General features: G+C 41.4%; 3 protein-coding genes across 7 annotated transcripts; 1 reads left to right on the forward strand and 2 right to left on the reverse strand.

Moving 5' to 3' along the window:
• Nucleotides 1-17,365: 17,365 nt before the first annotated feature.
• Nucleotides 17,366-65,950, reverse strand: GTF2H1 (general transcription factor IIH subunit 1). The gene is made up of 15 exons (XM_012456536.3): nt 65,665-65,950; nt 55,369-55,527; nt 51,810-52,002; nt 49,718-49,883; nt 48,372-48,465; nt 46,015-46,164; nt 45,817-45,896; nt 39,058-39,185; nt 38,859-38,946; nt 33,626-33,714; nt 33,155-33,272; nt 27,382-27,472; nt 26,791-26,906; nt 24,054-24,146; nt 17,366-18,624 (listed from the first exon to the last, which is right to left on the reverse strand). The coding sequence occupies exons 2-15, from the start codon at nt 55,520-55,522 to the stop codon at nt 18,538-18,540; spliced, it is 1,647 nt and encodes a 548-aa protein (XP_012311959.1). The 5' UTR covers nt 55,523-55,527; nt 65,665-65,950; the 3' UTR covers nt 17,366-18,537.
• Nucleotides 65,913-109,206, forward strand: HPS5 (HPS5 biogenesis of lysosomal organelles complex 2 subunit 2). Of its 4 annotated transcripts, none has more exons than XM_064365121.1 (23): nt 66,243-66,331; nt 69,773-69,929; nt 75,932-76,042; nt 76,484-76,548; nt 77,004-77,196; nt 78,849-78,982; nt 81,540-81,752; nt 82,064-82,135; nt 86,537-86,625; nt 88,458-88,636; nt 89,413-89,571; nt 90,145-90,331; nt 91,006-91,129; nt 92,105-92,254; nt 93,926-94,003; nt 95,193-95,770; nt 99,448-99,568; nt 99,770-99,925; nt 100,727-100,846; nt 101,991-102,104; nt 103,731-103,837; nt 105,403-105,673; nt 107,322-109,204. In XM_064365121.1, the coding sequence occupies exons 2-23, from the start codon at nt 69,822-69,824 to the stop codon at nt 107,380-107,382; spliced, it is 3,390 nt and encodes a 1,129-aa protein (XP_064221191.1). In that variant the 5' UTR covers nt 66,243-66,331; nt 69,773-69,821; the 3' UTR covers nt 107,383-109,204. The 4 variants fall into 4 exon arrangements, with proteins under 4 accessions (XP_021530851.2, XP_064221191.1, XP_064221192.1 ...); XM_064365122.1 differs by lacking the exon at nt 66,243-66,331 and adding an exon at nt 66,346-66,455; XM_064365123.1 differs by lacking the exon at nt 66,243-66,331 and adding an exon at nt 66,465-68,560.
• An 8,436-nt stretch (nt 109,207-117,642) lies between these two features.
• Nucleotides 117,643-121,031, reverse strand: LOC135270203 (serum amyloid A-1 protein). Of its 2 annotated transcripts, XM_064365543.1 has the most exons (4): nt 120,962-121,031; nt 120,289-120,377; nt 118,275-118,413; nt 117,643-117,882 (listed from the first exon to the last, which is right to left on the reverse strand). In XM_064365543.1, exons 2-4 carry the CDS (start codon nt 120,371-120,373, stop codon nt 117,744-117,746), a joined length of 363 nt encoding a protein of 120 aa, XP_064221613.1. In that variant the 5' UTR covers nt 120,374-120,377; nt 120,962-121,031; the 3' UTR covers nt 117,643-117,743. The 2 variants fall into 2 exon arrangements, with proteins under 2 accessions (XP_064221613.1, XP_064221614.1); XM_064365544.1 differs by lacking the exon at nt 120,289-120,377 and having other exon boundaries at nt 120,962-121,016.
• Between the last annotated feature and the right edge of the window lie 865 nt (nt 121,032-121,896).

Consider the following 121,896-nt stretch of genomic DNA (forward strand, 5'->3'; position numbering starts at 1 on the left):
GGGGGATACAGGAAAGAGACTGCAATTGATTAGGCAACAATCCCAGTTCCTTGACACCTCTAACTCCATATAGTGTCCCCTGGTCCAGTTGAGGAGCTCTCAACTAGGGGGGCTGTTCATCCACGAGGAATCAAAGGCTCCAGAGTGAGAGGGGGGCCAGCGAAGGTCAACAAGAGGAGAGCCGACCTGACCTGCCCCATTTTGAGGATTGAGGAGGTATCTTCTGAGAGATTCTGTTTCCAGGAGAAAAGCAAACCAGAATACGAACTGCAGCTGCTGCTGTTCCTCCTGCTCCTCACCTCGGTTCTCTAAGCACATCTCCTCCGCTTCCAACCGCAGTACTAGCAGGCAGGGGATGGGAGTGAGCCTGAAACTCAAATGTAGCAGACGGGAGCTCACAGCCTTCCCTGATCCCTGCGTAGTCATTTATTTTATTTTTTTGAGATGGAGTCTCATTCTGTTGCCCAGCCTGGAGTGCGTGGTGTGATCTCAGCTCACTGCAACTTCTGCCTCCTGGGTTCAAGCAATCCTCCCACCTCAGCTTCTCAAGTAGCTGGGACTACAGGCACATGCCATCACCCTCGACTACTTTTTGTATTTTTAGTAGAGAAGGGGTTTCACCATGTTGGCCAGGCTGCTGTCAAACTCCTGAGCTCAAGTGATCTGCCTGCCTCGACCTCCCAAATTGCTGGGATTATAGGTGTGAGCCACTGTGTCCGGCCTTTTGTATTCCTTCTTTTCTTCTTTTTTTTTTTTTTGGAGACAGAGTTTCTCTCTTGTTGCCCTGGCTGGAGTGCAATGGTGCGATCTTGGCTCATTGCAACCTCTACCTTCCAGGTTCAAGTGATTCTCCTGCTTCAGCCTCCTGGGTAGCTGGGATTACAGGAATGCACTACCATGCCCAGCTAATTTTGTATTTTTAGTAGAGATAGAGTTTCTCTATGTTGGCCAGGCTGGTCTCAAACTCCTGATCTCAGGTGATCTGCCTACCTCGGCCTCCCAAACTGCTGGGATTACAGGTGTGAGCCACCATGCCTGGCCTTGCATATTCCTTCTTTTCATATTCAACTTCTTTGCCAATTCTCCTTGGAGGACAGTTGGGTATTTGGACTTCTGTGATATAGAATCAAGAATATCATGTTAGCTGGGCACGGTGGCTTGGTTTGTGCTGGGGTTTGAGATGGAGTCTCACTCTGTTGGGATAGTACAAACCCTGTCCAGGATAAGACAGGGTTTTATCATTTTGGCCAGGCTGGTTTCAAACTCCTGACATCGCCCACCTCACCCTCCCTAAGTGTTGAGAGAGAGACAGTGTCTCAAAAAAAAAAATACCGTATTGGGAAAAACTGTATAGGATGGCAGCGGGGAGAATAATTTGGGTCCACAGGCTGTTAATCTAATAGAAGGAATCTGGGGGGCATTGAGGGTGGGAGAGTTGAAGAGATGCCTTAACTTCTGTGGCTTGTGATCAGAGTGAACTGTAGTGGAATGAGGCCTCTAGCTATTCTCATTTAGTGCTGTTGTAGACATCACTGGACTTTCTACTATCACTTAGCCAAAGGTCAAGGTAAGGATTTGAGCTATTTTGGAATTCCGCCCCCCACCCCCACCCCCGCCGAGACAAGGTCTTGCTTTGTTGCAGAGGCTAGAGAGCAGTAGCATTATCATAGCTCACTAGAGCCCCAAACTCTTGGGCTCAAGCAATCCTTCATCTCAGCCTTCTGAGTAGCTGGGGTTTCAGGTGTGTGCTACCACGTCTGGCTAATTTTTAAACTTTTCTGTAGAGATGAGGTCTTGCTATGTTGCCTAGGATGGTCTTGAACTCCTGGCCTCAAATGATCCTCTTGCCTTGGCTTCTCAAGAGCATTGGGATTACAGGTGTGAGCCACTCAGCCTGGACTGAAATTACTTTTGATTGCTGACAGATGCTTCTTAGACAGTGCTGGGAGACAAAACCTCATGGGTCCAGCCTTTGTGAGAATTGCAACAGTAATTACTCCTATATTTATTAGTTTATTTATTTATTTGACAGATTCTCACTCTGTTGCCCAGGCTGGAGTGCAGTGGCATGGCTCAGTTCGCTGCAACCTCTGCCTCCTGGGTTCAAGCAATTTTTATGCCTCAGTCTCACTAGTAGCTTGGACTACAGGCATGCACCACCATGCCTGGCTAATTTTTGTATTTTTAGTAGAGACAGGGTTTCATCATGTTGGCTAGGCTGGTCTCAACCTCCTGACCTCAAGTGATCTGCACACTTCTGCCTCCCAAAGTGCTGGGATTACAGGTGTGAGCCACAGCAGCCAGCCCTATATTTATTGAACACTTAATAGTACTAAATCCTTTATTTTATTTATTTACTTATTACTATTTTTGACATGGATTTTCACTCTTGTTGCTCAAGCTGGAGTGCAATGGCATGATCTCAGCTCACCACAACCTCCGCCTCCTGGGTTCAAGAGATTCTCCTGCCTCAATCTCATGAGTAGCTTGGACTACAGGCATGCGCCACTACATCTGGCTAATTTTTTGTATTTTTAGTAGAAACAGGGTTTCACCATGTTATCCAGGCTGGTCTCGAACTCCTGACCTCAGGTGATCCGCCTGCCTAGGCCTCCCAAAGTGCTGGGATTACAGGTGTGAGCCACCGAGCCCGGCCTGTTTATTTATTTTATTTAATTAATTAATTAATTTATTTTTTAAGTCTTTCTCAACCTGTGACTGTTTTTTTTTTTAAGAGACAAAGGCTGGAGTTCAGCAGCACAGTCTTGGCTCAATGCATCCTCTGCCTCCCAGGTTCAAGTGATTCTCGTGCCTCAGCCTCCCAAGTAGCTGGGATTACAGGTGCATGCCACCACGCCGGGCTAATTTATGTATTTTTAGTAGAGATGGGGTTTCACTATGTTGGCCAGGCTGGTCTTGAACTCCCAACCTCAAGTGATCCACCCACTTCAGCCTCCCAGAGTGCTAGTATTATAGGTGTGAGCCACTGTGCTCAGCCTTAATATGTACTAAACCCTTTAAATTCATTATCTAATTTAATCCTCAGAACTACCCTTTGTTTTTTGACGTAGTCTCACTCTGTTGCCCAGGCTGGAGTGCAATGGTGTGATCTCAGCTCACTGCAACTTCTGCGTCCTGGGTTCAAGCGATTCTTCTGCATCACCCTCCCCAGTAGCTGGGACTACAGGTGTGTGCCACGGTGCCTAGCTAACTTTTCGCATTTTTAGTGGAGACGGGGTTTCAACATGTTAGCCAGGATGGTCTGGATCTCCTGACCTCGTGATCTGCCCACCTAGACTTCCCAAAGATCCCTCCCTGGGATTACAGGTGTGAGCCACCGTGCCCAGCCAGAACTACTCATTTTAACAGAAACAGGAACTGAGACTTAGGGAAATAAATGCCTAAAGTCACTTGGGCATATGTGCTAGAGCCAGGGCTCAAAGAAAATGAAATCCAGAGGCTGGGCATGGTGGCTCACACCTGTACTCCCAGCACTTTGGGAGGCCGAGGTGAGTGGATCACAAGGTCAGGAACTCGAGACCATCCTGGCCAACATGATGAAACCCCGTCTCTATTAAAAATAAAAAAAAAAATTAAAAAAAAAAAATATATATATATAAAAATTGGCCAGGCCCAGTGGCTCACACCTGTAATTTTAGCACTTTGGGAGACCGAGTGGGTGAATCACCTGAGGTCAGGAGTTCAATACCAGCCTGGTCAAAATGATGAAACCCCGTCTCTACTAAAAATACAAAAATTAGCTGGGCTTGGTGGGGCATGCACTTGTAGTCCCAGCTACTTGGGAGACTGAGGCAGGAGAATCACTTGAACCTCAGAGGCAGAGATTGCAGTGAGCTGAGATCGAGCCACTGCACTCTAGCCTGGGTGACAGAGCAAGACTCTGTCTCAAAAAGAAAAAGAAAAAAAAATTAGCTGGGCGTGGTGGTGTGTGCCTGTAATCCCAGCTACTCGGGAGGCTGAGGCAGGAGAATTGCTTGAACCAGGGAGTTGGAGGTTGCAGTGAGCTGAGATCAGGCCATTGCACTCCAGCCTGGTGACAGAGTGAGACTCCGTCTCAAAAAAAAAACCAAAAAAACCAGAAACAGAAAACAAAACAAAACAACAACAAAAACAAAAATTAGCTGGGCATAGTGGCATGGGCCTATAATCCCAGCTACTTGGGAGGCTGAGGCAAGACAATTGCTTGAACCAGGGAGTCGGAAATTGCAGTGAGCTGAGATCTCGCCACTCCACTCCAGCCACAGAGTGAGACTGTCTCAAAAAAAAGAAAAAGAAATCCAGGTAGCAGCTTAGCAGCTGGGTAGGCTCCCTACATGGAGACCAGGAAATGCTACTACCTCTAAGAGCAGAAACAACAGGGTGCTCCTCTCAGTAAGCTCCCAAGGAAATTGCCAGGCCACGCTGAAGAGGGCTCTCACTGATCTAATGAAGCAGAAAATCAATGAGGTTTACATGAGGCCTTGCGGCTCGGAGGCTGCTCCCTCAGGGATCTGAGCACCAGGAATGCGCTGGGGCCCAGCTGACCATCTGGAGCAGCTCCTGCCAGCCTGTTTCTGTGCCGCTTTGTTAAGTCCCAGAAGCAGGGGATGGAGAAACACAGAGAGAGTGACTCTCTCTGAGGAAGCCCTATTTTTCTATCTTACTGCCCAGGTCTTTCAGAAAATAGACATCTTCCTGCTCGCACCACTTGGAGAGCTCTTCACCTCTCCTAGGGACATGGAGGTGCAGACAGCAGGGCCTCCTGCTGCTCTGCATTGTCCTCCAGCAAGAGGGTCCCAGGCAGTAATCATCTTGCAGTAGAAACCTCAGGTTTGGGAGCCACACAGACCTGGGTTCAAATCCTAACTCTGTTCCTACTGCCTGAATGCTTCTGGACAAGTCACTTAATCTTTTGAAGCCTTAAGCATCTGTGACATAGAAAAAATTATACCCCCCACCTGAAAGGTTTAATGCAAACAAAAGTACTTGGCACAAGGTAATTACCCAATAAACCATATTCCTATTGAAGGAAATGACTTGGAAAGAGGCGAGTTTGTGGTTCCTGCTCTGACAGTGTGTTTCATCTATTTGGGACTGTAATTTTTTTTTTTTTTTTGAGATGGAGTAACTCTGCTGTGCGGGCTGGAGTGCAGTGATGCAGCATGATCTCAGCTCACTGCAACCTTCATCTCTTGGGTTCAAGCAATTCTCCTGCCTCAGTTTCCTAGTAGTTGAGACTACAAGGACGCTACCTGGCTAATTTTTGTATTTTTTGAAGAGATGGGGTTTCTTTTTTTTTTTTTTGAGACCAAGTTTCACAATTATCGCCCAGGCTGGAGTGCGATGGCGCAATCTAGGCTCACTGCAACCTCCACCTCTTGGGTTCAAGCGATTATCCTGCCTCAGCCTTCCAAGTGCCTCCCAGCACTTTGGGAGGCTGAGGTGGGTGGATCATGAGGTCAAGATATCAAGACCATCCTGGCCAACATGATGAAACCCCGTCTCTACTAAAAATATAAAAATTAGCTGGGTGTGGTGGCATGCGCTTGTAGTCCCAGCTACTCGGGAGACTGAAGCAGGAGAACTGCCTGAACCCGGGAGATTGAGGTTGCAGTGAGCTGCGATCACACCACTGCATTCCAGCCTGGCAACAGAGCAAAACTCCGTCTCAAAAAAAAAGAAAGGAAAACAAAAAAAAAGAACACTAAATCTTCAACTACCATAATAGAAAGTCAGTAGAAAATAACAAAACTGATAAGAATGGTATACTGTCTGCTAAAAGAGTGGAAAGTAATTGATTCAGTGAAGAGGGAATAAAGGGTAGGGGGTAGTGGGATAGTGGACATGGTATTTTGAAATGTGCCCTCTAGTGCTTTTTTTTTTTTTTTTTTTTGAGACAGAGTTTCTCTCGTTACCCAGACTGGAGTGCAATGGCGCGATCTCGGCTCACCGCAACCTCCGCCTCCTGGGTTCAGGCAATTCTCCTGCCTCAGCCTCCTGAGTAGCTGGGATTACAGGCACGTGCCACCATGCCCAGCTAATTTTTTGTATTTTTAGTAGAGACGGGGTTTTACCATGTTGACCAGGATGGTCTCGATCTCTTGACCTCGTGATCCACCCGCCTCAGCCTCCTAAAGTGCTGGGATTACAGGCGTGAGCCACCGCGCCCGGCCCGCTTTTCACTTTTTAAATTATGAGCATGTATAATGTTGCTAAAAAACAAAATTAATTTTTGAAAAGTCTAAAGCCAGAAGAAGAAAAAAACCACAGTAATGGCCCTTTGAATTCTTTTAAGGGCCTTGTGCATAATGGATGCTTAGCCGTACCAATAGCAGAATTCAAGCCTCCCTAGTGACTTTAGATTCAATAATCCATCTCCCTCACTGAACTTTTGGAGAATAAAGCAGTCTCTCAGCCTCAGAGCCTTCTGTGCTTGTCAGTGTGAGGCCTGATAGAAATAAAATAGCTCTCCTGCTCCTAATTATTTATATCAGGTTGAAGAAAATGTTCCAGCCTGCAAGATCCGATTAGGGAGATGGTGAGGAGGGTAGGGAGAGAGGGGTCATTAGTTTCAGATACACAGAATTTGCATTCAAGAGCTGAATTTCTTTTCTTTTTTTTTTTAGATGGAGTTTTGCTCTTGTTGTCCAGGCTGGAGTGCAATGGCGCAATCTCGGCTCACCGCAACCTCTGCCTCCCAGGTTCAAGCAATTATCCTGCCTCAGCCTCCCGAGTAGCTGGGATTACAGGCATGCACCACCACACATAGCTAATTTTGTATTTTTACTAGAGACGGGATTTCTCCATGTTGGTCAGTTTGGTTTCGAACTCCCGACCTCAGGTGATTGCCCGCCTTAGCCTCCCAAAGTGCTGGGATTACAGGTGTGAGCCACCACACCTGGCTTCAAGAGTTGAATTTCAGTCTTAGCTCTCCACTTCCGAGTTGGACTCAGGGACTTTTCACCTCTCCAAGCCTGTTTATTCTTAAGTAAGCTCCACAAGGGCACAGACCTGTTTTGCCCATCATCTAGGATAGTGCTTTGTGTTTTTGAGACGGAGTCATGCTTTGTCGCTCAGGCTGGAGTGCAGTGGTGCAATCTTGGCTCACTGCAACCTAGGACTCCCGGGTTCAAGCTATTCTCGTGTCTCAGCCTCCTGAGTTTTTGGGATTACATGTGTGTACCACCATACCCAGCTTATTTTTGTATTTTTAGTAGAGATGGGGTTTTGCCATGCTGGCCAGGCTGTTCTCAAACTCCTGACCCCAAGTGATGTGCTTGCCTTGGCCTCCTAAAGATCTGGGATTACAGGCGTGAGCAACTGTGCCTGGCTAGGACAGTGCTTTTTAATAACCTGAGGCTTGTTATTTTTACTTTTAACACAGGGTCTCACTCTGTTGACCAGCTTAAAGTGTATGCTCATGGCTCACTGCAGCCTCAATTTCCCAAGTCAAGCGATCCTTCTACCTCAGCCTCTGGAGTAGGTGGGACTATAGGCATGTACCACCACACCTGGTTAATTTTTATTTTTTGTAGAGATGGGTTCTCGCCATATTGCCCAGGTTGGTCTTAAACTCCTGGTTTCAAGTGATCTGCCTGTCATGGCCTCCCAAAGTGCTGGAATTATAGGCATAAAGCCACCACGCCTGACCAATAACTTGAGACTTTATTATTTATTTATTTATGAGAGGGAGTCTTGGCTGGGCACAGTGGCTCACGCCTGTAATCCCAGCACTTTGGGAGGCTGAGGTGGGTGGACCATAAGGTCAGGAGTTCAAGACCAGCCTGACCAACTTGGTGAGACCCTGTCTCTATAAAAAAAAATAAAAAAATAAAAAATAAATAAACAAAAAGAGAGGGAGTCTCACTCTCTGGCCCAGGCTGGAGTGCAGTGGTGCAAACTCGGCTCACTGCAAAGTCTGCTTTCTGGGTTCAAGTAATTCTCCTGCCTCAGCCTCCCGAGTAGCTGGGATTACAGGCTTGAGCCACCATGCCTGCCTAATTTTGGTATTTTTTTAGAGACGCCATTTCACCATGTTGGCCAGGCTGGTCCTGAACTCCTTACTTCAGGTGATCTGCCTGCCTTGGTCTCCCAAAGTGCTGAGATTACAGGCATGAGCCACTGTGCCCAGTCAATTTGAGAGGTTATAAGGAGAAGGCTGTAGATTGATGCACGGTAGCTTAATAATAATTTTTTTTTTTTTTTTTTTTTTTGGACAGAATCTTGCTCTGTTGCCAGGCTGGAGTGCAGTGGTGCAATCTCGGCTCACTGCAACCTCCACCTCCTGAGTTCAAGCGATTCTTCCGCCTCAGCCTCCTGAGTAGCTGGGACTACAGGCGCGTGTCACCATATCCGGCTAATTTTTGTATTTTATTTTTTAGTAGAGACGGGGTTTCATCATGGTGAGGATGGTCTCGATCTCCTGACCTCGTGATCCACCCGCCTCGGCCTCCCAAAGTGCTGGGATTACAGGCGTGAGCAACCGCGCCCGGCCTGCTTAATAATTATTGATTGAATCCTGAGGATGAAATAAGAATGGTCATATAGCATGGCAAATATTTGGCAAAGAGATCTAATAGATAGTAGATAGAAGTAAACTATCTAATAATAGTTTCCTTCCCTTGATCTCCACCTCAGCTTTTTTACCAATGTTGTTATTATATGGCAGCCTAAGTCAATAAGCTTTGAACTGAAGCCTGGTAATGGTAAGTAAGAATAATAGAGTCATGAACCTCATAATGTTTGGTCAACAGTGGACTGCATATACAAAGGTGATCCTGTAAGGTTATAATACTGTACCATACTTTTGCTGTACTTTTCATATGTTTAGATACACGAATACTTATTCTTGTGTTACTATTTCCTCACACTATTCTGTATAGTAACATGCTGTATAGGTTTATAGCCTCGAATCAATAGGCTATACCATACAGCCTCTATGTGTTGTAGGCTATACCATCCAGGAGGCATAGCCTACAACACTTTGGGAGGACGAGGTGGGAGGAATGCTCTGTGTAAGTACACTCTGTGATGCTTGTACAGTAATGAATTCATCTAATAATGCATTTATGGGAACAATTCCTCATTGTTAAGTGATATATGGCTGTAATAGTAATAAATGATAGAAAGAACATTTATTAAATGCTCATTTTGAGCCAGGCACTATTCTAACCACTTACATTTATTAGCTAATTTAACCATCACAGTAAATCTGTAAGTACTATTATTATTGTGGTCATGTTACAAATTAAGAAACTGAAGTGGGGGGAGAGAGAAAGAGAGAGACAGACGAAGAAAGAGGATGCATTGGCTCACGCCTGTAATCCCAGCACTTTGAGAAGCCGAGGCAGGCAGATTGTTTGAGCCCAGGAGTCCAAGACCAATCTGGGCAACATGGCAAGACCTTGTTTCTCCAAAAATTACAAAAATTAGCCAGGCATGGTGGCATGAGCCTGTAGTCCTAGCTACTCCAGAGGCTGAGGTAGGAGGACTGCTTGAGTCGGGGAGGCCAAGGCTGCAGTGCTGTGATTGTGCCACTGCACTCCAACCTGGGCCACAGAGGCAGACATAGCCCCTTTAAGAAAGATAAACCGAAGCATGGAGAGATTAAGTAATCACACAGCTAGCCAGCTGGTAAGTGGCAGGGCTGGAATTTGAACCCATGCAGCTCACCTGTAGATCTTGAGTGCTTCATCATATAAATTAGACTTTTCTTAATCTATTAATCTGACACAGAAAATGGATCACTGTTGTATTTTTTTAAGGAAACTCCATCTTACCTAAGCTATAATTGTGATATGTGACTGTTATAATGTCAAACCACCATATTTAGGACATGCTTACTGAAACCTGTTAGTGACCTTGTTTTGAAGATAAACCCTGTGTGCTACTGAATCAAGTTTCAAGGTTGCTCTCCTGGTAACTCAGCATAATCTAAATGGCTTTTTCTTTTAACTCAAGTTTGATCCCAACTTCTATTTAAAGAAAAAACTTTAAGCCAGGTGCAGTGGCTCCTATCTGTAATCCCAGCACTTTCCAGAAACTGAGGCAGGAGGATTGCTTGAGCCCAGGAGTTCAAGGTCAGCCTGGTCAACACAGTGAGACCTCATCTCTATGGAAAAAATTTTTAAAAATTCACCAGGCATGGTAGTGTGAACTTGGCTAGCTACTTGAAAGACTAAGCTGGGAGGATCCCTCGAGCCCAGGAGTTTGAGGCTGCAGTGAGCTATGATCATGTGGCTGCACTACAGCCTGGGTGACAGAGTGAGACCCTGTCTTAAAAATAAAAAATAAAGAGCTCATAATTTGGTGAATGCAGGTCACCACAGAAAAGTATCTACTAATCAATCTAGTAAAGATGATCTAAGAAAATCAAATATGCGCAGGTTTTGGGGGGAAAATAAAAGCACAGAAGAAAGCACTTTTATTTTCCTTTGAGGGAATTTTCCTCCATTTAGGTTTCGAAGGTTAAACAATAAAATCAAGAAGGTGCAGCAGTATTCACTACGTGGCCGGGGGAAGCCTTATCAACATTAATTATAGCAAACACTTGTATAGCAAACTCGCTGTATGCTGGACTCTGCTCTAAGTGGCTTATAGACACCTCAGCTATCCTCACAACAACCCTATCAGTTAAATGCTACTACTAGGCCTATTTTGTAGATGGAGAAATGAAGGCACTTATTAAGTAAGTGGTTCATAGCTAGTGTTTTAGGCAGGTAAGATTTGAACCAAAACAGTCTAGGACCAAAGTATAGCATCCAACACATGTTATTTCATGGGCCTACTGCTGCAGGGATGTGGATAAATCCTGTGAAGCGTCCATCAGAACACTTGACTTTCTCTCTATTCCTTATTCTGCAGGTCTAAATGTTCAAGGACAATAAGGATCTGGTTGATATATGTGAAGTCTCAAGGACGTGTATTCAGCACAGGTATAACCTGTTCTCAAGAATAACCAGGTGACCGGGCATGGTGGCTCATGCCTGTAATCCACTTTAGGAGGCTGAGGTGGGTAGATCACTTGAGGTTAGAAGTTCAAGACCAACCAGGCCAACATGGCAAAACCCCATCTCTACTAAAAATACAAAAAATAGCTGGCTATGGTGGCGGATGCCTGTAATCCCAGCTACTCAGGAGGCTGAAGCATGAGAACTGCTTGAACCCAGGAGGCAGAGGTTGCAGTGAGCTGAGATTGTGCCACTGCACTCCAGCCTGGGTGACAGAGCGAGACTCCATGTCAAAAATTATAATAATAATAAAATTAAAAAAAAAGAATAACCAAGTGCCAGAAGTAGATACAAATGGGTAGGACCAAAATTTACGAGAATTTGGCTTAAAGAAATAGGATCACTAATGGATTCTTCTCTAAGAATATGAGCCTCTTTGTTAAGGATTATCTTTTTATTCATTTATTTATTTAGAGATAGGGTCTTCCTCTGTCACCCAGGCTGGAGTGCAGTGGCATGACCACAGCTCATTGTGGCCTGAACCTCCCAGGCTCAAGCTATCCTTCCACCTCCGTCTCCTGTTTCCTGAGTAGCTGCGACCACAGGCAAATGCCACCATGCCTGGCTAACTTTTTTTTTTTTTTGTATTTTTCATATAGAGCGGGTTTCACCATGTTACCCAGCCTGGTGTCAAACTCTTGGGCTCAAGGGATCTACCTGCCTTGGCCTCCCAAAGTGCTGGGATTACAGGTGTGAGCTACCATGCCTGGTCATTTTCTAATTTTAAAAAATTAAAAAAAAAAAATTAAGAGGCAGGGTCTAGCTGTCACCCAGACTGGAGTGCAGTGAGATGATTATAGCTCATGGCAACCTCAAACTCCTGGGCTCAAAGTGATTCTCCTACCTACCTCCTGACCACAGGTGCATTCCGCTATGCCCAGCTAAAAGGATTATTACTATTATTTTTTTTTTGAGGCAGAGTTTCACTCTTGTTGCCCAGACTGAAGTGCAATGGCATGCTCTCGGCTCACTGCAACCTCTTCCTCCTAGGTTGAAGTGATTCTCCTGCCTCAGCCTCCCGAGTAGCTGGGATTACAGGCATGCGCTATCACAACCAGCTAATTTTTTTGTATTTTTAATAGAGACAGGGTTTCTCCATATTGATCAGGAGGTCTTCAAACTCCTGACCTCAGGTGATCTGCCCACCTTGGCATCCCAAAGTGCTGGGATCACAGGTGTGAGCCACCACGACCAGCCCAAAATAATTATCTTAAAGGGAATGTCTAGGTGCACAGGTATTTCTGTTAGAAAAAGCTCAGGTTGCCAGGTGTGATTCACGCCCATAATCCCAGCACTTGGGGAGGCTGAGGTGGGTGGATCATGAGGTCAAGAGATAGAGACCATCCTGGGTAACATGGCAAAACCCCGTCTCTACTAAAAATACAAAAAATTAGCCTGGCATGGTGGCAGGTGCCTGTAATCCCAGCTACTTGGAAGGCTGAGGCAGGAGAATTGCTTGAACTCGGGAGGCGGAGGTTGTGGTGAGCCGAGATTGTACCATTGCACTCCAACCAGAGTCTCACTCTGTCTCAAAAAAAAAAAAAGAAGAAAGAAAAAAAAATCTCAGGTTGCAGGTTAGAAAAAGAATTTAAGTGCATAGAAAAATGTCCAGAAGAAGATGCACTGACCATTACCTCAGCAAAGACTTGGAAGTAATGGTACGGAGACACTTTCTATTTTACAGACTTCAGTACTATTCAAACCTCAGGGAAAAAAAGCCTATGAATTATGCTTTCACTATGTATATAATTTTCTTCTTTAGAGGCAGGATCTTTATCTGTCACCCAGGATGGAGTTCAGTGGTGCAATCGCAATCATAGCTCACTGAACCTTTTTTTTTTTTTTTTTGAGATGGAGTCTCACTATGTCGTCTAGGCTGGAGTGTAGAGGCACATGTCAGCTCACTGCAACCTCTGCCTCCTGGGTTCAAGCGATTTTCCTCCCTCAGCCTCTCTAGTAGCTGGGATTACAGGTGCCTGCCACCATGCCCAGCTAATTTTTGTATTTTTTGGTAGAGACAGGGTTTTACCATGTTGGCCAGGCTGGTCTTGAACTCCTGACCTCATGTGATCCACCTGCCTTGGCCTCCCAAAGTGCTGGGATTACAGGCGTGAGCCACTATGCCTGGCCTGTAGCTCACTGAGCCTTGAGTGATCCTCCTGCCTCAGCTTCCTAAGTAGCTAGGACTATAGGTGAGTGCCACCACATTTGGCTAATTTCTTTTTTTTTTTTTGGTAGAGATAGAGAGTCTTACAACATTGCCCAGGCTGGTCTTGAACTCCTGACTTCAAGCGATCCTCCTGCCTCAGCTTTCCAAAACATTGGGATTACAGGTGTGAGCCACTGTACCAGCCTATAATTTTTTAAATGAACATTAATGGGCAATAATATGTGTCATCCCTTTTCACCTGCTCTGTTCACTACTTAGCTAATAGGACCAGAGTAAGTAAATTTTAGAGTAATAAAGGCCTTTGAACTCTAACACCTAGGAAACTGACATCTGATGGAAAGGCAAATCCACTAAGTATAGACATAGACATTTCTGTTGACTATAACTAGTGTATAGTTTAGCCTTTTTTTTTTTTTTTAGACAGAGTCTCTCTCTGTTTCCCAGGCTGGAGTGCAATGGCACAATCTCAGTTCACTGCAACCTCCGCCTCCTGGGTTCAAGCGATTCTCTTGCCTCAGTCTCCTGAGTAGCTGGGACTACAGGCGCACACCACCACGTGAAGCTAATTTTTGTATTTTTAGTAGAGATGGGGTTTCACCATGTTGGCCAGAATGGTCTTGATCTCTTGACCTCGTGATCCACCCACCTCGGCCTCCCAAAGTGCTGGGATTACAGGCATAAGCCACCGTGGCTGGCCTAGTCTTGTTTTTTAATCCAAGTGTTCCATCTGTTTACATTTAATGTACTTGTTGATCATTGGATTTAAGTCTACCATCTTACTATCCGTTTCTGTCCACAGATAAACTCTTACTTATCTTACGCTTCAACTTCAGCCTACTCTTGGTATCAGGCATCCCAACAAACACAGCAGGTTGCCACGTGGCCAGAGGGTATTGATTTTTCATGTTGTTGTAGTTTGATGGGGTGGGGTGGAGGAAGGAGGTGGATCTCTGGTTCCACCTCAACAGGCATAATTCCATTTTGTCTTATGTATTAGGGATTCTGTAAAAGATTATGAAAACAGAGTTCTGCAGTTACAGTTTGAAAGCCACGAGATGACAGGATTTCCAGTCTCTTCTGTGACTTTAATATACACCCAAACAGGGAGATGGACTACTATACTAACTCAGGCTGATCACTCCTGAACCAGGTTCCAGGCAATACTCCAGTTCTGGAGATTTTAACAGCTGAAAATAACTAAGACTCCCCTGGCCTCAAGAACTAGGAAAACAGGTGAGTCCTGCAGGAGCTAAATTGGGAAAGGGCAGAGGTAATCCTAAGGAATCCCATGCAAGTCTTGACATGGGAGACAGCAAACCTAAGTTTGAAACACACAGCTTCCCATTCCAGACACTGTCAGCTCTAGAGAGATGGCATATGCAACAGGAAATTACTTTCTGGATTAAACTCTCAGGCTAGATGAGTGGGGTTACCTTTCTAGTTATAGATACTAAAACATTCTTTTGTTTCCATCCTGAAGTGGATTTTATAAGGTGCCTTGCTCATCTTTGTAGTATGTCTAAAGCAGAGTTAACATTACTTTCTTTCCAGAAAAGACTCATTCTCCTAAGGCAGGACATGCTTTTGTTACATTATTACATTTTATAGTCCTCTGGGCTCATGGACCTACTAGGCAGACTAACCCCATAATGTGATTTGCCACAAGTAAAGCAAAGAATAGAGTCAGAGGCAAGAATGACAAAGGAGTCAAAGGAAAAACTAGGCAATGGAAGCCTGGGCTGCGGAATAAAAACTTGAAACTTCACAAACATCTCATCCCTTCTCCAGACTAGAGAAGCCTTAGTGGTTTAGGGTAAATCCTAGCTCTGACACTTACTGGCTGTGTGAATTTGAATAAATTACTTAACCTGTAAACCATTTCTTATCTGTACAAAATGTTGTATTATCTACTTGCTTCTTCAGCTGTGGGAATGAAGTGAGACACAGCAGAAAAAGTGTTTGGCACTGTGCTGGTTTATGGCAGCCCTCAACCATCAGTGGTGCTATTATTTTCCACCATGAGAAGGTGAAGGGCCATAAAAGGCCTATGCAGCTGCCGAAGTTCATTGTTAAAGGAATCCAAAGCTCAAATATTTCAAGTGCAAGCTAGAAATGAAATTCACGGGTATCACTGGTGAAATCACCCTTGCTTCCTTCGCTCCCAATGAATTGGTCACACACACTACTCAGGCCCTTTCTATTCACCAGGACTTCATTTTAATGTAGATCATTTCCTGTGTGGCTTATTCCAAAAGTCTTCTAAGTCTGTCCTAATTGCCAAGGGTTATTTAACCCTTGCCTCACCCCCCACCAGCAGAAAAAACCTCCATAAAAGCAACTTGCTTAACATTTTCTTCTAAGTCTCCCATGCCTAATAGATAAGGTCTGAGTATTTTACTTTAGCATACAAGGCCATTGACAACCTGAATTAAAATGGTTTTCTGAGCCTTGTCACTCCCAACTCTCCAATCTAACACAGTTTTCCTGTTCTCCTAACGTATTTCAGTCTTTCAAACCTCCACACCATCATGCTAGAAGAGATGACTTTCTTCTCTCAAAAAATCTTATTCAACCTTCAAGACTTAGCTAAAATGCTCTTTTAAATGAAGTCTATCCTGACGTCCCAAAATTTTTTCTTTTCTTCCTTCAGGCTTCATATATATATATATATATATATGTGCGTGTGTGGTGTGTATATATACAAACACACACCACACACACACACACACCCACCCACACACACACACACACACACACATATGAAGACAAGGCTTTGTCTTAATCTCCAGGCTGTAGTGCAGCAGTGTGATTACAGCTCATTGCAGCCTCAATCTTCTGGCCTCATGCAATCCTCCTGCCTCAGTCTCCAGAGTAGCTGGGACTACAGGCACATGCCACCACGCCCAGCTAACTTTTTAAATTTTTAGTAGAGATGAGGTTTCGCTATGTTGTCCAGGCTGGTCTTGAATTCCTGAGCTCAAGTGATCCTCCTGCCTTGGCCTCCCAAAGTGCTGGGATTACACCTGTGACCCACCATGCCCAGTTTACGACTTAATCTTCAACATAGCACTCAATAGACCATTTTTTTTTTGAGATGAAGTTTCACTCGTTGCCCAGGCTGGAGTGCAATGGCACGATCTCGGCTCACCGCAACCTTCATCTCCTGGGTTCAAGCCATTCTCTTGCCCCAGCCTCCCGAGTAGCTGGGATTACAGGCATGCACCGCCACTCCCAGCTAATTTTGTATTTTTAGTAGAGACAGACAGGGTTTCTCCATGTTGGTCAGGGTGGTCTTGAACTCCTGACCTCGGGTGATCCGCCTACCTTAGCCTCCCAAAGTGTTGGGATTACAGGTGCGAGCCACCACGCCCTGCCCTTTTTTTTTTTTTTTAGATGAAGTCTCACTCTGTTGCCCAGGCTGGAGTGCAGTGGCACAATTTTGGCTCACTGCAACCTCCGCCTACCCGGTTTGAGTGATCCTCCTGCCTCAGCCTCCCTAGTAGCTGAGATTACAGGCACGTGCCACCATGCCTGGCTAATTTTTGTATTTTTAGTAGAGATGGGGTTTTGCCCTGTTGGCCAGGCTGGTCTCGAACTCCTAACCTCAGGTGATCCTCTCGCCATGGTCTCCCAAAGTGCTAGGATTACAGGTGTGAGCCACTGTGCCTGGCCTAACAGAACATTTTATTTCTTATGTCTGCCTTTCCCAACAGACATTTTTTATTTCAATCATTTTTCTATTTGCTCCACTGTGGCAATAACATATTTGAAAGCAATTCGACTTTGTGAAAGTATATATTTTAAGGGATTATACTGTTACTATACCGATCTGAAAGAGAAATGGGAAGACTGAAGGCAGGAAATGATGTGGCCTCTTTCCCTTTACCAGTTCAAGGACTCGATAATTTTTTTTTTCCTGTAAAAAAAGAGATGAAGTCTCACTATGTTGCCCAGTCTGGTCTTTTGAACTTCTGAGCTCAAGTGATCCTCCTACCTCAGCCTCCCAAGTAGCTGGAACTACAGGCATGTGCTACCATGCCTGGCTTAGGTTCTGACCTGTAGCAGTCCTTACATGAAGGATAACCAGCTTGTATCGTGGCCTAAAATAAGATGAACAGTTCTCAGGCAGCCCACCCAAGTAAATTCACACATAATGAGAAACCAGAGATGTGTTAGAGTTAAAAGAGTAAGTATAAAAAGTTTTACTTTTTTTGTGTAATTTTTAATACAAGACATCTAAAGTCTTAGATAAACAGTACGTTGATCCCATCAGGAACAAAATATGGCACGAATTCCAGAAACAAGAACATATCTTTTTTTTTTTTTTTGCACTTAGGCTTTTCAGTCACTATGCAATGATTATCGATTCGCCAAGGACAGTAACAGTCAAATATTAGAGAAAAGGAGATATGAGAAACATCTTTTATTTCTTCTAAAGAGGTGAAAATAAGTTTCTTTTATATTTCTCACTCATAAGATTTTTAAACTCTTAAAAATGCAATATCATCTTTTCAAAGCACATGCCATCTTAAAAAAAATCTTAGCAATGTACATTTGCACTCAAAGAAAAACATGCAGCGCCATTGTCTTCTGACAAAATTCTGCATAAAAAACTCTATGCAACTTTCTGCAAATATGTTCCCTCTTTATTATTCAGGGACTCCAAACCACAAACATTCAGTGCAATATTTATTGTTTCTTATTTCCGTAGGAAACACAGGACCAATGATGTCTTCTGACAACTGTTTCCTGATGGTTGAGCAACAGTCTCCCTTTGCTTTATTTTAAAGTATTGTTTTTAACTTGCTGATGTAAGGTATAATTGGAATTCAGTAAAACTTGAGGATCCAATGGAGGGTGGAGGATGAAGGATGGAGAAGAAATACTTAAGGTCTACCCTGTGCCATAAACTTAGGAAAAAAATTTACACAGAAAAAAACAAAATAACCACCAAAAAACCTCAGATTTTATCAATGCACCCTTTAAAAAAGTTTTTTTTTTTTTTAAATTTCTGAAAGCAGCTTAATGTGAATCAAAAGCAGTTCCTGAGTAACTGCAGTAAACAGTCTTTAAAAATATATATGTACATACATATGTACATATATATGTGTACATATATATATTTGCAACTTAGCTCATTTGGTTCTGCCTTAATTTACCTCCCCAGCATTTAGTCCCTTCTTTCCTTTCAGTCCCCAATGTGCAAGTACAATAGCATCAGCTCTGGGAGTCGGCGTGGAGCAGATGTTTCTTATCACTCCTGTGAGGTCATCTGCTTGTCTGTCAGGCCAGGTTTCCAGAGTTGCTGCAGGTCATAGTTCTCTCAATCTCACAAAACCTGTGAGCATCATGGCCACCTCACGTTTTCTTCATCAGACGCCGTGACTGCCACGTGTGGAGCTTGTTGTAGGCTGTCTGGAGCATCTCTTCTATGTGACTTACCAACTGAAAAACACAACAAGACACTTAACAACTGGGCAAAAGCAGGGGAAGTCATTCCTTCCAACCAAAATCTGGCACATACTTCAGAGTGTAGTTTCCGAACTCCCCTGTATTTCTCTAGTAAATGAGGTAATGTGCAAGCCCTCTGAGAAGGCTCCGTCAGACACATTTCGTATGGAAAGGTAAGAGAAAGTGGGGTAGAGCGAAAAGGCTGCGGTTGTAATGGCTGTCCTGTCATTAACCAACAATAGGACAATATGAAAGTCACAATTGTGCTCCAGGCCTCAGTTCCTTCCCTCAAACGAGGTGTCTCAACTAAATTGGTGATTTCTAGATTTAAATACTGGTCTGCCAATTTGGGCTAGGATGGCGGTATAAACTTTCTTTTTTTGAGACAGAATCTTGCTCTGTTGTCCAGGCTGGAGTGCTGTGGTGTGATCTTGGCTGACCAGAGCCTCCACCTTGCAGGTCCAAGCGATCCTCCTGCGTCAGCCCCCCGGTAGCTGGGATTACAAGCATGCACCACCCCACCTGGCTAATTTTTGTATTTTTAGTAGAGATGGGGTTTCACCATGTTGGCCAGGCTGGTCTCAAACTCCTGGGCTCAAGCAATCTTTCTGCCTCAGGCTCCCAATGTGTTAGAATTACAGGTGTGAACCACTGCGCCCAGCCTTGTATATACATCTTGGCAGAACATTGGAAAAATGCCTTATTCTCCTGAAGATTCTGATTTAACAGGCCTGGGATGAGACCCAAGAATCTTTGATTTTCAAAAGCTCCTGCAGTTAATTCTGCACAATTTTGTGAAAGTTTTCTATTTTTAGGGTTTTTCCAACTCCAGCATTTCAGGAGTTCAATACAACTCAGCAGATTACAGAAAACCTAAATGGTTTCAATGCTTCACACAATGTGCTATGTCAACTCTTGGGTAAAGACTGTAGATCTGGCCGGGCGCAGTGGCTCATGCCTGTAATCCTAGCACTTTGGGAGGCTGAGGTGGGTAGATTGTCTGAGCTCAGGAGTTCGAGACCAGCCTGGGCAACATGGCAAAATCCCATCTTAAAAAAAAAAAAGACTGTAGATCTTTGAGTAGGTTAAGAATTTTACTTTTATCACAGACATAGCTAGAAGTCAACCAGATCATATGGAATCTTTTTTATTTTTTTAAGAGACAGGGTCTCACTATGTTGCCCAGGCTGGAGTGCAGTGGCTATTCACAGGTGCACTTTTAGTATACTATAGCCTCAAACTCCTGATCTCAAGTGATCCTCCTGCCTCAGTCTCTTGAGTAGCTGGACTACATGTACATACTACCATATCTGTCTTACACTGTCTTTTGAGGTAGAAGTCTCTGGAATATCTGTTTCCTTGGAGGTGGACAGTCTTTAAGTATTTGGAAGTAAAGTTTTACCAACTCTAGGAAAATGGAGATGGAGATAAGGAAGTCCTAAATTCTTTTGGCATGTCAATCCCAGGTCTGAGGGGTACAGAATTAAAAAAAAAAATTCCCCTTATTGCCATACCTATTTATCATTATGGGGGATAGGGATATTTAGTTTTGTTTGGAAACTATAAAATTACTTATTCTGCTTGATTGGCAGCAGTATCTAGATCTATATTGTTAACCGGAAGAGATGAACACCATATCCTCCTGTAAGGCTGCACATGGCCTCAGCATCCTTTTCTTTTTTTTTTTTTTTGAGATGGAGTTTCACTCTTGTTGCCCAGGCTGGAGTGCAATGGCACTATCTCTGCTTACTGCAATCTGTGCCTCCCAGGTTCAAGCGATTCTCCTGCCTCAACTTCCTGAGTAGCTGGGATTACAGGCACTTGTCACAACACCTGGTTAATTTTTGTATTTTTAGTAGAAACAAGATTTCACCATGTTGACCAGGCTGGTCTCAAACTCCTGACCTTAGGTGATCCACCTGCCCTTGGCCTCCCAGAGTGCTGTGATTATAGGTGTGAGCCACCATGCTCAGCCCTCAGCATCCTTTTCAACACAGCACTCCAAGTAGTTATAATCAATTGAGAAGGCACATGACCTGAAACCTATCTGCCATTTTTGCCCTGCTGTGGGAAGACACTCCAAGCTTCTATTCTAAGTAATGCTGTTTTATACTTTAAGAAAACCCACTGAGAATATGTAGGGAATAAATATGAAAAATCTTACTGATGGTTTTTCAGCTTTCAACTGTAAAACTCCCCTTTTAATTATCTTAGTTATTCAATTTTTTTTTTTTTTTTTTTTTAATAGGCAGGGTATCACTATGTTGCCCAGGCTGGAGTGCAGCGCAATCCCACTACTGATCAGCATGGGAGTTTTGACGCGCTTCATTTCCAACCTTGGCCGGTTCACCTCTTTAGGCAAGCTGGTGGTCCCCACTCCTGGGGGGAGTCACCATAAGATGCTGAACTTAGTGCGGACATCTGATCGGCATAGCGCCACTACAGCCCAGAACTCTTGGACTCAAGCGATCCTCCCATCTCAGCCTCCCGAGTAGCTGGGACTACAAGCATGTGCCAACGCACCCAGCTATCTTAGTTACTGAATCTTAAATTTGTAACTAGAGTCATGCTCCACATAATGCACATATATGATGGTGGTCCCATAAGATTATAATACAGCTGAGAAATTCCCATCATCTAGTGATGTCATAACATCATAGAGCAGCACATTATTCACTCGTTTGTAGGGAGGCTGTTATAAACGAACCTATTAAGTTTCCAGCTGTATAGAAGTATAGCATTTACAATTACGTGTCAGACATAATACTTGATAATGATAATGAATGACTATGTTACTGGTTTATCTATTTACTGTATTTTAAAATCATTATTTACGGTATTTACATGTATTAAAAAGTTAACTATAAAATAGCCTTAGGCAGGTCCTTCAGGAGGTATTCCAGAAGAAGGCATTGTTATCACAGGAGATGACAGCTCCATGTGCATTACTGCCCCTGAAAATCTTTCAGTGGGACAAGATGTGGAGGTAGAAAACAGTGATAGTGATGATGATACTGACCCTGTGTAAGCCTAGGCTAATGCGTGTTTGTGTCTTAGTTTTTAAAAAAAGAGTTTAAAAAGAAAAAAAAATTAAAAATGGAAAAAAGCTTATAGAATAAGAATATAAAGAAAATACTTTTGTATAGCTATACAATGTGTTTGTGTTTTAAGCTAAATGTTATTCCAAAGAATCCAAATTTTTTTTTTTTTTTTTTTTTTTTGAGACAGGGTTTCGCTCTTGTTACCCAGGCTGGAGTGCAACGGCGTGATCTCAGCTCACCGCAACCTCCGCCTCCTGGGTTCAGGCAATTCTCCTGCCTCAGCCTCCCGAGTAGCTGGGATTATAGGCATGCGCCACCCTGTAGCTGGGATTATAGGCATGCGCCACCCTGCCCAGCTAATTTTTTGTATTTTTAGTAGAGACGGGGTTTCACCATGTTGACCAGGATGGTTGCGATCTCTTGACCTCGTGATCCACCCACCTCGGCCTCCCAAAGTGCTGGGATTACAGGCGTGAACCACCGTGCCCGGCAAGAATCCAAAGTTTTTTAAAAAACTTTAAAAATATTTAAAAGTTTATGAAGTTAAAAAAAAAAAAGTTTATGAAGTAAATATGTTATAGTACGCTAAGGCTAATTTATTATGGAAGAAAAAAAGTTTTTGGGTAAATTTAGTGCAGCCTAAGTGTACAACGTTAATAAACTCTGCAGTAGTTTACACTAATGTCCTAGGCTTTCACATTCACTCACCACTCACTCACTCACTGAGTTACCCAGAGCAACTTCCAGTCCTGCAAGCTCTATTCATGGTAAGTGCCCTATACAGGTGGACCACTTTTCATCTTTTATACTGGATTTTTACTGCATCTTTTCTATGTTTAGATACCCGAATACTTACTTTTGCACCAATTTAATACCAAAACGACAAAAGTAAATAAATAGATAGACAAATAAAAATGTTTACATATTTAGTATAGTACTGTGTTGTATAGGTTTGTGGCCTAGGAGCAATAGGCTAGACCATATAGCCTAGAGTGTAGCAGGCTATTTAGCTAGGTTTAAGTACACTCTATGAGGTTCATACAACAAAACTGCCTATCAATGAATTGTTTAGAACATATCCCTGTGGTTAAGCAACACATGACTGTACTATTCTTCCCAAGGTACATCTGGGAGGACTTGAATAACACACATACAAATTATCTGATGTGGTTGCTCTAACCTTGCTTTAAATGCAATGTTAAAAATGCTGGGCATAAAGGGACACCTCTCAATACCTCATCCACTGACCTTCCCTGCTGTAAACAATCAGGGAAGCTGATGCCAAATAGAACCCAGGAACAGTTCTGCTTACTGTTAGTAATGGCAATTCTATCTTTCCTTATGTTGCTAGGTTTGTGCTTGCTACTCAGTTTTTCCAAATTAAAAATTAGTAATATATATTTTTGGGAACATACACATAGATTGTAAAAATTTTTTTTTTTTTGACACAGAGTCTCGCTCTGTCACCCAGGCTAGAGTATGGTGATGCAACCTCTACCTCCTGGGTTCAAGCAATTCTCCTGTCTCAGCCTCCCAAGTAGCTTAGACTGCAGGCATGTGCCACCACGCCAGGCTAATTTTTGTATTTTTAATAGAGACAGGGTTTCGCCATGTTGGCCAGACTGGTCTTGAACTCCTGACCTCAAGTGATCGGCCTGCCTTGGCCTCCTAAAGTGTTGATATTACAGGCGTGAACTACTGCGCCTGGCCAGATTGTAAAACTTTCTAAGGGTAAGCATGGAGATGATTGTCCTTGGTTAGTCATGACCTCTGGAGGGGAGGAGGGAGTGGTATGCAACTGGACAGGGGCACTCAGGGAATATCTATGGGTTATGGTAACATTCTACTACTTTTCCTGATTGGTGAGTACATAGACAGTTATTTTATTATCTTAAAAATACGTACGTATTTTATATACTTCTGAGTGCATGACACATTTCAATATTAAAAAATAGTACTACGAGCAACAGAAAATAACGAAGTATTGATGGGACACGGTGGCTCATACCTGTAATCCCAGCACTTTGGGAGACCAAGGCGGGCTGATCACCTGAGGTCAGGAGTTTGAGACAAGCCTGGACAACATGGTGAAACCCCGTCTTTGCTAAAAATACAAAAATTAACTGGGTGTGGTGGCACGTGCTTGTAATCCCAGCTACTCAGGACGCTGAGGCAGGAGAATCACTTGAACCTAGGAGGCGGAGGTTGCAGTGAGCTGAGCTCGAGCTCCTGCACTCCAACCTGGGTGACAGAATAAGATTCTGTCTCCAAAACGAAAAAAGAAAAATAAAGTATCTACTCATTTACATGAAAGCAAAGTCAATTTCATCATTTTACTACAAAGAGAAAGAAGATCAGGCAAAAATCAGAGTGCTGCCTTACATTTGTGCTTAAATACTGTCTCCGAATCTTTTCTTGGAATGGGCAGAGCTTCGTAACTTGGAATCGTTCCAAATTACTTTTCATTTTCACTACCTAAAAAAGATGAGAAACAATATAATTTGAGACCAAGAGAAAAACATGATCTTCTACATATGAAAGCTACTTTTCTTGTAGAAAATTTTTTAAAATGTAAAAAGAAAATAAACATATACCTATTATATCCCACTGTTAACACTTCAATGTGAACATCTTTCAGACATAAATACTCATTTGGCCAGGCGTGGTGGCTCACACCTGTAATCCCAGCACTTTGGGAGGCTGAGGTGGGCAGATCATGAAGTCAAGAGAGCAAGACCATCCTGGCCAGCATGGTGAAACCCAGTCTCTATTAAAAATACAAAAATTAGCTGGGTGTGGTGGTGCGTGCGTGTAGTCCCAGCTACTCAGGAGGCTAAGGCAGGAGAATCACCTGAACCTGGAAGGCGGAGGGTGCAGCGAGCTGAGAGCGCCACTGCATTCCAGCCTGGCGACAGACTCAAAAAAAAAAAATAAATTAAATAAATAAATAAATAAATAAATAAATAAATAAAAGACTTGGTCGGGCACGGTGGCTCACGCCTATAATCTTAGCACTTTGGGAGGCTGAGGTGGGTGGATCCCAAGGTCAAGAGATTGGGACCATCCTGGTCAACATGGTGAAACCCTGTCTCTACTAAAAATACAAAAATTAGCTGGGCATGGTGGCACACACATGTAGTCCCAGCTACTCGGGAGGCTGAGGCAGGAGAATTGCTTGAATCCAGGAGGCAGAGCTTGCGGTGAGCCGAGATTGCGCCATTGCACTCCAGCCTGGGTAACAAGAGCGAAACTCCGTCTCAAAAAATAAAAATAAAAAAGACTCATTTAAATAGTCACTCATTAATTTATTAATTCATTTAGAGACAGGGTCTTACTCTATCACCCAGGCTGGATGACAGTGGCATCTGCAGTGGCAAGGTCGTCACCTCACTGCAGTTTTGACCTCTCTGGGCTCAGGTAATTACCTGAGCTACGTTTTGTATTTTTTGTGGAGATGAGGTTTTGCCATGTTGCCCAAGCTGGTCTCGAACTCCTGAGCTCAAGCGATCTGCCTGCCTCAGCCTCCTAAAGTGCTGGGTACAGTGGCTCATGCCTATAATCCCAGCACTCTACAAAAAATTAAAACTTAGTCAGGTGTGGTGGTGTGTGCCTGTAGTCCCAGCTACTAGGGAGGCTGAGGTGGGAAAATTACCTCAGTTCAGGAGGTAGAGGCTGCAGTGAGCTGAGATCACACCACTGCACTCCAGCTGGGGTGACAGAGTGAGACCCTGTCTCAAATAAAATAAAATAATAAAATAAAATAAAATAGACTGTAGTATTTCAATGTATCAACATACCAAATGCTTCTCTAAACTGCCTTCTGATAGATATTTAGGCCATTTCCTCTGTCTTAGACAGTGGTACATCCTCTCTAAGTATTTACATTCCTAATTATTTCCTAAATTTCTAAATGTTGAATTTCATTTGAATGTTGAAGTAAAAGCACTTAAAAAAACACTAGCAGTGTTAAGAAAGGACTCGACAACTTGGTCAACATTGATCATTGTAAGTTATTGGTTTTTTTGCAAATTAGGTGAAAAAAATTCTTTTAAAAAATTTATTCATATATTTTTTGGAGACAGAGTCTTTGCTGTGTTGTCCAGGCTGGTCTCCAACTCCTGGGTTCAAACAATCCTCCCGCCTCAGCCCTGCCAAAGTTTTGGGATTACAGGTGTGAGCCACTGTGCTTGGCCAAAATGTTCTTTTACTGTGGCTTTAATTTATCTGCATACTGGTGGGTGTGAGCATTTCCACTTAATCTTCCCAGGCCACTACATTTTTTAGTGAGTTGCTTATAAAGTGTTTGCCTATTGTTCTTTTTTTTTTTTTTTGAGACGGAGTTTCACTCTTGTTACCCAGGCTGGAGTGCAATGGCGCGATCTTGGCTCACCGCAACCTCCACCTCCTGGGTTCAGGCAATTCTCCTGCCTCAGCCTCCCGAGTAGCTGGGACTACAGGCACGTGCCACCATGCCCAGCTAATTTTTTGTATTTTCAGTAGAGATGGGGTTTCACCATGTTGACCAGGATGGTCTCGATCTCTTGACCTCATGATCCACCCGCCTCGGCCTCCCAAACTGCTGGGATTACAGGCATGAGCCACCGCGCCTGGCCTTGCCTGTTGTTCTTAATGTTATTTTTTTTTAAAAAGTAATCATGGTTTATAAGAGCAATTTATAATATTACTATTAATGTTACTTATTTCTATTTGTCTACTGTCCTTTAATTGGTTAGAGGGCTTTTAGTGTTAAATAGCTAGTGCTGTATTTGTCAGTTCTTATTTCGGATTTTGCTATCTCTGAAAAACTTATAAACATAAATAACTTTATTGATGTAATTTGTTTTGGGTCCCTATTCACAGTGGCTTGGAGGTGGACAAGTTTTAAGTTGTATGATTATTAGTTATGGAACTGGTATGGATCTCAGTTTCCTAATCTATAAAATGGGTACAACTAATACCTACTCCATAAAGATGCTGTGAGGCTTACATGAAATAATGTAGTCAAAACAATTATCCCAGTGTCTGTCACATGGTAAAGACTTAATAAAACTTTCTAATTTCAAAACATCTTGTAAGTCAGTACCACAATTATTTGGCTGTCTTCAGAACTAGTTCTAACCTTTTCTTCTAGGAATGGTGTATTAACAGGAAAGCAGGACCAGAAATGCCGTAGAAGTTCTCCAACAGCTACATACAAGTGTTTCAATTCAGACTGAATATCATTTGGCACCATCTCTGCAAAAGGACGAGATGAACAGGGTGAAAGCTATTTTGATACACAGTCTCAAAAAAATGACCACTCGAAGAATAAACTTGAACATGTGCTGTTTCTCAATGTCAAACCAGGATATGCTACTTTCAGATAAGTTACTAATTTTGTGGCTGAGACCACAAAATTTAAAAGTTCTTGAGATTTTAAAGAAACTTTCAGGTTTTCCCTTTATTCTAAGAGATAGGGTAGAAGAAAGCAGCTTTTAGTATGATATTAGACAAACTAGCAATGTACCACTATCTGTAATAGTAAGACAGTTCTGAAACCTAAAATTGTGTCTAGATGTGTTTTAGAATCTGAATGTATAAAAACAAATCTATGAAACAGAATTCCCAGATTATCCCAAGGAAAAAACCAATGAAAGTTCAGCACTCCTCCCAGCTTGCTTTGTAAAGCTGATTTAGGCAGAAAGATGGTAGAAGATGGCCTGGCACATACGGTTTATGGCTTGCTGTGTTCCTCCCTGCATAAGTGCTCCTCCAGGTGACAGTGCTGTGATGGTACTACTGGCAGCACTACTTGAGAGAACCTGAAAAAAAAGATGAAGAAGAAAAACTGGTTTTCCTCCCTTTTTTTGCCACCTTTCTTAATATTTAGTTTTACAGCAAAAGATTAAGTGTTTTACTTTTGTTGAAATACTATACCATTTATAGTGATCATTGTGAACTATTTTCCTTGAGGGCAGAAACACCATCTGTATAGAAAGAAGATACCTACAAATCTTCCAGGCATACCAGGCAAGTCCACAGGGACCTCAAAACTCGTAAGATTTTGCCTCGTTAAAGCCCTTTCTTTTTTCTTTTTCTTTTTTTTTTGTGAGGTAGAGTTTTGCTCTCGTTGCCCAGACTGGAGTGCAATGGGGCAATCTCAGCTCACTGCAACCTCTGCTTCCCAGGTTCAAGTGATTCTCCTGCCTCAGCCTCCCAAGTAGCTGGGATTATAGGCATGTGCCAACATGCCTGGCTAATTTTTTAGAGACAGAGTTTCTCCATGTTGATCAGGCTGGTCTCAACCTCTCGACCTCAGGTGATCCACTGGCCTTGGCCTCCCAAAGGGTTGGGATTACAGGTGTGAGCCACTTCGCCTGGCCAGCCCTTTCTTAAGTACCAGTTCAATTTAATTTGGGAACTCTTACTACTCAAGGTAAAATTGAGTTTAAGGAAAGAAAAACAGGTAAAACAACATGTTAACCTGTATGTTTTGTTACAGTTAAATTTATTTTTGTAAGGAACAAAATCTTGTTATGTTGCCCAGGTTGAACTTGAAGTCCTGGGCTCAAGCAATCCTCCTCCCTCAGCCTCCTGAGTAGCTGAGACAGATTACAGGTGTGTACCCTGCAACTGGCTTTGCTAACATGTATCCTTGATAGCAGATTAGGGGAAAAAAAATCAACAGAGCAGAAATTTATTGTCATTTAATTTTCAAGGAAGTGAATATAGCCAAAAGGGGAAAATATACTCCCCACTGTATCAACATCAACATTTAGGAAAAAATTGACCTATCTATTCAATGAATGCTATCAAGTGACAGGCACTGTAGGGAAACACTGCTATAGGGAGGAACAAATAATTTGTGAAACAGTAAATGTAGGGTTACCATCTCTGATTTTCCAATGGCGTTTTTAAGAGTAGAAATCCATGCATGCATAGATTGGTGAAAAACCATTTTTTCAACTTAATGTAAGAAGTACAGTATGTGACAACCATGAGTCAAGGGGACATGAAAGCTCACTTTATTCCTATCTTCCTTTTGTTAGATACCAACCTGAGCAATATGGCAAAACCCTGTCTCTACAAAAAAATACAAAAAGATTAGTCGGGTGTGGTGGTGCACAACTGTAGTCCTAGCTACTCGGGAGGCTGAGGTGAGAGGATCATTTAAGCCTGGAAAAGTTGAGGCTGCAGTGGGCTGAGATGGTACCACTGCACTCCAGTCTGGGTAACAAAGCAAGACTCTGACTCAAAAAAAAAAAAGACTGACTACAGCTTAAAAAATTATGTGGGGAGAGCTGGGCATGGTGGCTCAGCCTCATGATACAGTTATCACAAGAGTAACTGTAATATGAGTGACTCAGAGGGCTGAGGTGGGAGCATCACCTGAGCCCAGGAGTTCAACGTTGCACTGAGCTATGATAGTGCTACTGTACCCCACTCTGGGTGACAGAGACTTCATCTCTAAATCAAACAAATACCACCACCCCCAAAACAAGATTTGTGTGAGTCTACTTGGGCCCAAGGGCCACATATTGGACAACTACAGACCAGAATGAAGAATTGGTCAAATAATCCTAAGTTGGTTATGGGTACATATATGTACATACATGTTTTTTTTCTAGCTTCCTGCTGAAGGGACGATGACACCTCAATGGCAATGAGTATACTTAGTGCCCAGATCTGGTTTTGTTTTTTGAGACAGAGTCTCACTCTATTGCCTAGGCTGGAGTGCAGTGCTGCAATCTCAGCTCCTCACTGCAACTTCCACCTCCCAGGCTCAAGGAATTCTCCTGCCTCAGCCTCCTGAGTAGCTGGGACTACAGGTATGCACCACCACACCTGGCTAATTTTTGTATTTTTAGCAGAGACAAGATTTTGCCATGTTGGCCGGGGTAAACTACAACTCTCAAGTGATCCGTGTGCCTCGGGCTCCCAAAGAGGTGGGATTATAGGCGTGAGCCACTGGGCCTGATCTCAGATTTTGGTTCCTAAATCCACTCAACACTAAAAAGAAAATTCCACGCCTAGGGCAGAGCAGGTATATAACAAGCCTGGAACATCTATCTTACTGCACCATTAAGCAAGGAGAGGCTCAGAATGATGGGGATATTGTCAGAAAGACACAGGAGAGCCTGTGTGAAGGGTGCAGGAAGGGTTTGACTATAAAAGGGCATGAGTAGATTTTTCTGGGGTGACAGAACTGTTTTTTTTTTTTTTTTTTTAAATTTTGATTTTGTTGGTGGCTATACAACAGCATGTTTTGATAAACTTGTAGAATAGCAAACTTAAAAAAGATAAATTCCAGTTTGGGAGGCTGAGGTGGGTGGACTGCTTGAGCTCATGACTTTGAGACCAGCCTGGGCAACGTGGTGAAACCCCATCTGCACAAAAAAATACAAAAATTAGCCAGGGGTGGTGATGCATGCCTAGAGTCCCAGATACTTAGCTATTTAGGGGGATGAGGTGAGAGAATCACTTGAACCTGGGAGGTTGAGGCTGCAGTGAGCTGAGACTGTGCCACTGCATTCCAGCCTCGGTGACAAAGTGAGACCCTGTCTCTAAATAAATAAATAAATAAATTTTACTGTATGAAAGTTGTACCTTGGTTAATAAAAAGAAAAAATGGCCTATAACCTCAGCACTTTGGTTGAGGTAGGTGGATCGCTTGAGCTCAGGAGTTCAGGACCAGCCTGAGCAACGTGGCAAAACCCCGTCTCCATCAAAATATAAAAAATTAGTTGGGCATGGTGATGTGTGCCTGTGGTTCCAGCTACTCGGGAGGCTGAGGTCAGAGGATTGCTTGAGCCCGGGAGACAGAGGTTGCAGTGGGCCGAGATCATGCCACTGCACTTCAGTGTGGGTGACAGAGTAAGACGTGAGACACCATCTCCAAAAAAAGAAAAAAAGACAGCACCAGTGTTTAACTAATAGAATAAGAATTCATGGGCTGGGTGCAGTGGCTCATGCCTGTAATCCCAGCACTTTGGGAGGCTGAGGCGGGCCGAGCACAAGGGTAAGAGATTGAGACCATCCTGGCCAACATGGTGAAACCCTGTCTCTACTAAAAATACAAAAACTAGTTGGGCGTGGTGGCGTGCACATGCAGTCCCAGCTACTCAGGAGGCTGAGGCAGAATTGCTTGAAGCTGGGAGGCAGAGGTTGCAGTAAGCCAAGATCGCGCCATTGCACTCCAGCCTGGTGACAGCGAGAATCAGTCTCAAAAAAGAATCCATGACTCTCCTGCTGATATAAATAATAAAGAAGGGAAAGCTCTTCCTTTCATGTCAGCTGATAAACGTAGAAGGGCTCATGGAATTAAAAATCATCATTTAACAACTGCTCTTTCAGGCAAGAATCTTCAATGATTCAAAAAAAACTACTAACTACTAGATGAAAGTTTGTTGTGGCGTGGTGACACACGTCTATAATTCCAGCTACTCAGGAGGTTGAGGCAGGAGGATTGCTTGAACCTAGGTGTTTGAGGCTGTAGGGAGCTATAACTGTGCCACTGCACTCCAGCCTGGGCACCAGAGCAAGACCCTGTCTCTAAAGATAATAATGTTAAAAAATAATAAAAAATCTGGTTAAGAAATGAGATATTTACATAGTCTCAAAGAATGGCCCCACAAAATATTAATTACAAAGAGAAAAATAGTAACTTTTTGGTGATAAACCAGGCAAATACTACCTTAACCAAGTGATAAAATTTAATATCACAAGATAGAACATACACAAATCATTTGCCTCCTAATATGACACACTGAGTAGGACAACATTACTTCTGTGATATTTTTGGCAAAAATGCCTAATAAATCTAGTCATGAAGAGACTAGAGAAACTTAAGGTCATTCTACAAAAAAGTGCCCAGTACTCTTCAATGTCAAAGTTATAAAAAGACAATGACTGACAAATATTCCATTTTAAAGGAGACTTAAAACACATGAGAAATAAATACAACTCATGAACCTGGCTTGGCTGCTGGACCAAGAAAAGTTATCTTTTGCTATGTAGAACATTAGTGGTAAAACTGGTGAAAGTGTAGTAAGATCTGTAGATCAGAAAATACATCCTCAATGTTAATTTATTAATTCTATAATTGTATTGTTATTTAAGATAATGTCTTAGTTTTTTGAAACTATACATCGAAATCTTTAGAGGTAAAGGGAAATTATGCCTGTAACCTACTCTCAAAATGGGTTTGAAAACGTATTCTTCTGTCATTTTTTGTAAAACACGAGATTATATCAAAATAAAAATTAAAAAAGTAAGTCTTGATATATGATAAATACCATAATATAGGCATACGCTCTGTGTCTCAGTGCTCATAAAAACAGAGGAAAAAACAAATCCCTCTTTGCACAAGGATTACTTTCCAGAGGAAACTGGAGCTGAATCTTGAGTAATTATTAGTTCCTTGGGGGAGAAACAGGGCTAAGGGCATCCTAAGGAGAAAAGCATGAGTCAAAGCACAGGAGGTATGAAGGAGATAACGTGATCAAAAGACTCTGGACAGCTTAGTGTGTTTGGCTGGAGTACAGAACCCTTGGCTATGTGTGGAAGGGAGTAGTGGAGACTGGCTGAAGATGAGACTCGAGTAGTGGGCTGGGGCCAGACTACAAAGAGTTTTGCAGGCCAAAGACACTCAGACTACTGCAATGAAGGGATTCAGTAAAGGTTTTCAAACTGCAGTGATAAATGTTTTTATTTATTATTATTTATTTATTTGAGATGGAGCTTCACTTGTCGCCAAAGCTGGAGTGCAATGGCACGATCTCGGCTCACTGCAACCTCCAACTCCCAGTTCAAGCGATTCTCCTGCCTCAGCCTCTCAAGTAGCTGGGATTACAGGAGTGTGGCACCATGCCCAGCTATTTTCTGTTTTTTAGTATTGATGGGGTATCACCATGTTGGCCAGGCTGGTCTCAAACTGCTGACCTCAAGTGATCCACCTATATCAGTCTTCCAAAGTGTTGGAGTTACAGGCATGAGCCACTGCGCCCGGCCAAAATAAATGTTTTTAGGAAGGTAACTTGCAGTAGCATTATGGAAAATTGATCAGGTTTGCCTAAATAAGGGTGACAGAATGAGGAAGTATTACTGAAGGTAGAACTGACAAACTGCTGATCAACTGAAGTATGAAGAAAAACAACAATGGTGAGCTGTTTTACATATTTTGAACTTGAGTCATGCAAATATTCAGAGAAAAATGTCCAGAGAGAATCTGAAAACCTGGGAGATGTTTCCAATAAAACTGAGTATATGGAAGTAAAAAAAAAATCACAAAACTCATCACCTTATTTTTTTCATTATCATCTTAAGATGCCTCTTGAATATGCCAAATGCCTTTTCTTGCTACCTCTTGATTTTGCAATTTATTTAGCAGAACTATGTCTTTAAACCCAATTAAAATATTAGTTGTATAGTTCAATCTGCTTGTGCTCATAAACTGAGGAAGGAACTATGGGAATTCTGGCCTTCAAACATTATAAGTCACCTACCTGAGTTAACTTGGGTGTATAAGCTTCCATTTCTTGTCTAATACTTTGAAAAGAATTAATAATGTCCTGACTTGTTGCATACTGTAGTGACTGAATTGGAGTTGGACCATGATAATACCTGCAGGTTAGCACAGAAGAAATTACTAATCACATATAATAAAAGATGCTCAACATTTGTCTTTGCAACATTTTAGCAGTCAGTACAAAGCTTCCCCTTCAAGGTAAGAAATGATAACTATATAGTTAACGAGATTTCAATAAAATAACTTCCGTAAAAGGCAGTAAGATCCAACATTTATTGTCATGGTTTTAATCATTTTTGCATTCCTGAGAAGCATAAATTTTAAACAAAAAAGGATATTGTACTTTGATGGTGACAAACTAATTAAAATATGAGGACTATACTTGTAGAATATATTTTGCACTGTATTCTGTTACATAGCTATTCTGCTTAATATTGACCAAACTTACCTATCTGACTTCTTGAGGTTTAGTGCAATCGTTTTTACAGAATTATTTTTCCCCAAGTCTTCATATTCAATGGACTCTTGTAATTTCGCCTATAATTATTAACACAGTACTTTTTATTTGGTCACAACTTTCTTTTACACAAGTAATAAACATGACTGAAAAAACAAAACTGTACAGAGGGTAAAAAATAAAGTCTTCCCACCATAAGCTTCCCTTCCTAGAGATGACTGTCCTACAAATGGTTTCATCAATTTTCTCAACAACTACTTTGACAGAGTATTAGTTTTCTTACACTCTGACCCCATGAAGTATTATTGAACTTTCTATTTTTGCCAATTTGGTAGGTGAAAGTTTACACTTTATTGTTTTTGTCCCCAAATCAATGATCAGTCCATGCTGCCTGCTGTTTTTATTTTATTATTATTATTATTGAGATGGATTCCCACTCCGTTGCCCAGGCTGGAGTACAATGGCATGATCTCAGCTCACTGTAACCTCCGCCTCCTGGGTTCAAGTGATTCTTCTGACTCAGCCTCCCAAGTAGCTAGGATATAACAGGTGTGTGCCACCACACCTGGCTAATTTTTGTATTATTATTATTTTTTTTTTGAGACAGAGTTTCGCTCTTGTTACCCAGGCTGGAGTGCAATGGCACGATCTCGGCTTACTGCAACCTCCACCTCCTGGGTTCAGGCAATTCTCCTGCCTCAGCCTCCTGAGTAGCTGGGATTACAGAAACGCGCCACCATGCCCAGCTAATTTTTTGTATTTTTAGTAGAGACGGAGTTTCACTATGTTGACCAGGATAGTCTTGATCTCCTGACCTCGTGATCCACCCACCTTGGCCTCCCAAAGTGCTGGGATTACAGGCGTGAGCCACCATGCCCGGCCCAATTTTTGTATTTTTAGTAGAGGCAGGGTTTCACCATATTGGCCAGGCTGGTCTTGAACACCTGACCTCATGATCCACCCACCGCGGCTTCCCAAAGTGCTGAGATTAAAGGCATAAGCCACCACGCCTGGCCGCGGTCTGCTATTTTTATATTGCATACTTTTTAAAAAATAAGACTTTTTAAATATTAAGGAAATAGGCTTTTATTGTTTGTGTTGTAAATACTTTATCTTCCAGTTTGGTTTTTGGTTTTAATTATAAAAAAATCCACCTCCTTGGCAGGTGCCTGTAATCCCAGCTACTCGGGAGGCTGAAGCAGAGAGTCGCTTGAACCCAGGAGGCAGACGTTGCAGTGAGCCGAGATAGTACTCCAGCCTGGGTGACAAGAGCGAGACTCCATCTCCAAAAAAAAAAAAGAAATCCACCTCTTCACCCACAAAGCTTATATGTCTGTGGCTTATTATCATTATTATTTTTTAAAGAAATGGTCTCACTATGATGCCTAGGCTAGTTTCAAACTTCTAGGCTCAAATTGCCACTGCCCCAAAACTCAGTCTCCTAAATTGCTAATTACAGGCACATGCTACCATGCCCAGCTTGTGGCTTAATTTTTGCTTAAATCTTGGATCCACCTGGAATTTATTTTGGATTAGGAGTGAAAACAGAAAATCTCAGTTTCTGTTAACAAAATTATCAATCAGTTCTTCTAACACCATTTGTAAAGTAATTTATCTTTTCTCACTGATTTTTAAAATGTCATGTGTATCATATATATGCTTAATTCCTCCACTTATCTGGGTTTGGTTCGAGCAATTCTTGTGCCTCAGCCTCCCGAGTAGCCGGGATTACAGGAGGCTAATTTTTGTATTTTTAGTAGAGGTGGGGGTTTCACCATTTTGGCCAGGCTGGTCTTGAACTCCTGTCCTTGTGATCCACCTGCCTCAGCCTCCCAAAGTGCTGGGATTACAGGCGTGAGCCACTGTGCCCAGCCCTAATTTTATTCTTTAATTTTACTCATCTGTTACCCCCTGTGCTTAAATTTCTACAGCCTTGTAATAATAACAACATATTAATAACCTGCTTAAATTTCTACAGCCCTGTAATAACATATTAATTAAGATACATGATCTACGTAAACATTTGTGCAAATCAGCCTTGCAATATTTCATCCTCTACAAAGCTATGAAATTCATCTGGTGAACTCTTATTGACTACCAAGACTAGAATCAGAACATTCAGGTTATTAACTATATCTCAAAAAAAGTCATCTCAAAAAAGGTCAATCTGAAAATTCAACATTTTAAATTGCTCCAACTTTACAATTCTAAACAGTCCCTTTATGGTACAGGAACAAATCTGACCTCCTTAGCATACTTAAGAGAAACACATCCTTACCTAGCCTCAGCATTTTTTTTTTAAACTACTTTCTCAACTCTATACCCTTCAGCCAACTTCAAGGCATACTGATGTCTTCATGATTTTTGACATATGTCAAGCTTATCTCTACCCCTGCTCTTGCCTTACCTAAGGCATGTCCCTACCCAAGGTTCCGTAATAATTCAAATCCTAAACTTATGCCAAGACCTAGTTAGGTCACCTGACTTACACTTAATTGAAAGCTCCATAAACACAGGGACTCTGTCTGCTATTAATTCTGAATCTCTCATTCTACAGATGAGAGAATCTATAAATTGCAACCCTTTATAGAATAAGCAGCAGTCAACTACTGACTTGGAAGAATAGTTAGAGCCAGCACTGACTACTCAATACTGATAGTCCCTGACTTACAATGGTTTGACTTGGTACTTTTCAACTTTATGACGGTATAAAAGTGATACACATTTAGTAGAGAAACCATACTTTGAGTAGCCACACATTCTGTTTTCCACTTTCAGTATTTTACATGAGATATTCAACATTTTATTACAAAATACGCTTTACAGTAAGTAAATCTGCCGAACTATAGGCTAATCTAACTGCTCAGAACATGTGTAAAGTAGGATAGGGTAAACTATGGTGTTCCATACATTAAGTGTACTTTTTTTTTTTGAGATGGAGTTTCATTCTTGTTGTCTAGGCTGGAGTGTAATGGCACTATCTCAGCTAACTGCAACCTCTGCCTCCCGGGTTCAAGCGATTCTCCTGCCTCAGCCTCCCGAGTAGCTGGGATTACAGGCATGCGCCACCACGCCCAGCTAATTTTGTATTTTTAGTAGAGGGTTTCTCCATGTTGGTTAGGCTGGTCTTGAACTCCTGACCTCAGGTGATCCACCAGCCTCAGCCTCCCAAAGTGCTGGGATTACAAGCATGAGCCACTGCACCCAGCCTACATTAGGTGTATTAAATGCATTTTTGATTTTACACTATTTGCAACTTATGATGACTTTATTGGCATGTAGCCCAGTTAAGTCAAGGAGCACCTGTACTATAAAAATTCACACAGATAAATAAATTTCTTTTTTATTTTTTCTTTGAGATGGAGTCTTGCTCTGTCATCCAGGTTGGAGTGTGGTGGCGTGATCTCAGCTCACTGCAAACTCCACCTCCCAGGTTCAAGTGATTTCCCTGCCTCAGCCTCCCATGTAGCTAGAATTATAGGCACACATCACCATGCCTGGCTAATTCTTGTATTTTTAGTAAAGACAGGGTTTCACCGTGTTGGTCAGGCAGGTCTAGAAATTCTGACCTCAAGTGATTCACCTGCCTCAGCCTCCCAAAGTGCTTGATTACAGGCGTGAGCCATGGCACCTAGACTAAGAAATTTCTGATAACTTGTTCACCAGAATCAAGGGTACTCCTCAGTGCAACAGTATGCAAAGAAAGTATCACTTAATAGATTTCTTCTCTAACCTCTTTATAACTTACATTTTAGTTTTGCTTTAGTTTAAAAAATACCTTGTTGGCTTTATTAATTTTATAGGTAATTTATGCCTGTAAAAACATTAAATTACTGAAATATGCCAGGCACAGTGGCTCATGCCTGTAATTCCAGCACTTTGGGAGGCTGAGGTGGGTGGATCACATGAGGCCAGGAGTTCAAGATCAGCCTGGTCAACCTGGCGAAATTCTGTCTCAACTAAAAATACAAAAATTAGCCAGGTGTGGTGGTATGTGCCTGTAATCCCAGCTACTCAGGAAGCTGAGGTGGAGAATTGCTTGAATCCAGGAGGCTGATGTTGCAGTGAGCTGAGATTGTGCCACTGCACTCCAGCCTGGGTGACAGTGCAAGATTCTGTCTCAAAACAACAACAGCAACAAAAAACATTAAATTACTGAAATAAATGAAAGAAATTAAAACTTACCCATAATCTCTTTATTAAAAGAAAACAGTTTAGCATATTTATTTGAAGGCCCTTTTAAAACTCACAAACTTTTTTTTTTTTGAGATGGAGTCTCACTCTGTTGCCCAGGCTGGAGTGCAATGGCATGATCTCAGCTCACTGTAACCTCCGCCTCCCAGGTTCAAGCAATTCTCCTGCCCCAGCCTCCTGAGTAGCTGGGATTATAGGCATGAGCCACCATGCCTGGCCCACAGACTTTTTTTTAAATGTGTACAACTGTACTGTACAATCTGTTCTGTGAACTCTTTAATGCAATATATCATTAATGCTTTTAAAGTAATTAACAGTTGCATCAATCTCTATTGTATTAATGTACCATAGATAACAGGACACTTGATACCATCTTTATTATGACAACATAATGAATATTTCTATCTAAATCTTAGTACACATCTTTCTTAAGAAATAAATGTCCACAAGTGGAACTAAGGGTATAAAGTTTTAAACACTTAATATACATTGCCTGATTGCCTTCTAAGAAAGCTTTATCATAATTAGGAAGGGGGATACAAAATAGCTTGGCAAAGTTGCAGGAAAATAATAAATACACAAGAAGTTAATTCTGTCCATTCTTCTCCACACCCTCAAATGATTTCTTCAATATTTAGTGAGAAGACACCTTCAGCTCTGAAATGCTGGTTTAACATGAGGGACAATTCACTTTCTTTTAAAATCATACACATAAAACTTTGGTTTTTCTGTCATATTGCCTCTGTTGAATAAAGATTTTGTTCTCAGAGAATAAAATCACATACAAGAACAATCTGTATGTATATGTACATATGAAAAAAAAATGGGTAACACACTAGAGTCAATGGAAAGTTGGCTGGCAAGCCAAAGCTGGGGAAATACTCTTTGTAATGCTATACACTTTAAGCCAAATGCTTAACATGTTGGTCAGAAGAACTGAGACATAGGAAATAAGTGTAAATAGTACTTGCAGTTATATAAAGTATTTGGAGAAACTTGAGCCCAAATGGTTCATATTTTTTGTCCATACCCTTTTGACTGCTGGTTGAAAGCAGTCTGCATCTCCGGAATTTCCATCCATACTGCTGGGCTCACTATTTTGTTCATTTTGTGCTTCTCTTAAAACAAAGAGGAAAAAAAAAGTTAAAAACCACAAGCAAAACATCACCACAACTCCATCTAGATATCCTGAAAAGCCCAGTTACTGCACCTTTGCATTTATACTTAACTGTTTCCTGAGTCCAGCTGCCAAGACCATGGCACTGTGATGGTTAAATCTCTTGATGATGGCAGCATTACTATTCTCTTTTATTGATTTAGAACTGGAAGCAGATGGCACAGAGGAAATGCCATAGCCCTGTGAGAAATAATTCAGTAGAGTAAAAATTTTTAAAAAAGGTTCTGCTTTTCTTTTTTATTATAAAAGACATGCTTAGTTGAAAAAATCTGTTGGATGATGGGACTTTATTACTTCTCATGAACATTACTAAATATTTACGAGTAAACATTTAAAGACAAGTGACATTAAACACATAAAAGATTAAAAAATAGCACCAACTTGTTTTAGCATCATAAAATACACATTAAACTGCATTTCTTTCTCTCGTTTTTTTTTTTGTTAGATGGAGTCTCACTCTCTCGCTTAGGTTGGAGTACAGTGGCTCTATCTCAGCTTGCTGCAACCTTTGCCTCCTGGGATCAGGTGATTCTCCTGTCTCAGCCTCCTGAGTAGCTGGGATTACAGATGCCTGCCATCACGCCCAGGCTAATTATTTGTGTTTTTAGTAGAGATGGGGTTTCACCATGCTCGCCAGGCTGATTTCGAACTCCTGATCTCAAGTAATCCACCTACCTTGGCCTCCCAAAGTGCAGGGATTACAGGTGTGAGCCACCGTGCCCAGTCTGCATTTCTCTTTTAAAGAAAAAATTGGATCTAGTGAGCAAAACATTAAACAAAAGGAATAAAGGCCGGGACACCTGTAATCCCAGCACTTTGGGAGGCCAAGGCTAGCAAGTCACTTGAGGTCAGGAGTTTGAGACTAGCCTGGGCAACATGGTGAAACCTCATCTCTACCAAAAATACAAAAATCAACTGGGGGTGGTGGCACACACCTGTAATCCCTGCTACTCCGGAGGCTGAGTGAGGCAGGAGAATCACTTGAACACAGGAGGCAGAGGTGGTAGTGAGCAGAGATTGCATTACTACACTCCAGCCTGGGTGACAGAGCAAGACTCTGTCTCAAAAAAAAAAAAAAAAAAAAAAGGAAAAGTAAATAAAAGGAATAGAATATAGTGGGGAAAAACAGAGACTATAGATTCAAAAATATAAAGAGTCAAATTCTTTTTCTAACATTAGTCTAGGCAAGACAATCAACTTTTCCAAGCTGTATAAAGTAGGATATTAGAGAATAAAATGAGATTATATTTTAAAACATGTATTGAGTGCATGCTACTTGCTAGACCCTGCAGACACAAAATTGATCAGACCCCATGTCATAGGTGCCTAAATACCAGTTAGTGGGAAACTGGGCTGGAGAGAATTACTAGTCAATCCTACTAGAGATGAGGCTTTGAAAAATCTTCACGGAGAACCATTAAGATAAACTGGTGCTTGCCAAGCAGATCAGGGAAACAGTAACATTTCAGGGAGAGGAAACTGCTTAAACAAAGGCAAAGAGGCACTGTGGTCCTGATTATTTGGGAGGTTGAGGCAGAAGAATTGTTGAGCTCAGGAGTTCAAGTCCAGCCTGGCAACACAGTGAGACCCTGTCTCTATTTAAAAATAAAACAAAACAAAAGCAAAGAACAATGTAGTACATATTGTGTCATGAGTCCATATATGGTTCAGTATACCGAGAAATAATGGCAGTCCAGGAATTGGAGAGGTTAAAAAGGTAAAAGAAAGATCATAAGACTCATATGCGTGGGGTGCAGGGGCTCATGCCTGTAATCCCAACACATTGGGAAGCCGAGGCAGGTGGATCACCTGAGGTCAGGAGTTCAAGCCCAGCCTGGTCAACATGGTGAAACCCTGTCTGTATTAAAAATATAAAAATTAGCTGGGTGTGGTGGCATGTGCCTGTGATCCCAACTACTCAGGAAGCTGAGGCAGAATTACTTGAAGCAGGCAGGCGGTGGCTGCAGTGAGAGCAGAGCACACCACTGCACTCCAGCCTGGGTGACAGAGCACGACTCTGTCTCAAAAACAACAACAGCAAAACCCCAAAAAACCCCATATGCTGTTCATCCACGTATCAAAGAATTACTAAGTGATTGCTATATGACATGTGCTGGGAACAGGCCAATAAACAAGAATAAAGCTTCATGAAGCTTACACTCTGAGAGGGCAGTGAATGGAATTATCAGGTAAAACAAGGTAAACACCACTTTTTTCTGAAAGTGGAAAATGTTATGAATACAATAGAGGGTAACATGATGAAGTGATTGAATTTGCGGGTGGTTAGAGAAAGCCTCTCTGATGAAGCAACATTTTTTTTTAATTTTAAATTTAGATTTTTATTTTTTTTGAGACAGGTTCTTCTTGCTCTGTTGCCCAGGCTGGAGTGCAGTGGCGCAATCACAGCTCACTGCAGCCTCAACCCCCTGGGTTCAAGTGATCCTCTCGCCTCAGCCTCCCAAGTAGTTGGGACTACAAGTATATACCACTATGCCCAGCTAATTTTTAAATAAAAAAAAAAAGTTTAGAGATGGGGTCTTGCAATGTTGCCCAAGCCGGGCTCAAACAATCCTCCGACCCTAGCCTCTCAAAGTGCTAGGATCAAAGGCGCGAGCCACCTCACCTGGCCAGAAGAGACATTAGAGCAGATGTCTAAAGATAGGCAGAAGTGGCCAGGTGTAGTGGCTCACACCTATAATCCCAGCACTTTGGGAGGCTGAGATGGGCGGATCACAAGGTCGGAGTCTGAGACCAGCCTGGCCAATATGGTGAAATCCCATCTTTACTAAAAAATACAAAAAATTAGCAAGCCATGGTGGCGTGCGCCTGTAGTCCCAGCTACTCAAAAGGCTGAGGCAGAAGAATAGCTTGAACCCGGGAGGCGGAGGTTGCAGTGAGCAGAGATCCCACCACTGCACTCCGGCCTGGGCGAGAGTGAGACTCTATTGCAAAAAAAAAAAAAAAAGGAAAAGGGCAGAAGTTGGTTAGGGACAAGCAGGGAGAAGAACAGTAAGTACATAGGCCCTGATCCTGAGGTAGAAAAAGCATGGCATGGAACTGAAAGGTCATTATGTCCAAAGCATTAATGAGTGGAAGTGGCCCCACTGAGATGTATATAGGAGCCAAATTAAGCAGTCTTGCAGGAGTTTTAATTTTATTCTAATTTCAATGAGAAGATAATGAAGATTCACATAGGGGATTACTAGGATCTGATTTATAATTCTTTTATTTTTTTTTTGAGACAGAGTCTCACTCTGTCGCCCAGGCTGGAACGCAGTGGTGGAATCTTGGCTCACTGCAGCCTCTGCCTCCTGGTTTCGTGATTCTCTTGCCTTAGCTGGGTAGCTGATTACAGGCATGCATGACCACACCTGGCTAATTTTTGTGTTTTTAGTGGAGACAGGGTTTCACCATTTTGGCCAGGCTGGTCTCGAACTCCTGACCTCAGGTGATCTGCCCATCTTGGCCTCCCAAAGTGCTGGGATTACAGGTGTGAGCCACTGCCGCCTGGCCTATATTATAATTCTTACTGCTAGAGGAGAATAAACTATAAAAGATGAGAGAGCAAAAATACAGGTCAGTTAGGAGGTTAAGGCAAGCAAACAGGCCAAATACGGTGATACCTTAAACATGAATGGGGCATAAGTGTGTGCAGATTGCACAGATGAGAACTGTATTGTACAAGGCTTGCTGATACACTGAATGCTGGACATAAAAGGAGGAAAACATGGCTGGCTGCAATGGCTCACACCTGTAATCTCAGCATTTTAGGAGGCTCAGGTGGAAAAACAGCTTGAGCCCAGATGTTTGAGACCAGCCTGGGCAATGTAGCGAGACCTTGTCTTTACAAAAAATAAAAACAATTAGCCAGGTATGGTAGCCTGCACTACAGTCCCAGCTATTCAGGAGACTGAAGCAGACTGCTTGAGCCCAAGAGGTCAAGGTTGCAGTGAGCCACGATTGTGCCACTGCATTACAGCCTGGGCAACAGAATGAACCTGTTATAAAAAAGAAGAGTGAGAATTAAGGAGACTTGCCGACTCCCAGGTTTCTGGCTTGAGCTAACTATAATGCTTTTTACTAAGACAGGAAATACCCACAGAGATAGGCTTATGAGGATGGGAATCAAAGGTTCCATTAGGGACATGTGAAGTTGAGATGTCTATGAAATACCTCACTGGAGATGTCAAGTAGGCAGTTGGAGCTCTGCGGTCAAAGTCAGACTATGGTTATCTGGAATTCATCATTATGTTAGAAGAATTTTTTTTTTTTACACCCTCCCCTGTTCCCCATATCTAGTAAAGCAATGGAATACAGAGAATGCATTAAGGAGGCCAGAGATTATAGCCTGTGACAGTTACTACAATCAGAAGATTGATAAGGGAAGAAGAAACACTAAAGGAAAAACTGCACCAGCCAACGTCTGTAGTAAAAGGATTGGTTATATAAATGTTAATATACTCATACCAATGGAGTATTATGCAGGCATTTAAAAACATAGATAACAATAGTAACACCTATTACCTACTACTTATTATGCACTAAGCTCTTTTAACTCACAGAAATCCTGTAAGGCAAGTACAATTTGCCTCACTGAGGAAAACAAAAACAAAAATTGGCTAGGGCTGGGTGAAGTGGCTCACGGTTGTAATCCCTGCCCTTTGGGAGGCTGAGGTGGGCGGATCACTTGAGGTCAGGAGTTTGAGACCAGCCTGGCCAATATGGAGAAACTGTGCTTCTACTGAAAATACAAAAATTAGCCAGGCATGGTGGTGTGTGCCTGTGATCCCAGCTACTAAGGAGGCTGAAGCAGGAGAATCACTTGAATCCAGGAGGTGGAGGTTGCAGTGAGCTGAGCTCATGTCACTGCACTACAGCCTGGGAAACAGAGTGAGACTCGAGCTCAAAACAAAACCAAACTGGGCTTGTATTCCATTTGACCCAGCAATCCCATTACTGGGTATTTACCCAAAGGATTATAAATCATTCTATTATAAAGACACATGCACACGTATGTTCATTGTGGCACTGTTTACAATAGCAAAGACCTGGAACCAACCCAAATGCCATGGATGATAAACTGGAGAAGGAAAATGTGGCACATATACAGCATGGAATACTATGCAGCCATAAAAACGATGAGTTCGTGTCCTTTGCAGGGATATGGATGAATCTGGAAACCATCATTCTTGGTAAACTGACACAAGAAAAGAAAATCAAACACCGCATGTTTTCACTCATAAGCAGGTGTTAAACAATGAGAACATATGGACGCAGGGAGGGAAGCATCACACACTGGCGTCTGTTGCGGGAGGGCTAGGGGAGGGACAGCAGTGGGGTGGGGAGGTTGGGGAGGGATAACATGGGGAGAAATGCCTGATATAGGTGACAGGGAGATGGAGGCAATAAACCACATTGCCATGTATGTACCTATGCAACAATCCTGCATGATCTGCACATGTACCCCAGAACCTAAAGTACAATAAAAACAAAACAAAACAAAAAAAAAACACCGAACAACAACAAAAAACAAAAACAAAAAAACTGGGCTTGGACATGTTAGAAAATATCAGAATCTAAGTCAGCTAGTTTGGTTTTAAAGTTGTTTTACATTATGGGATAATTAGTTTATATAGATATTGATAATAAGCACAAGATAAAGTTATAAATGTACTGTACAATATGCCATCATGTATATTTTAAAGGAAAAAAAAGCACTAAAAAAAACTTTCCCATCATACTAAGTTGTAAGTCTAAGTGCCACTAAGTTTTATTTTCTCAGGATAATTAAAGAGGGCTAGGTTTGTACAGATTATGTACGTTGAAAATATCATACATGAAAATACACTGGCCGGGTGCAGTGGCTCATGCCTGTAATCTGAGCACTCTGGGAGACCAAGGCAGGTGGATCACCTGAGGTCAGGTGTTTGAGACCAGCCTGGCCAACAGGGTGAAATCCCATCTCCACTAAAAATACAAAAATTAGCTGGACATGGTGGCATGCACCTGTAATCCTAGCTACTTGGCAGTCTAAGGCAGGAGAATCACTTGAACATGGAAGACAGAGGCTGCAGTGAGCTGAGATCGTGCCACTGCACTCCAGCCTGAGCAACAGAGAGAAACTGTCTTAAAAAAAATAAAAAAAGCAAGAAAATGAAAATTCTGGCCTAGAAGACAGAGGTAGGGATGAAATTACCCTTGATCACAAAAGGCACCAGCTCTTTCTGTGCAAGTGGATAAATCTTTAAGTCTGGAGTCATGATGCTGAGGTAGGTAGGTCATACATAATGGTCTAGGTTGCTGAAACATATTGGGGCTGGTGTGGTGTAAGGGTCATGAGAGTGCTTAAGGTTTGGCAGATATAAGCAATCAACAAATGTTTATCGACCTTATTAATTTATATCCATATTTCTTTAGATTAAATGTTAGCTAGGATGGCATCTGAGGCAGAAGAATCACTTGAACCCAGGAGGCGAGGTTGCAGTGAGCTGACCTCATGCCACTGCACTCAAGCCTTAGCATAAAGCTGGACTCGTCACGTTAAGCCTTGATTATTACTATAGAATTGTGGATGGGGGAGCTAGAAATTTATTTTTAAAAAGTTTTAGCAACTCACACAGGAATTTCATTTCTTCTAGGCAATTTTAATGGCAAACAATGCTATTTCAAAGCACTTCCAATAAATCACTTCAAATAACAGTATTCTGCATATTTAACAGTCTCTCACAAATGGAATACGTCTACACTTAAGACAACGTTGAAGACTAGGAAAAGACTCTTTTCTCTCAAAATTTCTTTTATTGCTTCTTACCTCATCTAATGGTTTATCTTCCAAAGCTGTTAAATCTAGTAGTGGGTTTTTCACTCCTAATGAAACCATTGTTTTTAGGCCTAGGAAATCAATGAAATAAAAAGTTCAGTATGTCTTATCTGTCTCAGAAATTAACACCTAAAATGATTAGAGAGTGGACAGTTAAAGGCCAGTGTCTATTAAGAGATAAACAGTTACCTTTTTCATCTATTTTGGCACACTCTGCAAAGAGATCCTTTGACCCTGTATTCAGCCGATCCCTGTGAAAATAATGGGATTGGAAAAAACGTGTCCAGAATTCCTTCTCTGTCATGTTGTGGGGAACATTTTCGGCATATTTCATTTTTACTGTGGGGGAAAACAAAATACAAGAAAACATTATATACTGAATCTCCATTTTTAAAACTTCTCAAATTAGGTAACTGAAATACAAACTAATAGCAAAATCTAGTCCATAAAGCTCTCAACTCTACATACTATAAGTTATAATCTAATTATAAATATGAAACATAACTTGAGAGATTAGGTGAGGTGGTATGACCTCTACAAATCTTACAATTACAAACAAAACCTTATTTTGCACCAAGAGAATAAAGTTTTGAAGTTTTAACAGAAATACCAAGAATCTAAGGAAATCTTACAATTACAAACAAAACCTTATTTTGCACCAAGAGAATAAAGTTTTGAAGTTTTAGTAGAAACACCAACCATCTAAGGAGTCAGACTCAAGTCTGCTTGTTTGTTCATTTATATATGTGCACTCTCAATCCAAGGCACCGTGTTAGCTGGTGGGGAAATAAAGATCTCAATATCCACTGAGCTGTCAGCTTAGCACTTCAGGAACTTACATTCTAGCAAGCATAGAGTTTAACAGCTTGGTTTCTTGAGCTCTAAGTTTAAAATGCTAGGTCTGACACTTTCTGTGTGACCCTGAGCAAATTACTTAATCTTCCTGTACCTTGGTTTTCACATCTGGAAAATGAAGGTCAAAACAGTACCTCTACTTCATAGGTGTATGTGATGATTAAATCAGTTACTATAGAAAAAGGCCTTAGAATAGTGTCTGGCACATAATAAACAGTACACAATTATGTTACTATGAGAAAGACCCTGTGGCTCACACCTGTAATCCCAGCACTTTAGGAGGCCGAGGCAGGCAGATCACTTGAGGCCAGCAGTTCAAGACCAGCCTGGCCAACTGGGTGAAACCCTATCTCTACAAAAAATACAAAAATTAGTGTGGTGGCACATGCCTATAGTCCCAGCTACTTGGGAGGTGGAGGTAAGAGAATCACTTGAACCCGGGAGGTGGAGGTTGCAGTGGGCCAAGATTGTGCCATTGCACTCCAGCCTGGGTGACAGAGCAAGACTAAATAAAAGAGATGGGATCTTGTTTTGTTGCCTAGGCTAGTCTTGAACCCTTGCACTCAAGGGATACTCCTGCCTCAGCCTCCTGGAGTGTTGGGATTACAGGTGTGAGCCACTGAGCCTTGCCAGGATTTCATAAGGGCCGAAATGAGGTGATGCTTGAGCTGAGTCCCGAGGGAGAGATTCCTAAGGACTAAAGGGGTAAGAGTGGGGAATAGGGAAGAGAGAACAAAACACAGCTTAAGAGAGCACTGTTTAGTCAGAAGAATGACTGATACAGTGGCTCTCACCCTTGTCTTTACATAATAAATCACTGAGGCTGGGGTCAAGGCATCTATACTTTCAGGATGGCATCTGCATGGGAAGTAATTTGTGGGTTACGAAGGTCACTCTGGATGCAGTATGAAAGATGATCTGAGTTAGTACTGTAGACAGGCTCATTTATTGATGTCTCTGCAGAATGCCATCTCACTCAGGTATGTCAAGGGCTAAGTAAAGTTTAAGAACCACTGATGAAAAGAATGGCAGTCATCGTAACAGTGAATTGATGACAAAGCATTATTACTATTATTATTATTATTATTATTATTATTTTGAGATGGAGACTCGATTTGTTTCCCAGGCTGGAGTGCAGTGACAAGAGGTGGAGGTTGCTCACTGCAACCTCCACCTACTGGGTTCAAGCAATCCTCCTGTCTCAGTCCCCCTAGTAGCTGGAATTACAGGCATGCATCACCAAGCCCAGCTAATTTTTATATTTTTAGTGGAGATAGGGCTTTGCTATGTTGGCCAGGATGGTCTTGAACTCCTGACCTCAGGTGATCCACCTGCCTTGGCCTCCCAAAGTGCTGGGATTACAGGTGTGAAGAACCACTGTGCCTGGCCCCTAAGCAGAGACGGGGTTTCTCCATGTTGGTCAGGCTGGTCTCAAACTCCTGACTTCAGGTGATCTGCCTGCCTTGGCTGCCCAAAGTGCTGGGATTATAGGCGTTGAGCCACTGCGCCCGGCCAACAACACATTATTTACTGAGCCCTTAGTATCTACCGTATGTCAGACACTGGGTAAAGTACTTTCCATAATTTATTCCACTTGATCAGGAATAAATGTGAAGCTTTTTGTTTTTCACTGATATACTATTGAATACATCCACATATTTTAATCATCTGAAAGAACTGATTCTTCTTACCTGCTGGATAGGTCCTAAATATGGACTCAATGATATCAGACGTTAAATTATATCTCAGACCATTACAGCCATCGGTCTGGGGCCGGACATCAGCCTAAAACAAAGACCATACACACATATATGTTAGAATATCAGGCAAAGATGGCTAAGGTCCCAGTAGGCACTGGACAAAGGTGGAAAAAAAAATTTCTAAACTAACTGCATAGACAGCGTAAGTCCCTCACTTTCACTTTTTGCACAGAGGTAGGGCTCAAAAAATACTGACTGGTTTCTCATGGTCTTAAGTGATCTACAAAATCTGCTTCCTTGGAAGTCTAATATGGTCAAATAGGCATGTGTAAGTATGAAGGCAGAAAGCTAGTGGAGCTTTAAGATAAAACTTGTATAGTTATAAAAACCACTACAAACACTGGCTAGTAAATAATTATATTAACATTAACTGGCTTTGTTGGGAAAGGCCTAATTAATTCACTTCACTAATAAGCAACCAAAAAAGATACCAAATGTACAAATGGTATTCAAAATTTTGTTCAATGTGTAAATACTATTCTGTTTCCACTAGAATACCAACTGAGTGAATTCCATTCTGTAATTCCATAGATAAGGTATTCTCAATTTTTATATTAGATATAGTTTACAAATCTTACATTTTCTATAATATGGTCATGATACATTTAACTTTGTAAGTAAAATAAAGATTTTAAAAGGCACCAGAAAGTCCTATATTTGAAAATATTAAGTATTAGTCGAAACTCTTAAGAGTCGTTTTCAAATTCCATTTGACTACCATCATGTTAGGGTCAAGTCCAAAGGCCAAGAAAACATAACTGGTAAGAAGAAATATAAATTTAAAAAAATTGTATATATTTTAAAAACATTTTGGAAGAGGCTGAGTGTGGTAGCTCACACTTGGAATCCCAGAGCTTTGGCAGGCTGAGATGGGAGAATTGCTTGAGGCCAGGCATTTGAGACCAGCCTGAGAAACACAACAAAAGCTGCCCCCTGCTCTATAAAATAAGAAAATTTAGCAAGGCAAGGTGGTGCACATGTTTAGTCCCAGCTACTTGAGAGGCTGAAGAGGATCACTTGAGCCCAGGAGTTTGAGGCTACAGTGAGCTATCATTGTGCCACTGCACTCCGGTCTGGGTGACAAAGTGAGGACCTTGTCTTTTAAAAACAAACAAAAATAATAATAGTTCAATAATGATAAAGAATACCATGGATACTGAAATTTCCATTCACTTTCTTTTAGGAAATACTGGTGTTACAAAAGAAATAATGGTCTTAAGACACATATTGGGGTTTGCATTTTTTTTTTACTTCAGAAATGTAGAAGGGTCACATACCAGAAATGCAGCAGAAATGCCAACATCCTGCTTATGATTGGATGTGGAAGAACTATCTGTTGCATTCACATTTAAACGATTGGCCCAGAATTCCTCAGCACTGATCACCTGACTCACAACAAGGTCTTTATAAAGCTGAAACAAAACAGGATCTTCTTGCAGCATTCTGTAAGATAGAATATACTGATTATAACTGAACTTCTAGAATAAAACACCATTTAGGTACATTTTTAAAAGATTTTGGCAACACAAAGCACTGAAACACACAACTTTTATTTTGTGATGACTGAGCAGCAGAGGTCATTCAGTTCATTTTTCAGTAATTAAAAGCAAAATACCCCACATTTTTGGAGGAACAAAAGAAGAGGCGATAAATGGAGGTAGGTGTAAAGAAGGAAAGATTAAACCCTTTGAGGGCATGTGTTTGATCTTATTCATTTCTGTATCCCAGTGATTCAAAGATCACCATGTCAGTAGTGTACTGTCATCCGTTGGTATCTGAGAATTATCAAGTCCCTTAAATAAATTGCTGTATTTACATACAACCTATATTTATTCTCCCATATACTTAAATCATCTCTAGATCATTTATAATATCAGATACAATGTAAATGTTATGTAAATAGTTGCTATACTGTATTTTTATTTGTATTATATTTAATTACTGTATTGGTTTTTTTTTCCTGAATACTTCTGATCAAAAGTTGTTTGAATCTGTGGATGTAGAACTCCTGGATATGGAGGGATGAAGTATTCTCTTTCATACACAAAAGTGAAAAGGCAGGAGAGGAGGTAGGCTTGAAATTTTCCAGCAATGAAGTTTTTTTTTTCTTTTTTGAGATGGAGTCTCCCTCCGTCACCTAGGTTAGAGTGCATCATCAAGATCTCAGCTCACTGCAGCCTTTGCCTCCCAAGTTCACACAATTCTCCTGCCTCAGCCTCCTAAGTAGCTGGGATTACAGGCATGCACTACCATACCCAGCTAAGTTTTGTATTTTTTTTCTTTTAGTAGAGATGGGGTTTTACCATGTTGGCCAGGTTGGTCTTGAATTTCTGATCTCAAGTGATCCGCCCACCTCAGCCCTGCAAAGTGCTGGGATTACAGGCATGAGCCACTATGCCCCACCCTCAGCAATGAATTTTTCATGGCAATAGGCATATACAGATATAAGCACTAATGGCCTGAAATATATTGGTAATGGAATAATTCATATTGTAAGAAATTGTGGCCAGGCACCGTGGCTCACAACTGTAATCCGAATCCCAGCACTTTGGGAGGTCGAGATGGGTGGATCACTTGAGGTCAGGAGTTCGAGACCAGCCTGGCCAACATGGTGAAACCCTGGGTGACAGAGCAAGACTCCGTCTCAAAAAAAACCCCAATTAAGTACTTTACATACTGTCTCCCTTTTTCAAAGTGTGAATTATTTTAGATTTTTTGTTCACAAGCATACTTCTAATGGCTTAGGATCTTCTCTGTGACAGAGAACGGGGAAAATAAATTAAGGAACTTTAGCAGCTTCCAATTTCAGTTCTGCTCTTAAGCAGATGTTAGGCGTGATGCAGTTAATTCAACTTCTGGGTTTGCACATTCTCATTTGCCCAAAGTCAAATAAGCAGTAAGATTTTAAAGCTGAAAACTAAACACGGAGTTAAAGATACTAGAGCCCGTATTTTCCTACATTACAGTATCATACAAAAATGGGGATAGATGGCTGGGCTTGGTGGCTCACACCTATAATCCCAATACTTTGGGAGGCCAAGGCGGGTGGATCACCTGAGGTCAGGAGATCGAGACCAGGCTGACCAATATGGTGAAACCCTGTTTCTACTAAAATGAGCTGAGTGTGATGGCATGCACCTATAGTCCTAGCTACTTGGGAGGCTGAGGCAGGAGAATTGCTTGAACCCAGGAGGCGGAGGTTGTAGTGAGCCAAGATCACACCACTGCACTCCAGTCTGGGCGACAGAGCAAGATTCTGTCTCAAAAAACAAACAAAATAAAGTGGGGATAGCTAACAAGCTATTACCCTACTAGGAAACTAGAGAGAACCCAGTATCTCTTTTCGAAAGGCTATTCTTTTCCTCCCACCTGTTCTTCTCTTCCAGTTCTTTATTTGCTTTCCTCTTGAATTTGGGCAGCAGCTGCTGAAGAAGGTCCTTTACTGCGTCTCGCTCTTTCACTGCAGTGCTTTCATTGGAAAAATGGAAGTTAGTTGTGTCCCCTGCATGTAGGACCAGCTGAAGCTGAATTTTAGCTTTTCCTTCTGGACTGATTTTCTGGCCTAAAAAGAAGCATAAGGGCAGTTAGATGATGACACTCACACTGTGGAAATAACCATACAATAAGTTACTTCTCCCAAGAAAATTCAGGATTCCTTTGGGTTTTAGCTGCCCTATTCCAATATTGATGCTTTTGCAGAATGCACTCTTCATAAATGATCTCATATAAACAGAGCATGTTCAACAAATTCACTAACACTCTGTGTCCTTCTTCAGTATTCTTTCTGTGCAGCACTTCTTACCCACTGCTACTACCTCCAGACATTAATGGGCTTTTGTTTCCGTTCAACTAGGGCAGACCTCTTTAAAGCTTTCTGAACGTATTTTAAACAACTGTCCCCAATCACATTATCATTAATAAAAATGACCTATCATGATCCAAAAGACTGCAAAATGCAGCCATGGCTTACCTATTCATTTTGGAAGGGAAATACGTAATTTTATATTTGAGAAATCTGGTGTCACCACTTTAATCAAGTTATCAAACATAGCCTCCTTACACTATGTATGTTATTATTCTTGACCAAATGTTTAAGGTGAATATATTCAAGCCTTTAGATCTGATTTTCAGTTTATAAAAAATACAGGTATACAGGAATAAATTAAAACCTTGACGAGACAATCAGAAATATTCAGAATGTTTCATACTTAACGTTATACCCTGAAAGGGACTAAAAAGATGACAACTACATGAACCTAGATTGGACACTGTTTTTTTTGTTTTTTTTTTTTTTTAAACTATAAACATTATTGGGACAACCAATGGAAACGTAACAATGGCTATTTTTATTTATTTATTTTTTTTGGAGACGGAGTGTCGCTTTGTTGCCCAGGCTGAAGTGCAGTGGAACGACCTTGGCTCACTGCAACTTCTGCCTCCCGGGTTCGAGATTCTCCTGCCTTAGCCCCCTGAGTAGTTGGGATTACAGGCATGCAACACCACATCCAGTTAATTTTTTTTTATATTTTTAGTAGAAACAGGGTTTCACCATGTGGGTCAGGCTGGTCTCAAACTCCTGACCTTGTGATCCACTTGCCTCAGCCTTCCAAAGTGCTGGGATTACAAGTGTGAGCCACCATGCCCTGCCAACAATGGCTATTTATTATTAAAATGTTTTTGGTATGATAATGGTACTATAAGCAATACAAGTGTACACACAAAACAATAAAGCAAATATGGCAAAATAATAACTATAATATCTAGGTGGGGCATATTACATAAGTATTCACTGTACCATTCTTTTAAAATTTTCTGTAACTTTGTCAGCTATGATAAGAACTACTGCTGCTTTTCACATTAGTAATTTATTATTGTTAACTTTCAATTCCTTCTTTCAGATGTGGGCATACCTTCAAATATTCAAGTTGAAACCATTCTAGTACAAATTAGTTTTGGGTACGTACTCCTTTCACCAATAACTGGGAAGAATTGTAGAGAAACTGGAGATGGGCATAGTCTTTATTGTACACTGTGGTTATCACAATGAGTGTGTGTATTACAAAGCCATGGGGCTAGCTTCCCATTTGAGAGAGATGCTACTACAGATAGTTCCTAATTTATAAGTCTACTATTATAGAAATGTTAGCAGTTAAGGCTATTAGCTACTAACAGAAATTTGCAGAGCATTCTCAAAGAAATAAACTTTTAAAAAGAGGTACTATTACCAGGATAGTGGACAAAAGACTATATGGCTTAGGAGTACTGAGCTATGATAAATTTTAAATAGTATTCTTTTTTGAAAATTAAGATTCTAAATTATTTCAGTGAAGAAAGACAGGGATCTTGGTCATTTCCTGCAGCAAAGTAGAAGTAAGTCTTTGGGGCAGGGCAGTGGTTTATATACAAAGCAGTTTATAAATTGAGCACTTGCAAGTTGAGGGTGGTCTGTTTTGGGGGGTATCATGTTGCTTGAAAGTATCACAAAATTGTATTTAGAAGAATCTTACGTCCAGGGAAATAAATGAATTCATATTAATCATTATAAAGTACGATAATCTGTCAAGGAGTTGATTACCCTAAGTTTCTCCTATTCAAGATCATTTATTTATTTATTATTTTTGAGATGGAGTCCTGCTCTGTCACCCAAGCTGGAGTGCAATGGTGTAATCTTGGCTCATGGCAACCTCCACCTCCTGGGTTTAAGTGATTTCTGCCTCAGCCCCTGGAGTAGCTGGGATTACAGGCACATGCCACCACTCTCGGTTAATTTTTGTATTTTTAGTAGAAATGGAGTTTCACCATGTTGGTCAGGCTGGTCTCAAACTCCTGACCTCAGGTGATCCACTTGCCTTGGCCTCCCAAAGTGCTGGGATTACAGGCATGAGCCACTGCACCTGGCTCATGCTTGAAATTTATAAAAAGAAGTTGGGTTTGGTGGCTCATGCCTGTAATCCCAGCACTTTGGAAGGCTGAGGTGGGCGGATCATGAGGTCAGTTCGAGATCAGCCTGATCAACATGGTGAAACCCTGTCTCTACTAAAAATACAAAAATTAACCGGGCATGGTGGTGCATGCCTGTAATCCCAGCTACTCAGGAGGTTAACGCAGGAGAATCACTTGAACCCAAGAGGTGGAGGTTACAGTGAGCCAAGACCACACCACTGCACTCCAGCCTGGGTGACAGAGCAAGACTCCATCTTGAAAAAAAAAAAGAAAAAAAAAAGAAATTTATAAAAAGAAATTCTCTTCTCAACAGAATATGGCCACATAAGCAAAGATCAGATAACCTGACTAACTGGTACAATTTTAGTGAAGGAAAATCTGGCATCCTCTATCAGCATTTTAAATGCATAAACCTGGCCAGGCATGGTGGTGGATGCCTATAATCCCAGAACTTTGGGAGGATGAGGGAGGAGGGTTGCTTAAGGCTAGGAGTTTGAGACCAGCCTGGGCAACATAGGAAGACTCTGTCTCTACCAACACCACCACCAAAAATTGCATCAACTATTAAACAGAGGATTATTTGCAGGAATGTATCCTACACACACAACCTTGAAATGATAGTAGTGCAAACATTGTTTGCAATAAAAGAAATGCTGGAAAGTTCCTAAATGTTCAGCCACAGAGGGCTGGTTAAATACATGATTGTATATTCATTCAGTGGAGTATTACGCAACTCTTAAAAGTGTGTGGAGAATCTACACTTGAAGTAGATTTACATATTATATATAAGCCTGTACCTGTTCTATTATTAAGTGAAAAGGTCAGGTTATAGAATAGTATATATTTAGTGACCCCATTTTGTAATTATTTCTACATGGTTGATTTTTTGATATAAAACACAAAGATTATTTATACAATCTTTTTATAAAATTACTAGCAAATATGAGACACACATATACATCAGAACTTAGTATAGCTGACTTACATTTAATATCCGCATACATATGGCTGATTGTAAATCTATCTTTGCCTTCAGGTGCCCAAGCAATTCTTTCTGCCATGAGGTATAGAGCTCCATCCTGCTTCTTTTGACGTACTTTCTTTACAATCAGCAAAACTTCTTCAGATGAGGTTGCCATGGTGGCTAGAGGTGGTAAGAAAGAAAAAGAACGATGAAGAAAAAAATTATTCCACACATTGGCCGGGTGCGGTGGCTCAAGCCTGTAATCCCAGCACTTTGGGAGGCCGAGACGGGTGGATAACGAGGTCAAGAGATCGAGACCGTCCTGGTCAACATGGTGAAACCCCGTCTCTACTAATACAAAAAATTAGCTGGGCATGGTGGCGCGTGCCTGTAATCCCAGCTACTCAGGAGGCTGAGGCAGGAGAATTGCCTGAACCCAGGAGGCGGAGGTTGCGGTGAGCCGTGATCGCGCCATTGCACTCCAGCCTGGGTAACGAGCGAAACTCCGCCTCAAAAAAAAAAAAAAAAAAAAAATTATTCCACACATCAATTAGGGTTGAATTTGTTGACTTCTAGGGTCCCTTTCAAACATAAAATCTAAACTGTAGGAAATTAACAGAGAATCAGAAAGTCTCTTTTCTCATTCAAAGTTGAAGATAAAGCTGCATGGCAGTATTCCTCTACAATTAAATTTCATTTTGCTCATATTACAGGTGTAAATTTATATAACACTTTTATGCTAATGACTATTATCAATTTATTTTCCCCAGTTATATTCTTCAATCATATACACACAGTTTGCAAATGTGTGGTCTTTTATATGGTCTATATTTAGAATTGTAAAACTTTAGACTTACACAGTCATATTTATTATTTAGTTCAAATTTGTTTCAACTGAAACAACTAAGGTCTGGAAAATTTGTGGGGCCTTCCCAGAACTACTCCCAGAGCTGAAACCACACACAAGTTTCTTGATTTCTGGTCTGTTTTTTTCTGTATACCAGAAAATAAAACTGAGAGAATAACACATGCTAATTTCCTATCTTTTAACATTCAAATATCTTCAACTGCTCTCCGTGTCTTGGCCATGATTCGTTGGTACAATGGCTGTTACCTAGGAAAGAATGTAGTCCCTCCAGCCCCATCCCCTGCCTGTGGGAATCTTAAATGCCCAACCCAAATCCTCCAGGCTTGAGTGTGGCTGTCTGGAATTTGAGGCTGAAAAGAACTTTGAGGCTGTCTGGGTTCAGTCAGAAAGACTGCTGACTGATGGTGATGTCTGCCACGGGCCGGAATGGGGAAAGCTGTTGTGGCACCAATGCCACATATATGCCATTTCCTGTGAAGTTATGACTTTAGTTTTCATTCCCAGAGGAATGGCTAAAATATAATTTAAGAGTTACATCTGCCCTGGACAAATAAGTGAAGCTTTACTGAAACATTTTTCCTGAGGTTAAAACAAATGAAAATAGGCTGAGTGAGGTGGCTTAACACTTGTAATCCCTGCGATTTGGGAGGCCAAGGCAGGAGATATCACTTGAGCCCAAGAGTTTGAGATCAGCCTGGTCAACAAAGTGAGACCCCATCTGTACAAAAAATGAAAAAAATAGCCAGGTGTGATAGTGCGTATAGGTCTAACTACTTGGGAGGCCAAGGTGGGAGAACTGCTTGAGTTCAGGAATTTGAGGCTGCAGTGAGCTATAATCACCTCACTGTGTTCCAATCTGGATGACAGAGACCCTGTTTCTAAACAAATAAAATGGGAACAGTAAAATACTGGATCTGCTGTAGTTATTCAAAATAATTGCAAACTTCTATTTGAACATAATGGAAAAATAAGGAAGAGAAGCATGGCAGGCATTAAAAACAATAAGAAACCAGAAACTGTTATATTACAAAAAGAAAAAAAACACCCAAAAAGCTATTTAAACCATCACCTCTTAAGATTAATAAATATGGCTGGGCACAGTGGCTCCTGTCTATAATCTCAGCACTTCGGGAGGCTGAGGTAGGTGGATGGCTTGAGCTCAGGAGTTCAAGACCAGTCTGGGCAACACGGTGAAACCCCATTCTCCCTCAAAAAATACAAAAATTAGCCGGGCACAGAGATGTGCTCCTGCAGTCCCAGCTACTTGGAAGGCTGAGGCAAGAGAACTGCTTGAGTCTGGGAGGCAGAGGTTGCAGTGAGCTGAGATTGCACCATGCCTGGGGATGAAAGTGAAACTATGTCTGAAAACAAAGCAAAACAAACCACTGGATTAAAAAAATTACTTCCTATTCACTCAATGAGTTAGAATTAAAAAATATAAGGGAAAAAAGTGAAATCTTGCTTTCTTTGAAGTTGATTATCTCAATTATCAGTCAGATACCCTTTTTACAGGTCTTTACAGGCTATTCTATCCAGAGAAGAGACAGAAAATAGGTCAATGTGAATATATTTATCCAATAAATTTGTACTGAGCCAAGGAGCCTGGGGGCTATCCAAAGATGAATGTCTGTGATTTCTGGCTTTCAGAGATCTTCCAGTGCGGCGAGCAAGGTATGTGTGTATGTGTGCTATTTATTAGTGTATACAAATTATAATGTGTGTAGAGTCCTAATTAGGGAAAAGGAGTCAGGCTGGTGGGAGCAGGGGAAAGAAAAAAAAAAGGCAGATAAGCTACAAGTCAGCCTTTCTTCATGGTGCAGGACACATAGCCCTTCCGTGCAAATAACTCACAATCTCCCTGTGCCAGACTTACCACCAGACCTTCAGCTGACAGAAAAATGCAAGTTAGCACACTGCAACCTTGGTGCTATCAGTTCTGCACATTAGCCCTCTTCAGCACAAGCACCATCCTGTAAAACCCCCAGGAAGCCTTTGTCTCCTTGCAGTCAGCTCTCTGCTTGCTAACTGCACGTTGCTTTCTTGCAACATATTTTCCTACTTTCTCTAACAAATCTGGCTTTATTTACCTACAAGTGTCTTGGCAAATTCTTTTTACTGTTGCCACCAGCCTCAGACACTCGCTACCCACAACATGAAATCCCAAAAGAGATACAAAAATGTTCTGAGTTAGGACTCAGAGACAGTTTCTTCACTCAGGAAGCCATGAGAAATGTTTGCCACAAATTTTTTTAAAAGCCATTAAAAAAAAACTGAGATATAATTAACAAACCAACAAATGCATAGCTCTTAGGCATTTTGTTTAATGCGTTTTGACAACAGTACACACCCATTTACAATTACCCAAAATGAGACACAGAACATTTCAGTCACCCTTGAATATTCCCTCATGTTTCCTTCAGGTCAATCTCTTTTCCCCAACCTCCAGCAACTATTCTGATTTCTATCACCACAGATTCATTTTTAACTGTTCTAGGATTTCATATGAAAGGAATAATACAATGTGTACTCTTTTTGTCTCTAGTTTTTTGCTTAACATGTTATTTGAAATCCACCATATTGTTGCATATGTAACAGTTCATTCTTTTTTATATATAGTTTGGCTATAAATTGGGTCTTGAAGAGAGGACTTCTACAGAGAAAGTAAAGGGAAATAGGTGTCAGAGGCAAAGGGAATAGCTTGGGGCAATGGATTGAAACTCTCTAGGAATAAGTAGTCTGCTTGGAATACAGCATAAGGTTCCTGATAATCAACAGGATATGAGGTTGGACAGTTAAGATGGAGGCAGATAGTGGAGGATGCCACCCTATGTGGTAAACAACAGAAAACTTCTGAAGACTTCTGAATACAGCAGTGATTTGTATTTTAGAAATTAATCTGTGGGCAGCAGGTGAGACTGGAGAGGAACGGACAAGGAGGACCACTGAAGAAGCAGAATGAACATTGTTAAAGTGCTGAAGGAAGGGTCATGGTTTCTTGCCCATACCCCATTTCTGAGCCTTACTGACATGAGAACGGTGGTACCATTTTCAGAAATTAATGAGAAGGAAGAGCAGATTTCAAAGTGAAGATAAGAAATTCAGTTCTGGACATGATGTGTGTGAGGCACTGCTGAGTCATGTAGGTGGAGATAGTTTGCATTATATAGGTATTTGCAAACCTATAAAGCCCAATTAGATGACCGCTTTTAATTAAAAAGGGATTTTAAAAATTCTATAATGTCACAACCCTAACATCAGTTTTCCTCATTTTTAATTGTGCTTACCTTATCTGTACGCACCTTACAAATGTAATCATAAAATACATTCAAGTTCATTATTAGGTGATTTTTACTCACCCCTAAGAATTTCTCTGTGTTTTCTTACAATCCCCAGTTTTGATATCCATATACCAAATATGATAAAGGATCACCACCTTAATAAATGATACCACCTTTTAACTGACTTTTTGATGTCTTAAGACTCTGATTAGAGAGTTTCCCCTTCTTGAAGTATAAAAATCTGTTTTAAGATTATTTAATGACATGTAAAGATACACAGAGAAAAAAATGCAGTTTGATTCCATATTCTTAAATTATTATTACTTTTTGACACAAAGTCTCACTCTGTCACCCAGGCTGGAGTGCAATGGTGTGACCTCAGCTCACTGCAACCTCATCCTCCCGGATTCAAACAATTCTCCCTGCCTCAGCCTCCCAAGTAGCTGGGATTACAGACACCCACCACCACACCAGCTAATTTTTGTATTTTTTAGTAGAGATGGGGTTTTGCCATGTTGGCCAGGCTGGTCTTGCACTCCTGATCTCAGGTGACCCACCTGCCTCAGCCTCCCAAAGTGCTGGGATTACAGGCGTGAGCCACCGTGTCTGGCGCCACACACACACACACACACACACACACGCACACACACACATTTTTGAGATGGTGTCTCGCTCTGTTGCCCAGGCTGGAGTGCCGTGGCATGATCTCAGCTCACTGCAACCTCTGCCTCCCGGGTTCGAGGGATTCTCCTGCCTCAGCCTCCTGAGTAGCTGGGATTACAGGTGCATACCACCACGCCCAGCAAATGCTTGTATTTTAGTAGAGATGGGGTTTCACCATGTTGGTCAGGTTGGTCTCTAACTCCTGACCCTGTGATCTGCCCACCTCAGCCTCCCAAAGTGCTGGGATAACAGGCATGAGCCACTGAGTCTGGCCTGCCCATATTCTTAAATTTAAAAAAATCTAAAATTTAGGCTAGGCAGGGTGGCTCATGCCTGTAATCCAAGCACTTTGGAAAGCCAAGGCAGGCAAACCGCCCGAGACCAGGAGTTTGAGACCAGCCAATGCAATATAGTAAAATCCTGTCTCTACAAAAACTATAAAAATTAGCTGGAGCTGGGAGCATACACCTGTAGTCCCAGCAACTCGGGAGGCTGAACTGGGAGGATTACCTGAGCCTGGGGAGATGCAGGCTGTGGTGAGCCATGATGATGCCAATGCACTCCAATTTGGATGACAGAGTGAGATACTGTCTCAAAATAATACTCGCCATCATCTAGAATTTACTGAATGCTTAATAATATGTCAGGCACTGGACTAAGTTTCTTATAGGCATTATTTCAGTCAGGCCCCAGTTAATAACCCCATGAGATAGGTTCTATTATTAGTTTCATTTTGTAGATAAGGAAATGGTCTGAGAAATCAAGATGCTTTCTTAAAGCATCAGGGAAGTTGCAGAACTGGGTTTGAATGTGGGTCAATCTGTCCTTGAAATTCCACTATGTTACTCTGCAAATATATGTGACTGGAGGGAGGGATAGATACCAAATTTAATAGTGATTATAGGTGATAAAAAATACAGATGACTTAAATGTTCTTTTACTTTTCTGATCTATAATAAATACATATTTTATACTAGTTATTTAAAAAATGTCTTCCCAAGAGTTTATTCTCCATCAAACCAAATGTTTATAAGGTACCCGAAGAAAGTGTGAGGGTTGCTAGCGTCAGAATTTGAAAACAGTGTTTTCTATTTTCAATAGTTTATTATTTTCAATTTATGTAATACATGTGTTATCACTTGTACTTTTAAACTAATTTATGAAAATAAATTTTATAAGATCTATGAAATTCTTAGTTGAAATACTTTAACATTAATTTTCTAGTACTCTTTATAATAAACATATAACTATTAATATTTCTGCCTCAGCTTCCTGAGTAGCCGAGGTTACTGATGCCTGCCACCATGCCCATCTAATTTTTGTATTTTTTTTTTTTTTTGTTTAGTAGAGATGGGGTTTTGAGGCAGGTTGATCACTTGAGGTCTGGACTTAGAGATAACATATTTTAAAAAGCCCACTCTGTAGAAAATGAAACTGGACTGAAAACCATACAAATTAGGACCTACATTTTAGCAAAAATCAGTTAAAATCTAAGAAAGACGAGAGGGGAGGATTTTAGGGGGACGTTAGCAGATAATTTTAAGTATGTTGATACTTCATTATCCTACTTAAGTAGGATAATTTAAAGTATGTCAGTAGTTGGAAGAAAAGCAGTGAGCAAGGACAGCTGATAGAGCAAGTCTTCAATTAACTGGGCTTACAGTAGCACAAATAAAGTGTTAGTATTGGAAAATAATACAAAAACCTTTCTGAGTTGAGAAGGTAAGAAAATGCATGAAGACAGAGAAACTGCACAGTGGAGAGACATTAGACAGAACTATTTTATATCAACTGGGAAGAACATAACTTTTTTTTTTTTTTGAGAAGGAGTCTTGCTCTGTTGCCCAGGCTGGAGTGCAGTGACATTATCTTGGCTCACTGCAACCTCTGCCTCCCAGGCTTAAGTGATTCCCTTGCCTCAGCCTCCTGAATAGCTGGGATTATAGGCACACGCCACCATACTGGCTAATTTTTGTATTTTTAGTAGACATGGGGTTTCGCCATGTTGGCCAGGCTGGTCTCGAACTCCTGATCTCAGGTGATCTGCCCCCCTCAGCCTCCCAAAGTGCTAGGATTACAGGCATGAGCCACCACGCCCAGTCACAGACTCATATATATAACATGCAAAACCATTCATATCAAAATTCATTTACAAGGAACTTAATTGTCTCAGAGCTAATTTACTTGGTAAATTTTCCTAGTCATCTGTAGCACCTCTGTTAATTGTTTAAGACCAATTTTAGGAGGTTTAATAGAATCACTGGCATTATCTTACAGTGCCTTCTGTGATTTCCAGGTTTTTCTTGAGTGCATGAGTGGCAAACACTTCTTCCCAGTAGAACTCTCTAACAGCCATAGAAATTTATGAAAGTTATTGGTGTAGGTTACATTCAAACAGATTAGGTCAATGAAGATCTAGCTTTATTCAGAAGACTACTTTATGAAGTAGTCTGTTATAAGACTTCTTTAAATAGCAAGATCTCTAGTAAAGGCATTAATTTATTTGCAGTTAAAAATGTATTTGTCTTAATCTAAATTCATATGCCTTGCTCTGAGCCTTTGTACATTCTCTTCCTTTCCCATTAACTGGCTTTTAATCATTTTTTTTTTCAGTCTATGCTAAGCTTCAAAGTTACCAGCTGAAGTCTCCTATTATTTTCTTCATGGCACTTACTACAAAATAATTTTTAATGTAATTCTTTTAATGTATACATCCTCTGACAGATTGCAAGCTTCAAAAGGGAGGAGAGAGGCCATATATGTTGGGTTCTCTGTAATATAGCACCCAAGTAATATAGTGTTTGGCCTATAGTAAGAGTCCAAGAAATATCAATGACATCATTTAAGATCTTGTTGTTAAAAGAATACAATCTCTTGGTAAGACATAATAAGAAATCTTTGCATATACATCCTTACCTAAACTCCAGGAAGCACTACAGGTCTCAATTCACAGATCAATGTACTATTTCTCATATAGATTCTAATAACTGAATCTTGCCCTTAAAAGGAAACAGTGATAGGGAAGAATTTGAACTGGTTGAACACAAATCTCTAAATTACTGCACCTCTGCATTTCCAATACCTATATCCCCTTTTCCAATGTGCAAGAGATAAATGGGGGAGACGAGATGGGGGAAACAAGTGAGAGAAATTATCCTCTGAAAGGAGGATTACTAGAGAGCACTGTTATATTTGCCAGCACACGAAAATGGAGATTTGGAATGCCACTCACCATCAAGCAACTGAAAAGTGTTTTAACAATTTAGCATTACAGGGAATAACTTCAGAAGCATGTAAAGAGTGACCAAAATGTACTGTTTTAAGGATAATTTCAAAGACAAGGAAGATATTAAGGAGAATAACTGCTGTGGCAATTTTAGGACTGAGCACTTGTACCTTTTACAGCAGTGCAGGGAAGAGGCAGGAGGAGGAAAATTCGACAGAGGTGCATGATAAAGGAAAATATGCTCATATCCACTAAAAAATACTGCATGCTGACAAAAGTACATTATCAATATTGAGAGAATAATAATCAGTTGGTAATTAAAGTGGTGAAAAGAGGAACCACTAGATCAATGCCTGAGACTGCCACAATGAAGGCAGGAAAGAGAAAGAAGGGCACAAAGCTACCTTTATCAGCTGTATCCATAAGACACAGATAAAAGGTGGCCAAAATGCTAGGAAAGCTCAAGGTGTACCAGACAACATTTTGATAGTAGGGAATAAAATAGCACAGAGAAGCAGGTTATCAGAGGGCAGGACACACGGTACCAGCAGGGAGAAGTTACAAGCCTTGAGGGCAGTACACACTGGAAGCATTCACAACTGAGTGGTGCTGATCACTGGCTTCACTTCTTTTAACTGATTCTTCTCCCTCAGTACATTAATCTTTCTAGCATTTTTCAAAAGCCCTATCTGAATTTATTTTTTTTTTCACATTTGTACTGCAATGTGTATTTAATATCACCTAGGAGAGACTCACATTTATTAATCTGCTGCACTGCTAAAAGTCAGCTGAATGGCCTGGCCGACATGGTGAAACCCCGTCTCTACTAAAAATAACGAAAATTAGCCAGGCATAGTGGCATGCGCCTGTGGGCCCAGACACTTGGGAGGCTGAGGCAGGAGAAGCGCTTGAACCGAGGAGGAGGTTGCAGTGAGACGAGATCACGCCATTGCACTCCAGCCTGGGAAAAAGAGAGAAACTCTTTCTCAAAAAAAAAAAAAAAAGGCTGAGTGAGGATAGTATAGTAGACCATCTCCTTTTTCTCCTTTCTGAATGAGGGACTTAAGCCTGCTAACAGGTACAAAGTTCTCTCCAGAGTCTAGTCCTTCTGTAAGCCCAAGGCCTGCTACTTGAGGTTATCTTCCTTGCAGTTGTGACCTTTCTATCTCAAATACTCTTGTTTTGGCTTTTAAAAAATCTTAAGGTTGGCAACTTGGGCTTAATTACCTAAGTCCAGTTCAGTGGTTTTCAAACTGTGTTCCAAGAGATGCCTCTAGCATAGAGGTGAAGTGGAGTGGTGAGGCCTGGCCCTCCTGAACTTAGTTCCACTAGAGCATGCAGCTTTACATATTGGGTTTCCGGTAAAAATTCATGGGAAGAAATTGTTCCACTCCTTTAAAACGTTTGAAAATCACAAGTCTGGATAATAGTTTTAAAGTCTGGATATTGGTTTGTATATAGTTAATACTTACTGCAAAACATATTTCATTCAAACCATTCAGTTTAAGACTGGGTCTTCAAATCTACAAAAAATGTATTTTTTGTGTCTCCTTTCCCCATCCCCATTTTACTGATGCTAAAATGGGAGTTTCACAGTCAACTGGGGCCAAGCACGGTGGCTCAGGCCTATAATTCTAGCGCTTTAGGAGGTAGAGGTAGGAGAATCGCTTGAGCCCAGAAATTCGAACTTACAGTGAGCTATTATAACGCCACTGCATTCCAGCCACGACGACAGAGCAAGCCTGTCTCTTAAAAAAGAACACTGGAGGATTAACAAAAAATTACGTATATCTCGGTACTGGTATGTTTTTCATCATCACATGACAATCAAATTGGGCATGACCAAAACTAGGTGTGTGTGGACTGGCACACGTTGAGAGGTTAAGACTGACAGGTGGAAGCAAAAGGTGTGCTGACACCAAAGAGAGAGCTTGTCTCTTACAGAATCCCAGACTCAGCGGCACATTTCCTAACGGGAAGGGCTTCTCTGTCTGGAAGAGGCCTCCACCTCATTCTCACAAGCCAAATCTGATCCTGGCTTTGGGTAAACCTTCAAGTCCCGGCTCTCAGTGGATGAGCAGGCTTTCATTAGGCAAGCAGATTAGGGGTCGCCTCTTCCTCGTCTCGGGGTAAGGGCAAACAAGACGGTAGGCTTGGGCGTTGTGAAGACGGCGACAGGGACGCTGGGAAAAGGGGTAGAATCCACGGCGTTCTGCGGCCCCCGGGCCTGTCAGTTCCTCACTCGCCCACCCACCCGTCCGCATTCTTCGGTCTAAACTTACCAGGTGGAAGCTACAACTCTAGGTAGGAAGTAACTAACTGGGTTGGGTCCGGTCGAGTTCCGCTGAGCTTCTTAGACCGGCTGCTGGGAAGAGGCTGAAACCCAGCGGCCGCAGCAGTCGCCACCGCCTCTGTTACTGTGGGGTCTCGCCTCCATCGCTGGCTGCGGAGTCTGAGGGCACGTGACCGGAAATACCAAGGCGGGCCCTTAGGCACGTGACCCAAGAGTGCGGCCGCCATGACACCTTCCGCCAGTTCTCTCCCTCCCCCACGGCTTCCCGCCTGTTTCGTTTACTCTCTCCGGTCTCGAGCGGTGAAGGGTCCTGGGATCCTGGCTACCCAACCATTTGGCCTGGAGCTCCTCCGGTTCCAGTCGGCGCCGGGTCTTCAACCGGCAACGGCCCTCCGGCTGCAGGCCGTAGACAGCATAATCTCGACCGCGGCCTGAGGGGGAGGGATCACGCGCAAGGAGGGGGGCGTGACTCGTCACGTGACAAGGAAGTGCCGTTAGTAGCGTTGTCCCCAGGTCCGCGGCTCTCGTGGATGACGTTAGCAAGGAAGGGGAGGAACGGGAGGAGAGACTGGAGACTGAAGTTCACGTTCCGCTCTTACTGCACAGTGAATTTCCCGGTTCTACGCCGGGAGACAAGATCCACTGAGACCTGCGAGGTACTGGCCTGGATGTGGTGGAGCTGGGACCTCCGGGCTGCTAGTCTGTGGGCCTGGCTTTGAAAATTGGTTACTGGGTCTCCTCTCGAGATCTCAAGATATTAAAGTTACTGCGGTAAAAAAGGTAGTAGTTCCACTAGGCAAGGAGCTTTTTGTGGCCAGTGGTTGTGTTTTGTTCATCCATGTGTCTCCAGCGGTGTGTTCAGTGCCTGGAACATAGTAGGCACTCAGAATGTTGAATGAATGTATGAATGAGTCAGTCGCCATTTGTCTGTCGAGGGCGGAGAGTTGTTTTCTGATCATTTCTTCTTGGATAGAAAGATCCCATTGTGAAAATGAGGGAATCTGCAACTTCCCCTTCTCATTTCTTCTATTTTTGCTCTCTTTCTTATTTCTTTCTCCTCTTCTTTCTTCCACGCACCTACTGGGGCAAAAGAACATATTTGCATTTGATGTGTGAGCAACAAACACTATTTTACGATAATGGAAAGATGAGATTTGGATTCAGGAGACATGTATTTTAGCTCTACCATTTATGAGCTCTCACAGAAGTTGTTTCGTTTACTTTGGTTAAGCATTTGTCGCCAACTTCTATGTTCTTAGTTTTTGGTAGAGTGACCTCACAGAAGTAACATTTAAACTCAGCTTTGCAGAAAGATAGGGTTTTGGTAAATGGGGGAAGATTTCATAAACAGCATATATTAAACCATGAAGGCACAGCAAATTTATAGAATGAAAGAGAAAAAAAAGTTGAGTCCAATGTAGTTGGAGAATAGGAGAGAGGTTAAGATGGGAAATGAGGCTGGAAAAAGAAGTAGGGACGAGATAACAGATTATAACGAAGTGGAGCTATTGAAGGTTTGTACAATTTTAAGTATATACTTTTAAAACTTCATTATGGAAAATTACAAATGTAGACAAAAGTAGGATAGTAAAATGAACCCTCAGGTACACTTAACCCAACTTGAACAATTATCAGCATTCTGCTGTTCCTGTTTATACTGAGTTTGTACATTTCTAGGTACTTTTTATATCCATTGTTGCATTTGATTAATAGCAGCTTTCAATTTGCTTAGCTACTGGCTAAGATTTTATTTATGTAAACAATTTCTTTGGGTTTTAGTTGACTACTTGCTCTGTTGAATCAATAGTGTGACATGGCCACTTAAACACAGCTAATACTCTTTTAGGCTGTAATATAGAAACTTAGTGTCTAGATCCAGGAAGTTAGTGTTTCTACTCTATTCTAGGCTTATCCAACTACTTAAGAAGTATTATGCTCAGTTTGAGGCACCTCATTTTTAGGCAAACTAAAGTGCCTCTGTAGAAGGTTGACTGAAACAGTAACAGGGTTGGAAAATGTCATGTCAGGAGTGATGGTGGAACTGGGAATGTTAAATTTTTAGAAGACCTAATAATGCTTTTCAAATACCGAAGGATTGTTTTGGAAAGAGACAGCTTGTTTCCTTCAACTGTAGAAGCTACATACAATTAGGAATAATGGTAGAGCTCTAAGTGATCAGGCTTCAGCACAGTATTAAAAAGAACCTTGTAAGAGTAGTGAGCCCTGTGGAGGAGTAGAATTGGCAGCTTCATGACAATGTGCTTTCTTTCTATTGCTGAAAATGTTCAGGTATCTAGGGCAAAACTAATTTCCGAATTAGGTGGACATGTTCACTGAATTACCTATGAGTCTTTTTCCACCTTGAGAATTCTAGGAAGCAGGGCTCATGTGGGATCTTGAAAGCTGGGTATGTTTGGATAAGAAGACCTGGAAGGGAAGCAGTCATTTCAGGGATAGTAAACATAAATGTATAAAGTTTGAGTTGGTTTAACACTGTCATCCAGCAGCTTCTCTGAGAATTGGCATTGCTTATGCTGTTTTTATTTATCTCTGTCAAATTCTTTTTTTTTTTTTTAAGTAGAACTTAACTAGGTTGTCTCCCTCCCCACCATCGTATAATAACTTCCAGGACTTTCTCTTTTCATAGAGATTAAGGCAAAATGACCTATCTACTTTGGAGTTTGTTTCAAGATCACAAGTAGAAGAGACACTATAATATTATCATTCCTTTCCATCCCTTTTGGATCCTGTACCATGGTTTTATCTTTTTCTTGAATCTTCAGTCCCTTTCGTTCTAGACTCTACTTTTAGCTACTACCTACAAATCTGTTTAAGAATCTCCCCATTGATGAAGTTGAGAGGTTTTCTCCTTTTCCACCAGACTTGTGAGTAATTGAAATGTTTTATTCTTATTTTCATACCACCCACCCCCTTTCTCAAGTCTTTGTTTTCCAGTGTCCAACCACCCACAGTACAGAAATTATGTGACCTCCCGACACCAAATTCTTTAATTCCTTTCTGTTCCCTGCCAAATTAAGTTCAGATTCTTTGGTTTGAAAAATTCAAAGTGTTTTGTAACTTGGGCCCAAATTATGATTACAGGTTTTTCTTTCATTATTCCATTGCTTGTATCCTGTGTTTCAGCCAAAGACTAAACTTGTATTCTTCTAGTATATTCTGCATTTTTTCTTCTTTATATATCTGCTTATTGCTGCCCTACCTGCTACCCTTTCTGTTTTCCTTGAGATAAAAGCCTAGTCAGCTGCGCCCAGTGGCTCACGCCTGTAATCCCTGAACTTTGGGAGGCAGAGGTGGGTGGATCAGGAGGTCAGGAGTTCATGACCATCTGGCTAAGATGGTGAATCCCCATTTCTACTAAAAATAGGAAAAATCAGTCAGGTATAGTGGCATGCACCTGTAATCCCAGCTACTTGGGAGGCCGAGGCAGGAGAATCACTTGAACCTGGGGAGTGGAGGTTGTAGTGAGCTGATATCATACCATTGCACTGCAGCCTGAGTGACAAAATGAGACTCCATCTAAAAAAAAAAAAAAAAAAAGCATAGTCAGCATCAGTACTACTTTCTTTAGGAAATTCTCTGCTAGGTTGGAGAGAGGTCTAGTGGCCTATTCCTATTAAGCACTATTAAATTGTTAGTTGATAAATGTAGGGTTTGCTGATAAGTTAATAAGTTAAGGCCTTTACAGAAGATTGCATTTTAACGAGACTCCTAAAGACAGAAGATTTACTACTCATAGAAATGCAAAAGCAGGGTTGCTGTTTTGCCTCAGAGGACATAGGCCAATTTTCCTAAATCCTACTCTGCCTATTTGCCTACTCACACTGTTAGATCTAACACTGGAGGATAGGATTATGGAGGACCTTGAGAATCCCTATCTGACACTATGGGAGTTTGAGTCAGGAAATGACACAATGTAAACATGCTGTGGTATACAATGTTACCCGTATGTGTTTTCTTTCTAAGCACCTGTATAGTGGGGACTTTCTCATGTTTCCCTATGTTCCCCACATATTTGTTAAACGCATGTTAAATGAATGGTGGGCTTCTTAAATTATATTTTTGTGGATTTTATTCAGGTGAGGAATACTGTACCTATCATTCAACAAGTTTCAGCTTTCTGGCTAAATGACTTTTGTGCCAGTGATACCAGAGTCCTACAGCCATGTTCTCGCAGAGTTTGAGTCTCTGGATCCGTTACTCTCAGCCCTGCGGCTGGACTCCAGTCGTCTAAAGGTGAATTTCTTGATCCTTGTATCAGTTTCATTTTCATGTGCTCTCTGTTACATGTGCCCCTACCCTCTAGTTCCTTAACGTTTTGTGGAATATTGGGTGTTCTTACCTGTCCTAGTCATACTTTTGTGGGGGGAAAAAAAGAAGAAAATAAACTTCTTATCTGAGGAATGTGAGCCCCTTTAAATCGTCAGGCCCAGGCTGGGCATGGGGCTCATGCCTGTAATCCCAGCACTTTGGGAGGCCAAGGTGGGCAGATCATTTGAGGCCAGTAGTTCGAGACCAGCCTGGCCCACATGGCAAAACTCCGTCTCTGCTAAAAATACAAAACTTAGCCAGGCAAGGTGGCACATGCCTGTATTCCCAGCTACTTGGGAGGCTGAGGCACAAGAATCACTTGAACCTGGGAGGTGGAGTTTGCATGAGTTGAGGTCATGCCACTTCACTTTAGCCTGGGCAAGAGTGAAAAAAAATTATCAGGCCCAGAGAAGCATTGGAGTGAAGCAGCAGTCTCATATTACTCTTGCTTGAACTAAATAATTACCTCTTGAAGCTACTTGCTATTATGTGGGCACTAGGCTAACTGATGCCAAGTGGTGATAAAATGCAGTATACCTTATAGTTCAAGAGTGTATAGCCAATCACTAATCAGTGTTATTTCTGTAAACCAATGAGAATTCCTGACAAACAGCCTCTTTTGAAAACTTGAGTTTCTTGTTTTCCGGAGTATTCCCCAAGGCAACTTCGAAGTGTGTCCTAGGCTGCAGTCCTCAACCTTGGCCCAAATAAACTTGTTGTTAATTTGGCCTCAACCATCTTCCTTTTAGCTTGACACTTTATATAGAAGTAACATTTTCATAGCTCTTCTTTGATTTATTTTTGAGCTTTCTTTTGAATTCTAATTTACCTCCCCAGAAACTGTGATGCTGACTTGCTTCATTTTTCCCCATAAGTGTTTTGCTGTCTTCTCTCAGAAAGTAATATATTTGATTGAGAATAAAATGGTAGGCCGGGCATGGTGGCTCACGCCTGTAATCCCAGCACTTTGGGAAGCCGAGGCGGGCAGATCACGAGGTCAAGAGATTGAGACCATCCAGGCCAACATGGTGAAACCCTGTCTCTACTAAAAAATACAAAAAAATTAGCTGGGCATGGTGGTGCGCACCTGTAGTTCCAGCTACTTGGGAGGCTGAGGCAGGAGAATTGCTTGAACCTGGGAGACAGAGGTTGCAGTGAGCCGAGATTGTGCCACTGCACTGCAGCCTGGCGCCTGGTGACAGAGTGGGACTCTGTCTCAAAAAAAAAAAAGAAAGAAAGAAAATGGCATAAATGAGTATATCTCACAAAGACCAGGAGAAAACTGTCTCTTCACCCTGTGAAGGTTTGCTGAAAAATCAACTAATAAAAGTAAGATTTAATAGGAAAAAAGGCATGTAAAATCTTCTTTTCTTTCTTTTTGTTTTCTTTTGAAACAGGTTCTTTCTATTGCCCAGGCCCAAGTGCAGTGGGAAAATCATAGCTCACTGTAACCTCAAACTCCTGGGTTCAAGCAATCCTCCTACCTCATCTTTCTGAGTAGCTGTGACTAACACAGTTGATACCATACCAGGCTAATTTTTTTTTTTTTTTGAGGCGGAGTTTCGCTCTTGTTACCTAGGCTGGAGTGCAATGGTGCGATCTGGGCTCACCGCAACCTCCGCCTCCTGGGTTCAGTCAATTCTCCTGCCTCAGCCTCCTTGAGTAGCTGGGATTACAGGCACGCGCCACCATGCCCAGCTAATTTTTTGTATTAGTAGAGACGGGGTTTCACCATTTTGACCAGGATGGTCTCGATCTCTTGACCTCGTTATCCACCCGCCTTGGCCTCCCAAAGTGCTGGGATTACAGGCTTGAGCCACCGTGCCTGGCCCGCCAGGCTAATTTTTAAAAAGTTTTTGTAGTGATGGGGTCTTGCTATGTTGCTCAGGCTAGAGTACAATAGTGAGACCATAGCTCATGGTGGCATCGAACTCCTGGCCTCAAGCAATCCTGTGCCTTGGTCTCCCCCAAACACTCAGATGACAGGAGTGAGCCACCATGCCCAGCCCTATGTACCCATTTTCATAGAGACGTGGGGATATGAAGAATGTAGACGATTGTTTTGAGTGGCAATAAATTATTAGGGAAATGAATAGATGTAGCAAGGGGGAGGCAGACCTGGGAAAATGAGGGATGGAGTTGCACAGGAACAATCTGACTTATGCAGGTAAAATCCCCCAGATAATCTTTTGGAGCTGCCCTCAGGAATATAAATGAAAAGTCTATCTGAGCATGATGAAGACTCCCAGTCTCTTCTCTAGTGGTTGATCTTTCCTGGTTATTTGATGAGATCCCTAGGGAAAGGGTTTTGGACAATTGCATTTCGTTTGGAAAGAAGCTTTCTTTCTCTTTTCTTCTTTTCCTTTCTTTTTCTTTTTCTTTTCTTTTTTTGAAACAGAGTCCTTTGCCCAGGCTGGAATGCAGTGGCACGATCTTGGCTCACTGCAGCCTCCACTTCCTGGGTTCAAATGAGTCTTGTGCCTAAGGCTCCTGAGTAGCTGGGATTACAGGCACCTGCTGCCATGCCCTGCTAATTTTTGTATTTTTAGTAGAGACAGAGTTTAGCCATGATTTGGCCAGGCTTATCTCAAACACCTGGCCTCAAACAATCCTCCTGTTCCTCCCAAACTACTGGGATTACAAGCGTGAGCCACTGAGCCTGGACCCTTTTGGAAAGAAGCTTTCTTGGTCAGATAAGGAAATTCCTCTGGAGAGAGTCCCTCTCTGTGCTTGGTAGAGGGGTGATAAAAAGACAGGGTTAAAGGGACTTCGATTTTGAGGCAGCTTCTAAGGACTGTCAGCATGTCAAAACTCCGTATTTTGGGGTATTGGTTGCTGAGCCCCAACAACCCCATTACATTTTGAAAAACATGAACCATTGCAGTTATACTAAGGTCATTCCAAAACAGGGAATCTGGTATAACTCTCGTTTTAGGGAGCAAAGCCAAAGTTAGTTAGCTCTGGGCAGAACGTCGACCTAAAAGGAAGAAGCTGAGGCAAGTACCCTGGCTTGGTGGCTCAAGCTGTAATCCCAGCAAGTTAGGAGGTGGAAGTGGGAGGATTGCTTGAGCTCAGGAGTTTCAGATCAGCTTGGGCAACATGGCAAAACCCCATCTTTACAAAAAATACAAAAATTAGGCCGACATGGGTGGATCACGAGGTCAAGAGATGGAGACCATCCTGGCCAACATGGTGAAATCTCATCTCCACTAAAAATGAAATATTAGCTGGGTGTGGTGGTGCATGCCTATAGTCCCAGCTACTCGGAGGCTGAGGCAGGAGAATTGCTTGAACCCAGGAGGTGGAGGTTGCAGTGAGCCAAGATCGCACCACTGCACTCCAGCCTGGCAACAGAGTGAGACTCCATCTCAAAAAACAAAAAACAAAAAACCAAACAAAAAAATTAGCTGGATGTGGTGGTGGGCGCCTGTGGTCCCAGCTACTCAGAAGGTGAATTGGGAGGATTGCTTGAGCCAGGGAGGTTGAGGCTGCATTTAGCTGTGATCGCTCCACGCATTCCAACCTGGGTGACTGAGACCCAATCTCAAAAGGAATAAAAAAGACTGAAAAGCAAAACTGAGGCAAAGGCAAAAATAATATAAATAGTTTATTAGGGCCAAGCTTGAGGATTACAACCTGGCAACATAGATACAAGTTGGTTTTAATAATACACTTTGATTAGCAGCAAGCGGATTTTTTTTTCTTTTTTGAGATGAGTCTTGCTCTGTTGCCCAGGGTGGAGTTCAGTGACACCATCTCAGCTCTGTGCAAACTCTGCCTCCCAGGTTCAAGCGATTCTTGTGCCTCAGCCACTGAAGAGGCTGGGATTATAGGTGTGTACCACCGTGCCTGGCCAATTTTTGCATTTTAGTAGAGATGGTATTTTGCCATGCTGGCCAAGCTGGTCTCAAATACCTGGCCTTGAGTAATCCACCTGTCTTGACCTCCCGAAGTGCTGGGTGGATTATTTTTTGAGATAGAGGGTGGGAGGGTCTTACTATGTTGCTCAAGCTGGAGTGCAGTGGCTGGCTAGTCACAGGTTTCATAGCTGAGTAAATAGCACACTGCAGTGCACTGCAGCTTTGAACTGGCATCAGTCAGTCTTCCTGCCTCAGCCTCTCAAGTAGCTGGGACTACAGGCATGTACCACACTAGATGGCCCAGCTAATTTTTGTGTTTTTTTTTTTTTGTAGAGATGGGGTTTCACTGTGTTCCTCTGGCTGGTTGCAAACTCCTAAGCTCGAGCAGTCCTTCCACCTTGGCCTCCCAAAGTGGCTGGGATTATAGGCATGAGCCACTGTGCCCAGTTGGATTTGTTAAAAATAAAATTTTTTAAATTAGGGATGGGATCTTACTCTGTTTGCCCAGGCTGGTCTCGAACTCCTGGCCTCCCAAAGTGTTGGGATTATAGGCGTGAGCCACCTTGTTTGGCCCAAGTGGATTTTTAAAGGAAAAGAAGAGGCAGATTCTGAGTTGTTTACCAACAACTTACATCAAAATAACAAAAACTATTGATTGACTATACATCATTCTTTGTGTCACAGATTTCAGTGACATGAAGATAACAGGTGAGGCAGCTAGTCAGGGACAAAACTTTAAACAGTTGCCCCCAGGCCTGGGTGCACAGAGTAGGGTCATGACTGATAGCTCATATTCGTTTCTCTCTGGGCCGGCATACTTCACATGGCTCAGATTGCCCTGAGCTATTTTTCTTTTCTCAATAACTATGTGTTTTGATTGTCTTTGGAATTCAAAGAACTATGTGCTTCCTTTAAACTCTTGAGTTATTTTGATTAAACTCAGGAATGACACGGTAAGGACCAAAGTTTCATAACTAGTACCAAAATAATTTTGTTTTTATACTTTGCTACTGCCCTAAAGTACTAGCATGTGAGGAAAGGGAAAATAGGAAGTGATAGGCAAAGTAATATGAGTAGCAATTTTGAGGCTTGGTATCAGCTAGACATTTTTTCAGGTGCAAGTTACAGTATGGTATAACATACTAGTAGGAGCTTAAGTGGTAAAGATGTTTATAATCTCATAGGAGGTTAGTGTTCTGGGTTTAGTGTAGTGGCCCAATGATATAAGTGGCTCCCATTTTTCCTGTTCTACCATGTGTATATATGTTAGCTTTTAGTCGCATTTGCAATATGTGTCTCCTCTCCAGTCTTACTGTTCTCATTAATATGTCAAGAAAGTGGGGGCAAAGGGCAAAGGCTTTCCACAGTCTCTGCCTTTTATCTGGGAAGGTAAAGCTTCCCTTCCTGAGAAGCCCTCAGCAGCCTTGGTCTTACTAGCTAGAATTGAGTTACATGACAACCCTTGGCAACAAGGGAACTGGGAATGTGAATATTTAGGTTTTCCAACTTCTGTAGTAAAAAGCAACACAATTGAAGAGGATTGGGAATGTCTCTTAACTGACTAATAACTTCTGCCACAGGGTATTGGGTGCAGCATGGCCACTGCTTTCTCTGATAGAGTCTCACCTACCTTAAGACTTGTGAATGTTTTGTGGTGTTTGTGCAGACTGGAAATGATTTAAACGAATGAATGATTAATGTGGTTGCTTTATCTTCTGGTAACTTCCTTGGTCTTCCATTGTTGTAGTCATCATTGGAATGACCTAGCAAAATTACACAAAATATGAACAGTCTAACAGCCAGCTTTTGCCAAGGGAAAATTACTCATACAATAGAGCCTATTCAGCCTTTTGAGATTCGTTTAGAAGTTTAAAAACAAAATGTTCTTTCATCGATATTTTTTACTATTCTAGAATTAGAGAATAAGGGTCATGTTGTATCCATTTGGGCAGAGGGTAAAGTGAGGGAAGGAACCTGATGCATAAATCCTCAGTGTTTATTTCCAGTGGATAGTCTATTTGGTTAAGTAGCTGTGCTTATCTCACACTTCTCTTCACATGTTTTTAGTGCACAAGCATAGCTGTGTCACGAAAATGGTTGGCTTTGGGCAGTTCCGGAGGAGGACTCCATCTCATTCAGAAAGAAGGCTGGAAGCACAGGCTTTTTCTTTCACACAGGGTAAGATGAAGGGCAGCTCTGTCATATACCATTTGGAGTCTTTCATATATACAGATTTCTCCAATATAAATAATCATTTGGAATAAAAGAATGTAAAACTTGGCTGGGCAGAGTGGCTAATGCCTATAATCCCAGCACTTTAGGAGGCCAAAATGGGTGGATTACCTGAGGTCAGGAGTTCAAGACCAGCCTGGCCAACATGGTGAAACCCCATCTTTATTAAAAATACAAAATTTAGCTGGGCTTGGTGGCGGGCACCTGCAATCCCAGCTACTTGGAAGGCTGAGGCAGGAGAATCACTTGAATCCAGGAAGTGGAGGTTGCAGTGAGCTGAGATCGCACCATTGTACCCCAGCCTAGGTGATAGAATGAGACAAGGTGTAAAAAAAGAAAAAAAGTAAAACTTGAGATTTAAAAAATGTGTTTTCTTTTGTGCCCTAGGAAGGTGCAATTTCTCAAATCGCTTGTTGTTTACATGATGATGATTATGTTGCTGTAGCTACCAGGTAAGAATCTGTTTTAAAACTATCTGTCCTTTTTCAAATGCATTTTAAATTGACATATGTGTTTGTTAGGATGACAAACCATCTTGGTTTGCCTAGGATTGTCCCAGTCTTAACACTGAAACTCCTGTGTCTTAGGAAACCTTTCAGTACCTAGCAAACCAGAACGAACAGTTGGTCATCCTAGTGTTTGTAGAAAATGCTAATTTGAGGTTACAACATTTCAAAGGCCTTAAAAGAGAAAGGGAACAGAGATAATTTAGATCATTTAACTTCTCCTATTAAACTGGTTTGGTGACTAAAGCAAGGAAATTAGTACCTTGACTTTTTATAATACTTCCTCTTTTCTGAAGAACAAGAGTTGCGTATGTATTTAATATAGTTGATACTGTGATGCAATTAAATTGTACCTTTTTCACCATTGTGAAAAATTTGCCTCTGTGACTCAATTCTTGCAGTCAAGGTCTTGTAGTTGTTTGGGAATTAAATCAAGAGCGTCGTGGGAAACCAGAACAAATTTATGTGTCTTCAGAACACAAAGGCCGAAAAGTCACAGCGCTCTGTTGGGATACAGCTATTCTTAGAGTTTTTGTAGGTGATCATGCTGGGAAGGTTTCTGCCATCAAACTCAATACTTCTAAACAAGCAAAGGTGAGAAGCAGTCCTGTTCTTTTGTGTATGTAGTGAGATACAAGGTGTTGTCTTATAAAACTTCCAATTAAAGAATGTGATTTTTATCTACTGTATTTCTTGGGAGACTAATCCAGAGTCCAGAGTTAGAGATTTTTGAGGAGACCTGCTTGTATATAGTACATATGGTGGCCTGTTTTAGCTCAATACTGTTGCAGAATGGCTTTTGTGAGCTAACTTCAGTACTTTGCATATCATCTATTGCAGTTCTTCCTGATTCACCTGCATGGCTCATTTCAGCAAAGCATTCTTTAGTATAAGGCTGTTAAAAAAGAAAAGATATCTATTTATTATTGGTGTGAATAAAACGGCAAACATAGAAATGACACCAATTGCCCAGGCTCCTGGTCTTCTCTGCTTCTTATGTAGAAGAAACTCATAGGTCTAGGAATATTTTTTTATCAGGATGGCTATAACTTATTTTGAATGGAATCTTAAAGGCACCTTCTGACTTTGCTCTGCTCTGCAGGTCCTCAGGCTTCCTGTTGCAGTTATTGCTGAGTAGAAGGGTTGAGACTCAGGTTACCCTAACAGAATGCTCCAGTCTGTCATTAAGACAGAGCAGACCAGCTTCTCATTGTCCCACTCCTCCAAAGCCATTACATCACAAGTAGAGGGATTTTTGTCTCTCATTGGCTTATTTCTGTTTAGGATCCGGGCAGAAAAGAAGGGATCTGACTACTATTGGCTAAATTAATTTTATTTTATATTTTATTTATTTTGAGACAGGGTCTTGCTTTGTCACTCAGGCTGAAGTACAGTGGTGAGATCATGGCTCACTGCAGCCTTGATCGCCCAGGCTCAAGTCCTCCCCGCTCAAAACGCCTGAGTAGCTGGGACCACTGGCATGCACCACCATGCCTGGCTAATTTGTAAAAATTTTTTGTAGGCAGGGTTTTGCCATGTTTCCCAGGGTGGTCTGGAACTCCTGGGCTCAAGCAGTCTACTCACTTTGCCCTCCCAAAGTGCTGGGATTACAGGCATGAGCCACTGCACCTGGCTATTGGCTAAATTATTTTAATGAACATATCAAAATATTTTTCTGATTTTGCCATCATGACCTATCAAAGTTAGCAATTGATTCTTAATATCTTTTGGATCTAAAATATCATTGAAACCCTATAGGTAGTAGACTTATTTTTCAAAGGGAGTACTATCTACAGGTGAAAAATTCTCTCACATACTCCAAAACTTTATTTATTTAGAGACAGGTTTTTCCTCTGTTGCTCAGGCTGAAGTGTAGTAGCGCAATCTTAGCTCACTGCAGCCTTCAGCTCCTAAGCTCAAGCAATCCTTCTGCCTCAGCCTCCCAAGTAGTTGGGATTATAGATGTGTGCTACCATGCCTGACTAACACGTTCTAAAGCTTGCTTCATCTTTTTCATTCTCACCTCTAAGATTAGATAATCACAAACAGAGCCTTAAGAATTTTCTTCTGCAGTTAGGTACCAAATTAAGTGAGTGAAACTTTGATATTCTTACAAGCAAATTAAATTTTAGCTTATTTGAAAATTTTATTTTGTTATTCAAGTTATCTTCATTTATAAGGTAAAGAGATTACATGTGTATGTTATGATTAAATAAACTTTATTTTGTTTCTCACATTGCCTTTAGGCAGCTGCTGCTTTTGTGATGTTTCCTGTTCAGACAATAACAACAGTTGACTCCTGTGTTGTACAGTTAGATTATTTGGATGGAAGGCTACTTATATCTTCACTTACTCGATCCTTCCTGTGTGACACTGAAAGGTATATTGACCAACCATTAGTCATCAGAAATGCAGAATTTTAGAACCGGAAGGAACTTAGAAGTTGTCTACCTCAAGCCCCATCAATTAGTTACACAGATTTTTTTTCCTTTTTTTTTGATACTTGTCTCACTCTGTCCCCCAGGCTGGAGTGTAGTGGTGTGATCATGGCTCACTGCAGCCTCGACCTCCCCAGCTCAAGTGATCCTCCTACTTCAGCCTCCCAAGTAGCTGTGTCTACAGGCACATGCCACCATGCTCTGCTAATTTTTTGTATTTTATTTAGAGACTGGGTTTTGTCATGTTACCTAGGCTGGTCTTGAACTCCTGGGCTCAAGTGATCTTCCTGCCTCAGCCTCCCAAAGTGCTGGGATTACAGGCATGAACTGCTGCCCTTGGCTACACAGATGTTAAGGAACCGGTTGTATGCAAGCTGATGTTAGAGAGCAAAGAGGAGATAGAGGAGTCTAAGACAGTCCAGTGGGTGACTAAAACAAGTATTCCTTGAGCCTGCTGCTGTGAGGCATATTCTAAGCACCATGAGAAAAGGCCAAAGGCCTGTTTTTATAGGGGGAAGGAGGAAACCTTCTTTGAGTTTTGTGGTTTTAAAAATTTGTTTTAATAGAATTTTACTAAAGGGTAAAATCAGATGAAGAATAATTAAGAGCTTTATGAAGATAAGTGTTTCATCAAAATCTCAAGGGTAGAGCCAGAGATCCAGTGAATGGCAAAGGAGTGCATTAGAGGTAGCCGTGAAATACCAGAGCGGAATAGCAAACAGCTGAAAGTGAATATTATGCATCACTGTGCCAAAATTCTCAGCCATTCTCGCTGCAAGGAAATTTTCACTGGCCATTTCTTTTTTTCACTGGACCTGGCAGCTGTCATATTTCTCAGGACCATCTCCCCTTAAAATTTTGTTTTGGAGAGATTTGAGCCTACACAAAATAAGAGAGGATTGTATAATCAACCTCCATGTACCTATTTCGTAACTGAAGTTAGATGGCAGTATCGTAGAACCTACTGTAAAAATAACATGTTTATATGTGCCTACTTTTTGTTAGCTAGAATTCAGTTTTTGGGGACATGGATAGTATAATAAAATATATACTTATTTTAAAAAATCTTTTTGTTTCAACTTATTTTCCCTCCCAAAAACCAATATATATTTTTTAAAGCCAGGACTCCTAGTGACTAGCCAAAGAGATAGATATGAATTTGCTTCATGTAAATTTAGTGTTAAGGATTAACTAAGGTAGCATATGTGAAAATACTCAACTTTGTGCCTGTGACATATTGTTTGAAAAATAATAGAAAGTAAGATTAATGAGTATACAAATGATAATGAGTTGATTGCATTTTTCACTCAGCAAACATTTATTATATTCCTTCAGATCCTTAACACTATATTAGGTACCATAGGGGATATAAAATAAGTAAGAAATTTATTTCCCAAATAAGGAATATAAATGATAAAACCAATACTTCTTGTACTGCTCTGTATACATTTCAAAGCACTCTTACACTTGTGTTCTTAAAGCAAATGTTATATTTTATTCATAAAGCAAATAAATACAGAAATATTTATTGAATTTTCTGAGGTTATCTAGTAAATTCATGCTAGAAAGCATACTAGATCACTCTTCAATAAAAGAGATTGAGTTTATGGAACTCTACAGTGTATTGAGTGCATTTTGTAGGCCTGATACTGTGCTATACACTGGAAATTCAAAGGGGAATAAGAAGTGTCCTTTGTCCTGAAAAGTCACGATCAACTGTTCAGATAGACATAATTGCCGTATATCATGTCATAAGTGCTATGAAGGCAAAGCATGGGAAGCATGTAATTCCATATATGGGAATCAAAGAAAGTTTGTGAGGAGGAATGATGAATCATGAAGAGTAAGTAACAGGAGTTTTTACTGTTATTAAAAGACAGTAACAGTAAAAACTGTTGAGACATCTCCCTCATCCTTATCATCTTCCATGTTTCCAGGCAGTGTACTAAGCTCTATTATATATCTAACTCATGTAATCCTAAAGGAACAGAATGCTCCACAGTGCAGAGTTTCAGAAGGACCTGGGTTTTTGAGGAAAGAGTAAGTTTATTGGGTGTTTGTGGTTAGGAAGTGACTGGGAGACAGGGTTGGAGAAGTAGATTAGTAGCTTCCATAAAGTGTCCAAAGAACATTTTACAAAGTGACTTTAGAAGCAATTGTAGTATTCAAGAATGTATGAAATAGTTTGGTAGCACTCACCTTTTAGATTTGAAAGGAGCTTTCACATTAATTCTAAGCCTCTTATTCTGTAGGTAATAAACTTGAGTACTAATATGAAATGATTTGCTTCCTGTCACAGAAATAGCTAATGGCAAATCAGAGCCAGAACTCTATTTTGATCTTTCCTTTCTATTGTTTTTTTGAGTATATTGGTAATATGAATGAAGGAGAAGGCATTGTGAGTGAAGTTATTATGCCCATGCTGATTTGTAGTGCCATTGTTTTTGACTTTTTTTTTTTGTAAGTAAATACGCTTTTCTCTTCCTTTCCGGATATTAGAGAAAAGTTTTGGAAAATCGGAAACAAGGAAAGAGATGGGGAATATGGAGCTTGCTTCTTTCCTGGAAGATGTTCTGGAGGCCAGCAACCTCTCATATTTTGTGCTCGCCCAGGCTCTAGGATGTGGGAAGTGAACTTTGATGGAGAAGTTTTAAGTACACATCAGTTCAAGAAACTTCTCTCATTGCCGCCTCTCCCTGTGATTACTCTAAGGTAATGATTTGTATTGCTGGTTGACAATGTTTGAAGAGCTTTTATGTAGAGGTTGGGTGAAAATCTCTAGTATTCTATATGTGTTAAAGATTTTATTACACCTTTTCAGAATGAAGTTGGTTATTTATTAAAAGATTCAGAAAAACCAAAAAAGTCTTTGATCAATTACCTTTCCTATGAGTAGAGTGAGTTGAATAAGGCAGATACAGGTAGGCTCTTGAATTTGTTTTGTAGGCAAAAATTTCTGTATATTGGGAAAAGTATAATTTTATGTTGTGATAAACTCATTAACAAATGTGTTTACTTTCTAGATCAGAACCTCAGTATGATCATACAATTGGAGCCTCTCAATCTTTGTCTTTCCCTAAACTCTTACATCTTAGGTAAGTTTCTCCTTTCCTTTGATTTGGCGGGGAGGGGAAGAATACTTAGCTTTTTATCTTTGTTTCTTGTTCAGAGGTAGTTTTTTAAGGTTATTTTTGCACTAAATTATTTTTAGAAAGTTAGGAAATAATTATGTTACATGTATTTAAAAGGAATGGAAAGATCCTAGAAATACACTTCTCTTTCCAAGCCAATTGGAGAGTTTATAATTGCCAGGAAACTTCTAACAATTGGAGCTAAGATAGCTCTACTGACCTCCTTATAACCTCCTCTATCTGGTGGGTTGCTATAATGAAAGCAAGCCCCAGATCAAAGTGTGCCACACAGTTGTATGTTTCTTAGCAAGCAGGCACAAAAATAGTTGTAGAACTGGTTCTTGTACACTTGGTGAAATTTCAGCTCTCTATCCTGTAGGTACTCTGACAAAAACTTGCACAAAAGATCTACGGGAGGCAGTTTCAGCCATATACTTTCTAGCTGGATTAGTTACAAAGTCCAGCACAAAGTGCTACCCTGAAAGTTGTCAACTGCTGGGCCCACAATTCTTACACCTTGTTCTTCAAGAGGAAGAGTGCCAGTGTATGATTTCTACCCAATATATGGGTTTTGAATTCTATTTATTTCATTAATAAAAAATTATTTCTGATATCCCTTAGGCTAGTTAGTAAGATCTCTGATGCAGATTCAGCAGGTGTTGTATGAGGTTGTTATATGGTACACTGGAGTGTGAACACCTGAGTCAGTTCTTTCAATTATTAAAAATAATTAAAATGTTAACTAATTGCCCCTAAGGGCAAGGATAAAAACTGGTTTATGTATTTGTCATACTTCCTACACTAAAGTATTTAAAAGTGAATTATAAGGCCGGGTGTGGTGGCTCATGCCCATATCCCAGCACTTTGGGAGGCTGCGGCGGGCAGATCATCTGAAGTCAGGAGTTCGAGACTAGCCTGTCAACATGGAGAAACCCCATCTCTACTAAAAATATAAAAATTAGTCAGGCGTGGTGGTATGCTTCTGTAATCCCAGCTACCAGGGAGGCTGCGGCAGGAGAATTGCTTGAACCTGGAAGGTGGAGGTTGCAGTAAGCTGAGATTGTACCACTGCACTCCAGCCTGGGACACAGAGCAAGACTCTATTTAAAAAAAAAAAGTGAATTATAGACATTATAACACTTTAGTAACTCCATAATTCATCATTAAAATTACTAGAGAAAGACATTTATTTGCCCGTAATTAGATGAAGCATATAAAAAACTCCTCCTCCTTTAGCATTTTTCCTTTATGGGACGTCACAGTTTATAATTACATATTAATATACATGTCTTATTCTAAACAGTAAGCTCTATGAGGGCTTTATTTCTGTTTTGCTCACTATTGTTTTCTCAATGCTTGGCCCAATGCGTGGCACATGATAGATGCTTAATAAATATTTGTTGACTATGATGTGATGTGCAGGGTGTGGGGAAGTCCCTTACCCAAGAGTATTTTTTTTTTTTTTAAGAGATGGAGTCTTGCTCTGTTGCCCAGGCTGGAGTACAGTGGTGCGACAGTACTCACAACAACCTCTGCCTCCCGGGTTCTAGCAGTTCTCCTGCCTCAGCCTCCGCCATGCCAGGCTAATTTTTTGCATTTTAGTAGAGACGGGGTTTCACTGTGTTGCCCAGGCTATTCTCGAACTCCTGAGCTCAGGCAATCCACCCGCCTTGGCCTCCCAAAGTACCCAAGGGTATGTTTTCTAGTAATTGGGCCACAATACACTTAGCTCTCCAGATAGAGTTATTTTTTTTACTGTAGCTATTTAAAGCTCCTATTACAGTCCCTACCATTGTAGACAAAGCCTTTGATGATCTGGCTCTGCCTATGCCTCAGCTTAAGCAACAATTAATGCCACTTTGAAACCTCTGCTGATTCCTCCAAGAGGCTTTCATTAGACACCTGTTCCTGTGCATGTACTATTGTCAAACCATATTCATTCCTTTATCATTGCCACTCTCTTGTTGTATTATGAATATACATCCCAGCATCAGATTGTTAACTCCTTTTCTATGGGCAGTGCTAGACACATAGAAGGCTCTCAAATGATAGTGAATTCAGCAAACAGTTTATTTGAAAAACAAGAAGAGGAGGGCTTCTTTTTGTTCCTGTTTTTTATTTTTATTTTTTCATTTGTACACTGTGCCCTATGAGACTTTTACTGTTGCAACCCATAAATCCCATCCTTATGAACTTTGTTTCCTTCTTTGGGGTACATTGGTATCACTTTCCTTTCTCAGACTTCTAAAACAATGCTGTTAGGCTTGTGTTCCCATTTATTATCAGTGAAGGGATAAGCGGATGAAACATGTCTAAATTACAAGTATCAGCTTTTATCTAAGTTCCAGTTCTCAGTCCCCCATCTAATCTAGGTTGCTACTCCTAAGGAATTTTCCAAGCTGAATGTCAAGTTCAGTATCAAAATTATGGTCCTGTATCTCTTTACTCAGGGATCCTCTGGCTCCTTTTTTTTTCTCTCCTCTGACTCTTGATGGCAGCCTTCTCAATTTTACTTTGGATTAAGATTCTGACCATTTCTTCCATTTTATGACAAAGATTACTTTCCTGTAGGAATTGTGTCTGGTCTTTCTTATTGACAAAATGTTAACACTTAAATGAAGACCCAGCTCCTGTTAAAAATCAGTTAGTTTCATAGCCACGTGGAACCATTTTTAGTACTCCTGGAAACATAAAGGAAAAAAAATAGGGTCCCTGTGCTTAAGATTATAATTTAATGGAGAGATGTGATTTACTTCTCCAAAAAGTTTAACAACAATAAGAAGTAAGAGTTGTGACAGTGCAGTATATGATTAAGTGCCATATGAGCAGAGTGTAAGAAATAGGTTGAGTACAAGAAATAGGGTGAGTGCTGTGGGCTGTAAGGGAGGATTTCAGAGGGAAGTAGAACTTCTGATTCTTGAAAGGTGGCTAGATAAAGAAAACTGTAAGTTGGAGAATGTACTGACCAGCATTAAGAAGTGGAGATTACCAGTGGTATATAAAACATAGTAGCAGCCTTGAGAGAGTAAATGAAGTATATGAGATATATTTATATGATAAGTGATTATAGAAAAAGATAAGTGGAGAGAGTACCAGAGGACTGGAGAGAAAGAGAACCAACAAAATGCAGTGTTCCAGAGTCCTGGAAGGTGAGGTTCAAAAAGAAGAGAACAGTTAGCAGGGTTGGCTTCTGCTTGGGATTAAGAAAATGGGAAGTGGTGAAGGGTTATTGGGTTTGGCAGTTTGGGAATCTGTGACTTTTTGAGAATCCAGTTAAGTGGAATAGTTAGGATTCCAGATAATAGTGGGTAGGTTAGTGAAGATAAGTAGGGGAGGAAATAGATTCTGTGTTATATAGGAAAAAAGTCCAGGTTTTGGTTCCAGACTATCCTTGCTATAAATTCTGACTCTTCTACATTTCATGCTCAGTGGCCTTTGACATATTTTTTCTCTCTGAGCCTTTTTAATCTTTTTAATTTTTAGTTTTTTATCTTTTTAATAAAATAAGAATAGTATATTTACCTCAGTTGGCTTCTACAAAGTTAGGTAATATAAACAGAGCCTTTAATAAAGCTCCTGGCACATTGTTGACCAGAAATTCTCAGCCTTTTGTTGCCCACACACAAGTAATGACATCAAAATATTACTGTTCCTAAAAGTGGCTCACTGGAGTAATGATTGGCAGTAAGATGTTAGTCTTTGTTTTAAATGTGCCCCTATCATGTCAAGTATGGAAAATTCAGCTGTTTTAACAAACATTAGGTAAAAGTCCCTAAGCTCTTCTTTTTCTGGATACCAGCCTTTTCTTTTTTTCTTATTTTTTGAGACAGAGTCATACTCTGTCGCCCAGGCTGGAGTGCAGTGTCACAATATTGGCTCACTGCAACCGCCTCTGCCTCCCGGTTTGAAGTGATTCTCCTGCCTCAGCCTCCTGAATAGCTGGGATTACAGGCGTGCACCACCATGCCTGGCTAATTTTTGTATTTTTAGTAGAAACAGAGTTTCACCATGTTGGCCAGGCTGGTCCTGAACTCCTGACCTCAAGTGGTCAACCCCCCTCAGCCTGCTTAAGTATTGGGACTACAGGCATGAGACACCACGCCCGACTGAGCCTTTTCTTTTTCTGGAAAATATCTAGTATATGTGTCTGAATTTTTCCAGTTTGGCACCACAGTACACTATTTGTTAGTGGGCTGTTGTTACAAACAGAAAGGAGTTGTTAGGACTTGACTAGCTGGATCACTCTTGTGTTTTCTTTGTACAGTCTGATTTTACTTTAATGGCTAATATGAGGATCTGAATTCAGGGAATTATAAACTTTTATATCCTAGCCCACTCGAATTCTCTTGATTTTTTCTCTTGCAGTGAGCATTGTGTGCTGACTTGGACAGAAAGAGGAATTTATATTTTCATTCCTCAGAATGTTCAAGTACTTCTTTGGAGTGAAGTCAAAGGTAATTCTGTTTTACTTTATGTAATTTTTAATCTCATGCTTATGAAAATTTGATTATTGTAGAAGGAGTCTCTTGTAATTTAAGAAGTTGAAAAATAGGATGGGGTAACTTTTTTTTTTTTTTGAGACAGAGTCTTGCTCTTTTACCCAGGCTGGCTGGAGTACACTGGTGCGATCTTGGCTCACGGCAACCTCCGCCTCCCGAGTTTAAGTGATTGTCCTGCCTCAGCCTTCTGAGTAGCTGGGATTATAGACGTGCACCACTACGCCTGGTTAATTTTTGTTATTTTTAGTAGAGATGGAGTTTTGCTATGTTAGGCAGGCTGCTCTCAAACTCCTGACCTCAGGTGATCCGCCCGCCTTGACCTCCCAAAGTTCTGGGATTATTGGCGTGAGCCGCCGCGCCTGGCCACATTTCTTTTAAAGGTTGATCATAGATGTTTCCCATTGTAAGGTACTTTCCAAACATGCATTTGTGAATTTGTATTCAACTATTTTTTCATCAGTAATTTTATTTATTTTTTAATTAACACATAGTAATTTTACATATTTATAGGGTACATAGTGATGTTTCAATACATACAGTAGATAGAGTACCCTGATCAGGTCAGGGTAGTTAGCATATCTATCATCTTAAACATTTATTAGCTCTTTGTGTTGGGAACGTTCATTATCCTTCTAGCTGTTTGAAAATATGCATTATTATTAACTATAGTCATCCTACAATGCTATGGAACAGTAGAACTTATTCCTCCTATCTAGCTATAATTTTGTATCCTTTAACAAGTCTTTCCCTGTCTCCCCCTTCCTCTTCGCCTTCCCAGAATCTGGTCACCTCTGTTCTACTTTTTTACTTCTGTGAAATCACATTTTTCTAGCTTCTGCATATGAGTGAGAACATGTAGTCTTTAACTTTTTTTTCCTGGCTTATTTCACTTAACATAATGTCCTCCAGTTTTCATGGGTAATTTTAAATGCAATTTTCGTTAGTAACTGCTGCAAAGGAACAAACAGGTTAATTTTTTTCCCTCTATTGCCCTGAGTCTTTATCCCTGCCAGAAGTCTTGCTTTGATTCCCATTTTGTATCTTTATAGTTTGGGGTTCAACATTTTCTTGTGGGAACAACAGCCATTATATGTGACTGAGACAGAAAATCAATCTCTATATTCTTTGGGTTAAAACCAGAAATGGGAGAAATCTAGCATTTTTACCATTGCTGCTCAGTAGAGAGTGTATGTTGACTTTTTGGTTCTTTTTCTACTTTTGTAAAAACCAAAAAAGGAGAGAGAGGAAGAAATCATTACTTTGGTCTCATCAACAGTGATTTTTTTTTGTGGCATAAATTTCTTAAGTATGTCTCTTGACAACTAGTCTTTTAAGTTCTTTCAAGATACTCTGCCAAGACAGATAATTTCTTGAAGGCGATATTTTCTCATGAACTGTATATTTATTTACATACCGTGTTAAAATCCATTCATTGAGGACCTGGTTGTAACTCTCAGGAACCTTATAGTCTGGCCTCTAATGTAGATTATCCTCTTTTTCTGTGAAAAGGAATGTCCCAATTCCTTTTCACAGAAAACAGCATTTTTAAACATAAGACTTTAGGTTAGAGAGATATAGTTCTTTCTTTACATCTTTTATTCTTGATCTTTTTAGAATAGTGTCTAAAATGATTTCTTCATTAAACTGCAAGTACAAAAATAGAGATGAATTTCAGTCAAGCCAAACCCTACATAAGAAATGAATTTATTAGAATAATTTCAGCCCTTTTAAAATTGTAAGGGGTATTTGGTTAACATTTTATCTGTTCACACCTGTGGTTTTTGTAGATATTCAGGATGTGGCTGTCTGCAAGAATGAATTGTTCTGTTTGCACCTAAATGGGAAAGTCTCACATCTCTCCCTGATATCTGTGGAGCGCTGTGTGGAACGCCTGCTAAGAAGAGGCCTATGGAACCTGGCTGCTCGCACATGCTGTCTTTTCCAAAATTCTGTCATTGCCAGCAGAGTGAGTTAGAGCTTACCTAGACATCTTTACCATGGATTGGTAAAACTATCCTAGCTTGCAAAATTGTGTTATAGAGTTGCTTGATTTTATTAGCCCTGTCTGTATGACCTACAGATACAGCAATACATGCCCATAGAAAGCATGATAGATACATCTAGGGGTGGATAGAGGGTAAGAGAGAGGGTACAATTTCTATTTAAAATAAATTTACACACAAATTTATTTGTTTCAGAACTTGTTTTTAAGGGGGATAATTGTGTATACTGTAAATCTTAATTAAATTCTTTTTTTTTTTTTTTTTTCTTTGAGACAGAGTCTCACTCTGTCACCCAGGCTGGAGTACTGTGGCTTGACCTTGGCTCACTGCAACCTTCACCTCCTGGGTTCAAGCGATTCTTGATTCTTGTGCCTTAGCCTCCCAAGTAGCTGGGACTACAGGCGCTCACCACCATGCCTGGCTGATTTTTTATTGGTATTTTTAGCAGAGACAGAGTTTCACCATGTTGGCCAAACTGGTCTTGAACTCCTGACCTCAAGTGATCCACCCACCTTGGCCTCTCAAAGTGCTGAGATTACAGGCATGAGCCACCATGCCCAGCCTTAAATTCTTAATTCCTAAGAAAATTCTCATTAAATCTTTCACTAGCTTGCTAAGCCTTTTTAAAGCACCATTGAAGTTTTATGTTCTATATAAGACCTCTTTCAATATAGTAGCCATTTGAATATAGATTTACTTACAAATAGTAAGCTATTCCATTGCAATATCCTTTTATTAGGCAAGAAAAACTTTGACTGTAGATAAATTGGAGCATTTGAAATCTCAGCTAGACCATGCCACCTACGGTGATCTAATTTCTCAACTGGAGGAATTGATCTTAAAATTTGAACCTTTGGATTCAGCTTGTAGCAGTAGAAGAAGCTCCATTTCATCACATGTAAGTACTCTCACCTTTAAAGGATTTTGTAGGGTAAGATTTTTCCACCTTCAGTTGTACTTATTTACCTCTAGGCTCCCCAGATTTGTTGTTTAGATTTCCATTTAGATGTTTTGGTGAGAAGGGGTGAACTTTTGTTCAGCTACCGGATAGCTCTGTGAAGCCTCCATTTAGGTTGTCTTGGAGCCACATTTTATTTTGTCATTGTTTATTATTTTCTGTTCCCTGATATACTCATATAGCTCCCAGCATAAGTTCTGTTGCTCTAATATGTGATTTCAGGTGCTTCATGCTAATTTGAGCCTGAATGCAGCTCAGGATTATCTCATTTAATCCCCATTCTCACTGCCATACTTTATGAAGACAAGCTAGAGAAATATGGCAGCTGATGCCACTAGCACATGGAGTGACCCAGCTGCCAGGTGCCTAAGCCTTGCTCACCAGTTTGTTCCAATAAGCCATAATGGTTGTTATTAACTTTTCACTTGAGTGTTGGTATTTCTCTGAAAAAGTACTATTAATGTTATAAAGGAAATTTTTAATTTATATTTTTGAAATTCTTTTAATTTTTAGGAAAGTTTCAGCATCTTGGACTCTGGTATTTATCGTGTCATTAGTAGTAGAAGAGGCAGTCAGTCAGATGAAGACTCTTGCTCTCTTCACAGCCAAACCCTCTCAGAAGATGAGAGATTTAAAGAATTCATCTCACAGCAAGAAGAGGACCTGCCAGATCAGTGCTGTGGCTCACATGCAAATGAAGGTGATGAATGTGTCTGTTGTTGGTTGCTGATGTGATGCCATTATTTTCCGCAAGTTCTTGTTACCAGGACAATCTTGTGCACAGAATTTCTCTGAAGTGTTAATATTTTTTAACGTGTTGATAGAACTTTCCATCCAGATCTACAGATCTGCTCACCACTAGAAGGGTTGGTTTATGTTTTGTATTTTTTCCCCTTACGCTTGGACTAACATTAGGGCCTATTTTTGATCATGCATCAAAATGCTGGAAAAGTTAAAGAAAGGTCATTAACCAAAAGAGTGGGAAGGTTTTATCCTGACTAACCAAATTATTTTTCATCAGGAATGAAAAATTACTGCAGTTTTGGGGGTCATTGCCTTCCTTTTTCGACGTGCAAGTATTCCTGTGGCTGAACTGTTGAGAAGAAAATAATAGAGACCTTAAACTTCCTTTTTTACTTATGGGGATTCAGGGTTAGTAGGCAAATGAAGGTACCTGCCTCAGTGTTTTATGTGGACCATCCCATGCATTTTGTAAACCTGTGTTCCACTCATTTGTTTCTGAGTCAGTTGTGATTTTGATATTGAATCCTTCATTTCTTGCGGTTTATTCATTTCAGAATTTTTTTTTTTAAGATTAAAACAACTCTCATGTGATTAGATTTTGTTTCTTTTCTTCCTGATTCCATTCATTAGACAATGTTTCTCACGCTCCAGTGATGTTTGAGACAGATAAGAATGAAACTTTTCTTCCCTTCGGTATTCCATTACCATTTCGTTCCCCATCTCCTCTTGTGTCTCTTCAGGCTGTCAAAGAAAGGTAAACCAATTAGTCTTGTCATTTAATTCCATTTCTGATCTTACTTCATTTGTCACATTAGGTAATTTGTTCTGAGAATGGAAAATGAAAAAAAGGAAGTCTCTTGTTTTCCATATACCTGTCATATGAAGCTGTTAACTTCTCATTTACCTTGGGGAATCCAGCTTCCCTCTGTTTTAGTAGTATTTGAGTTAAAGATTTAGGTGCCTCCACCCTTGAGAGATCAAAAATTAAAAGTCTGATGGGAGTAGTTTCCACGTATCTTTAGTCTTTAGTTGGTCAGTTTGGGTTCAGACTTGGAGTCTTTTCAGAATTCTTTCTAGCTACTCCATGGGACCAGGGTTGACATTTGAGTTTGAGAGGGAAGACTTTGTACAGCTACTTAACTGCTTATCTGAGTCTTACTGGATTCAACTTCTTGTTAAGAAGGGTGTATTGTGACTAGTTAACAGCTAGCTGAGTTGCATGAAGCATTCTTTGTTATTCTGTGACTACCTGGGGCTGATAATCACATGGCTTACTTTGCCTAAGTTGACAGAAATATTACAGATACAGCTGGAGTTAAAGACCTTTTCTTTAGAACTGAAACACTGATTTCTTAGGGCAGTTTAGTAAATAGTGAACCATTATATTGTAAGTTTTATATGGGCCTTATGTGAAATGCTATTATTTGAACAGAAAAGTTGCTATAAATATTCTTTATTAAATTCAAGTTGCCTTCCTAGGACTAATAGAAACACAGAAAACTGAAGAATGAAAATCTGGGTTTTACTGGATACAAATTATGATCATCATGTGGTCATCAGCCCCATTCTGGTTACAGAATAACAAAGAATTGCTTCATGCAACTCAGCTGTTAACTAGTCATAATATACCCTTCTTAACAAGCAAAATTTGTATCCAGAAAACCTGAGTTTTCATTCTTGGCAGTAATAAGTTTTTATTCATGTTAGTTTTTTGGTATTTGACTTCTAGTGTTTCTAGCTTTGTGCGCAAAACTACTGAGAAGATTGGCACCCTTCACACAAGCCCTGATCTGAAAGTGAGACCAGAGCTCAGGGGTGATGAGCAATCATGTGAAGAGGATGTGAGTTCAGATATCTGCCCAAAGGAGGAAGACATTGAGTAAGCCCTTACACATAAATCTCTGTAAATTCTAGGGAACACAGCTGTTAGTTTTAACAAAGTCATAGACCAAGGTTGTGCAACCTGCAGCCTGTGGGCCTCATGTGACCCAGGATGGCTTTGAATGTGGCCCAACACAAATTTGTAAACTTTCTTAAAACATGAGTTTTTTTGTGATTTTTAAATTTATTTTATTTTTATTTTTAGCTCATCAGCTATTCTTAGTGTTAGTGTATTTTATGTGTGGCCCAAGATACTTCTTCCTGTGTGGCCCAGGGAAGCCAAAAGATTGGACACTGTGCCATAGCCTATGTCCTTTTGAAGAAGGCACATGTATGTCCTCATTAGTTGAAGATTGCCTAGCTTATAAAAATTGTGAATTCCACAAGGTGTTGAAAAATTACATCAATCCTGAAGCAGCTCTATTGAGCAGAGTTTTAATTTAGTACCTCTTCCATCCCCTGCACAACTCCCCTCCCTCCCCCACAATCTCTTCAAACTTCTGGGATCTCACAGGAGTATTAGATTAAGAGTAGGATGACCAAGGTTGTAGGCCTTGTCCCAGCTCTGCTTATGACTAGTATGTGACTTTGGGAATGTCACTGATGCTCTCTGGCCTGTAAGATCCAGAATGTGCTATTACTTTATGAGTCAGTAAAGAGAATATTGGATTGAGATAATGAAAAAGAAAAAAGGAATTCTTTAGGCAATGAAGAAACTGTTGATCAAACAGTTGGCATTGATGTCCTGTCAGGTACCTTCACATGATATGCTTGTAGCCTGGTCCTGTGGTAGAGTTGTAGCAGAGCCCTTGATTGGGCATAGTGTGAAGTATCTTGTCTCTCTCGTTTCTGCCTTATAGTGCAGGGAATCTGGGCATTAAATGCAAGCAAATTCAGTACTTATCTAGGAATTAAGAGAGAAACTCATGGGACCAGTGTATCTGGACAGTCAGATGAAATAAAAGATTTGTAATCCTCAGAATAACTTAGTGAATCCATATGTTTATAGAAAAAAAGTACAGATTTTTTGACAAGACACTTAGTGCAGCCTTCAGTCTAACCCTAGCTACCTTTCTAGCCACATCCTTCTAAGTGCTATAAATTCCACTCCTGTCAGAGAACTAAATGTTTGCTCTGATATCCCACGACTCTTCTTCATGCTATGTCTTCTATCTGGAGTATTCTCTCCCACCATTTTTTGTAGCACAAGTAATACCTCCTTAGGAATGTGTCCCTTTGCCTAGTCAGAAAAAATGATTTATTCTCTGCTTTCATATCACAGTGCTCTTTAAAGAGCTGCCCTTTGGTATTCAACTTACTCTTTTTTTAAATTATACTTAATTGTTTGCATACCTTTCTTTCTTTCTAATTAGGGCTTAAGGAGGACTGCCTTTTATATTCATCTATTTGTCTCATGTAACATGTGTATAATACTTACCACTTAGTAAGCGTAAGAAATAGTTGTCTAAGAAAGCTCTGAGGCTGAGGCAGACAGAATTGCTTGAACCCAGGAAGCAGAGTTGCAGTGAGCCAAGATCAGGCCACTACACTCCAGCCTGGGTGACAGAGTGAGGCCCCGTCTCAAAAAAAAAAAAAAAAAAAAGAAAAAGAAAGCTCTGATCCTGTCTGACTCTTGTGAATGTTATTGTTATTTTTCACACTTTCTTAGGGAGGATAAAGAGGTAACTAGTCTACCTCCGGAAGAAGACAGGTTCCAGGAGCTTAAAGTAGCAACAGCACAAGCAATGTGAGTATAATGATTAACTTTTTTAGTGACTTCTCAGGGCAGTTTAATAAATGAAGTGAATCATTATATTGTAAGTTTGATGTGGGCCTTATATGAAATAGATAGTTGATTAGAGAAGTTGCTATAAATGGTCTTTCCTTTTAAGTCCAAGTTGCCCTCCTAGGAATAATAGGAACATAGAAAACCCAGGCACTTGGAGTTTTTATTCTTGGCAGCAATAAGATTTTTTTCCTATTAATTTTTTGATATTTGACTTGCAGAATTCCTAACTTTGTGTGTAAAACTACTGTGAAGATTGGTAGCTTTCACTCAAGCCCAGAATGGGAATGACTTTCTGAGACCATAAGTGGTGGTCTAGAGACAGTTTGGGACGGAGGTAGCCTCATTTGGAATTGAAATTGAAGAATTAGGCTGGGCGCAGTGGCTCATGCCTGTAATCCCAGCACTTTGGGAGGCCGAGATGAGTGGATCGCTTGAGCTCAGAAGTTTGAGACCATCCAGGGCAACATAATAAAACCCCAAATACAAAAAATAGCTGGGTATGGTGGCGTGTACCTGTATTCCCAGCTACTCAGGAGGCTGAGGCAGGAGGATCACTTGAGCCTGCAGTCAGCTGTGTTTGTGCCACTGCACTCTAGCCTGGGTGACAAAAACAAGACCCTATCTCAAAAAAAAAAAAAAAATTGAAGAATTAGTAAAACACTACAAAGTTTATGTTCTCTGTTTTATCATCTTGTTGAGATAATTTTTATTTAAAAAGTTGAAACGTGGCTAGGTGTGGTGGCTTAGGCCTGTAATCTCAGCACTTTGGGAGGCCGAGGCGGGTGGATCACAAGGTCAAGAGATCGAGACCATCCTGGCCAACATGGTGAAACCCTATCTCTACTGAAAAATACAAAAAAATTAGCTGGGTGTAGTGGTACACACCTGTAGTCCCAGCTACTCAGGAGGATGAGCAGAAGAATCACTTGAACCCAGGAGGCAGAGGTTTCAGTGAGCTGAGGTAGCACCACTGCACTCCAGCCTGGCAACAGAGCAAGACTCCGTCTCAAAAAAAAAAAAAAAAAATTGAAAAGTAACATTTATTCCAGATGAGTATGTTATATTGGCTAGATTTATTTAGCATAAATTAATTTGTTTTAAGAAAAACACATGAAACATAAATTTCATACTTGTCTGTCTTGTATAGGACCAAGCTACAGGACCCTCTGGTTTTATTTGAACCTGAGTCTCTGAGAATGGTTTTATGGGAGTGGCTTTCACATTTAGAAGAAGCATTTGCCATGAAGGACTTTTCAGCCATTTCAGATACTGACAACTCATCCACGAAATCAAACCAGGATGTACTATTGGTTAATGAATCAAAAAAGGGAATATTAGATGAAGACAATGAAAAAGAAAAAAGGGACTCTTTAGGCAATGAAGAAACTGTTGATAAAACAGTATGTGAATGTGTAAGGAGTTCAAGCGCGCCTTTGAATGACCTGTTTCAAATATGTTCTCCATGCAACATTCCAAGTGGTCTTCAGAATGACCTGGCTGAATTGACAGCATTGTGTTTGGAGTTGAATGTATTGAATTCTAAGATCAAAATCACCAGCGGACATGTGGACCACACTTTGCAACAGTACTCTCCTGAGGTTCTGGCTTGCCAGTTCCTGAAGAAATACTTTTTTCTCCTGGACTTGAAAAGAGTGAAGGAGAGTATCAAGCTTAGTTACACTAATAGCCCTTCCGTTTGGGATACTTTTATTGAAGGATTGAAAGGTAATAATCAGATTGCCTTATCAAAGATAGAAATTTGTATTAAAAAGCAGTAGCAGTTTTGAGTTTTGGGTTAAAAAGATTTAAGTAGAAAATCATATCTGTTCTGATCAACCCGCCATTCTGTTTTTCATTCATTTTAACTTTTAATAGTTCTTCAGACATTGGTTAAATTTACAACTGGATTATAAGAAATTATTTTATTTTATTTTATTTTTTTTGAGATAGAGTTTCACTCTGTTGCCCAGGCTGGAGTGCAGTGGTGCCGTCTTGGCTCACTGCAGCCTCCACTTGCTTTTGCCTCAGCCTCCCAAGTAGCTGGGATTCTAGGTGCACATCACCACACCTGGCTAATTTTTGTATTTTTAGTAGAGACGGGGTTTTGCCATGTTGGCCAGGCTGGTCTTCAATGCCTGATCTGATCCACCTGCCTTGGCCTCCCAGAATGCTGGGATTACAGGTATGAGCCACCGTGCCTGGCCCTATTTTTTATTTTTAGAGACAGGGTCTCACTCTGTGCCCAGGCTGGAATGCAGTGGCGTGATCTTTGCTCACTGCAGCCTTGACCTCTTGGGTACAAGTGATCCTCCTGCCTCAGTTTTCTGAGTAGTGGGATTATAGCCATGTGCCACTACACGTGGCTGATTTCTTCATTTTCTGTAGAGATGGGGTCTTACTGTGTTGCCCAGATTGATCTTGAAATCCTGACCTCAAAGCAATCTTCCCACCTTAGCATCCCAAAATGCTGGGATTATAGGTGTGAGCCACCATGCCCAGCCCTAGAAATTAGTTTTATTTCTCTCATAATGACATTCAGAAAATAGCAGAGCAGTGTTGGAGAAGTTGAGGTTAAAGTAAAATGTTCATAAATGCAGATGTATTAAAAGAAGAAAATCCCTCTTGTAACTTACTGATACAGAAATAATGTACTATATAGAGTACTTATTGTGTGCCAGATATCATGGTAAACACTTTTCAGCATTGCCTCATTTCATCCTTACAATAATCTTTGGAGTAGATGGTGTAATTTCATTTTATAGATAAGTAATCTGAGGCACAGAGAGATCTTAGTTAGGTAGCTAAATGGCTATAATAAATACGTCATAGTAACACAGACATAAATAGAAGTATATTTCTTTTTATTTTCTTTTTATTTTTTTGAGATGGAGTCTTGCTCTTGTTGTCCAGGCTGGAGTGCAGTGGCACAATCTCGGCTCACTGCAGCCTCCACCTCCCAGGTTCAAGTGATTCTCCTGCCTCAGCCTCCCCAGTAGCTGGGATTACAGGTGCCCACCATTATGCCCAGCTGATTTTTGTATTTTTAGTAGAGACAGGGTTTGCCGTTGGCTAGGCTGGTCTCAAACTCCTGACCTCAGGTGATCCACCCACCTCAGCCTCCCAAAGTGCTGGGATTACAGGCATGAGCCACCATACCCGGCCAGAAGTGTATTTCTTCCTCGTGTAACAGTCCAGGACAAATATTCCAGGTCAGTGGGTAGCTGTCTTCCAGGTGGTAATTCAGCATTCCAAGTTCCTTCCATTTTTTTAAGCTCCAGCTTCCCTTAAAGGTTGTGCTTGTGTTTGGGTTGCTGTGTCCAGGAAAAGCATGTAGAACATGCTGTCTTACAGGCCTGGCCTGGTAGTAGCTTACGTCTCTTCTGTATACATTTCCATTGGTGAGAATTCTAGGGAAACTGGGAAATGTAATCTATCCAGGTGTCCAGGAGGAAAAGAATGAATATAGGTAAAGAGCTTGCTTACATGTCTGCCTCAGAGACTTTGGTGCACAGCCAGCAGTATCTACCTTGGCTGAAGGTCACACTATGTGTCATCCTGACATATAATAGAAACCAGCTCTCATACCCTAAAAACTATGCATTGCCTTTTCTGCAGCCAGTCCCATGTTTTTGAAGTGAATTTTAATTCCACATTCTGCTTGAATAACAGATGCTGTATTTTAATAATTGATTTAGACTTTAAGCAAACTTTTCATTCATTACCAAAAGTGAATAGTGGTACATTTTTATGTCATCTTACTTAAAGATATTTTAGCTTTCTAGAAACATGGATCCATAGTTATAGATCTGCTTTGATTCAAATATAGCAGTTAAAAGCATAATAATTTTTTTTTCTGAGTTGAGGTAGATTGTCTTTTGTGTCAAATAAGAAGCAAGCTATTTCTTCTCAGGTAGGTGTGACATTATTACTCATTGTAAATTTACTGTATCTATCTCTGTGATGCTACCTGGTCACAGAAGAGCAGAAAAGAGTCTCTATTAGACAGAATGATGGTTGTTACTACCAGTGCTGGCTAGAAGAAGCATGGTGGATCATTTAGTGATGTGGCTGCTTACTTGAATTTAGGTGGATATGTCTGATTTAGCTCCCACACAGTCATAAGGCTTCCCCAAACCTCTGAATGGCTTCCTCCTCTGAATTCCTTTAAAGGACTTACTGCCTGACACAGTCAAATGGGAAACAATGAGGTTGGGGGAAAAAATGACTTTTTAAAAAAAGCATGTATCAGAAATTGAATGTTGGCTCTTAACCTGGTGAGGAGGCCTCACCCTTCTAATGTTATAATTATGGGAAACAGCTTTTGGAACTGTTATTTGGGATTTGTCTTCAGAGCTGGTTGAAAACTACTTGCCCAGCCTAGACATCGTAGCAAGACCCTGTCTCTACACACACAAAACACACACACCAGCCTACGCAATGTAGCAAGACACTGTCTACACACACACACACACACACACACACACACACACACACACACAGAGTCAGGAGTTCAAGGCTGCAGTGATCACCACCGCACTCCAACCTGGGTGACAGAATGAGACCCTATTTCTAAAAAACTAAAAAAGAAAACTACTTGGAAAAAAACCCACTTTGCTTTAGATTCATACTTTTTTAAAAAAAAAAATAACAAATGGGGGGTGGGGAGTTGGGGAGGGATAACATGGGGAGAAGTACCAGATATAGGTGATGGGGAGGAAGGCAGCAAACCACATTGTCATGTATATACCTGTGCAACAATCCTGCATGTCCTTCACATGTACCCCAAAACCTGAAATGCAATAAAATATATTTAAAAAAAAACCACAAATAGTTTTAGATCATCACTTACTTCATTCACCAAACTTGATTTTAAATGACATTTGACTGTTCCAAAAAGTCAAATCTTTTGTTCTTCAGAGAATGATTATTTGCTATACAATATCTTTAAAAACAGGTCCAATATTTTAAAATTAATTTCATTGAATTTAATTAATTTTAAAAGATGGAGTAAGAATACTAGTTCTAGAAAAAAACTGAGCAACTTGGCATTGATAGTAGTGTATATTGCTTTGTGATGTGTGTATATATGGATGGTCACTATGTATAGCCCTAGATACTCATTATTTTAAGAGTAATAGTCACTGATATATTAATTATATGTTGCTTTGTCTTTTTTAAAACTTCTAATATGCTTTGCCTCCCAATTTGATTTTAAGATTCTTAAAAGTAGAGATGCAGCTCTTGTTCTTTCGTTTCTCCTACAATGCTTAACAAACACTGGGCCTTTCACATAGTAGGTCAACACAGTAGGTATGTGACTAATGATTGCTGAATGAACATGTTCATGAATTGAATATTTCCACCCAAGAGATAAAGGGAAAAGGAAATGCTTTATATTTCAGAAATGGCAAGTTCCAATCCTGTGTATATGGAGATGGAAGAAGGAGATCTCCCAACAAGACTAAAGTTACTAGATGCTGCAGTTCCTTATGACAGTCCTGTGTTGATTGCTTATGCTACCAGGTAAGTTGTCCTATATGTTGTTTATATGGACTAAAGCGCATGCATTTTTTGTGTATTTTAGTCTCTAACGTTTTACTCATTTGCATATGAGGCAGCTTCTGTTACTATATTTATTTTCATTTGTAATAAGTAACTCAAATGTAACCAAGTTATATCATTTCATTGGAATTAGAGACTAAAGTGTTTTGTTTTTAAATACAGGTTATATGAGAAGTTTGGGGAATCTGCCCTTCGATCCTTAATCAAGTTCTATCCATCCATTTTGCCATCGGATATCATACAACTTTGTCGTCGTCACCCTGCTGAGTTTTTGGCCTATTTAGACAGTCTGGTGAAATCAAGACCTGAAGATCAACGGTGAGAAGGAGAGCATATTTGCAGACTCTCCTTTCTTGTGATAGGGCATTGTTTCTCTTTTATAAGCAGGTGTCACATTTTTACTGTTAATTACCAAGGTCACCTACTATGGAAGAGGAGGATTTAGGCAGCCTTGTAACATTCTGCCACATGTCACACCACACATCACAGATGTGCATGTACCACACTTCTTTCCCTCCCTCTCAGGGATTCTTAGATCAGTGCAAAATTAACCCTTGATTCAGGGCCTGGATTAAGAAGATAAGCTTCTTATTGTCTTTGCAGTGATTCGATTCACTGCCACCTTTTTATTGCCATAGATATCAGTTCCAGCTCTTCTCTTTTTTAGGCTGATGTCTGATTTTCTGTCTCCCCATGCTTGTAACACTTGTGATCTGTGCCCCTGGCTTATTAGACTAGCAGCTTCTTCCTTTCTTCTTTTGATTGGTTCATATTTGCTACAATGTTGCCCCAGCTGGATGCAGTGGTTATTCACGGATGTTATCATAGCATACTACAGCCTCAAACTTATGGTCTCAGTGATCTTCCTACCTTGGCCACACTGGTTTTTATTTGTTTCTCTATCTCTCTTTTTTTTTCTTTTTTGGTCCTTTGACATTTTTCTTGTTATCTTGGAGCTTAGTCTCCAGTATTTCTAGACACTTCTTTTAGCAGAAGAGTTTTCAAGTTATTTAATCTACTGTATTAATCTTTTAATCAGGTTTTCTTCACACTCCCCACATTTTATGTTTCCTTTCTTGGTGTGAAGATTGGTGACTTTTTCCCCCAACTTTCTCTTAGGTCATGTTTTCTTGAGTCCCTTCTGCAACCAGAGTCTTTAAGGTTGGATTGGCTGCTTTTGGCAGTGTCCTTTGATGCTCCACCAATCACCAGCATAATGGATGATGAAGGTTATCCCAGGTACAGAAGAAGTCCTCTTTCTTTCTTTTTTTTTTTTAATTTTTATTTTGAGACAGGATCTCACTCTGTCACCTAGGCTGGAATGTAGTGGTAAAATCATGGCTTCCTGCAGCCTTGACCTCCTAGGCTCACGCAATTCAGCCTTCCCACCTTAGCTTCCTGAGTAGCTGGGAATACAGGAGCACACCACCTTGCACGGCTCATTTTTTGTACAGATGGTATTTCACCCTATGGCCCAGGCTGATCTCAATCTCCTGGGCTCAAGCTGTCTACCTGTCTTGGCCTCCCAAAGTGCTGGGATTACAGGCATGCGCCACTGCACCTGGCTAGGAGTCTTCTTTCTAAGGATTAAGGCTTCAGTGTTCCTTTGGAATGGAACTGGTTTATTCACATATGGCATTCTGGGCTCACTTTAGGAATAGCTATGAAAGAGACTGACCCAAGTCATGGTAGTAATGAGATTAAGTATATTTCTTAGTGGCTCTGAAATATTTTTGGGTCACCCTATAAGAATATGGTGATTCCTTTTAGAAAAATGCACAGTCATGCAAAATTTTGCACAACTGACTCCTCGCAGGTTTTTCATGGACCCACATTAAGAGACCTTGATAATTAAGCCTGCAAGAGGATTAAACTGGGTGGCAGTGGTGGGGTGGGGGCGATTAGGGGGATAAGTATGTGTGTGTTTTCTTCCTAAAAATTTGTCAAGGAATTTCTAGACATAACCTGATTTAGGACTTTAAAAAAAATAAAATAAAATTCAAAAAAAGTACACACTGCTACTTGTGTCAGAACTATTCATTTCGTTTTCCCCAGGAGAAGCTTCTTAAAAGACCCCCAAATGCCTTTCTTATATTTATAGCAAAAAGTCTGGAAGGATATGCAGTGGTTATCTGTGAGTGATGGAATTATAGAATTAAAAGAAAAAAAAAGAATTTATTTCTTTTGCTTTTGATTACCTAAAGTGTCTAATCTTTAAAAATAAAGAGGTTATAGGAAAATAGCTATTTTTAATTTTTCAAAAGCCAAATAGAAGTTTTTTAATAGATTGCAATTAAATTCTGTTCTTACCTATTAGGTGATTAATAAGCACTTTCTACAGTTTATTTCCTATCTAATTTACTGATACTTTTTCATTTCATAGGCCTCATTCACACTTGCTTTCCTGGGGTTACAGTCAGCTGATCCTTCATCTAATTAAACTTCCTGCAGAGTTTATAACCAAAGAGAAAATGATTGACATCTGTAGGTCTTGTGGGTAAGTGAGAATTTTCTTAGAAACTGAAGTTAAGATTACAAACATTTCAGTTAATAACCTTATAGTTAAGGGTCTTAATTGATATACATTATTATTTGGGGATTCTTTTTGCTGTGTAAAAGTACCTTTTTGTTTTAAGTGATACTAAATTAAACATCTTTTTCCCTTTTAAATTTCATGCATTTTTTTTTTTTTTTTGGTGTGTGTAGCCTTTCCTAATTCCTCTCCACTCCCTCTGCTTTAGTTGCCAGCCCCAGTTCTCAGGCATGTAGATAGTATTTAATTAAGCATCAGATTATGTGATACCAATTATAATTGATACAGGCTTTTATAATTAATACAGTAAGAGAGATCAGAATGGGCTCAATAGAATCGCTGATGAAGGACTCAGGGAGGAGGTGAGATTTTGGAGATAAAACCTAAAACCTGGGTAGGATTTGTATTTATAAAGGAGCTAGGAGAGGGTGAGTTAGGTGAGAGAAACAGAGCAAGAGTGGGGAAAACTGACATTGCTTATTATCCACATGACACTGCAGTCAGTTATTTATTGCCTGGTGATAATGTCTTACAGTTCCACCTGGATTATAATCTTTTGGAGATATAGGGACTTGTGCCTTTCTTTTCCTTCTTAGTGTCTATATCTAATTTGTATAGTGGTAGGCACTTGATACATATTTGTTCATTGATAATGAGACTGAGACTGGCCAGGTGGTGGGTGACAAAATCGTGCAGGACCTTGAAAGCTGGCAGAAGAATTTAGTTATCAGTAGAGACCTTTTTAGACTTTTGGTGCAAAAATTGCATAAGGAAAGTGGAGCTTTCTAGAGATCATTTCTGATGTCATACATGAGAAGGCTGGAGACAGAAGGCCAGCAAGGAAGCTGTTGTAGTAATTCAGACATGAGTGGATTGGTGATTAGTAGGGCAGCAAAAGGAGCACATCCAGTGGGCATTTCAAAGGAAAATGCAGTGGGGCATGCTGATACTGGATATAGCAAATGAAGGAGGGGGAAGAATCAAGGAGGACTTCAAAGTTTGCATATTTGGAGAAGAAATATGCTAGGTTTGTGTTGAATTTTAAAGTTTATAAAGTGAATAAAGCTTAAATGCCTTATAGTTGGAGCTTGGCCTCAAATGTCAGCATTTGTTGCTATTTTTTTTTTCCCTAAATTCTCTGGATCAGCCAGGCGCGGTGACTCACGCCTGTAATCCCAGCACTTTGGGAGGCTGAGGCGGGCGGATCACCTGAGGTCAGGAGTTCGAGACTAGCCTGAACAATATGGTGAAACCCCGTCTTAAAAATAAATAAATAAATAAATATATATATTTTTAAGTTAAAAAAAAAAAAGAAAAATAAATTGTCTAGATCAGGGTCATCTAACAGAACTTTCTGTGATAGTGGAGATATTCTACTGAACTGTCCAATGGTGGCCACTAGCCTCATGTAGCCATTGACTACTTTAAATGTGAATATGTTAACTGAAAAACTGACTTTCAGATGTTATTTACTTTTAATTAATTTAAATTGAAATAGCCACGTGTGGCTGTGTCTACTGTATTGGACAGCACAGCTCCAGATAAATTCACTGCCTTTTATTCCTTTCTTCAACTTTGGTTTCTTTAAAGTTTCTGGCCTGGATATCTAACTCTCTGTTTGGAGCTGGAGAGAAGAAGAGAGGCTTTCACCAATATTGTGTATCTGAATGATATGAGCCTGATGGAAGGGGACAATGGTATGTCAATCCTAACTAGTTACTCTTGGTTGTAAGGTTTTCGAAGTTACTCCAGACTTCTCAACAAAGAAATTTGGTGAACCTTTCAATGATCATATATTTAATATATAATTCTACTTAGTTGTCACATTTGTGGATTTTTTTTTTATCTGTAGCCCTTGATATGTTATGAAATCATAATTAAGAATAAACTGCAGGCAACTTTTCTATTTCATAAGTGCCTACTATATGTTAGGCACTATACTATGTGCTTTCCATATGTTATTTTCAATGAGATAAACTCTGGGGATAGTTACTATTCCACTTTCCAGATAACTGAGGTACAGAAAGGTCAGTTAATTGACCCAAAGTCACACAGCTACTAAAGGTAAATGCTGGAGCTGGGGTTCAGACCAAGGTCTTCCTCCAAAATTTGTGCTCAGGCTCTTTTTACTGCTTCATGTTGCTTTTTTTTTTTTTTTTTTTTTTAAATATCCCATTAATTAAAGATGATTCTGGCCAGGTGTGGTGGCTCAGGCCTGTAATTCCAGCACTTTGGGAAGCTGAGGTGGGTGGATCACCTGAGGTCAGGAGTTTGAGACCAGCCTGGCCAACATGGTGAAACCGTGTCTCTACTAAAAATACAAAAATTAGCTGGGCGTGGTGGCGCCTGCCTATAATCCCAGCTACTGGAGAGGCTGAGGCAGGAGGATTGCTTGAACCTGGGAGGCGGAGGTTGCAGTGAGCTGAGATCACACCAGTGCACTCCAGCCTGGATGACAGAGCAAGACTTGGTCTCAAAAAAAAAAAAAAAGAAAAATTTGTTGGATTAATCAAGTTCTTTCCTGTGTCATGTTGTCTTCTATGCTTCCTTTATCAGAAATACAGGACTCTTTATTTCTGATGGCCCCCTACTCCAGGTTTTCACATTATGTGGGCCCCATGCACATGCCCTCTAAGCTTGTCTCATCTTTTAGCTTTCTGTTCAATGTCACTTCCTTATAGAGCCCTTCTCAGATCTTCCAGGCAGTCAGCCATTCTCTCTAATGCTTCCTTGTTCATTTTTTTCATAGTGCTTAGCATAGTTTATAAGTATATACTGACATGTTTAAGTTTTGTCTCCTATAATAGACTGTAAGCTCCACAAGAGTACAGGGATTGTCTCTCTTTTGTTCATCATTACATATCCAGTGCCTAGCATAGGATATGCCGTGGGCAATTACTGAGTGGTTGAAAGAATTCTGAAGCTGCCTGGGTGCAGTAATTCATGCCTATAATCCCAGCACTTTGGGAGGCTGAGATGGGAGGATTGCTTGAGCTCAGGAGTTCAACACCAGCCTGAGCAACATAGTGAGACCCTGTCTCTCTTTAAAAAAAAAAAAAAATTGAAGTTAATTTTGTGGCTTCTCTTTATCATGAAGAATTTATACAACAAATTTTCAGAAAACAAATTGTATTAGGATGATGCAATTATGTTCTTATTTTTATGTTTTGGTATTAAACATTTTCAGTTTTGACTATCTCCTGTATCCAGTCAGTGTGCTAAAAGTAGTCAAAACCAACATAATTTCCTTGTGTGTGTTTAGGTTGGATCCCAGAGACTATGGAGGAATGGAAGCTTCTCCTTCATCTCATACAGAGCAAGAGCACGAGGCTAGGCCTGCAGGAGTCACTAAATGGGAGCCTCAGTGATGGGCCTTCCCCCATCAATGTGGAGAACGTGGCACTTCTGTTAGCTAAGTCCATGGGCCCAGATCGGGCTTGGTCACTGCTACAGGAATGTGGTCTGGCCCTTGAGTTGTCAGAGAAGTTTACCAGAACCTGTGATATCCTGAGGATTGCTGAGAAAAGGCAGAGGTAATACCAGTTTGTCCTGCGCTCTGCATGGTGCTTGGAGAAGGTAGAACACCACAGACTTTCAGAGGTAGATGTGGAGATCACCTAGTTCCGACCCATCACTAACATTAGGAGACTGATATTGATCTGGTAATTAAGGGAAGAGGCTAAAGTAGTATTTCATTCACAATTCTGACCAGGATGCTGTTCAGATTAACTTGAATCATCTGATGTATTCTTGATTCTTTAAAAATATTACTGGTACCTGGTTGGGCGTAGTGGCTCACGTCTGTAATACCAGCAATTTGGGAGGCTGAGGTGGGTGGATCACCCAAGGTCAGGAGTTCGAGACCAGCCTGACCAGTATGGTGAAACCCCGTCTCTACTAAACAAAAAAATACAAAAAAATTGCCAGGTGTGGTGGCAGACACCTGTAAATCTCAGCTACTTGGGAGACTGAGGCAGGAGAATCGCTTGAACCTGGCAGGCAGGGGTTGCAGTGAGCCGAGATTGTGCCATTGCACTCCAGCCTGGGCAACAGGAGCGAAACTTTGAAAAAAAAATATTACTGGTACCAGATACCTAATGTCTCAGTCTTTTTTTTTTAATTGTGGTATAATACACATAAAATTTATTATCTTAACAACTTTAAAATGTTAGCTCAGTGGTATTAACTGTATTCACATGGTTTTGCATTCAGTCTCTAGAACTTTTTCATTTTGCAAAACTGAAACTCCACACCCATTAAACAACATTTATTTCCTCTACCTGGCCCCTAGCAACCACAATTCTGCTTTCTGTTTTTATTAATTTGACTATTCTAAATACCTCAGCTCAGTGGAATTAATACATTTGTCCTTTTGTGACCGGCCGATTTCACTGAGCATAGTATCCTCAAGGTTTATCCATGTTGTAGCATGTGTCAGGATTTCCTTCCTTCTTAAGGCTGAATAGTATTCCGTTGTATATATATGCCACCTTTTGTTTATCTATTCATCTATTGATAGACACTGGAGTTGCTTCTACTTCCTGGCTATTGTGAATAATGCCGCTATGAATATGAGTATACAAATATGTCTTCCAGACACTGTTTTCAGTTCTTTTGGGTATATACCTGAAAGTGGAATTCTTGAATCATGCGGTAATTCTATTTTTAATTTTTGAGGAACCACTATACTGTCTTGTAGAGACTGCACCATTTTATTTTCCTGCCAGCAGTGCACAAGGGTTCCAGTTTTTCCATGTCGTAGCCCCACACTTGTCATTTTCTGTTGTTTTTTGTTACATAGTAGCTATCCCAATGGGTGTCAGGTACTCTCTCATTGTGGTTTTGATTTGCATTTTCCTAGTGATTAGAGAGATGTTGAGCATCTTTTCATATGCTTATACCTATTCAAGTCCTTTGTCCATTTTGAATCAAGTTGGGTGTTTTTGTTGTAGATGTTGCTGAAAGAGTTCTCTGATATTCTGGATATTAACCCCTTATTAGATATATGATTTGCAAATATTTTCTTCCATTCTGTAGGTTGTCATTTCACTGTGTGGATTGTCTTTTGATGCACATCAGTCAACTTTTTGAATCCTCTAAGACTCTGTAGTTTTTTAAGTTTTCTGTGAAGAATGAACAGTGACAACTAAATTTGCTTGTTTCTTTTCTTTGGGATTTCAGGGCCTTGATACAAAACATGCTTGAAAAATGTGATCGGTTTCTCTGGTCCCAGCAGGCCTAGTGGGAGAAGATTCAGCAGGATGTCGTGACATTTTGAGAAAAACTAAATCATGCTCCTGGACCTTCTGAATGCTTTTGTTATTGAAAGAAAGACACCACACCCAAATCCTGCCACCTTATTGGGGTGACTTTTGTCAGTGTCTGTACCCTTGGCATCGGCATCTGTGACACTTTATCCGTGACCTCAGCATTCCTTAACCAAAGTTTTACTCCGCATTTCTTAACCAAAGTTGGATTTTGAAAATAGTCAGTCCTTGTTTGCTGGAATTAGAATGTGAACATCCTAGTATTATTCTGAACTACAGTATTAATTGCTTGTTGCTAGTGGATTAGAGAGATTCTTTTCTTATTGTGGCTTCCATGTGGGGAGCAGAAGCTTTTCGTCCTGGTCACATGAAGACAGTTAATATTATTGACTGGAGTTGAATTTTTTTTTATTTTCCATTTTTTTTTTTTTTGAGACAGAGTTTCCCTCTTGTTACCCAGGCTGGAGTGCAATGGCGCGATCTCGGCTCACCACAACCTCCGCCTCCTGGGTTCAGGCAATTCTCCTGCCTCAGCCTCCTGAGTAGCTGGGATTACAGGCACGCGCCACCATGCCCAGCTAATTTTTTGTATTTTTAGTAGAGACAGGGTTTCACCATGTTGACCAGGATGGTCTCAATCTCTTGACCTCATGATCCACCCGCCTCGGCCTCCCAAAGTTCTGGGATTACAGGCGTGAGCCACTGCGCCCGGCCTGGAGTTGAATTTTTTTATATCTTGTCTGGCGCGATCTGGAAATTACTGAAATAAGACCTTGTATAATGGAATTAACACACCAAATAAGTAGAACACTGAAGATTTGAATTAGATATTTAAGTAAAATGGGACCAGGTACAGTGGCTGAGGCCTTTAATCCCAACTCTTTGGAAGATCAAGATGGGAGGATCATGTGAGGCCAGGAGTTCAAGACAAGCCTGAGCAACATAGTGAGAACTCATCTGTACAAAAAATTTAAAAATTAGCCAGGTATAGTGGTGTGTGCCATTAGTCCCAGCTACTCAAGAGGCTGAGTTGGGAGGTACTTGAGGTGAGGAGGTTCAGGCTGCAATGTGTTTGTGCCGCTGCACTCCAGCCTGGGTGACAGAGCCGTTGTCTCAAAAATAAATAAAATAAATGTTTTCATACCTAAATTAAGCTAATTTAAAATATTTTTTCCCTGTATTTATTTAATATTTTCTAATCTGAACCTATATACAACTAATTGATTCTTAGAAATGTGTTATCTTTAATCTTTCCTAAACAGAGTAGCCCACAAGTCATTCACTTTTTAAAATTATTTTTAAGAAGCCATAACAAAGCTGTGTACTAATAAGGACTGCAGCAAGCATTTGTATTATTTAAATTATGTAAGTAGATTGTCATTTGTCAGGCTCCTGTACATTTACATAGCATGTTATATTAATAATAAATGTAAAGTATGACTAAAATTTTCATTTGAACAGAACGTAGACAGGAGGTTTATTTTGAGCATTTTGCAGAAAGGTGTGGAGTAAGTATAGTGTTGGATGCATTGAACAATTCAAATCTCTTCATTTGTAACACAACTAGAGAACATGGACACAAATCACTGTTATACTTACACATGACACCTAGATATGATCGACCTTATGGGTTAAAGAGATTGTCAGGGAAAGGAGGCTTCACAAAGCTGCTTAGAATTCTGGGAAGTATGGAAAACCTTCCCACTAGGATAATTTGCCTTTTGGCTGTATTGGATTATGTTGAAATGTGAGTCTATACCGGGATAAGGATGAGATCCCCTGCTCTACTGTCAGCCCAGTGACTACAAGAAGGCCCAGAGGAAATCCCTTGACAAGCAGACAGCATGAACTGGCACAATTGTGCAATCATTTCCTGACAGACCTTCACAAGGCACAGCAATTCTCATTCGATAAAGGGTACAGAGAGAAATTTCTAGTGTAACAAAAATAAATTATGTCCCTTGAATTTATTTTCTAAGGCAAACAAAAATCACCTTCATGACATTTTGGGCTAGATGAAAAAAAAAATCCCCCTCAGTTAAACATTTAAATTTACAGTCTATTTGGGTATTAGGCAGTGTTTCAAAATAGAACTTGTGTCTTTCTTTCACTTGCCTGAAAGTTCTAGGCAGATTGTGATGCATGGTTGCCTCACTTTCGCTTTTGTTTCCAGATCTGACCACTGTTTTACAGGGCAGCATAGTGGCTGAGAGCTTGTGTTCTGAGGCTGATTGCCTAGGTTTCAATATCTGCTCTCTCTTTTGCTTAGTGACCTTGGGAAGTTCCTTTGCTTCTCTAAGTTTTAGTCTTGTCATCTGTAAAATTGGGATGATAGTAGCTCTGATTCAGGGTAGTTTGAGGATTAGATGAGATGATGAATGACACAAAGAAAGAGTGAGGTGTTAGAGCTACCCATTAGTGAGAATTAAAGGAGATTGAAATGTAGGGCACAGTGCCTGTGATGTAGTGTATAGGTAATAATGTTAGCTGTTGTGAGAAGGGTTTGGGATGTCATTGTTTCACCTAGTAGTTATCAGACCCATAGATTTTGGATTTACATGAGCTAGAGAGAGTGGGAAGGCGAAAATTGAAATTAATAATTTCCTGGTCTGTGTTAAATTTGTGACTGCCCTGGTCAAGGCTCAAAACCTTGTAGTAGTCATCCTTGCCTCTTCCTCCTCCTCCACCCTCACTTCTAATTACTAGGTATATTCTCTCAATTCTGCCTTGCTGGTGTTTTCCATTAGTCATTTTTTCCCATTATCTCTGGCCACCAGCCCACATTCTCATTACTTCTTGCCTAGACCATTGCAGCAGTCTTAAGTGACCTTCCTCTCTTCACCTCTAACCACTGATATCCCATCACTGCCACCAGTTCATCTCAGCACAATAAATGTAAACAATTTTATATATCACCCAGTCAGGTGATTCACAAACCTGGCTACACATCAGAATCACCACAGGAGCTTGTTAAAAATACAATTGCTGGCTGGGTGCAGTGGCTCATGCCTGTAATCCCAGCACTTTGGGAGGCTGAGGTGGGCAGATTACCTGAGGTCAGGAGTTAGAGAACAGCCTGGCCAAAATGGTGAAGACGTCATCTCTACAAAAAATACAAAATTAGCTCGGTGTGGTGACATGCCTGTGATCCCAGCTACTAGGGAGGCTGACAGGCAGGAGGATCACTTGAACCCAGGAGGTGGAGGTTGCAGTGAGCTGAGATTGCACCACTGCGCACCAGCCTGGGCAACAACACATTGAGACTGTCAAAAAAAAAACGTGAGCAAGAATAACAAAACCCAGTTTGCTGGGCATGGTGGTGCACGCCTGTAGTCCCAGCTACTTGGGAGGCTGAGGCAGGAGAATCTCGAACCTGAGAGGCAGAGGTTGCAGTGAGCTGAGATCACACCACTGCACTCCAGCCCGGGTGACAGAGTGAGACTGCATCTCAAAACAAAACAAAACGAAACAAAACAAACCAATTGCTATCCTATCCCAAACCTGAAATCTATAGATCAAGGGATGAATTTATTATCCTAAACCTATCCCAAACCTGAAATCTATAGATCAAGGGACGAATTTATTTTTATTTTATTTTTGAGTTGGAGTCTCACTCTGTTGCCCAGGCTGGAGTGCAGTGACAATCTCAGTTCACTGCAACTTCTTGGTTTCAAGGAATTCTCCTGCCTCAGCCTCCTGAGTAACTGGGATTACAGGTGTGTACCACCATGCATGGCTAATTTTTGTATTTTTAGTAGAGATGGGTTTCACCATGTTGGCCAGACTGGCCTCAAACTCCTGACCTCAAGTGACCTGCCCGCCTCGGCCTCCCAAAGTGTTGGGATTACAAGCTTGAGCTACTGTCCCCAGCCTCAATGGACTAATTTAACCTCCTTCAACTTGCCACCCACCCCCACACTGTTCTGAGATTTAGATATAGAGTCATCCTCATATATAGATGCACCACAGCCCCTGAGAAAGAGCATTTATCTTGCTCTTATGGGAAGTTAATTGCAGATGCACTGCCAGGATCTTTGTCCTCTTGGGGCACAGTCAGGCTACTTCCCAGTCAGAAACGATCAGCAGCTCCCCTCTGTTTTCAGAGTACAGCCCAAGCCTTTGGGCTTGATATTTAAGGCCCTCTGTGATACATTTCCAAACTTTTTCTCAGTTTCAGAGCCGAAGTTTGTCTCTCGTGCTGGGTCCTCCATTCCTTGCGTACGTTCTGCACTTTGCCCTTTCTGCATACGTTCCTGCTCAACCCTGGTATGGCTTTTCACCTGTTGCCCACCTGTGAGACGTTGCTTATCGCCTGCAGAAGTCTGACCTGCAGACCCTGACTCAACGACAGATGAATGAACGCACTCTCTCACACCATTACTGTGTTTCAAGTGGGCCAGGGATGGCCATTGGCTGCTTTCAGAGGGTGAAATGCAACCAATCAACCCAGACCCTCTGTCTGGCCACACATTTATTCCCCCAAGATTTTACAACAGAGGTTCTAAGTTAGCACATTTGTGGATAATTAACATGGTTAAAAGAATAGTTATACGACTGACAAAAGCTTTAGGTTCAGGGGCCCAGAGTAAAGCTATTAACAGGTAATTCCCCTTTGATCTTCCCCAGAGAGCCATCCAGCACAAAGTTAACATGAGTAAACAGAGTAGAGATGAATGGGTGTGGGGTAAGCCTTTTGATGGGTCTCTATCTCTTTCTAACTTAATGGACTGGCTGGCTGCCTTAGGCCTGCGGCAATAAAACCTTTCAGCTTTCCAAAAGGTTTAAGACTATGTAACTTTCCCTATTTTCCATAATATTTTGCTTCCACCCCGAGTGAACAGCAACATTTCCCCCCTTGTTTTCAACAACATCAGGCTTTGCTGTCTGCCAGCCACTGATTGATTCAGCTATGGGTCCGTCAGGTGATGAGGTCATTGCTTTTAGTCCAGCTTTGCATCCTAGGATTAATAAATAATATAAGACAATTATGACTACAATTAGCAACAGTTGTTTCCAGTTAAAGAGTGACTTCCAGGAATGGGGGTCTAACCAGGAGAGAGGATCTTGCACACCTTTCCATATTTTTGACCAGATTATCCACAAAAGCAGCTGTTTGTACTGACTCAGTAATAGATGCCACTGCAACACTGGCTGTTGCCAGGATGACTATGGCTGAGAGTATAAAAGCTGGAAGTGTAACTATGAATCTTCTATATTTGACCTGTAGTATTACTTGGCATTTCAGTTTACTGTATGACATTAATGAGAAACTTTACTGGGGGTACGTTAATCCTTTTTAGTTAGGCAGTTGCCTTGTTAGAAGCTGTGAAGGGGGTGTTAGTTTAAGTTACAGAGCAGAAAAACTGTGGATTAGAAGATGAGCTTGATTAAGAGTGTAGCAAGTACAGGTTGCAGGCAAAGTGAAAGAATAAAAAACAAATCCTAAGCAGGATTCACTTAGCTTTTTGCGTCGTCCTCTTCAGCATTCCTCAGGTGAAGTTTGGGGCTTACGTGGTCTAAGAAAGCTGCGTCAAGTGGAGCTTGATACTGTTTCTGTTGCACTGATAACTGCTGTCCCATGCTGAAGCCCTAACCTGAAACAATGCCTCCCCAAGCTTGGCAATTCCCAGTGGGTACCAATGACTGACTTCTACTTTACCTGACCTGACTGCAACGGCCCTCTTTACTCTCTGGTCTCAGGAGGTCCGCTGTTTCTTCTTTCCTTCTTCACGGTGATGAGTCACCACCTGAGACGTTGCTCACCATCTGTGAAGTCTGACCTGCAGACCCTGACTCAACGACGGATGAATGAATGCACTCTCACACCATTACAGTGTTTCCAGTGTGCTCGGGATGGCCATTGGCTGCTTTTAGAGGGCAAAATGCAACCAATCAACCCAGACCCTCTGTCTGTCCACACATTTATTCCCCCAAGATTTTACAACAGAGGTTCTAAGTTAACACACTTGTGGATAATTAATGTGGTTAGACGAGTGGTTATACGACCGACAAAAGCTTTAGGTTCCAGGGCCCAGAGTAAATGTTATTAATAGGTAATTCCCCTTTGATCTTCCCCATCCAGCGCAAAGTTAACATGAGTGGAGATGAATGGGTGTCGGGTAAGCCTTTGATGGGTCTCTGTCTCTTTCTAACTTAATGGACTGGCCGGCTGCCTTTGGTCTGCCCCAATAAAACCTTTCGGCCTCCCAAAAGGTTTGAGACTATAATCTATAACTTTCCCTAAATATTTTCCGTAATATTTTGCCGCCACCCTGAGTGAATGGCAACACCCGATTTCGCCAGGATGCTGTCCCCCTCACATGGATGTGAGGCCCGTGTAATTGTCAGAACCCTGAGCTTATGCAGGCCCCACACTTGGTTTAATGTTCTGCTTTCACTGCTTTGAAATTCTTAATAATTGATGGACAAAGTTCCCCACATTTTTTTTTTCCTGTTCTGGCTTCTCAACAAGTCCCCATATTTTTATTTTGTAGTGGTTCCTACAAATTAGGTGGGTGCTCCTGACTGCCACAGTAGATCTAGGGTAGAGCCCAAGATTTTGCATTTCTGACAAGATCCCAGGTGATGGTGATGCCTCTGGTCCGTGGGTCACACTTTGAGTAGCAAGGCTCAGTCTAAAGTGTGTTAGACCTAACGACTTGGAAGGAACCTGAAAGGCAGTATGGAGCCGAAGTCCCCGGCAGCTGAAGTACTCTTCACAAACTGTTAAGTGAGACATAAATTTGGATTTTTTTTTTAACATTCTGTATTTTGGAGTATCTTTGTTAAAGCAAGTTAGCCTTACCCTAACTAAAGGAAGTGAAGGAGAGCAGGTCGCACAGCTGTTCTGTCCTTTTCTAATTTTGGAAAAATTTTTGGAAAAAGCCTACAAGGCTTTTTTTGAGTGGTCAAATCCAAGCTCATGCTCTCTGGTTCGCTTCCTCCAGTGCTGGGGGTGTGGGGGTGCTGACTGGAATGGCCTTCCTGATCTGAAGCGTTGGAGACTGACTTTGGAATAAGACCTCTTAGACTTCTAGCCCAGACCATGCAGCGCAACCCAACTTACCAGAGTTTCGTTTGGAAGTTTGGGACCAAACCCCAACCAACAATCGAGTACTGGTCATTGTCCTCAGAACTTACCTCCACTGGGGACCTTGTGGGTTTGATTGGGCATAAGATTCATATATTCCTTGTATCCCCGAACCATAAAGGCCATCATATTACCCTCATTTTACCCCAACCTCTAACAAAGTACCTAAAACAAAAACAAGTTATTTTAAGCAAAAGATGATGTAGTGTGTTACAATCTTGTTGCCAGGAATGACACCATGTCCCTAAACCTATTACCACCCCATAGCATCCCTAAATTCCTTCAGTGTCTTATGGAGCACTGTGCTCCAGATCATGACCCCCCTGGGAGTGGCATCTGTGTGGGACTGTAAGGGTTATGGTGGGTTTCCTTAGTCCATGTGGTTCACATTTCTCTGTCTCTCCCAGCCGCCCTGCCCTTCTCCCCATCTTGGCTACCCTACCCACTATAGTTTCTTCTTGTTTCTTTTATTCTCAGTCTAAGATCCATCCATTCCTTTGTTCTCAAGTGAACTTGCTGTGTCCAGACTTAACTTTCAAAAAGCAAAGCTTTGCATTGTGTATCAGATGCGGCCTATCGACTACTTCAGACCTTCTGGCCCCCTCTTCTTTCTCCAGCCACTGCTACAGTGATCAGTTCCACCACAGGCTTTGATTCATTTCATGTAGGTCCAACCTGGCAGCACCTTGCTTTGGGTCTGCTCCGCGGACCTTCTGTTTCCTACTCCGGGTAGATCTGCTGGACACTCGCATGTGCCTAGACAAGAAATGCAGAAAAGTTAGCAATGGGGGGCCACCCTTGACCAAAGGGAGATGGAAGCCAGTTGCCAGGTGCCTTTCTTTTTGGACTCCTGATGGAGAGCACTGAGACACTTTTTACGATGTTGGCATCAATTATGTGACTCGTATTCATGGCCAGCTCTATAACATATCCCTGTATTGGCCTTGCTCCTCGCTGTTTTATCCACTGTCTCACTCCTGCTCCCCAGGTTCATTCGCTGAATAAAATACCTGCACGCAAGACTTTGTTCGGCTTTCTATTCCGGAGAACCCATGCTAAGAATTGTGGAAAGGTGGTGGAGGTGGGAAGGGGATGCGGTGGGAGAGCCTGCTATTCTTTGTGGCCTTATCACCCAGACTTAGTCTGTTATCCGAGTTGAGGGTGCATTAGGTAAGAAACAGAACATACCCAGTCATCATTGCAGGCTGAGTCTTCTCTCTCCCCACGTGACCTGCTTCCTTCTCCCTCTGCTCTGATGTCCCCCACATCTGTTCAGCAGAGCTCCCTGACCCTACCCGCAGATGCAGCATGGCTTATGGCTTGGTATAGCAACTGCTGAAGGATCCTCAACCTCTAGTCTCTAGGCAAGCCTCCAGCTACACTCTGGGGTACTAGGGAGAATGGCACATCCACACTTACTCAATAGTGAGAGACCCAAAGGCATTACTTCTGATCAAGGAAGTAATTTTACAAAAAATGAAGTATGACCGGGACCCATGCTTATGGAATTCACTGGTCTTACCATGTTCCCTATATTCCTGAAGAAGAGAGGGGGTATCCACTGCTGAACCTCTTGACCTTGTTTGGTGTATCCCAGGTTCTGGAGTCAGACAAACCAGTCTGTAGTCCTGGCTCTGGACCTGTTACATGTATGACCTTGGAGAAGGTCCTGAGCACGTATCTCTAAACCTGTTTATCCAGCTGAGAACATTAAAGGCTTCTCTGGAGTGTCAATCAGATAAAGCGTGTAAAGTAAAGGACACAGTCTTGCAATTGCAATTTAAAAGATGGCAGCGATTGTAGTTACTATTCACTGGCCTTCCATACCCCAGCAGAGTTTGCACTGCCACCAGTGTGTGCCTGTATTGACACTCTTACTGTGTCACGTCCACCTACAGCAGTCCCTTCCTCTTTAGAACAATAAACACTGTCAGACAACAATGAGTGAGACTAATGTATCTTGCGAAGAGTTATACAAGACAATAGAAATGAAAGTGTTTTTATGAACTGGTCAAATGTTAGTTAGAGGGGTTTCCAGTCCAGCAGGGGAACTGACAACAGAACCAGTTCTGAGAGGAGTGGGTAAAGATGAACCAGCAGGCGTGAATGAAGTGCTTGGGAGCCACAAACTCTGCCCCAGAGTGTGGTTCATGGCTACTGAGAAGGCTCTTCGAGGAAGTGGAATTTTTGTCTGGACATGAATTCTAAGTCAGTGGAAAGAAAGATGAGGGAAACTGATGGGAGAGCCATTCTTTAGGGAGAATAAAGAGAAACTTTAAAAATTGTGTCAGTTAGAAGCAGGGTGATGCCCATAAAAAATAATTAATAAAATAAAAAAAAAATTTTTAAATGGGATCAGGAATAGGGGCTAGTGTTGGTAAGACTAGTGTATTAGCTGCCAGGACTCCTGGGATGGGGCTTTCCAAAGCCTCAGGGAAAGGACATTGAGGACAAGGCCTGGAGGTTGAGAAGAGGACAGGACACAATTGACTGGACAGTGAAGAGATCGGGGCACACAGAGGCCTGGGAATAGCAATAAAATGACTGGCGAGGCCTCTGTATGACCAGGGTGACGGGGTGGGTGAGCGGCGTGAGACGATTGATTGATGTAGCCACAGACATAAAAGGAAGAGTTTAACATAGAGAGTTATGAACGACTAACATGAGATTAGCTACTAAGTGATAAAGAGCACAAAAATAATTTTGGGAAAGGGCTCCTCACAAGGCTGAGATTTAAATCTTGCTGGAGAGTGTGTGGCTGTAGCCACTGGGTGGCAGGACGTTTTTGCTGGGTGCCACAAGCCAAAGCTGACAAGCAACGAGCTCCCCATTGAGGTGCCAGCAAAAGGTGCCGGGGTAGAGTTGAACTCACTGGGAATGTGGCTGGGGTCCTGCCAGCTCACTGGGCAGCTGCTTACATAGGGTAAGGGATGGGAGGCTGCTGAAACCCCTGGGATCCTGTGGGGGTGGCCACTGAACTCATTATGCCCTAGCCTCAGGCATGTCCAGGATGCCCTGTGTGCCCAGGAGTTGTCTCCCACACACCCAAGCTCCACCTTCGCCTAGATGTGCATGGATCACACCTTTATACCAAACAGGCAGTCTATACCACAAAGAATAACACAGTTTCCACAAATTCCACCTCTTAAGTATTTATTAGATATTTATTGTGTCCCCTCTACCCACTTTGTATCCCTGCCCTGGGGCTCACAGCCAGGTCTCCTGAGGGCAGAGTGAAGAGGAAGCTCAGTATTTCTCAGGCAGGCCGTCAGGTCGGAAGTGATTGGGGTCTTTGCCACTCCGGCCCCATTCGTTGGCAGCCTGGTCAGCCAGCGAGTCCTCCGCACCATGGCCCAAGAGTTTCTGGATATCTTCTCTGGCATCACTGTAGTCCAGGCACGCAGAAGGAGATTAATCACCAGGCCGGTGAGCAACAGCTCACCCTCCCACTCTCCCCACTGCAAGGGAGGGCTCTGGGAGGAGCTCAGAAAGGCCAAGGAAGGAGGGGTGAAAACACTGACCCTGCCTGGGCACGGCCCCACTCAGCCAGGCTGGGCACCACTAGGCTGGATGAACAGCACCCAGAGACAGAGGGTGAGGAATCACTCACTCCCACCATCCACTCAGACCCTCACAGTGAGCACAGAGCCAGAGAGAAGGCAAGAGGAGGAGGGGCCGCAACCTCTAACTTCTCTACAAGGAACTGGTCTCCCTCCTGACAGTTCAAGGCAGGCAAGCTCTGCTCAACCAGCCCTGGTATCCCAGAAGCTCAGTTACCTGATCACTTTTGCAGCCCAGGCACCCCCGGGTCCCCTTTGGGCAGCGTCATAGTTCCCCCGAGCGTGGAAGTATTTGTCTGCATTGATGTAATTGGCTTCTCTCATGTCAGAGTAGGCTCTCCACATGTCCCGAGCCCCTGGAAAGGAAAGGAAAGGCAGAAGGGACATCAGGAGAACATAAAGACTCTGACAACCCCTTAGAGTGGAATGAAAGAAGGACAAATCCTCCATTGACTTCAAGCTTTCAGCCTGTGATCATAGCAGCCCTGGATACCATGGGTTGAGAAGCATGTTCCTTTATCCTAGTTGGCTTCTCCAGGTCCCCTGACGAAGCTGCTTATGATAAGATCCAGGAGTGTACATGAATGAGGTGGTGACATAAAATACTGATGCTGAGAAAGGTGGCAGACACAGAGCACTTCTGCCCTGACTACTAACATATATGTACTTGGAAATGGAACACACGTCATTGTGACCTGAGTTCCAGTGAGTGTTAGGAGCATAAAAGTCCCTAAACCCTCTCTCGATAGGGTGCACTGATGCTGCGGGGGCTTGAGGAAGCAATAGAGCAGTGGTGCTTAGCCTTGGCTGCGCTTTCTTTTTATTTATTATTATTATTTTTTGACAGAGTCTCACTCTGTTGCCCAAGCTGGAACACACTACATTGGCACGATCTAACTCACTGCAACCTCTGCTTTCTGGGTTCAAGTGATTCTCCTACCACAGCCTCATGAGTAGCTGGAATTACACGTGCCTGCCACCATGCCTGGCTAAATTTTCGTATTTTTAGTAGAGACAGGGTTTCACCATGTTGGTCAGGCTGCTCAGGAACTCATGACCTCAAGTGATTCACCCACCATGGCCTCCCAAAGTGCTGGAATTACAGGTGTGAGCCTCAGCTGCACTTTCTAATCACCCAGAGAGAAACTGAAAGTTCCAATGCACAGGTCACGTCCCAGGACAGTTTCTGCAGACTCTGCTGGGGAGTTGCAGGCATGAGTGGTTCAGGTGCCTCCAAGGAGTGGCTGAGATTCATAACCATCAAGCTCTAGGATGTGATCGGTGATGCATGTGCCTGGCAAGAGCTCTGGCTTCAAGCACAGCCGGGCTCAAACCCTTGCTCTGCCACCTGCTAACTGGCAGTAAGTCCCTGGGCATCACCCTCAGCTGCTCTAAGCCTCAGCTTTCTCGCCTTCAAAGAGGGGAAGATGCCTGCCTCACAGAGTCATTCTGAAATTAAACGGAAATGCTTTGGTCCTTGTGGGAGCTTGCTGCACGTCAGTTCCCATCTCCTGTCAAGCAGGCTGGGGAAGGAAAGGAAACAGAACAAACCAGGAAGGGAGCCCCTGACAGAGCGAGGCTAAAGGGCCCTGGACATTATCCCACTAGGAAACTGAAGGAGGAAGGAGAAAGAAGACAGAAGTGTCAACAGCCTCAGTGAAACTCTTATGCGATTTGTGCTGAGGGATATTTTACACCAATTGCAGACCTTATTTTGCATCTTAGACTCAAAACAAACAGCTCAGCTGCTCCTGGGAAGGATGATTGTTTTTTGTCTGAGTAACTGACTGACAATAATCCTCAACCCTCTAATCTGTTTAGCAGCTCCCCAGACACCTGGCATATTCTGCACATTGGGCAGCACAACCCAAGGCAGCGGCTCAAACCTTAAGAAGACACAGAAGTACCCGTGTGCGTTGTCACTGGATTCCCTGTCCCCTATGCCCCAGGAGATGCATTTTTGATAAACCTTGCAGCAGCTTCTGAAACATGATCCATCCACTGAACACACCCTGAGAGCCTGCACTACGGGGAAAGGAGATATTCCCAGCAGCTCTGAAGGACCGAGATGGGCAATCCAGCAAACCCTAGTTCATGGCAGGCCTTAGCAACGCAGACACTGGCAACTCTCCGGTTCAAAAGCAGCCTTCTGAAAGCATCATTTCCCCCATTTTATCAGGTCCAGGGTGGTGTTTCTCTTCAGACATCCTGCATACCTTCTGAACACTTACCACCAAAAGCCTCGCCAATGAATGAAAACCAGCTGTGGACACCCAGAACCAAAGAGCAGAAAACCAGGCCTGTGAGAAGCTTCATGGTGCTGAAATGAAAGGAGAGGTCAGGCAGTCGCCTATGAGACAGGCACACCTTCCCTTGGGACTTATATTCTAATGAGTGCCTGGTTATTTCCACTGGCTCTTATTAGAATCTTAGTGGCTCATCTAGGAAACCTTGTAGCAGGACCTCACTGAGTGCCCGAAGCCCTCGGTTCTGAACCCATCAGCCCTGACTGTGTAAGAGGATGCCAATGTGGCATTGATGGAGGAAGGCAGGATTTATGACCAGACTCCCTCAAGCAGCCTATAATTCCCCACAACCCATGTACCATGGGTTCCCTCTGCCCAGCACAGAACTCACACAGGATAAACACAAAGTGGGATCACTATTTTTCATTCTTAAAGCCTTTAGTGCCTGGTATTCCCAGGTGGTCTCTCATCCAAGTACTACCAGGCCTGATCCTGCTTACCTCCCTAGACCAGAGGAGGTAAGACACCTTCAGAATGGTCTGGCTGTAGGCCGCAGGATGACTGTGTTTTTTTTATTTTTTTTAAAGGAAATGATAATCTTTTTGGGAAAGAGAAAACATAAAGTTTAAAAAAAATAACTCCTTGGCATACTCCTCACCTGATCTGTGCTGGAGTCGAGCTGCTGGTCCCTGCCTGCCAGGGAGAGGTGGCTGCTATTTATACTGAGCCTTCCCTGCTGGGCTCATGGGAGGCAAGAAAAGCTGAATGTGGTCCCTGGGGAAAGTCCCTGCAGGTCATTTCCCCGACAAAACAGTCTAAGACAAGTTCCTGGACGCCAGTGGTTTCTTCATCCCGGGTCATTTATCCCAGTTGTGCAACCAGAGGGAATAAGACAGGTTTGCTGTGCCTTGGCAGCTGTCAGGGCAGGAGACCTGCTCTGCTCCTCAGCATTGAGGGGCTGAGGCTGCGGAGTTGAGAATGGGAGCCCCTCAATGGCAGCACCTGAGCTGCTGGAAGGTGTGGAGTGAGGGTGGCTCTTCAGCCAGCTCCTGACTATACCGGTCATTCCCTCAGGATGTGCCCTGCTGGGCCACATGGCAGATACCTCTGACATGAAGTCCCTGTGAGTTCATGTCTAAAGCCGTTAAGCTTTAAAACTGACAGCCTAGCCCCGCCACATCTCATGTGTGCCTGGAAGTCTCCTTCCACCCCTCTGTCTGGATATCCTGAGATTTCTCAGCACAGGAAAACCCTGCTCAGCTGGCCTAGCCAATTAGGTAACGCTTTCTCTCAGCTGGCTCCTGAGCCAGGGGGCAATGTTGAGGGGGGTACTTTCTGTTGCCCCAGCCTGGTCCTGGAGCCCCACATTGGGAGGATGAGAGTGTGATGCGATTAAATGGCAGCCCAGCTGGGGACGTGCCCAGCTCTCAGGCAGAGAAGGGTGGGAGAGCTCTTGGTCTGCTATATTGTCATGGAGGGGTACAGGGAGCACTCAGGTCACTCTCTTGTGAGAATATGAGCAGGGTCAGACTAGCTCTGCAGAGGCTGGTGGAGGAGCATAGTGGCCAGAGATGGGTCAGGGCCAGAGCACAG

The sequence above is a fragment of the Aotus nancymaae genome, unplaced genomic scaffold, assembly GCF_030222135.1.
Source record: "Aotus nancymaae isolate 86718 unplaced genomic scaffold, 86718_ANA_hifiasm-v0.15.2.pri h1tg000059l, whole genome shotgun sequence".
NCBI lineage: Eukaryota > Metazoa > Chordata > Mammalia > Primates > Aotidae > Aotus > Aotus nancymaae.

Excerpts from the sequence above, each read along its gene's own strand:
- LOC135270203 (XM_064365543.1), bottom strand. The coding sequence starts at position 120,373 with ATGAAGCTTCTCACAGGCCTGGTTTTCTGCTCTTTGGTTCTGGGTGTC. Across the intron at positions 118,414-120,288 it reads CATTGGCGAGGCTTTTGGTG|GGGCTCGGGACATGTGGAGA; the intron begins GTAAGTGTTCAG and ends TTTCCTTTCCAG. Across the intron at positions 117,883-118,274 it reads TGGGCTGCAAAAGTGATCAG|TGATGCCAGAGAAGATATCC; the intron begins GTAACTGAGCTT and ends CCTGGACTACAG.
- GTF2H1 (XM_012456536.3), bottom strand. The coding sequence starts at position 55,522 with ATGGCAACCTCATCTGAAGAAGTTTTGCTGATTGTAAAGAAAGTACGT. Across the intron at positions 45,897-46,014 it reads TGCCAAAATAGATGAAAAAG|GCCTAAAAACAATGGTTTCA; the intron begins GTAACTGTTTAT and ends TTGATTTCCTAG. Across the intron at positions 27,473-33,154 it reads ATACACCCAAGTTAACTCAG|GTTCTCTCAAGTAGTGCTGC; the intron begins GTAGGTGACTTA and ends CTTTTTTTTCAG.
- HPS5 (XM_021675176.2), top strand. The coding sequence starts at position 66,206 with ATGACGTTAGCAAGGAAGGGGAGGAACGGGAGGAGAGACTGGAGACTG. Across the intron at positions 66,332-75,931 it reads GATCCACTGAGACCTGCGAG|TGCACAAGCATAGCTGTGTC; the intron begins GTACTGGCCTGG and ends ACATGTTTTTAG. Across the intron at positions 102,105-103,730 it reads GACATCTGTAGGTCTTGTGG|TTTCTGGCCTGGATATCTAA; the intron begins GTAAGTGAGAAT and ends GTTTCTTTAAAG.